Here is a 144,179-nt window from a genome sequence, read left to right on the forward strand (position 1 = left end):
GTATCTTTGTCTGGTTTTGGTATCAGGGTGATGGTGGCCTCATAGAATGAGTTTGGGAGTGTTCCTTCCTCTGCAATTTTTTGGAAGAGTTTGAGAAGGATGGGTGTTAGCTCTTCTCTAAATGTTTGATAGAATTCACCTGTGAAGCCATCTGGTCCTGGACTTTTGTTTGTTGGAAGATTTTTAATCACAGTTTCAACTTCATTACTTGTGATTGGGCTGTTCATATTTTCTATTTCTTCCTGGTTCAGTCTTGGAAGGTTATACCTTTCTAAGAATTTGTCCATTTCTTCCAGGTTGTCCATTTTATTGGCATAGAGTTGCCTATAGTAGTCTCTTAGGATGCCTTGTATTTCTGCGGTGTCTGTTGTCTACTTTTTCATTTCTTCTTTTATTGATTTGAGTCCTCTTCCTCTTTTTTCTTGATGAGTCTGGCTAATGGTTTATCAGTTTTGTTTATCTTCTCAAAGAACCAGCTTTTAATTTTATTTATCTTTGCTATTGTTTTCTTTGTTTCTATTTATTTCTGCTCTGATCTTTATGATTTCTTTCCTTCTGCTAACTTTGAGTTTTGTTCTTCTTTCTCTAGTTCCTTTAGGTGTAAGGTTAGATTATTTGTTTGAGATTTTTCTTGTTTCTTGAGGTAGGCTTGTATAGCTATAAACTTCCCTCTTAGAACTGCTTTTGCTGCATCCCATAGATTTTGGATTGTAGTGTTTTCATTGTCATTTGTCTCTAGGTATTTTTTGATTTCCTCTTTGATTCTTCAGTGATCTCTTGGTTATTTAGTAACGTAGTGTTTAGCCTCCACGTTTGTGTTTTTTACGTTTCTTCCCCTGTAATTCATTTCTAATCTCATAGCGTTGTTGTCAGAAAAGGTGCTTGATACGATTTCAGTTTTCTTAAATTTACTCAGGCTTTATTTGTGACCCAAGATGTGATCTATCCTGAAGAATGTTCCATGCGCACTTGAGAAGAAAGTGTAATCTGCTATTGGTGGATGGAATGTCCAATAAATATCAAAATCGATCTGGTCTATTGTGTCATTTAAAGCTTCTCTTTCCTTATTTATTTTCATTTTGGATGATCTGTCCATTGGTGTGAGGTGTTAAAGTCTCCCACTATTAGTGTATTACTGTCGATTTCCTCTTTTACAGCTGTTAGCAGTTGCCTTGTGTATTGAGGTGCTCCTATGTTGGGTGCATATATATTTATAATTGTTATATCTTCTTGGATTGATCCCTTGATAATTATGTGGTGTCTTTCCTTGTCTCTTGTAACATTCTTTATTTTAAAGTCTATTTCATCTGAGATGAGGATTGCTACTCCAGCTTTCCTTTTATTTCCGTTTGCATGGATTTTTTTCCATCCCCTCATTTTCAGTCTGTATGTGTCCCTAGTCTGAAGTGGGTCTCTTGTAGACAGCATATATATGGGTCTTGTTTTTGTATCTGTTCAGCAAGCCTGTGTCTTTTGGTTGGAGCATTTAATCCATTCACGTTTAAGGTAATTATTGATATGTGAGTTCCTACAACCATTTTCTTGTTTTGGGTTTGTTTTTGTAGGTCCTTTTCTTCTCTTGTGTTTCCCACTTAGAGAAGTTCCTTTAGCATTTGTTGTAGAGCTAGTTTGGTGGTGCTGAATTCCCTTAGCTTTTGCTTGTCCGTAAAGCTTTTGATTTCTCCATCAAATCTGTATGAGATCCTTGCCGGGTAGAGTAATCTTGGTTGTAGGTTCTTAACTTTCATCTCTTTAAGTATATCATGCCACTCCCTTCTGGCTTGTAGTTTCTGCTGAGAAATCAGCTGTTAACCTTATGGGAGTTCCCTTGTATGTTATTTGTCATTTCTCCCTTGCTGCTTTCAATAATTTTTCTTTGTCTTTAATTTTTGCCAATTTGATTACTGTGTGTCTTGGCGTGTTACTCCTTGGGTTTATCCTGTATGGGATTCACTGTGCTTCCTGGACTTGGGTGGCTATTTCCTTTCCCATGTTAGGGAAGTTTTCAACTATAATCTCTTCAAATATTTTCTCGGGTCCTTTCTCTCCTTTCCTTCTGGGACCCCTATAATGCGAATGTTGTTGCGTTTAATATTGTCCCAGAGGTCTCTTAGGCTGTCTTCATTTCTTTTCATTCTTTTTTCTTTATTCTGTTCTGCAGCAGTGAATTTCACCATTCTGTGTTCCTGGTCACTTATCTGTTCTTCTGCCTCAGTTATTCTGCTATTGATTCCTTCTAGTGTAGTTTTCATTTCAGTTACTGTATTGTTCATCTCTGTTTGTTTGTTCTTTAATTCTTCTAGGTCTTTATTAAACATTTCTTGCATCTTCTCCATCTTTGCCTCCATTCTTTTTCCGAGGTCCTGGATCATCACCACTATCATTATTCTGAATTTCTTTTCTGGAAGGTTGCTTATCTCCACTTGATATAGTTGTTTTTCTGGGGTTTTATCTCGTTCCTTCATCTGGTACATAGCCCTTTGCCTTTTCATCTTGCCTGTCTTTCTGTGAATGTGGTTTTTGTTCCACAGGCTGCAGGACTATAGGTCTTCTTGCTTCTGCTCTCATTTCTGATGTTTGAGTTCTCTTTTTCTTGGCGAGTCTAGCCAAATGTCAATTTTGTGTATCTTCAAAAACTAGCTTAGTTTCAATGATCTTTTAATTGTCTTTTTAGTCTATTTTATTTCTGCCTGATCTGTTATTTCCTTCCTTCCACAAACTTGGGATTCATTTGTTTTTTTGTGTCTTCGAGGTGTAAAGTTACGTCGTTTATTTGAGATCTTTGTTTCTTTACATAGGCATTTATCAGTATGAACTTCCCTCTTAGAACTGCTTCTGGTGTCCCATAAGTTTTTGTATGTTGTATTTCCATTTTCACTTAATTTTTGATTTCTCTTTTGTATTCTTCTTTGACCCATCAGTTGTTCAGTAGCATGCTGTTTAATATCCACATATTTGTGAATTTTCCAGTTTTCTTCTTGTAATTTCTAGTTTCATACCACTGTGGTCAGAAACAATGTTCAATATGATTTCAGTCTTCTTAAATTTGTTAAGACTTGTTTTGTGGCCTAACATCATATATCCTGGAAAATGTTTCATGTTAGCTGGAGAAAAATGTGTATCCTGTTGCTTTTGGATGGAATGTTCTGTATATGTTAAGTCCATCTGGTCTAACATGCAGTTTAAGTCCAGTGTTTCCTTTCTGACTTTATGTCTGGATGTGGTATCCATTTATTCAAGTGTATTATTAAAGTCCCCTACTATTGTTATACTGATGTCTACTTCTCCCTTTAGGGCTGTTAATATTTGCTTTATATATTTAGGTGCTCCTATGCTGTGTGTAATTTACACGTTACATCCTCTTGTTGGATTGACTTATCATTTTATAATTACCTTTTGTCTCTTATTACAGTCTTTGTCTGGGAGCCAGTTTTACCTGATTAACATTTAGTTACCCCAGGCTTTTTCTTGTTTTCCATTTGTGCAGAGTATCATTTTACATCCCTTCACTTTTGAGTGTGTCCTTACAACTGAAGTGAGTCTGTTGCAGGCAGCACATAGATGGGTCTTGTTTTTTGTTTGTTTTTATACCTATTCAGCCATGATATGTATTCTGATTGGAGAACTTAGTCCATTTGCACTTTAGGTAATTATTGATAGGTATGTACTTACTGCCATTTTGTTCATTGTTTTCTGGCTGTTTTGTAATTCCTCGTCTTTTTCTTCTTCTCTTGATCTCTTCATATGTGTTGTGATGATCTTCTGTAGTGATATGCCTAGATTCCTTTCTCTAACTTTTGTGTATCTATCTATTACAGGTTTTTGCTTTGTTGTTACCATGAGGTTTAAATTTATGTCTCTTTTAAGATAATAACAATTTAAGTTTGAATGTACTCTTAACTCCAGTCTTTTTAATATCTGGAGAATTTAAAGCAATGTTTCCCTTTTCTTTTTTGGTGTTAATAATTTATTTCTCATTTTGTTCTTGATCAATTTTGTTAGGTGTTTTTATCCTTTTTTATTAGTCTCCCCCCTCCCCCCAGAGAACTAACTTCTGGTGTTACTGACGTTTTTCGTATTACATATCTGCTATTTCATGGGTTTCGTGTTTTATCTTTTATTCTTACAATTCAGTGTTTTTTAGTATATTCTGTTGTGTAACCATCACATCTATTCTAGAACATTCTTATCACCCCAAAAGAAACCCCTATACACTGGCAATCATTTCCCAATTCTGTGCCTCCACTCTGTCCCCATCCTAGGCTCTTGTGACTGCTAATCCCTTTTCTCTCTCTATGGTTTGCCTATTCTGGACATTTCACATAAATGGAATCATAATGTGTGGTCTTTTGCAACAGGCTTCTTTCTCTTAGCCTGTGTTCCAAGTTCATCCGTGTGGTTGCACATATCAGTAATTCTTCTTAATTTTCAAATAATTTTTCATTGTATGTATATAGTACATTTATTTATCCACCCATTGGTTAATGGACATTTAGATCATTTCCATTTTTGGCTAGGACGAATAACACCACTATAAAGAAAAAATGTTGTGTGTATATATGGCTTGTAGTTGTGTGTTTAAATGTTTAAGAAAAAGAAAAAATGTGTGTATATGTTTTAAAGAAAAAATGTTGTGTGTATATATGTTTTGCTTCTCTTGGGTGTATACCTAGGAGTGGAAATGCTGGGTCATATGCTCACCCTTGATTTAACTTCCTGAAGAACTGCACTACTGTTTTCCTAAGTGACTTCACTATTTTATATCCCCACCAACAATTTAAGATTTCCATTTCCTCCACATCTTTGCCAACACTCGTTACTATCTAGCTTTCTGATTTTAGACATCCTAGGGTAGGTGAAGTGGTATCTCATGGTTTTTAGTTTAATTTCCCTAATGACTAATTTTGTTAAGCATGTTTTCGAGTGTTTACTGGCCATTTGTGTATCATCTTTGGAGATATCTCTCTTCAAATCATTTGCCCATTTAAAAATATTTTTAATTTTATAAGATTTCTTTATATATTCTGGATACAAATTCCTTATGAGGTATGGTTTTCAAGTATTTTCTCCCATTCTGTGGGCTGTCATCTCACCTTCTTGATGGTGTCCTTTGATACACAAAAGTTTTAATTTTGATGAAGTTCAATTTATCTTTGCTGCTGCTGTTGTTTTTGGTACTCTAAGAAACCACCGTCTAACCCATTAGATGGATTTGATGATGAGGATTGTTTTTTCTTTTATAGTTTTAGCTCTTACAATTAGATCTCTGATCATTTTAAGTTAACTTTTACAGATGGTGTGTAAAGTCCAAATTTGTTTTGCATGTCAGTATCTCTTTTTATCTCATTATTTACTTTACTTTCAGTTTTGTTTTTGAGATGAAAGCTTATTTTTCTAATTTCCAAACTTTCTATTTTTCTACCATATTTACTTAAAGTTATACATTTCCCTCTAAGCACTGCTTTATTTACATTCCACAATCTTTACTATGTACTATTTTCATTATCATTCAGTAAAAAATATGTTCTAATTCCCAGTGCAATTCCACTTTGACCCTTGGGTTATTCAGAAGTGTGCTGCTTAATTTCCAGACTTCTGGGGATTTTCTAAGTTTGTTTTATGGTCCAGCATATAGTCTGTTTTGGTAAGTGTCCCACTTGGACGTGAAAAGAAAATGTATCTGCAGTTGTTTGTTTGATGTGTTTGACAGCTGTCAGTTAGATCAAGCTAAGGTCCCAGTCATGCCAGTCATATGAGTTAAGAAACCTACAGTTTCCCAGCTGGGCCTCCAGATTGAGAGGCAGATAAGCCATGCCCACTGTATTCTGTTCAAACTCCTGAGCCACAGGCTTTGTAAAATGATTATGTTGTGGAATTCTGGGATGGTTTGTTATGAAGCAACTGTAAGGAGAAATGACTACACTGTAGGCTCAATGTTTGAGAAGAATCTATGCTTTTTCATAATCCTTATGGAATTTAGGACCAGAGTTAGAGACTAATTCTAGTATAATGTGTTTTACAGCCATTTGGTAATAGGCAAGATGTACCAAAAATACACTTTACAGCTGTAACTGTAGTAGCTAGTATCACACTCCTGAACACAGTGCTACCAAAAGTTGTTATATATAAAATTTTGTGCTACTTTTTTCCTATGCTAAAATCTAATCATTGTAATTGTTAATGTCTATAAAAGTATAAATAAAACCCCCAAGAGACTTAGAGAGGAAATACATATTCAACTATACTGTTGAAGGTAAAAGTTCAGTTCTAAAATTCCTAAGAGGATATCTTGTTGGCTTCTCAAGTGAAGGAAAGAAAATATTTTCTGGCTATTCACATCTCAAATTGCTGGGCAACAAACCTGTCAACATATAGTAAATCTCTCTCAGTGAACAGGATGGGGCTTCTGCAACTTTGTCCACTGATGCGGACTGCTGCCCGTCAGGTTCTGGTGCTCCTGGCTGTCTGAGTTACAGAAGTCCTAGGTAAGCATAAGGTTTGGTGTCCCTGTCGAGGGGTCGTGTGCATCCGGCAGGCGTCTGTTCTATGCTGTGCTCTCAGGGTTACTGGGCAGAATCATTTAAAAGTATTTATTTTGAGCCATGAATGTGAAAAATCAAGGATATAGTTGAAGAAAAAAAAGTGTTTATTTAGGCCATCCACTAGGATCATAATAAATAATGCAATATACTAATGTAATAACAGATGTTCTCATGCATTTATCACATTTAAAATATACAAGAAAGCTGGCTTATGGGGCTGTTAGGACAAATTTGGAGAAGTGTATTTGGCAATACAGTGAAAGCTGACAGTCTTAAGACTATCAGATTCTCTTTCCTCTATATGTCTGTGAATAAATGGTAATGTTCCCTTATAGCTTCTACTTTTTATAAACATGCCAGAGCTAAGCCAATTGTCAAAGGTCCAGGTTGACAATTTGTTATTTATCAATCAATCAATGTTTCTAATGGAAACCAGATTTTAGAAAATAACAAAGATAAACTTTTGCATTTCAGTGTGGAGGCTGATATATTGCATGCCAGAATCATTTAAACAATAAACTGTGCCTGAATGAAATAAAACCCCAAAGTAGAAGTTTATAAATAGTAACTTTGATGCTCAATATAAAAATGTTATAATATGATGCTTGATAAATGACCAAATTATCTGACTGCAACAGTGATAAAACTTTGATTACAGCTTAGTTTTGCTAGTAAATTTCACATAAAGAGTTTAAATAGGGTAACCTTTAACTTAAAGCTTTAAAACAAATAATTTAAACATATCTTAAACACTGAAAATGTGTTTTCAATTGTTATTTACAGTTAATCAATGATACCAGTGTATAGCTTAATTGAGCCAATCGCCAGTCTTTCATCCCTCTTTCAACATCTGCTATTACAATCTTCCTTATAAATACTTCGGCAAATCAGTTTAGTGAAGGAGACCGATCTGTGGTCCAGAGTAATTCAATGTATGGCCATTTGGTTTGGAGACAGCGTTTAATAGGAGTGTCATCTGTCTGTAGCATGGGATCTTCAAAACCCATAACAACTGCGGTTCCTTCCACATACATTACCTGTTGAACAAAATAAAGCCACAAGGTCAATCAATCAATATCCTTAGCGACATCTTGTGAGGGATCCAGAGCTTTTCATAGGCTGGCAAACAGGGCACTGTGTACTGTTTCATATGGAACTTTATATCTAGTTTTATTCTGATAGAAATTATAAGCTAGAATATCTGCTTCCTGATTAATGTGAAAATAAATCTGGAAATGAGATGGTGAAACAATTTTAACTACTAGCTGAATTTAGATTGTAAGATCATGATTTATAAGAAGTGTATGCAAATCCCAAGAACATACTATTTCTGATAAAAGAAAAATCATGCTTCCAGTAATATATTTTCTTTATATAACATTTACTTAGTTCCTATTGCTTTAATATGGAGGCACTCAGCTATATATTCTGAGAAGGACTTATTTTCTTCTTTCAATCTAAATGTTGAATTTCCAGAGCTGCAAGCAAACTGGATGTTTGTCAATGAAATTTTCTATTATTGTACTAAATACTTCTGAAATACTATTCATGAATATACTTTGTTCTGCATGAAAAATCATGGAGAAAAAAAATTAAAGGACGTCAGGTCAGAAACAAAAATCTCTATATGTAATGGCAATGACTATTAAAAAGATACACTGGCAGGTGGATAGATATCAGAAAAGTTTAATTCTGATTTCTTTAAACAACTTTTAGAAGTCATTTGTGAAGTAACATACTAGCTAAAGCCCTACCTCATTATAAGCGCCCACCGCATACATTAAAGCATTCAGTCATGAATTTCGCTTTGTACCAAGAGACATTCTAACTGCATAATTTAAAAGGAACAGATACAGACGACTACCCTCTTCCAAAGTATGTGTAATGATTTTTACACTCAGTGGCTGATACACACGATTGTAATTACGTTCTTCCAAGATAAAAGCTATAAACTATTTGACCAAGGAGCCAAGAGAAACAACAACCTGATTAGCCTTAAGTTGGAGTCTCCTTAAAATACATTAAATATGGGAATATTTTCTATTACTAGGCCAGATAATTTGGTTTCATAAATCTCTTTTTAGGAGGCTCTAAAGACATACTTTAATGTGAAACAAATACTTTTACTTTTTTGCATCTGTACTTTGGTTGCTGTAGTACTTTCTAGTTTTGATGGAATAAATTTACTATTAGAACTGTTAAGTCATGCTTTTCAGCTCTCCAAAGCAAAACTTTTCTCTGAAAATCCCTTGCTCATGGTGTTAGAGCAGACCTGCTTGGGTGGAGTACCCCGACCTACCTGTGTGACCTCCCTGGCCTGTGCCCCCTGGTGGGCCACATTCCCTTCTGCTTGGCCAGCCTTCTGTTGTCTGTTTCCTCAGCTATTTTTAGTAGTACCTTACTCTGAGGTCTACCAGATTTCTAGCTCCTGAGTAACTTTATGGTATACCTCTGCAACTTAATGGCATACATGCTTCGTGTTAAGAGTGCTTACATACTACTGTCATGTTAATAGTTCATCTTTGATTTCTGACCTCTTTGTTAGTATGTCAGACGCTTGTCATGAGCACAACTTGAAAACTTACTATATACAGGTAGCGTGGTCAAGCAGACCAAGGACACGATTGGGAATCAGGAACTCAGTTCCAATCCCTGCTCTGCCAATGACTTGCTGTGTGACCCTGGCTGAGTCACTTAATCTCCCTGTCTCAGAGGCCTCATCTGTAAAATATGGATAATACGTGACTGACCTACCTTGCAGGGATTGTAGAGGCAAGGAACTAAGTAGTGACTGTAAAGTACCTTCTATGACAAGGCTACATAAAACTTCAAACTCTAGAGGAAGCACTCATTCACACGTATTAGAACAGAGCATACACGTTGGCTTACTGACAATTTATATTTTGCTATAGATATCAGTAAATCATTTTACTACGAAAAAGATCTTCAAACCTAATGTAATAAAAGTTCTAATTTATATTGTTATGAAAATAAATTTTAGTCACAGGTTTAGATTTGCTGTAACTGAAATTATGCATCTAATATACATTATCATCTATTTTCTCTAGCCATCCTCATTTAGATACATCTGAAACCAGCATGCGTATTTCAAATTAAAAAGGCATGTTAGCCACCAAATGTAAAATAGCTAGTGGGAAGCAGCCGCACAGGGAGATCAGCTCGGTGCTTTGTGACCACCTAGAGGGGTGGGATAGCGAGGGTGGGAGGGAGACACAAGAGGGAGGAGATATGGGGATATATGTATGTGTATAGCTGACTCACTTTGTTATACAGCAGAAACTGACACACATTGTAGAGCAATTATACTCTAGTACAGAGGGTAATCGTTTAAGGTATTAAAAACGGAACCACTTGCTTCAGGACAATGGGGCCAGTTGCTGGCACTGGAAGAAGACACCCCCTGCCACAGTATTTCAAGACACCGGAGGCCATTCGTGAGGGCAGTAAACAGCGGTTCAGCACCAACTGTCTCTATGGCACCTTCCAACTCAAAAGCCAGTGGGAGCTCCCAGCTGTGAGGGGTGAGTCTGTTGACGCTGCCGGGAATCGCCCTGCTCTCTGAAACACAGCGTGCTCAATTATCACCCTTTCTGTCATCATTTGTTCAAGTCTTCCTTTACTCCCTTAGTACAGTTTTATAGTTTATTATTTTATTTGTATAAATACTTGGTTTTTTGGTTTGGTTTCTGCTTTCTGAGATTTAAAAGTTACAGTAAAATAAAGGAATAACTTCTGTATTCCCACACACACACACAAAAGGCACGTTAGGCTTTACACCTTCTAATATTAGCTATAGCTACTGTGACTGTTACTGGCATAAGTGCAAACATAGGAGCTATATCTTAGGTGTAGGCAAAGCTCATTAATCAAAGAGGGTGAATGGGCGAGACCAAAGTTTTGATTTAAAGCCGGTGCGTATATCTGGACGTGAAGCACTGATGTGCCTTTGCCCGTGGAGCAAAGCACAGCGGGTGAGCCGCGGGCTCTAAGGGGGACGCCCTCGGCTCCCGTCGCAGCTCCGCCGTTTCCCGGCTGCCTGACGGCGGCAAGCTGCTTACCTCTCCCATGCGGCAGTTTCCTCCACTGTAAAAGGGGGATATACAGGCAATACTTACTTCATGGGATGGTGTTAAACTTCAGATAAAACAAAGTGCTTAAGCCAATTCCAGGTAAATGCTCAATAAATGCTAGGTGTTATGGATGTTAATTTAAATCCTTTAAAATATTTTTCGAAATCAAAAATCTCACTCTTACCCCTTCCTCCTCCATTTAAACAGATCAGTGACTTTCAGCACACTGAACTTGATTTAGTAATACCTACAACACCCAAGGCTAACAACATGTATGTAGATGGAGTTCCCTTGTCCCAGTGACACTACTGCTGCAACATTCCAATGAAGATCTCACTGAGTCCAGGTCTAAAATATGCTCTGATAGTGAAGAGACTCCTAGAATAATCTCCTTCCTGAGGTGGCAAGTTTATGGGAATCAAACACTGTTATATACGCCTATATTTTATCAAGCCAGGTGAAGACAAATTACAACGTGAGTTATCTTACCTTTTCATTGTAATTTGATTGCTTCAGTCCATTGTAGTGGTAGACAGTAAAAGACTCTGGACCACTGGAACCCTGTTATAAACAAAGAACAATTAAAACTTTAAATCTCTGTATCAGGCAATTTCTAATTAGCAACTGAAATTAAAATGGAAGTTTCTTAATTCCACATCCTTTGATTATGGAATCATCTGACAAAGCAAGACACTTAGACTTATGCAGTTAACTACCATAAAATCTAAACGCTGAAATTTGCTTCTGGGGAAGAGACTGGAAATTGGGGGAGTGCTGATTTTTATTATAAGCTCTTCTACAGTTTATATTTTTAAATAAATGCATGTATTACTGTAATTTTTTTTAAAAAAGGACACAGTTTTAAAATGCAAAAAAATTTCCTAAAATGTATCTCTGCTTTTTTTCTGCTTATAATTTGTTCCTCTCAATAAATACAGAAAGGCAGTGATACCACTTTCACTCAGATTCCAAACATATGCACCAATACTTCCAATTCGGTCCATCGTACCAAATTGGGGGTTTCCATCCCCACAGATATCTTCTGAATATTGTGAACCTTAACTGTGAAAAGGAAACATAGTGCTGAGAGATTTAAACAACATTCAATAGAGAAAGGAAACTGAATAAATCATTATACTAACTTCCAGAGAAAGTGATCATGTCATTCCCACTGTTCTTTGGTTCTCAGTTCGCTAAAGCTCAAGTTCACCTCCCTAAACGTAGCCTTGAAGGCCGTTAACGGTCGGGCCCCTGCAGGTGCCTGACTCCCAGTGATTCCCTTTAGTGCCTACGGCTGAGTGCCCCGTGCCCATGCCCCTTAAGGATCTTCCTGGTCATATCTGATTGTGACAAAAGTTGGTCCAGTGTCCCTCCTTGGAATTTTTTCCAGTTGGAAGCAAGAGAAGGAGCTCCTGTCCAACGAGGAGGGATGAGGTGGGGATGAGACTCCTTCCAGCCCCAGAGGCTCCCGGCACCACCTTCCAGGCGCTGCTTCCTCTGTCCTCCCGTTGCTCTGAGCTACTCCTCCCAATTCCTATCTTTCTGGCCCACGTCAGGCAGTTCAGGCTGGGATTTGCAACCAAGAAGCCTAAACTACAGGACCTAACCTACCCTTCCAGTCTTATCTCCAACCACTCACCTTCCTGAATTCTGTTTGAGACAAGCATATTCTTCATCTTCCCATGAAGAGACCTTTGGTTGTTGGCTCTTTGCAAGTCTTTTCTCATTTTTCAAGATCTGGTTCAAATCCTACTTTGTAAAGTTGGCCTTGAATACACTATTTGGGTTCCCTATTACTTTGGGGTCTTTCTAGCAATCGTCTCAATTTATGAATCATATACTACTTTGCGTTATCTCTTCAGCTGTTATTTTGAAAGACTGTTTACATTTTTAACTGTTTTCAACTTTTCATGTCTAAAATCTAAGCTCTCATAATTTTTTGTATCCCCTTCAAATGCTTTACAAAACAGAAAACTCTAGAATTTATTCAATCATCTTAATTGTATACATGAGTCAGTGCAGTTAGTTGCTTAGATAATTTGGCTGTTGATTTTCAGAGTTAGTTAATATACTTTAACCTACAAAATAAATATTTTACTACAATTGAATACAATTTACATATCTCCAGTTCTAGTAACTAACAACTGATATAAAATAAATAGCAACGAAAGGTAGTGTAAAACAGTGGTTAAAGTACTTTGGCTCTTTGCTTGGATAACCTACACTGGATCCTGAATTGGCCTCATGCTAGCAGTATGACGTTAAACCATTTTCTTAAGTTCTCTAATCCTCTGTTTCCTCATTGACAAAAATGGGGGGAAAATAATACCTAATTTGTAGGGCACACGGTGCCTGGGTGCATAGTACATGCTCAATAAATGGTAGCTGCGCCTGCTAGTCTTACCGTAAACCATGCTGGTATCTGATGAAATGATCACAATACACCTGGCTAAATAATTTGGGTGGGTGGTAAAACCCTGCACTCAGATAGGAAGACAAGCCAGGTGTAGGCTGTAGAATTAGCCAATGACACAGACATAACCTGAGCATACTGAGACGGGTATAGATAGATCCTTCTAACTCAGCTCCTTCACAGCCAGGGGAAGGCATGTCCCAGCATGAAGCAGCACAGCTCCACTCCAGTAAAAGGCTTTCCTTTTACTCAACTAAAATTCTCCTCGAACTTAGAGCACTGGTAGCAGTTCGCACTACATGCAGGCTCCTTTACCTTCTTTGCTAGTATTTAGAAAGTTCTAAAAAGATACATACCAATCAATTAACAACAGTCACCCGAGAGAAGGAAAACAGGGGTGGGAGTGGGTTAAGAGAATCTTTCTCTTTTTACTCCACAAACTTCTGAATTTGAATCTTCCTTTAGAAAAACAATATCAATGTGTCTATATTGGTGTATATACTCTCTTCCACCAACCCTGTCCCCCAAAGTTTTGTGTTGCTGTATTGGAACACACAACTCGTCTAACCTCTCTGTTGGGAAAGTATTTACATGATAATAGTGCTTTATGAGTCTAAGATCTGCATGTGAGAACATTTTTAACTAGTAGAAAAAAATGCTGAAACAATCATAATATGATCCTCCCAACAGAACAAAACAATAAATATATTTCTTCAGCTATGTTACCTGATCAGGAAAAAATTCTTGAAGAAATGGACCCAATAATATGATTCCTAATCCTTCTGGATCTAATTTATTCTTCATGAGATTTATACTATGGGGAGAGAAAAAAGAAAAACAGTGGATACCAATGGGAAAAAAGCTTATTTTTCTTCTTCCATGATTAAATTACTATAACACATCTGACTGCCAAAAAGCCTGACAGCTGTTCTTTTTAAACCCTTAATGACAAATACACAGGATGACATCTAATTTGCCAAAACTTGGTTATTTTTAAACCAGAGTAATCTGTTACTATTTAGAATTTAAATTATGATGATGACTTTGGAATATTGTTCCTTATTAGGTAAAGTAACTTAAAAACCCAGGCTTGTGAAAACAGGCTTTTAACCTCCCAGAGGCACAGTCTCTTTGCTTCATGGCTATGCCTGAATTTAACTATCAAAAGAGGCATTTAACTTAAAATAAACTTTTTTTTTTTTTTAAGCCCAAAGAGAAAAAGAAACAGCATCAAAAGCAGTGGTACATCAGATAAACAGAAACATCTCCGAAAAAGCTTACTTTCAAGAACCAAATGAGGTGGAGGCTTAAAATTCTTACAGTGTAAACTGAAGGTTAAAAAAGGTAAGATAATTCTCAAAGAGCTGAAGTATAGGTGTAACGATCAGGTGTAGCCGAGACTGCTGACAGGTATTATGTGTGACCAGAAAGAAGGCGGAGCAAAGTGGACTGCAGTTTGAAGAGAGTTTTAAAAATGAAAATGGTCTTTGCAGAAAATTTTCATTCTCCATGTTATCTTTCAAACTATAAATGTCAGGTTAAATACAACTTATTATACAGTTGACCCTTGAATAACATGGGTTTAAACTGCACAGGTCCACGTATATGTGGATTTGTTTTTCAATAAATACACACATGTACCATAAGTAAATTCTCTTCCTTATGATTTTCCTAATAACATTTTCTTTTCTTTAGCTTACTTTAAGAATACAGTAATATAATATATATAACATACAAAATATGTGTTAATAGACTGTTTATGTTACTGGTAAGGTTTCCAGTTAACAGTAGGCTATTAGTAGTTAAGTTTTGGGGGAGTCAAAAGTTACACACGGATTTTCATCTGTGCGGGGGTCAGTGCCCCTAACCCCTGTGTTGTTCGAGGGTCAACTGTACAACATGCAAAGGATATGACACTTCAATGGGTCTGAGTAATGCCAGGAGGTTATGACATGAAACAGAGAAAGGCAAGGTCATATTATATTTAATATAATTTACTAGTCCTTGATAATAAGGCCCTGTTAATGGGCCATCACATATTATAAACGTGACTAGACCAAAGGACCGAATAAATAACTCAGTGCAATCTTTCAGCTACTTCTAGAAAAACAATTTGACTCTACTGTGCTAACTTTAAAATGCAGGGTATGTTATGTATTCTGATGAAACAAGGAAAATTAAGTAGCTGACGTATAGGCATCTACGTAAGAATCTGAAACAAAAAACCAACTTTGCCTTTTTCCTCCTTCCCATCTTAAGAATCGTTAGTAACCAAAATTACCTCCGTTCAATTCCCTTTTGCATATTAGAGCAATGTAAACAAGGTTTCCACTTGGAAATCAGTTAAGAAGTACGGTAGTTACTATTATCTCATTTATTGGACTAGTTCAACTGTCTCTGAATTTCTCCTCTTTAAGTTGGAATCAACAATTATGTCTAAGTTACCCTTACTAAGTAAGGGTAACATCACAGCGCTAGGTACTGACATTGAGACATATTAATTCAACTGTGATTAGTCTGCAAATGTTTATATGTATTTCATACTTTTGAAGAAAATACACCCTAACTATTTAAAAACAGAACAGGATCAAGTTCTAAAAACTGTGTACCAATATGTTTTATGCTGCTTTTGCTGAATCCTTTCCTTAAATGTTTGTAAGCTAAAGTTTGTTCACTGTCAGATACATTTTCAGAAGGGGGAAAAAACAAAAGACAACTGTGCAGAAAAAGGAAAACATAGTGTAGATCAAATGTGATTTTTAAATCACCTATATTTGATTAATATATTATATATTTGATTACCATATTTGATCAAAAGATCTATCCACTTTACCAGAGAGAGCTTTTCCCATGGATAATAAAGATCCCAAATTTATGGAAGAAGTTATAGATGTAATAATGTACATTATTAACGAAGACAACGACTGATATTAATGTTAGGCAATACTGAAAATTATATTCTGTAACATACTGGGGCCACTTGCAAAGGTTTCAGATCATTTAGAATGTTCAGGGTCTTTAAGACTGAATGTCAAAGGCCTGCTGGTTATTTAAGCGGGACGACTAGCAATACAGACATTCTACATACCTGTCACTACTTTTGCTGAAGGTGCTAAAGACATGCACAAAATTTCAAAACATGGAAGAAGTTTCACAGTGAGAAAAATAAGGAAAAAGGCATTTACATTTTTAGGACCCTTTTGAAAAAACTAGACCATAAGTGCAGAGTGGAAAAGGAAGCTCACTTTAAGTAAGTCAAGTCTCTGCTATAATACTGATTGGTCTGACTGCTTCCTAAATCGTTGCTTAATATCAAGTGCTATGCTTCATATATGCATAAACGCTTAGATTTTTTTAAAAAAGGCAATAATGTGTGTATAACGTTTTACATTTAACAGAACCAAGAGTTGGTTAAGTAATACTTCGTATGTAGCTTACTATTCAGGATCTGAAACAAGGTCCAATGCTTTCATCACATCTTCTAGGAGTGAATCAGGTATGAATCCATTATCTGGAAAAGAATTACAGAAGCAATTTGGATCAAGTTTACTTCAAGAAATGCTATTATTGCTGCTCAGCCAGATGCCAGTGAAGAATCACATAAGAGGGATACGAAGAATCAAGAAACAGCATATTAAGTTTATTTGGGGCACAATATTATTATTAGGTACTCTCTTAGTTTTCTTGGGCACATAGGTAAAGATTTATTTTCAAGGTTAGTTTTCTAATACAAAAATGAACCACATGACTTCTCCCTGAGAACTCCAAGGAAACCTGAAAGCCAAATTACTTCTTAAACAGGCTTACAAATTTAAATGAGACAAGTTTTTTCCTACTTAAGTTTTTAGCAGTTATCCAATTAAAATAAATCTTTACCAGTAAATTCTTTTTGTCGCCATGTTATTTTAGCTTCTTGCAAGAATGTTCATGAACCACTGTTATTTAGATCTCTGACAATATACGATCAAGAAAAGATATCTCTTGACTTAAATCAAAGATCTCTGACAATATACGATCAAGAAAAGATATCTCTTGACTTAAATCAACAGACCTGATTTAAATAAAAGCCATAGATTTAATAGCGAAAAAAATTCAAAGTTGGAACGCAGAGTAGAATCAAATGTTGATGCAGAGTAGTTTATGGAAAATGTTCCTTTTCTTGGGCTCGATGAGGAAATAGCATTGGTAAATGGCCCAAACTCAGATGATGCAATAGGACGTGATACACACAAAAAGCTTGTAGGGCAGTTTGAAACCACAGTACTTATAAACAAGCAACTTGATTCCCTTAAATGTACAATTCCCTTAAATGTACAATTCCTCTACCCATTTATTCTTTCCTGAAGACTGTCTCAGCTTTAAATCAGCTTCCAACACAATAACCTTTTCAGGGATTAGGATAATTAAGGAAAAAAACCAAAAACAACCTTGTCCTGGAGGACAAGATGCCCAAAAGCCCTGCTTCTATAATTAAACTATAGAATACAGTGGAGTTACTCTTTCTGCACATAGTGGTACTCTATCAGCAAGGAAATAAAGAAGTTAAGATTTGTTTAAGTCTTTTCTTAAACCTCATAAGCACATGCTTGCCCATGTGAAGACAGATTGGCTTTGACTAAAAGGCTAAGAATCATTTAGGATAATTAAAAATTATCCTAAATATAATTTTAGAAAGTGAACATTTAGAATAATTCCAGTTTGTCAGGTTACCAATAACTGAAGGTACAGAGAATAAAAAACTTGTTTGAAGGCACCTGTGAAAAGCATTCAAGCTTTGTAAGCCTCAGCTGATGAGTCTGAAAGGCAGAAAATTACTCCTTTTGCTTAGTTAGGTCACAGCTAAAAGCTTAGCATTTCCGAATGTAAAACAGGCTTTATGTGGCTACTGGCGGCCAGCAACAGTTATCCGGATAGGTTTCCATGTTTATGGGCTGTCATGTATATCCACTTGACAGAAGCAGTGTGTATTACAATATTCTTCTGAAGCATTGAATGGCAGGCAGCCTTATCTCTTCTTACTGTAACCCGAGACTCAGCTCCCATCCCCAGAAAGGGCTAATGGGCTGTATACGGACACAAACAACTAGGAAAACAACACAATGACCTCCTTAACTCAAACATGATTAACCTCAAGCTTAAACATTCCAACACATTTTTAAGGGGCCTAAGAGATTTACAACGTGTAAACTCGGCCATTCTGGAGTACAGCAGTGACTACACCAAGCCAGTGACGCTAGTTTTTGTACATACAGTATTTTATAACTGAAGACTGCAGAACCATTTTTTTCAATACCTCAAAGACGTTTAATACACCCAAGATTAGAAGAGGAGATTTGGAATTACTTTTTAAAACACTAATTTTGAAATTACTTTATTCTTTAATAATCATACCTGTCAAGACAAATTCTTTAGAAAAAGCAGCCTTAAGTCTAAGCAGATCGAAACTCACTCCATCTAGTATTTAGTCAGCTGGTTCCTCAGAGAATATGGAAACAGAGACACAATGATAAGCCCTCAATACCAACAGCAGAGGAAATCTGAGCGTACAATTGGTTGATTGCTCAAGCCGACCTAAGAAGCACCAAAGGAAAAAGCAGAACTTAAATGCATCGGTAATTTAACCACATGAATATAAAATGGCCTTGTACAGGCTTTCAAGCTCAGAAGAACGGGGAGGATGGGCGGGGAGGGCAAGGGGGCAGTGCCCGCGGTTGTGACGGTACGCAGCTACGGTGCCAACATTCACATACAGTTAAATTGTGTTTAAGACATTTGAAAAGGAGGAAAAAAGCTGTTCGTTTATAAATTTAAAAAAGAGGGTTTTTTTTTTGTTTCTTTAAAACCCAGTAAACAGACGGCAAGAAGCGCCCAGCTCCTAGAGCTCGGGAAGAGGAACTCTGCGCAGAGCAGCGCTGGGTAGGGGCACAACAGTGAAGTGAGTTAGCAATTTGCTGGGTAGGAGGACCAGTTCAGAATGGTGAAGAAGTCGAGCTGGCCTCGAAGGAGAAGGAAGGACCCATCCTGATTCCCATTTGGAAAGACGGTGGGGAGCTTGGCAGGCCTCCTAGCAGAGGCACCAGCTGAAGGGAGAGCTGCAGGAGAGAGCAGGTGTCAGGAAGCCACAGCGGGACGAGAAACAGCGTGAGAGGAGATGGGGACCCAGCACTGGGGACCGTTAACGTTTTCAAACCCCTGTAGGTGAGAAAGAGTACAGTTTCTTAGGAACAGAGGAGACAATCAAGATCAAGTTGAGAATTTAAGTGCTGTTGTTTTTAGTAAAAAATTAACAAATTATTTTATTTTTACTCAATGTTGTATCATACTTTACCTAGCTATTATTATTGACGCTTTAATAACATATCCCTACAATTTAATAGAACTCTTAGTGAACAAAAGTATGTGGCTTTTGCCCAGAGGCAAGGTTAGGGCATTTTCGTAGTCGCGCTTGCCCTGGTCTCCTGGCTTGTGTCTCCCTGCTGCTTCGCGCCTCTGGCCCTGTAAACAGAGGCCATGGACAGCAGGGATGCCATGACCAGGGGGCCGAGCGCGGTGCTTAACACAAGTAGCTGCTCAATAACATTTGTTACATTCAATTATTCAAGCTAATCCTAACTTCAGATTTAAACAAACTGCTCTGTTCAGGCACCATGGTTCAACCAAAAACAGCTCTGTGAATTGTACCTAGGAAGTTTACCAAGAAGTGAGTAGCTGCTTTACGGCCTGTCCTGCAGAACCACTTCAATTATGTGATGGGAAAGTTGCAAACCAAACTAAACAAGGTGCACAGGATAAAGAAAAAACTGTGGCTGGGGCAGCAGGAAACAGTGATGAGAATGGTACAGCAAGGTGAATGGAAGTGACGGAAGGGATGCAAAGGTAGAGAGAAGACAACGTGATTTAAAAGGAAGAGAAAAGACAGAATTAAACAAAAGGCAACTTCTAGATAATGTCTAAGGATGGGTGAATACTAAACTATCTACAACAAGTAAAATTATTCTTAAAGATGAAAAAAATGTACCACACTGAAATCATTCAGACAAAAGATGCTATCAATATATTTTAGCAACCTACAAAGAATACAAGGGCTCTTTAAAATTAAAATATATATCCCTTGTCCAAACAGGGTTGATGAAGTCTACAACGGGGCGGGGTGAAGAAAGAATAAGAGGGAGAGAGAGAGAAGAAAACAAAACAAACCCCATTACGGGTGATGCTAAAAATTTCAAATACCATCTGTGTAGAATTCAGTTCTTTGGAGATTACTGAATAAGCTCTATGCTACACAGTTTTGGATTTTTTTCTTTTTTAAACAACAGTATGGTCAACTTATTGAGTACCTGAATAATGATGTAAAGTAGATACAAAGGCCATCTTACAGCTGAGGAAACTAGGGTTAAGGAACTTGCCCAACATCACACAGCCGAGTTTACAGAGGTGGGATTTAAATCCAGGTTGTCTGATACCCACTGGAATGCTTTTAGCATTTTAGAAAGCCATTTTCTGATACCTGGAGGCATTCCAAAATTCCTCTCTTGTCCAGTATCTTTGATCACATTGATCAATTTACCTCTGTCCCTACTCTTTTGTTTTTAAAAATTACTATAAAATATGTATCTGAATACAAACCAAATATCCAAACTTTCCCCCACAAAAGAGGTGTAAAAACCAAAATGAAACGAAACAAAACGTAAAAACGCCACCCCCCAACCCAAATCCCCAGGAAACAAAACTATGGACTTTCTCTAAAGCCCATATGTAACACTTTATATAGGACCAGTACCTGATTCTCTTTAGGATCTGAGCACACACACTAGTGTTCATTTCCATTTCTGAATTTGGGATTCTTCATTAAAGGGACCATGTAATTAGAGATGGTATGTCAAGGTCCTGCTTGAAATTAAAATTCTGGAAGTATTACAAAGGAGAAACTAACAGCTAAAAATACATTTTTGAACTTATTTTATATGTACGCTTGGCGTCAAAATAATGATTGAGCTCCTTAGATCCTAAAGACTCTGAAGTAGAGACTAACTGCTCAGTGGGAATGACAGTCAATATCATATCCTTATTCCAATAAATTAAAAATAGTTAAAAGTAGACAAAGAGGTTAAAACACAGCTCTTTATGACCTCAGCCTTTTAAAAAGGTACTGGTAGTGGAGAGAGGGGGAAAGATTGCTTGACCTTCCGGAAGAACACCTCGAATCTGGGCTCAGTTCTCACAACTAGGCATGCAGCTCTGAAGAAGTGAACTAAACCCTCCTCACAAGGTTGGTTTTTCTTAAGAACAAAATGGTGCTGGTCATCCCTGCTTATCTCCTAGATTTATGGTAAGGTTTTAATGAGACCACGCAGGTAAACTGCTTTATAAGCTGTGATGTTTCATGCAAAGGCCAGCCATCATGATTATTACTATTTTTAGACAGGTCCTCAGTTACTGATGGTCTTTTGAAACCTAAACCTGATTTATAAGTCACCTGTTTAGAACACTGAACATACAGTCTCACGGAGGCAATGCTGTAAATGGTGATTAGCCTGCAACTGCATTTAATTCATAAGATGCCTAAAGCAGGAGCTAACAGTGCTGATTACAGGTCTACCTACCTGACAGGCACGTGCAGACACCCGGGGTAGGAGCGAGGCTGAGGTGGGGAGGGTGAGACAGACACCAGAGTACTCACGGGTACCAGAACTTGGATTCTCTTCTCTTTAGCTTCCCTCTAGGTCAGTTTTTCTACAAATATTCTAAAGAGGGTGACAAACGGCAACTGTCACCACACCAGCCTCTGCTAAACGGAAACTGGAACTACCCAGAAACTTGTAAGTACTGTTAATATAGTAAGTGTTTCAGATCCTGAAATATATTTCAGATCCTGAAATATAACTGTGCTATGTTGGGGGAAGGGGGGATCAAATCAGTAAATTAGCTGATTAGTTTGTGACTAAAAATGAAGAATTTTCTATTTTTAATCTTTCAGCTTCCTAGAGTGGACTGTCAATAGCTAAACCATAAACAGGGATATTCAAATGAGAAAGTGGAGTTTATTTTCTATGTAAGTCATAGACAGAAAGAGATAGCTTTTCTAAGATGACCGAACAAGTTTTGTTTGCTTCTTAACAATTCAGATTATAGTCCTGCTAAGTTGTCACACATAAAACTATATAGATGAAAACTAATTTATTTAATCAATAATTTTCTCTCTCTAGTAAAAACACAGCAAATTTATTTTCATATGTGTTTCTCAGGACTCAATTCTGAAAAACTGCCACTGATCATAAATTGTTTAATACTGCCAATAAGACAATTTTCCTTGTAATTTAGTGGACAACATGGAGCTGCTACCTCATTAATGATTTTAAAAAACTGAGATTGCAAAAAGCAAACAAATCTACTACTTGTGACTATAAGGCACTAAAGTTTAGTTTTAGTATCTTTATTCCTGACAGAGTTGTTTCAAACTGGCCTTCTAGATAACATCAGGCTCTTCAAATCCACGTCTCCTACGGCTGTGAACACTCCTTCTTGCTCTGAAGGCGTTTCTCTATGCCTTTGTTCCTTCACAGTTATTATCTCCTAAGACATTCTGATACTCTCCTTGTACATTTCCTTTCTCAAGAAACTCATTCACTTCCAATTTCAATTTCAGTTCTAAAATTCTCACTAAAGGAACTAACGCAGAGGGATCCAAAACGCCAGGTTACAGAAAAGCCACACGTTTGATTTGAGAAGGGTCTGTAGTGGTTACACTGGGGTAAGAGTATGCTTGATATCTGGACAATCATTTCAAGTCAAAATTAAGCAGCACTATAAAGACCTGACTGGAAACTCCGGAAAGACACCCCGTTTATCCATGCCACCTTACATACTTCATCCTATAATGTATTCCACTCTAGAAGGAATCCTCCTCTCATACAGTGATTACTATCAATATGGGTAGAAGCATGTCACCTAATGTATCTTGAAACAGAGCAGGCATTTACACATGTATGTGTATACCACTTCACGACCACTCTCCCCTGGGATGTGAGGTATAGAAAAGGCAAACATCTAGAAGCGGGGTGAGAGAAGGCAGGGGGAAAAAAACCTAATACTTTAAATAAATCCTTAAGAGGAGGGTATGCCACAGGAAATCGCTTGACTCATTCTCTGAAATATATTTCTTTAAAATATAAATCCAAGCCTTGACCGTTAATTTCCTTGATTATTCCAATAACCATCACTTCTCTTTAGTACATGCTACATAATTATTTTTCTTGTGTCCTGTCTTTCCATTCAAGTCAAACACTTTGCTGGCTATTCCTGGTATATAAATTTCTACCTCCTACCTCGTGTTCATAGGTATCATTTTCTCTTCTTTGTGCTTCCATTTGCCAACGTGATCGTACCTCCTCAGGTCTCCATGATAGCTCTCTAGCTAATCTCAGTTCACTTTGATCACATTTCTTTTAATCTTATATTATTTATATCAATCTTATTTTCATTTTAACTTGCTACAGTTTCCAAAAACTGTACTTGATTAAGTTTGATCCTAACTCAAAATATATTAAAAGCATTTAGGAATAGAAATGATTTATTTTCTATCTTTTCCATCAGAGGATTCATATTGGTAAGAGAATGACTGTATTTGTCACCCTCCATGACACAGTTCAATGTGCTACATATCTCAATGATTCCAGCTGAAGTTGTTAACTTACTATAAGACGAATTTCATTCAGTGGTGGGAAGATATAAAGAAGTAAATTACTTTTACTTCTAAAGACTTAGAATGAAATGTTATTGGAATGAAATGTTATTGGAAGTTTAAAAGATTATTAATTCCAAGAAGAAAGCAACATTTATTTTTCTAAGTTAGGGAAAAGGCATAGTGGAAGAAGCTAACTGAAGGTCAACTCACCAATACCAGCACCAATTAACTTGAGGTGTAGAGAGAGAGGAACTCACATTTATGAAGTACCTACTATGTGTTAAGGACTGGGCAGGTGATTTCTACAATGCTATTCATTTAATCTTCATAAGGACTCTCAAGAAACAGGTGGTTATTATCATCTGATATATAAGAAAACAGATTTATAGACTGAAAAGTAACTAAAGTTATATGGTTACTAAGATTCCTAGAATTTCTATGACTGAAATTTTTAGAGATGGAAAGAGTAGATCTCCAAGAGTTAAAAATTTCAAGACAGAAGAAAGTGTATTTATAAAGATAACTGAGTCCATTCAGGAGTTGATAAGGATTAACCCAACAACGCAGGTTCCTTCCTGGTAATTTACAATGGAACATAAGGCATGGCTCGGTTTTAAAGTTATACTGGAAAAGTCAGTGAGTCAGCTGTCATACTTTAGTCATAACCATTATCGAAGTACATAAATGCAAAGATGATTAAAATAACCTAGCTAACAATGACGGAGTTGACACTGCAGTGACATATATGTGAACTTCTAAGACAACCTTTGTTAGTGCGGCAGAGAAGCTAAGCTCAGGCTCAGAAGAGAATCCTAAAGATGATTTTTCTTATCCTTCTTCTGTATTTTCCTCTGGCACAATCAATTACACAGAACTATTCTGGGGAGTGACGTCAGCAAGATGGAGGGCTAGGAGACCCCAACTCACGCCTCCCACACAAGAAGCCAACAAAAACAATAAACAGCACAAACTGAAGAAAACCCCCCAGGGAAAGTACTGGGCTACAAGGAAGCAGCAAAAAGCCCTGCAGAGCTCCAAAATAAATCAAGGATAGCTGCACAGGACAGTACAGGAAGTGTACTACCCGAGTCAAGCCATCACCCTGTCAAGAGCAGCCTGGCACCAGGAGGGATGGCCTCAGAGGAAGTTCACCACGCGGGGAAAAGGAGAACCCTGCAGGCCTCTCCGCTGGAGACGTGTGCAGCCTCTGCTGCAGTGGTCTCCTACCAACATTGCTCCCAGCTGACGGAGCTGACCACAGTGCTTCCCAGCCCCTGCAGCTACTCCCAGAGGCTAGAGCTGTCACTCAGGAGACCTGCCCTCAGGGACCCCAGTCTCTCTGTGGAATGAGGCGCGCCTCAGCACCTCACCATGTACAGGACGAGCTCTGGGCCTCAGCCTTGGTTTCAGGGCAGTGGCTTTGCCCCACCGTTACCAGCACAGTGTCTGCTGCCCTGGGCCCCGCCTACTGGATACCAGGTTATAGCTCTGACCCATCATCCTCAAGGATGCTACCATCACTGAGCCCTGCCCCCCCCCCCGCCCCCAGGTTGAGGCTCTGACACATCAGTGCTGAGACTGGGCAGCACTGCCCTGAGCTCGGCTGCTGAAGCTCAGCTTTAACAGATCAGCACTGCAGTTGTGCTGCTGCTACTGCCTTGTGACTGCCGCGTGGGGCCAGAAGTGAGACTCCGACCCACCATCCCCAGTCTATGCTGCTACTGCAGCCTGGGCCCAAGCCGCCACCACAGCTTGTCATCCCAGGGCCTGTGCCACTGTCACACACCCCCACACCCGTAAGCCACTGTGGGGAGCCCCTGAAACTCAGGTCCCAGGTCCACGGAAGAGCTGTACGTATGTATACCGCAGACATCAGTGCCATACCTGCAGCAAGTGCACCTGTACCTCAGGACTACTGTGGTAGTTCTGTACGCACCGGATCCTAGGACCCTGGCTCTGTTACCCCGAATGAATAGCCAAAACGATCTTGAGAAAAAAAGAACAAAGCTGGAGGTAGCACACCTCCTGATTTCAAACTATATTACCAAACTATAGTAATCAAAACGGTATGGTATTGACCTAAAAACAGTCACACAGATCAAAGGAACAAAACAGAGAGCCCAGAGATAAACGTACACTTAAATGGTCAATTAATTTACAACACAGGAGCCATGATATACAATGGAGAAAGGCCAGTCTCTTCAATAAGTGGTACTGGGCAAACTGGACCACTATCTTACACCACACACAAAATTTGATCTATTTTGAGTTAAGACTTGAATGTAAGACCAGAAACATTAAAATTCTTATTATGTAGCAAACACAGGTGGTAAGCTCCATGACATCACTCTTGGCAATGATTTTTTGGATTTAACACCAAAAGTGGGGGAGTAGGTGAAATGAGTGAAAGGTTTCAGAGGTACAAGCTTTCAGTTATAAAATAAGTGAGTCATGGGGATGTAAGGTACAGCATGGTGACTATAGTTTATAATACTGTACTGCTTATTTGAAAGTCTCTAAGAGAACAAATCTTAAAAGTTCTCATCACACATAAAAAATTTGTAATTATGTATAGTGATCAATGTTAATAGGCCTACTGAGGGATCATTTTGCAATACATAAAAATATAAAATCATTATGTTGTGCACATGAAAGTAATATAATATTAAACATCAGTTACACCTTAAAAAAATAAAAATCCTGTGGTGGTGGTGTGTAAATCACTTTGAACTCTACCATACAGGCTAAGAGACAAGGGTTAAAAATAACTACATCTACAATATTATGTTAATGGATACACAATATAAAGAGATGTATACTGGGACATCAAAATAAATTATGGAGGTCACGTAAATGCATTGAACTTTCTTATGTAATTGAAGTTAAGTTGTTGTTAGCTTAAAATAGTTATAAGACTAAGATGTGTTACAAAAGCCTCATGATAACCAAAGAGCAAAAACCTATAACAGACAAACCATAAAGAGAAGAGAATCAAAGCATACTACTATAAGAAAAATCAAGTCACAAAGAAACCAACAGAAGAAGAAAGAAACTACAGAACTACAAAACAATTAATTAACAAAGTGGCAATAGTAATTCCTTACCTATCAACATTTACTGTAAATGTAAATGGTTTCATTTCTCCAATCAAAAGACATAGAGTGGCTGAATGGATAAAAGAACAAAACCCAACTCTATGTGAGTCTATAAAGACTCACTTAAGCTTCAAGGACATGGATAGGCTGAAAGTGATGAGACGAAAAAGATATTGCATACAAATGGAAAACAAAAGAGAACCGGGGTAGTCATCCTTATGTCAGACGAAATACCTTCTAATCAGAAACTGTAACAAGAGACAAAGAAGGTCATTATGTAATGATAAAGGGATGACTATATCAGGAGGCTATAACAACTATAAACATATATGTACCATATATTGTAGCTCCTAAACGTACTAAATAATTATTAACAAATCTGAAGGGAGAACAGAGAGCAATGAAATAAAGTAGGGGACTTCAATACCCCACATTCAACAACAGTTTGATCATGCAGACAGAAAATCAGTAAGGAAATAATGGATGTGAATTACACTTTAGACAGCATGTACCTAACAGACATATACAGAACACTCCATATACCAGCAGCAGAATATGCATTTCTTCTCAAGTGTACGAAAAGGATTCTCCAGGATAGATCACATGACAGGGCATAAAACATGTCTTACCAAATTTAAAAGTATTGAAATCACACCAAGTATTTTTTCCTACCACAATGACAGGAAACTAGAAAAAAAACCAAAAGAAGAAAATGCAAAATATATGTAGATTAAACAACATGCTCCTGAACAACCAATGGGTCAAAGAAGAAATCAAAAGGGAAATCAAGAAATATCTTGAAACAAATGAAAACAGAAGCACAATGTATCAAAACTTAGGGATGCTGCAAAAGCAGTTTTAAGAAGGAAGTTTATACTGAAAAATGCCTACATTAAGAAACAAAAAGACCTCAAATAAACAACCTCACGTTACACCTTAAGGAACTAAAAAAAGAAGAAAAACTACAACGGAGATATATGAAATAGAGAACAGAAATATAGAAAAAAGCAATAAAACTAACAGCTGATTTTCTGACAAGATAAACAAAACAGAATTAAAGAAGAGACATTGCAACTGTTACCACAGAAACACAGAGTCAGAAGAGACTGCTATGAACAATAACACACCAACAAATTGGACAAATGAGAAGAAACTGATTAATTCCTAGAAACATAAAACCTACTAAAACTGACTCATGAGGACAAAGAAAATCTTAATAGAGCAGTAACAAAAAGGAGACTGACAATGTAATCCAAAACCTTCCAACAAAGAAAAGTCCAGGAACAGATGGTTTCACTGGTGAATCTATGAAACAACTAAAGAGGAATTAATGCCAATCCTTCTACAAATCATCCAAAAAAGTAAAGATGAGGGGATACTTCCAAATTCACTTTGAGACCAGCATTACTCTGATACCAAAGCCAAATACGGACACTACAAGAAAACATATGAATTCATCCCTGATGAATACAGATACAAAACATTAGCAAACTGAATTCAACAGCAGATTAAAAGGACCATACACTATGATCAAGTGGGATTTATTCCAGGGATGCAAGGATGGTTCAACATATGCAAATCAACAGATCTGATATACCACATTTATAAAAGAAAAAAATTGTATGATCATGTCAGTATGCAGAAAAGGCACTTGATATAATACAAAATCCTTTCATAATAAAAACACTAAAAAATATGGTACAGAAGGAATGTTCCTCAGTGTAATAAAGGTCATAAACAACAAACCTACAGCTAATATCATACTCAGTGGTGAAAAGTGAAAATCCTTTCCTATGAGAACAGGAAAAAGACAGGATTGCTCACTTTTGCCATTTCTATTCAGCATATTATTGGAAGTCCTAGCCATAGCAATTCGGAACAAAAAGGAAATAAAAGGCATTCATATTGGAAAGGTAAAAGTAAAATGATCTCTGTTTGTGGATCACTTGGTCTTATTATAAACCCTAAAGACTCCACTAAAAAACTTAGAAAAATGATTTCAGTAAATTTGGAAGATACAAAATCAACATACTGTTATCAGTTGCATTTCTATACACCAACAAGAACTATCTGAAAGTGAAATTTAAAAAGCAATTGCATTTACAATAGCATCAAAAACAATGAAACGCTCAGGCACACGTTTAACCAAAGAGGTATAAGACACTGAAAACTGTAAGACACCGATGAAAGAGATTGAAGAAAACACAAATGGAAGGATACACTGTGCTCATGGCTTATATCAAGAATTAATAGTGTTAAAATGTCCATACTACCCAAAGTGATCTACACGGTCAATGCAATCCTTACCAATATTCCAGTGACATTTTTTCACAGAAATAGAAAAAACTATTCTAAAATTTATTTGGAACCGCAAAAGATATTGCACCATCAAAGCCATCTTGAGAAAGAAGAACAAAGCCAGAGGCATCATGTTAACCTGATTTCAAGCTATACTGCAAAGCTCTAATAATCAAAAGAATATGCTACTGGCATAAAAACAAGCACACAGCCCAGTGTAACAGAATAGTAAGCCCTGACATAAATTCATGAATATATGGTCAGCTAATTTTTGATCAGAGTGCCACGAACATACAATTGGGAAAGGATAGTCTCTTCAATAAATGGTGTTGGGAAAAATGGATATCCACATGCAAAAGAATGAAACTGGACCCCTATCTTACAGTATTCACAAAAAACAATTTGAAATGGATCAAACACCTAAGTGTAAGACTTCAAACTGTAAAGCTACTAAAAGAAAATGTAGGGAAAAACGTCCTTGCCATTGGTCTTGGCAGTGATTTCTTGGATAAGACAGCAAAAGAACAGCCAGCAAAACTAAAATAAACAAGTGGGACAGCATTAAACTAAAGAGGTTCTGCACAGCAAAGGAAATAATAAAACTGCAACCTATAGAGTGGAAGAAAATACTTGCAAGCCATGTATCTGATAATAGGTTAATACACAAAATATATAAAGCAAAATATATAAAGACCCCAAGAGCAAAAACACAAATAATTCAATTAAAAAGTTAGCGATGGACCTGAATAGACATTTTTCTAAAGAAGACATACAAATGGCCAATAGGTATATGAAAAACTGTTCAATATCACTAATCATCAGGAAAATGCAAATCAAAATCATAATGAGGTATCACCTCACACCTGTTAGGATGAACTTTATCAAAAAGACAGGAGACTGGATTTCCCTGGTGGTCCAGTGGTTAGGACTACGCGCTCCCAATGCAGGGGGCACGGGTTTGATCCCCGGTCAGGGAAGATCCACACGCCACATGGCATGGCCAAAAAAAAAAAAAAAAAGACGAGATTAAATGTTGGTGAATTTGTGAAGAAAGGGGAAACCTTATGCACTGTTGGTGAAAATATAAAATGGTATCTCTATTAAAGAAAACAGTACAGAGATTCTTCAAACAATTAAAAACAGAACTACCATATGATTCAGCAATTCCACTCCTGGGTATATATCTGAAGGTAGTGAAATCAGCAGTTCAAAGAGACATCTGCACAATCACTGCAATATTATTTACAACAGCCAAGCTGTGGAAACAGCCTAAGTGTTTGTCAGTGGATAAAGATTACAGTGTTTATGCGTGTGTACACACACACAATGGGATATTATTTAGCCATGACAAAGAGGGAAATCCTACCTTTTGTGACAACATGGATAAACCTTGAGGACATTATGCTAAGTGAAGTAAATCAGACGTAGAAAGACAAATACTGTATGATATCACTTATATGTGGAATCTAGAAAAGCTGAATTTGTAAAAACAGAGTAGAGTGGTGGTTACCAGGGGCTTGAGGTAGGTTAATTGGGGAGATGTTGTTTAAAGGTAGAAACTTGCAACTAGTAGATAAATAAGTTCTGGAGAACTAATGAACAGCAATGGTGATTACAGTCAACAATACTGTATTATGAACTTCAAAATTGTTAACAGATCAGATCTTAACTGTTTTCACCACAAAAAAGAAGTAATTATGTGATGTGATAGAGGTGTTACACCTAATGCTAAAATAGTAATCATTTTGCAATATATAAATATATCAAAGCAACATGCTGTATACCTTAAACTTACAGAATGTTATATGTCAATTATATCTCAATTATTAAAAAAAGAAATATTCTGAAACATTTATTCATCTGAATAAATAAATAAATGACTTAAGCTCTTTGAAAAGTTATTCAAGAGGTGGTATTTTTCCCTATTTAACACCATCAGAGATCAAGATTCAAGTAACCATAACTTTAGTACAACAAGAAACACAAAACCCTTATACCATGTGAGAATATGATGATCACTGAAGTTTCCTATTTTTTTTGGTTCCCATTTTCACCATTTCCTATTTAAAAATTTCAAGAAATGCAAGCCTACATTTCTTTCAATAATCCCATAACTCTTTAAAAATAAAACTCAGGAAAGTATCAATATATTTCAAACATATGAAAATATAAAACAGAGGCAATGTTAATAAAAAATAAAATCTTTTACCTTCTGGATCGTAAGTTTGAAAAACTCTTCTGGCTTGTTCTGAAGGAGCCTCAGGGGCAACTAAAGCCATATCCTGAAAACATAAAAAAGCATGCTATCAACGAGCTACAATACAATGGCATTGAAAATAATGACTGATAGTTTTGCTTTATATTATTGTCCAAGTAAAAAATCTAACTGGAAGCATACTCTAGTTTTCAAATATTTAAAAATTAAATCCAGAGATACGACAGCAAACAATTACATAGGAATGCAATTGAAATTTACTACTTTAGGAAGTATGTTACATCAATGCCTAGGCACAGATCAATAATCAAGTTCTGCATGTTCAGAATTTTAACTTTTATTAAAGGAAATATCGAAAAGGCGGATTTCTTTTTCCCATAAAACTCTCTATCATGACTAGTTTCTTTACAAAGTAAGCAATATTACAATTTACCAAAACTAAGCACAGAATTCACTGTTATCTTGGACTCTTCACAAACCTTTACTCCACATATATCAACCATTATGAAACTCTACACTTGACTGACATGAAACTAGAATCTAGGTTCTAATTGTTTTCCTCTATTCGTAAATCTGGTCCAAGCATCTGCCTGTAATTGTGTTCACTCAGACACACCTCATCAGAGAACAAGTTTCCAAGCATCCCTTTTTACCATCTTGAATCCTTTTTAAGAAGTGGGTATAAAGGGAACATATCTCAACATGATAAAAGCTATTTACGACAGATCCACAGCCAACATAATACTCAATGGTGAAAAGCTAAAAGCCTTCCCGCATATAAATTAATGAACTTAGAACACTCCCTCAACACCATACACAAAAATAAACTCAAAATGGCTTAAAGACTTTAATATAAGACATGACACTATAAAACTCCTAGAAGAGAACACAGGCAAAACACTGACATAAACCACAGCAATGTTTTCTTAGGTCAGTCTCCCAAGGCAATAGAAATAAAAGCAAAAATAAACAAATGGGACCTAATCAAACTTATAAGCTTTTGCACAGCAAAGGAAACCATAAAGAAAAAAACCAGACAACCTACAGAATGGGAGAAAATATTTGCAAATGATGCAACTGACAAGAGCTCAATTTCCAAAATATACAAACAGCTCATACAACTCAATAACAAAAAAACAACCCACTCAAAAAATGGGCAGAAGGGGCTTCCCTGGTGGCGCAGTGGTTGAGAGTCCGCCTGCAGATGCAAGGGACACGGGTTCGTGCCCCGGTCCGGGAAGATCCCACATGCCGCCGAGCGGCTAGGCCCGTGAGCCATGGCCGCTGAGCCTGCGCGTCCGGAGCCTGTGCTCCGCAACGGGAGAGGCCACAACAGTGAGAGGCCCGCGTACCGCAAAAAAAAAAAAAAAAAAAATATGGGCAGAAGACCTAAATAGACATTTCTCCAAAGAAGATATACAGATGGCCAATAGGCACATGGAAACATGCTCATCGCTAATTATCAGAGAAATGGATTCAGAACTACAATGAGTTACAACCTTGCACAAGTCAGAATGGCCACATAATGTCTACAAATAATAAATGCTGGAGAGGGTGTGAAGAAAAGGGAACCCTCCTGCACTGTTGGTGGGAATGTAAATTGGTGCAGCCACTATGGAGAACAGTGTGGAGGTTCCTTAAAAAACTAAAAATAGAACTACCATACGACCCAGCAATCCCACTCCTGGGCATATATCCGGGGAAACCCATGGTTTGAAAGGATACATGCCCCCCCATGTTCATAGCAGCACTGTTTATAGGAGCCAAGACATGGAAGAAACCTAAATGCCTATTCACAGATGAATGGATAAAAAGATGTGCTGTACACACACACACACACACACACACACACACACACACACACACACACACACACACACACACACAGAATGGAATACTACTTAGCCATAAAAAAGAATGAAATAATGCCATTTGCAGTAACATGGATGCACCTAGAGATTATCATACTAAATTAAGCCAGAAAGTCAAATACTGTATGACATCACTTATATGTGCAATCTAAAATACGATACAAATGAACTTATTTACAAAACAGAAACAGACTCACAGACACAGAAAACAAACTTATGGTTACCAAAGGGGAAAGGGGGTGTGGGAGGGATAAATTCGGAGTTTCGGATTAGCTGATACAAACAACTATATATAAAATAGATAAACAACATGGTCTTCTGTACAGCATGGAGAACTATATTCAATATCCTGTAATAAACCATAATGGAAAAGAATATGAAAAAGAGTATATATATTTGTATAACTGAATCGCTTTGCTGTACACCAGAAACTAACTCAACATTGTAAATCAACTATACTTCAATAAAAAAAAAAAAAAGTTGTGGGGTATAAAAGTCAAAAAGAATTTAAATTGCTGTTTCTCTGTGGAAATACATTTTTGTAAGAAATGCACTAATTAACTTTTGTCCTAATCATCCTGCCCTTACCTCAAAGATGAATAAACTCTAAGAGTCAATTAGAGTAGTTATTTTTAAAAACTTAATTAATTAATTTTTGGCTACGTTGGGTCTTCATTGCTGCATGCGGGCTTTCTCTAGTTGTGGTGAGCAGGGGTTACTCTTCCCTGTGGTGCGCGGGCTTCTCTTGTTCGTGGCTTCTCTTGTTGCAGAGCACGAGCTCTAGGTTCGTGGGCTTCAGTAGTTGTGGCATGTGGGCTTGGTAGCTGTGGTACTCGGGCTCGGTAGCTGTGGCTCGCGGGCTCTAGAGCGCAGGCTCAGTAGTTGTGGCACACGGGCTTAGTTGCTCTGCAGCATGTGGGATCTTCCTGGACCAGGGCTTGAACCCGTGTCACCTGCATTGGCAGGCAGATTCTTAACCACTGTGCCACCAGGGAAGCCCCTAGAGTAGTTCTTACTGGGCCATGCCTGAACACCTCCTCAATAGTATGTTCGGTTCATATAGGAGTAGAAATCAAATGGGTACGGGAATCAAAACAACGGAATATATACAAGCTCCTACACAGTTTTAATGTGTTAAAATAAATGATAAAGTACTTTTTAAAATCTGTTATTTTATAACATAGTAAAATTTGGTGATGTACAATTATTTCCCTTTTACCATCCTGTGTTAGCAACTTTTAGGGTCTCCTTTTCGTGCATTTTCAATGTTATTTTGTAGATAATACACATGTCAAAGGACATGCTTTCATCTGGTTCAACCTTCAATGCCTTTCTGATTTTATGATCCAGTCCTTTACTGCTGGACACTTGGATCGTGTCTAATCTTTTGCCATAACCAATGCTGCACCAAATAAACTTGAACATGTAATTTCATACATGAACAGTTGTATCTGTAGGACAGAGTTCCAGAGTAGGATTGCTGGGCCAAAGAAAGAAGGCATTTAAAATTCTGGTAGAATACTGCCAGATTCTTGGGTTAACTTTGTTCACTTAACCTATTTTTAACAATATTTCTTAAAGTGCTTTTCTGTGTCCAATACATCACCAGGACAGTCTTAGCTCTATAATTACCTTTATATCAAGGCTAGGATTGCAGCGTCAGCTCTCAGATTTAGGGAGCAATTACTAGCACAGGGCTATCGTTATTATTACTCCTTAGCTTCTTTTACCACTCCCAAACCTTAATTGCAAACATTTCTACGTGGATTCCAGAATAAGCTTTAGCCCCCTGAACTATTTCCAACTCTCCTTCCTTTTTTCAATTCTTCCCTTTAGAATGGCTGTTGGAATTTGTGGATGAGTGCTGCCACTGAAATCCTCATGGAGGAGAAGGTATACAGCTGGAGATGAGATTTTACGCAAGGGGGAACATTTGGAGACACAAGATAAAGATATAGTCATTCTTCCTATTCACAATCTGTTGCATTTCAACCTTTATTACTAGTAAGTGATGAGCCAAAGTTTGAAATGAGTTTTAAAACATTACTTCAAAATTTCTAAATATTAATTAAAAGTATGATCTAAATAGTAGGAAAGGGAATATTGTTTTTCTTGGTCAAAATCAAACAAACACTCTTTTGGGGGAAGAGGTGGCAGAGAATATAAATGAAGCATCATTTTAATCTTCCTACAAAGTGAAGTTTTGGGAAATTACTACCATTTATAAAGTTGGGGGAACAAGGAAGATTCCATTTTTAGCCAGAGAAAAAGGTCTGCATCAAATTCTCTGGCATTAAAGATTTCAGAAAATGCAGGAGTGCAAAAAAAAAAAAAAAAAAAAATTTAACGTGAACTACCTGATGCCTCATCTCTAAGTTCCAAGTGGTACAAATAAAAAATATACTATGCTTATGTAGAAAAAAATTAAACTTAATGAAATGTTCACTGCTTATCATCTGCCTCTGGTTATGAACATATAAAAAAATTAGGCTTCAGAAAATGTGTTCTTAGCTCTTGTTTGAATAGGCCTGGCCTGATATAGAAAGATCAGTTGAAGCCTAGGGGAAACTCCTGGCATACTCTGGTTTAACAAGTGTTCGTTTAGAGTAAGGGCTGCCACATGATTTCTGTAATGGGCCAAAAAGTAAATATTTTTGGCTTTGCAGGCCATAAGGTAGCATGATAATACAATGCATAGGCAGCAAGATGGTACGATATATAAACAAATGCACATGGCTGTGTTCCAATAAATTACAAAATAGGTGGTAAGGCTTGATTTGGCCTGTGGGCCATAGTTTGCTGACCCATGATTTAGAGAATATATTATATTTTTTCCCCAAATGCTCTAACACTGAGTAAACATGCCTTCTTTTGACTCATCTGCAGATATAATGATATCTTAATCACCTTACTAGGTTTTACCAAGATGATATTTTGGGTCTCATCTGAGAGAGAAAAGAGGGTAGGAAGTTCTAGCTGGCAGGAACAGAATCATGAGAGGCAGAAAGATGTGAATTAGTGTAGCACAAGGGGAACTGACAGAGCTGAAGAGGACTGAGAACTGTGAGAGGCAAGGAGTAGTTAGGCAGGGAAATCAGTGTCGATGGGAGAACGAACTGACTCTGAACGTGCAGGGTTTGCAGGTGACGCACGTGGCTGTCTTAATGCTCGGCACACTACGATCACCCAGGGCTGCCCATCGTAGGCTTCTCATGCGCCAGGAGAAAGAGGCCATGGGCCCTAGAGGAGGTCAAGGCTGGAGAGCCTGCCAGGTAAGACACGGAAACAGGTGAACGCAGATTACTTCAAAGACGTCAGAATAGAGTATTTCCAAAAAGGAATTTAGAGAAGTTCTTGCTTGAAGCTTAAAAGTGTGAAACAAGTATCTCAAAACGCTGTGAGGAAACAACAAAAAACCTCCAGATGTAAACTACCAAAACAGAAATTCCTTTTTTCCTCTCAAAATACAACCCAGTGGTAGTGGTCAGGTTCCACATAATAAAACCATCAACTCTAACTGTCATGACTAATAACGCAAATTGTGTCTTGAACGATTAAGAAACAAAAATCTTGCTTGCTCCTTTGGTCTCAGTGATATACTAATAGCTAATACGCTAAACTCCTTAGGAATTAACCATTCTTAATCATATCACTTATTTTAAGATGTGTTTATACAAGAGGGGTGAAAAAAAACAAAGGCCAAAACAAAAAAGATTACAGTAAATTCTAATGAAAACATTCCAAAAGTTTTCATCCACAAATCAAAACCAGTACAATCTTCCAAATTGATTATTGCTTGCTTATTCTGAATGTTTACAATGCTTTTTAGATTATTATAGAAAAAGATCTCTTAGTTAAAGCTTGTTTATATTTATATAATGTTTAAACGTTTATAGATGAAATCAGGACAAGTTACGAAACCACCTTCTCTTCCCATTAAAGTGCTTCATCCTGAACTCCTTTTACCTTTCTAATTCGATTTAAAATAACAAATTCCAACACTCACTTTTACCAATTTATTTAACTTAAACACCTCTGAACAAGGCTTCCGGTTTAAGACCTGGAGCAGAATGATCCATGTAGTAATTTTGGTAATATATTAATATTACATATATTTCGTATTTGCATAGCAAGTTTGAACAGCAAGTATAGAATTCCATTAATTGAGAAAGAGTCCTTTACAACCTTAAGATATACAACTTGTGTGAGATATAACTGCCAAATTTTTCTCATTGCACATGAAATGATTTAACTAGAAAGGATAAAGTAAAATAGAACTCTTACGTAAAGACTGTGTAGGTGTGAATAATAATACAAAGAAGAGGATTCTACCCTCAGATTTTCCATTTCCAAGACTTAATATGGCAATAGCTTTCAGATTACATATTTATTTTTCCCATATAACTATCCACACGGCCATAATGTTTTGATACTGTCAAGCCTATTAGATGACATAAAGACCTAGTCTATACATTTAATGTCACAATCTAGTGGAAGAGAGAAAAATATGTTCCTATGTTTCCATAAATATTATTAATATTATCTTAAAATTACCTTCTCAAATAACATTCAAACATACATTAATCCCCCACCCTCAAAAAACTGTTGAGTTATAAATAAGTAGAGATTCCAATGATGTAATTCCAAATTATCTAAGTCAGCAAGGATACTTGTAAGCATTTTCTTTTTTTTCATCCCCAGTTGTAGCACTTAGGAGAAGACTTCACTGTGTACTGCACCTGAAACTCTTTAAGGTACTCCCACTAGCAAGAGATTCTAAACATGAGTCTAATATTTAAATAATATTTTAATTCACTATGCTTTTAAACTCTGATTTATCATCAACATTGTTAACTTTAAAAGTAGTTCTCTACATTAGTCAAATATAGTCAGATGCTTTCATCACAGGACTGTTAGGGCAAACAACCCCTTCTCAGCCAATTTACTGGTCAACAGGGATTGCTAAACAATATAGCGTTTAAAATTATCTAGCCTTACCCAACTTCCCTTAACTGGCAAAGTGCTACAGAAGAGAAGAGGGGGGAAAAAACCCCCAAAAGCCAACAAACAAACCAAAAAACCACCAAGGTGTAACGGGACTATCTAATATCCTAGAGTCATGAAACAAATATCTTTTTCATGTAGCACTGTCTGTTCACCATAAACCTTTTAAAATGTTGTAAAATTAGCTACCCTTCTAAACACCTACAGAAATATAAGGAAGGCCCGTGTTCAGCTCGTTAGCTAGGTGTAAGTATGTAGCTCATTACTGGAAAGGTCTTTAAAGCTTATTTATTATACCTTTCATCATTATCAGGAGCAATCTGCTGTCAGGAGTAATCAAGGAGCCTCTGAGAACTTGTCTTCAGGAATGGTCATGCACACATAGATGACATTCTAGCTTGCAGACAACATCTGATAGTGCTACTAAGAGTCCTTCCAAAAAAATAATAAAGTTAACTGGTATATAATTTCCCTTTAGGCTTTAAGTAAAATTTTGCTTTAAAAATCACTTTATTGGGCTTCCCTGGTGGCGCAGTGGTTGAGAGTCCGCCTGCCGATGCAGGGGACGCGGGTTCGTGCCCCGGTCCAGGGAGATCCCACATGCCGCGGAGCGGCTGGGCCCGTGAGCCATGGCCGCTGAGCCTGCGCGTCCGGCGCCTGTGCTCTGCAACGGGAGAGGCCACAACAGTGAGAGGCCCGTGTGCCACAAGGCCCGTGTACCGCAAAAAAAAAAAAAAAAAAAAAAAAAATCACTTTATTGTATGTTCCATATTGACTCTTCACTACCTACCTAGGAAAATAATTTGGGAACCAGTGTGAAACATACTGTAAATCAGTTGTCAAATGCTCTCAAGTATATAATGTTCTTCAGTGCCAGTGTCAGAAACAGAATTCAGTTAATGCCATTAATTGAAAGTATGTAGGACAGTGGTCTTTTTTCTTACTCTTCCATGATTTCCCAAACAATGCGCAAAAGGCCCAGCTACTCCAAAACAGCCCACTGCTGACTTGTGTTGTGTCAGCAGAGAAGTCAGGGTAGGAAACATAAAGCAAAGCCCTTTGGGATTCTTTCTACACAGGAACATACACTCTAAATGTGTAAGTGAAATAAGGTAGTAGGAGGAAAGTCTCCGACAGATATGATCTGCCATGATCATTACAATTATTAATATTAACCACTGGACTTCTTTTTCTCCCTATTGCCACGACTGTACAACTCACAGTAGGGACCCCTCTAGCCTTTCTCCAGTGGTTTCTGCCAGAGAATTCATCCCTCAGGCCCAAGGCGTCCACTCTCTTATGCATCTAGAATCACTTTCTGTGTTCTCTCGTTTACTATGAAGAACCGGACCGAGAGAAGCTCTTTGCCATTTAACTACTGTATGTCATTAAAGAAACAGCTAACACAGCCATTACTCTCTAGGCACATGGACACCTACAAAATTCAAGAAAAATGATTATCTGACTTTTTTAAATGATAGAAATTAATACTATATAATCACCTGGGCAAAAATCAATCTGACAGTCAAAAATTCCTCCTTATTTCTAGGCAAAGACTCTTTATATCCTTTAAATTAAACTCTGTTAAATCACGTGGACCCACAGTTACCCATGGTGGTAGATTTGGTACCGTTGTTCTCAATTCCTTGCGCTTCCCTGTAAGAGTACAATCGCTGCTTTTTGCTATGGGACCCGTAGTACCTCTTTGTGGGTGTCTACTTCCTAGCCGCACTGACATCAGGGATTAGCCAGGTGCCTTTTTTGGCCAGAGAAATACAAGCAGAAGTGACATTCTGCCAGCTCCTGGAAGAGCTTTAAGTGTCATCAGTGGCTGGGCCAGGCATCTTCCTCTTCTCCCTCTGCCAGAGAACTGCCCCTTCCTGACAGAGGCTACTCCTCGGTCCAGATCACAGCAGGGGAGAGGCACCTGGAGGACACGTGCAGCCAGCATACAAATTAAGAGAAAGAAGCTTCGGTGTGTGTGTGGGGGGAGAGGGCTATGGTGGGAACAGTTTGCCCCAGCACAGGCAAAAAGACGGTGCACTGTTTGCAGTTTAAACGTAATAAAACTCACTTTGTCAAATTCCTCTTTATCATCATCCCATGCAGGCAGTTCTAGACAATTTCAGTGGTCAAACATCCCACCTACCTGGGGTGGACTGCTCTCATTGCCTCCCCTCCCCACTTCTTGACTACTACTGCGTAAATCACTCAAAGTTTAGGATTGTTTGTGACTTCAGGAAGCTGGCAAAAAGAATTAAACCCTAATATTCTGGCTGGGGTTTCAGCTCGCTTATGTCACATGTATAATATCTGCTCGTCCCATTCAAACTTGACCTATTTTTTCCTCTTCTATTCCTCCATGCTACCCACTGACACTGATTTTAACAATACAAGCTGCATATGGAGAATCTCCACATATACACACTTCCTGTGTTTCCTATGAAAATGGATGCCTAGAAAGATGACTGACATAGTAGTCCACACAACACTGGTCATTTAAGCTTGGTAGGCTTGGATTAGTATAAATGCAAAGTGAGGGACCTCCCTGACCCTACATTCCCCCAAATCCTACCTCCTTTTCTATTATTTTAAACAGGGTTTTACTGTGAAAAATAGTGAAAATACTCAATTTTTAATACTCTTAAGTTTTATCAAGCTTCACAGAGAAGTTCTTACTGTTCATTAAGTAACTGTTCTACTTCCATGAATAGGCTTTACATTCATGACTTGAATGTTCATGTTTAGCCTTTCATATCAAGATAAGCATGCAAACATAGTATAGATGGGGGGCTTCACTGGTGGTGCAGTCATTGAGAGTCCGCCTGCAGATGCAGGGGACACGGGTTCGTGCCCCGGTCCGGGAAGATCCCACGTGCCGCGGAGCGGCTGGGCCCGTGAGCCATGACCGCTGAGCCTGCGCGTCCGGAGCCTATGCTCCGCGGCGGGAGAGGCCACAACAGTGAGAGGCCCGTGTACCGCAAAACCAAAACCAAAACCAAACAAAACAAAACAAACATAGTATAGATGGTCTGGGGAGAAATGATTATTTCAGCTGGTGCTGTACCTGATCCCAAGTTTTGCTTCCATCTTAATCTCCTAGCACAACGAGTATGGTTCAGCCATACTGAACCAATTACTATTCTCCAAATACAGCCCGAAGTTTCCCAACCCACATCTCTTGCCTTTTTGCTTACGCTTTTCCCAAGACTAGAATACATTCATTTCATGTAAGTCTAATATACGTCATGTCCTTTAATTCAAGTATCAGCCCTCTGCACCCCCCTCCCCTCTTTCAATCTCCGTTTCACACTACAATAAAAATTTGCTTGTTTTCCTAAGGGACAGAAGTAGCTAAAAGCTCGGGAGACAGAATCCTTGCTTTAGCCAGTAGGTGTTAGTTTTCTCTGGCCCCAGAGTATAAAATGTAGATGAAAACGGAACGTATTTCACAGGGTTGCATTGAGGATTGAATGACAAATGCATGTAAGATGCTTATCACAGTGCCTGATACGGAGCAAGCACTCAGTAGAATTACCTAGTAAACTATTATAATGTATTATTATTACTATTTTTGGCCTCACGGCGTGGCATTCGGGATCTTAGTTCCCCGACCAGGGACTGAACCCGCACCCCCTGCAGTGGAAGCGTGGAGTCTTAACCACTGGACTGCCAGGGAAGTCCCTACAATGTTATTATGAATCCTTGCATTTCAACAGTACTTAGCACCATGCCCAGTGTCTGCTCTACTAGGTACTGGGGGAAAGCAGCTACATCAGGTAGTACCCGATCACAAGGAGGTAGGAAGTTTAAAGAAATTCCACGAGCATAAGGGAGCGAGAGAATCAGCAATCACATCACGAAAGCTGTCAAGCAAGGCTGGACCATGAATGCTGAGCAGGACTGTGATCACAACCTGGGCAGATGATAACATAAACAAAAGCACAGGAAAATAAACAAAATCATAAACCTGTTAATACTCACTATCATACATTAAATATATGCTGTAAGGCCTTTTCTGCTACCCGCTCCATTTGCTACAATTATTTTCATCAATTCTAGACGGACAGGTAGAGATGTGGACTCATCAATGCTGATTCTAATGAAAACTCACGGACTTCACTCATAACAGAACGCCTTTAGGCCTTTATATCAGCGATACTTTATCTTGCTTGGACAATTATTTGGGTTCTACTGTAACAAAAAGTTGTAAGAAACAAATTCAAATGGAAAGAGGAACTAATTTCAGTAAGCTGGGTGACATCACTGACATGATTAACTAAGAGAAAAAAAATTCATAAAAACCAATACAGAAACATGACAAGTTATGATTTAAACTATAAAGATTAATACTTTAGCTCTTAAATCCATTTCCTTTCTGTAGCAGATAAGGCATGAAATTTAAACAAATGCACAAACTCTAAAATATACTTAGGATAAACGGATGGGATGACTAAACCGCATTAATACATAAGAAAACCCTATTATTTTACAAAATGCCCAACTGTGAATCTAATTATATTCCAACTCCCAAGACTTTTACCCAGTAATTCAAGATACATAGAAGTGAATATTCTTTATAATAAGATCTATAAAGCATCATTTTACTTCATTTCCTTAAAACTGTGGATACATGTAGAGGAATGTATTAATGGTAAAGTAGAACTGTCCAACTTTTGAACACCCTCAAAAAGGGCTCTATCATGTAACTGCAGTAGTCTTGTTAATGTTACACTGAAGAGTGATACACAAAGGAGCTTGCTCTGTAGAAAGAATTCTATCTAGATTCCCAGGAACAGATACCACTGTAAGAACAGTCTGCTCATGCAGGAACAGTTAAATGTTTTGTTTCTCCTTTGCATTAAATTCAGTTTCTCTATATACTGTGCCTTTAAACAGAAGTGTGTTTTCATGTGTTCTTATCTAAAAGGAAAACTGCTTTATCATAGGAAAGGTCAAAGGTGACACTCTGTATACACATACAAAGAGTCCTTTTATAACCATAAGAGAGAACAAAAAGGAATGTAAAACTCATCTTCCCAACTTCAAAAGAAAGTCTGAAATGGATTACCAAGGAAATTAGTCACTGATCTTCTGAAGATGAAATTAGATGTTACAGGTAGGTTCCAACTATTTTTATGTTGTACCAGCAGCTGTCATCCCAGAGATTCAAATGCACAAAACCAAAAATGCCTAATTTATTTGTCTAACACTTTATATATAGATAATTCTAATAATATTAAAGTATCATATTTTCAAATTTAAAGCCCTTGTCTTGAATTTGCATTGAAAATTAAGTCCATAATTAGTTCCAGTTCAAGGGGAAAATATGAAAGTGACCCAAGTAATTTAATCTTAGGCCCCAAATATAAAAAAGGAAGTCAATGAGGCAAAGGGAAAAATGATGATTAGAGAGATGAAAAACATAACAGGACAAATGTCCAAATGTTCTATCAGGTAATACTTGGGCATTTAAAGTATATTAACATGTCTCAGTACGAAAAGGCCTGGCTTCTAAAAGAAGAAATGATTTAATATATTATAAAACAAATGTTACACCACCTTGTTTTAACAATAAAGTTCTAAATTCCTTAAGCATCTACTGTTCAAAATCATTTCTTCTACCTGTTCAGGAGATCTGCAGGTTTTCAACTAACTCATGAAGAGTACCATGGTATATGTGAACACCCTGCCCATGCACACAGGGCTCGCTCCCTCCCAAGGTACAGATCGAAAGGTTTTACTCTGCCATCGTTCAGAAGGCCTTCTTGGAGCATTCTCTACCTTACTTAACAGAAACTGTCTCCTTCTTTGAGGAGGTCCATGTACGTACACTGTACTACAGTTCACCTCACCCACATCCTTCCCCCCCACAAGGTAGTTTTACTGTCAAACCATAAATACAACACTGAGATGAAATCATTTAAGCAACTGATCCTCCCTAACCATTAAAACAATGTCTTTTTGCCTTGGCATCAACCAACTGGGAAATAATGTTGCAAGAATTCGGGGTGTAGGGGGTGCTGAATTTCCGGCAGGGGCTTTTGGCGATTTAAGGAACCAAGTGGAACTTTCCTCTTCTCCCTAGGAATGTCCCACTTTTGGACAAGAACAGACAGGTAAAAAGAGCAACATTTAAACAGCTCAGTTTTAAATTTTATTACCTTGTAAAAATCTTTTTTTTTTTTTTTTCTGTTCCTTTCCTCCATTTGACATCAGTAAAAGTTTTAAACGCCACAAAACTGATTTGGGTGTAAATGGCAAATGGTACCAAAACGAAATGAAACCAAAAATCCAAAGGACAAACAGAAAAAAAGCCTAAATAAACCCTCAAGTTTGGTCTTGGGGGTTTACATATCACAAGAACCGTCAACTCAACCCCCGGGCAACGTGACTCCTTGGAGAACTGCTGGGTCCACACCAATGACACAGGAGACCGGAAACAACGTCTTCTGTTAATTAACACAGCAAGGGTGACACTAGGTAACTTGTTTTTTTAAATACAGTACAGTGTACACAGGTCCCAAGAAAACCCTGCATAAGCCCCTTGTGGAGACTTGAGCCAATGCACTGGCTGTTTATAAAAATATTGTGTTGCTACAAAAGTATAAATTAATGCTACTGGTACTAAGAAATATTAAACACATAAAACTTCCAAGGATTAAGAAAAATATTCATTAGTACCTGTAGAAAACTCTGGCCTAAAAAGATTTTTTTGTGTTTCTTTTCTTGTAAATTTTTTTTTTTTGGTATTTTTTTAAGATGACTTGAGTTTCTTGCACTCAGAGACACACAGTCAGCTGTGCCTATGGCATTGCCTAGAACGTCTTAACTACTGAGAAAGGCTGGGGGTGCACACGCATGGGTACTGAGTGGGGCCCGGGAGGGAGGGGCACCAAGGCTTTCTCAAGATTTACCTGATGTGAAAGAATCACTGATGCGAAGTCACGGGGAAAAGAAAAAGGCAGGATCATCACAGCACAACTGAGAATAATTTATGCTTTTTTAAAAATATCTCTGCTTCAGGTGGTTGCACAAAATGATTTCCTGATGCTTGGCACCTGAATGACCCTGGACGCACTGCCCGGCGGGGCCGGGAGACTCCAGCCCCGTGCCAGGCCACGAGCTCGCTCACCGCTTTGGAACCCAGCCCCCTGGCTGGGTGGGAGGGAAGGGTCCCAGGTAGGGACCGGCTGCCACCTGGGTTGCTGGAGGAGCCCCCCTTCCGGCTGGCCTCAGACCCCACAGTCTCTTGCCAACCTGGACTTCAGGAAGTGCCACAGGGATCCCAGACCCCTGAGGCTGCGGACCAGGCCAGGCTGTGCCCCTTTAAGGAACTTTGGATCGAAGAGTCAAGGTGCCCGGTGGGACGCGTGAGTGGGGAAGACACCCACGGGTCCTGATGCTGACACCCAACTGCAAACGTAGCAAATCCTTCTCTGTACAGGAGTTGAACCTTTAAAGCATCGCCCGTGGTGGTGGAGGGGCATGAATATAACAAACGGCAACCCGCTGCCCTTCACCCTCATCAAAGTGGGAGCAGGTGCCTCTTCGCACAGAAACCACAGGGTCCCTCCAGGGGATGGTGGGGCTCCACTGACCACGATCCTCAAACGCAAATGAAGAGAGGAAGAAAAACAACAACAAAATCCTCCAGAAAACCCTGAAAAGGGGACACTGGGAGGGAAACAGAAGAGGGAAAACACTGCATCACTGGTGCACCATAACTGGCCTAGCAAACATAAGCCACAGTGAAGAGGGGGCAGGCCCCTTCCCAGTTCTCCCACTGGCCCGGCTGGATACAGGGGGCTGAGGTGGGGCTGGCGGGGCTGAGACAGGAGCCCCCAGCCACTGTCTCCAGCGGACAGCCTGAGCCTTACTTAGCCTCCCGGTTTCATCTAAACCAGCAACCTTTCTAGAGGCCCTCCCTCAGGTACGTCCCAGGGACAGAGGCACTGCCGCTGTGCCCAAGGCAAGGGCAGAGCTTTGAACCTGCCCGGCTCAGTGGGCAGGAGGAGACTGCTGGCCGTGCTTTGGGTGCCTCCTCTTCCCGTCTCTGCAGGCACATCCATTGTCACAGCAACACTCAAGTACAGTCCCCTTCTGGGCCATGGCTCACAGGACCTCCCTTCTCCATCTACATCCCAGGTTCATTCCAAACCTGTCTTGTGAACCTGTGCCCGCAAGGGTGCATGCTGCATCCCTGACAGCTCTCCAGGTGCCCACTTTCCAAGGAGTCTAGTCCAAGTCCAGGCGCAAGCCTAGGGGACCCCTAAAGGCAGAGGGTCTGCTTCACAGTGGAAAACACGCCCTGCAGAGTTTTTCTCTGGTGTTTCTCGGAAGTGCAGGAGAGAAAGGAGCAAACTGAAGGAGAAGACGCTTGCCAGCCTACAGAGCTGGTGTCAAAAAAAGTCCTTCCCAGAAATCTGGAGATGCAGAACGTCTCAACTGTGTCATCGGACTGTCCTCTCTTCACCAAGAAACCTTCTATTGGCGGGTTCTGTGAAACCCCTGCTGCTTGATGACTCTGAGCTCCTAAAAGGTCCCTGCAGTTAGATTCTGTGCTTTCCCCCCTCAATATTAACTAGAAAACTCCTATTTACATAGGGTAGCAAGCTACATTTTTTCCAACCACGTTCTCTAAAACACGTCAGAGTACAGTATCATGTTTGCTGCTTCACACAGATGCTAAGATTAAAAAGATGACCATGTCTACACTGGATAGAAAAGATGACTTAATAAAACATGGCAGAGTTCAATTTAAAAATTTAAAGATTACATAGAGAAGATGGTCATAAATTATCTGAAGTTTTACAACCTGTTCATAAAGGTTATTAAAATTTATTTTCAACATTGACATTCAAATAAATAAAACTCAATTGTGAAAAATCTCTCCCAGTCCTACAATGTGTTCAGTGATTCTCTATGGGTCAAGAAGACAGTTCCAATGATATAAAAATAAGTTCTGGGCCATTGGACATCTCAAATATCAAGTGATTTTATTAAGTAAACAGATGGCACTGAATTTAAAATGACAAACTTATAACTCTTTCTAAAAAATTGTAATTACTTAGACTCCTAAAGATAAGCTGTTCATCTCGAAAAGAAAAACCAAAACAGTTATTTCACTGAATAGAAACAATTTTCTTACCCATCCTCAACCATGAAGGCAAATTTTAAATATGATGGCGTATATAATGTGACAATGTTTACTTACAAATACTCATCAAAATTGTTTTTATTCACTAATCTGGAGAAAGAACCTGTGTATGTTATGTGTATTTAAGTTGATCAGGCAGAATAAAAGCAAGTCATTCTGTTTTTGTCTCCATATAGGATACTGCATGCATTAACTGTTATTTCTTGATTTATAAGCTTAAGATCTACTGAATATTTTTTTAACAACCTTATGGGAGTATATATAATTGCTTTACAATGGTATGTTAATTTCTGCTTTATAACAAAATGAATCAGCTATACATATACATATATCCCCATATCTCCTCCCTCTTGCGTCTCCCTCCCAACCTCCCTATCCCATCACTCAGGGTGGTCACAAAGCACGTGGCTGCTTCCCACTAGCTATCTATTTTACATTTGGTGGTGTATATATGTCCATGCCACTCTCTCACTTTGTCACAACTTACCCTTCCCTCTCCCTGTGTCCTCAAGTCCATTCTCTATGTCTGCGTCTTTATTCCTGTCCTGGCCCTACATTCATCAGAACCATTTTTTTTTAGAATCCATATATATGTGTTAGCATATGGTATTTGTTTTTCTCCTTCTGACTTACTTCACTCTGTATGACAGACTCTAGGTCCATCCACGTCTCTACAAATAACTCAATTGCATTTCTTTTTATGGCTGACTAATATTCCATGGTATATATGTGCCACATCTTCTTTATCCATTCATCTGTCGATGGACACTTAGGTTGCTTCCATGTCCTGGCTATTGTAAATAGAGCTGCAATGAACATTGTGGTACATGACTCTTTTTGAATTATGGTTTTCTCGGGGTGTATGCCCAGTAGTGGGATTGCTGGGTCATATGGTAGTTCTATTTGTAGTTCTCTAAGGAACCTCCATACTGTTCTCCACAGTGGCTGTATCACTTTACATTCCCACCAACAGTGTAAAAGGTTCCCTTTTCTCCACACCCTCTCCAGCATTTGTTGTTTGTAAATTTTTTGATGACGGCCATTCTGACTGGTGTGAGGTGATACCTCATTGTAGTTTTTTTTTTTTTTTTTTTTCTTTTTCCGGTACGCGGGCCTCTCACTGTTGTGGCCTCTCCCGTTGCGGAGCAACAGGCTCTGGACGCGCAGGCTCCGCGGCCATGGCTCACGGGCCCAGCCGCTCCGCGGCATGTGGGATCTTCCCGGACCGGGGCACGAACCCATGTCCCCTGCATCGGCAGGCGGACTCTCAACCACTGCGCCACCAGGGAAGCCCTGTCATTGTAGTTTTGATTTGCATTCTCTAATGATTAGTGATGTTGAGCATCCTTTTATGTGTTTGTTGGCAATCTGTTTATTTTCTTTGGAGAAATGTCTATTTAGGTCTTCTGCCCATTTTTGGATTGGGTCGTTTGTTTTTTTGATATTCAGCTGCATGAACTGCTTGTAAATTTTGGAGATTAATCCTTTGTCAGTTGCTTCAACTGCAAGTATTTTCTCCCATTCTGAGGGTTCTCTTTTGGTCTTGTTTATGGTTTCCTTTGCTGTGCGAAAGCTTTTAAGTTTCATTAGGTCCCATTTGTTCATTTTTGTTTTTATCTCCATTTCTCTAGGAGGTGGGTCAAAAAGGATCTTGAGGTGATTTCTGTCATAGGTGTTCTGCCTATGTTTTTCTCTAAGAGTTTAATAGTGTCTGGCCTTACATTTAGCTCTTTAATCTCTTTTGAGTTTATTTTTGTGTCTGGTGTTAGGGAGTGTCCTAACTTCATTCTTTTACATGTAGCTGTCCAGTTTTCCCAGCACCACAGATTGAAGAGGCTGTCTTTTCTCCACTGTATATTCTTGCCTCCTTTATCAAAAATAAGGTGACTATAGGTGCCTGGGTTTATCTCTGGGCTTTCTATCCATTGACATATATTTCTGTTTTTGTATCAGTACCATACTGTCTTGATTACTGTAGCTCTGTAGTATAGTCTGAAGTCTGGGAGCCTGATTCCTCCAGCTCCATTTTTCTTTCTCAAGATTGCTTTGGCTGGTTGGGATCTTTTGTTTCTCCATACAAATTGTGAAACTTATTGTTCTAGTTCTGTGAAAAATGCCATTGGTAGTTTGACAGGGATTGGACTGAATCTGTAGATTGCTTTGGGTAGTATAGTCATTTTCACAATGTTGATTCTTCCAACCAAGATAACAGTATCTCTCTCCATCTGTTAGTATCATCTTTAATTTCTTTCATCAGTGTCTTATAGTTTTCTGCATACAGACCTTTTGTCTCCTTAGGTAGGTTTATTCCCAGGTATTTTATTCTTTTTGTTGCAGTGGTAAATGGGAGTGTTTCCTTAATTTCTATTTCAGATTTTTCATCATTAGTGTATAGGAATGCAAGAGAGTTCTGTGCATTAATTTTGTATCCTGCTACTTTACCAAATTCATTGATTAGCTCTAGTAGTTTTCTGGTAGCATCTTTAGGATTCTCTATGTGTAGTATCATCTCATTTGCAAACAGTGACAATTTTACTTCTTCTTTTCCGATTTGGATTCCTTTATCTTCTCTTATTGCCATGGCTAAAATTTCCAAAACTTTGGTGAATAATAGTGGTGAGGGCTGGCAACCTTGTCTTGTTCCTGATGTTAGAGGAAATGGTTTCAGTTTTTCACCACTGAGAACGATGTTGGCTGTGGGTTTGTCACATATGGCCTTTATTATGTCAAGGTAGTTTCCCTGTATGCCTACTTTCTGGAGAGTTTTTTTAATCAAAATTGCTGCTGAATTTTGTCGAAAGTTTTTGTGCATCTATTGAGATGATCATATGGTTTTTCTCCTTCAGTTTGTTAATATGGTGTATCACATTGATTGATTTGCGTATATTGAAGAATCCTTGCATTCCTGGGATAAGCCCCACTTGATCATGGTGTATGATTGTTTGGATTAATGTGCTGTTGGATTCTGTTTGCTAGTATTTTGTGGAGGATTTTTGCATGTATATTCATCACTGATATTGGCCTGTAGTTTTCTTTCTTTGTGACATCTTTGGTTTCAGTAACAGGGTGACGGTGGCCTCGTAGAGTGAGTTTGGGAGTGTTCCTCCCTCTGCTATATTTTGGAAGAGTTTGAGAAGGATAGGTGTTAGTTCTTCTCTAAATGTTTGATAGAATTTGCCTGTGAAGCCCTCTGGTCCTCAGCTTTTGTTTGTTGTAAGATTTTTAATTACAGTCTCAATTTCAGTGCTTGTGATTGGTCTGTTTATATTTTCTATTTCTTCCTGGTTCAGTCTTGGAAGATTGTGCTTTCCTAAGAATTAGTCCATTTCTTCCAGGTCGTCCATTTTATTGGCATATAGTTGCCTGTAGTAATCTTTCATGATTCTTTGTATTTCTGCATTGTCAGTTGTTACTTCTCCTTTTCCATTTCTAATTCTGTTGATTTGAGTCTTCCTTTTTATCCTGATGAGTCTGGCTAATGGTTTATCAATTTTGTTTATCTTCTCAATGAAACAGCTGTTAGTTTTATTGATCTTTGCTATTGTTTCCTTCATTTATTTTTCATTTATTTCTGATCTGATCTTTATGATTTCTTTCCTTCTGCTTATTTTGGGTTTTTTTTTCTTTCTTTCTTTCTCTTAATGCTTTAGGTGAATGGTTAGGTTGTTTATTTGAGATTTTCTTGTTTCTTGACGTAGGACTGTATTGCTATAGACTTCCTCTTAGAACTGCTTTTGCTGCATCCCATAAGTTTTGGGTGGTTGTGTTTTCGTTGTCATTTGTCTCTAGGTATATTTTGATTTCCTCTTTGATTTCCTCAGTGATCTCTTGGTTATTTAGTAGCATATTGTTTAGCCACCATGTGTTTGTAGTTTTTACAGTTTTTTTCTTGTAATTGATACCTAGTCTCACAGCACTGTGGTCTCAAAAGATACTTAATATGATTTCAATATTCTTAAATTTACCAAGGCTTGATTTGTGACCCAAATATGATCTATCCTGGAGAATGTTCCATGAGCACTTGAGAAGAAAGTGTATTCTGCTGTTTTCGGATGGAATGTCCTATAAATATCAATTAAGTCCATCTTGTTTAATGTATCATTTAAAGCTTGCGTTTCCTTATTTTCATTTTGGATGATCTGTCCATTGGTGAAAGTGCAGTGTTAAAGTCCCCTACTATGACTGTGTTACTGTCGATTTCCCCTTTTATGGCTGTTAGTATTTGCCTTATGTATTGAGGTGCTCCTATGTTGGGTGCATAAATATTTATTTACAATTGTTATATCTTCTTCTTGGATTGATCCCTTGATCATTATGTAGTGTCCTTCTTTGTCTCTTCTAATAGTCTTTATTTTAAAATCTATTTTGTCTGATAGGAGAATTGCTACTCCAGCTTTCTTTTGATTTCCATTTGCATGGAATATCTTTTTCCATCCCCTCACTTTCAGTCTGTATGTGTCCCTGGGTCTGAAGTGGGTCTCTTGTAGACAGCAGATATATGGGTCTTATTTTTGTGTCCATTCAGCCAGTCTATGTCTTTTGGTTGGAGCATTTAATCCACTTACATTTAAGGTAGTTATTGATATATATGTTCCTATTACCCTTTTCTTAATTGTTCTGGGTTTGTTATTGTAGGTCTTTTCCTTCTCTTGTGGTTTCCTGCCTAAAGAAGTTCCTTTAGCATGTTTTGTAAAGCTGGTTTGCTGGTGCTGAATTCTCTTAGCTTTTGCCTCGCTGTAAAGGTTTTAATTTCTCCTTCGAATCTGAATGAGATCCTTGCTACGTACAGTAATCTTGGTTGTAGGTTTTTCCCTTTCATCACTTTAAATATGTCCTGCCACTCCCTTCTGGCTTGCAGAGTTTCTGCTGAAAGATTAGCTGTTAACCTTATATGGATTCCCCTGTATGTTATTTGTTGTTTTTCCCTTGCTGCTTTTAATATTTTTTCTTTGTATTTAATTTTTGTGATTAATATGTGTCTTGGCATATTTCTCCTTGGATTTATCCTGTGTGGGACTCTCTGCGCTTCCTAGCCTTGATTGACTATTTCCTTTCCCATATTAGGGAAGTTTTCAATAATCTCTTCAAATATTTTCTCAGTCCCTTTATTTTTCTCTTCTTTTTCTGGGATCCCTATAATTTGAATGTTGGTGCATTTAATGTTTTCCCAGAGGTCTCTGAGACTGTCCTCGATTCTTTTCATTCTTTTTTCTCTATTTTTCTCTGTGGTATTATTTCCACTGTTTTATCTTCCAGGTCACTTATCTGTTCTTCTGCCTCAGTTATTCTGCTATTGATTTCTTCTAGAGAATTCTTAATTTCATTTATTATGTTGTTCATCATTGTTTGTTTGCTCTTTAGGTCTTCTAGGTCCTTGTTAAACGTTTCTCATATTTTCTCCATTCTATTTCCAAGATTTTGGATCACCTTTACTATCATTACTCTGAATTCTTTTTCAGGTAGACTGCCTATTCCCTCTTCATTTGTTTGGTCTGGTGGGTTTTTACCTTGTTCCTTCATCTGCTGTGTGTTTCTCTGCCTTCTCATTTTGCTTAACTTACTGTGCTTAGGGTCTCCTTTTTGCAGGTTCGTAGTTCCCATTGTTTTTGGTGTCTGCCCCCAGTGGGTAAGGTTGGTTCAATGGGTTGTGTAGGCTTCCTGGTGGAGGGGACTGGTGCCCGTGTTCTGGTAGATGAGGATGGATCTTGTCTTTCTGGTGGGCAGGACTGCATCCAGTGGTGTGTTTTGAGGTGTCTATGTCCTTATTATGATTTTAGGCAGCCTCTCTGCTAATGGGTGGGGTTGTGTTCCTGTCTTTCAGTTGTTTGGCATAGGGTGCCCAGCACTACAGCTTGATGGTCGTTGAATGGAGCTGAGTCTTAGTGTTGAGATGGAGATCTCTGGGAGAGCTTTTGCCGTTTGATATTACGTGGAGCTGGGAGGTCACTGGTGGACCAATGTCCTGAACTCGGCTCTCCCACCTCAGAGCCACAGGCCTGACACCCGGCCGGAGCATGAAGAGCCTGTCAGCCACATGGCAGGGATCAGCTCCACGGACTGCAGGGGCCTTCAGGGGCACCCAGGCACCAGGGGGGACCATCCTCCCACAGCAGCCTCTAGGGTAGGGCCCGTGTCAGACCACCGGGATCTACTGAATTCTTGTAATCAAAGACAACTTGGCACACTTACGTCCCCTTTTCCCCCTTTATCAAGTACTAACATGCTTATATCACAATGTGAAATAAATCTTCGGTGTTTTCTGCTAATTTATTTCTTTAACAGCAATCTATAGAGCATGAACACTGTGCCTGACACTGTTCTTGGTGTTAGGAAACAGAAACAAAACAGACCAAAATCCTGCTGTCATAAAGCTTACTAGTGAGGCAGGTAATACATAAAACAAATAACTAAGATATATAGTATGTGCCTAGTAACCAGGATTTATTAAAACCTTTCATTTCAATAAAAAGACAAACAACCTAATTCAAAAATAGACAAGGGACCTGAATAGACAATTCTCCAAAGAAGATATACAAATGGCCAAAAAGCACATAAAAAGATGATCAACATCATCAGTCATGAGGAAAATGTAAATCAAACCACAAAGACCACTTAGCTGCAACTAAGAGTCCACATGCTGCAAGTAAGAAGTCTACATGCTGCAACTAAGAGCCCGCAGGCTACAACCAACACCCAGTGTGGCCAAAATAAATAAATAATATTTTTTAAAAAAATCTATTTTTGAGGGAATTCCCTGGTGGTACAGTGGTCGGGACTCCTCACTTTCACTGCCAATGGTGTGGGCTCAATCCCTGGACAGGGAACCAAAATCCCGCAAGCTGCGTGGTGCGGCACGGTCCCCGCCAAAAATAAATCTATTTTCGAGAATGAGCGGGAGAGAGAATCTTAATGAAAAGGGGGAAAGGATGGGGTTGAGCTTTTAGAAAAGGTGGCTAGAGAAGGCCTCACTAAGGAGGTGACACTTGAATGCTGACCTGAAGGTAGGAAGGAATCCTTTATACAGACATCTGATGCAAGATCCTAAAGGGAAGAGCAGGGGCAGAGGGCTTGCCTCACTTTTGAGGCAGAGGGAAGGCCACCGTGGCCAAGCAAGACAGGAGGGGAGAGTAGTAGGAAATGAGATTAGAGGGCAACAGGGAATCTGATTAGCAAAGGAAGGGCCTAGGGGGTCATTCTAAGGACTTTGGCTTTTACTCTTAGTGAAAAGGGAGCCAATGACGTGAAGTGACTTACATTTTAATGGGCTCCTTTTAGTCCTGAATTGAGAAGCTACTACAGACCCATGAAGGGCAACAGCATGGTCTAGTCATCAGTTAGGAAGCTAGAGCAATGATGGAGGAAAGAGAATTCTCCAATTTGTCTTTCAATTCTTTCAGTAAGTTTTCAGTTTCTCTTTCGTCCTTCAAATGTTCTGTCCTTATCGCCTCCATAGTTTCATGGATATAATAACTTCTCTTACGGTTTTTGGTGTTTTGAAGTTTTTCTTTCATGCCTTCACTGTCTCTGATCTTTTCGGTTCCTTTTTCCTTATTTGCTCTTATTTCTGTTTTTCTTTTTTTTTGGCCAAGCCACTTGGCTTGCAGTATCTTAGTTCCCCAATCAGGGACTGAACCCGTGCCCCCTGCAGTGAGAGCGTGGAGTTCTAACCACTGGAATGCCAGGGAAGTCCTTGATTTCTGTTTTTCACGTTAGCATTCCTCAAATATCTGATGATCCTTGGTGGTCTGCTAATATGTGGAAAAACTAAAAAGCACTGTCTGTGTGGGCAGGACTTGGAAACCTCACTGTGAGATTATTTGGTTGGGCCGTTTCATTGCAGTATCTTGACCTGGTCAATTTGGCCAAAGAAAAATAAATTGCTTTAATCACGAGTGGGTACATTCAACAAGTGAAAAGCTGCTGAGATCTAATCATTAAAAACACACACCTCATGAGGCTTCTCACCCCTCGTCTATCCGAGCCACTCTATCACCAAGTCCTGTCAGCTTAACTCGGGTATAAATCTCTCAAATTTATATACAGTTGATCCTTGAACAATGCAGGGGTTGGGGGTGCTGACCCTCACTCAGCACCACCGAAAACTCACATTTAACTTATAATCGGTCCTATGTATCCATGGTTCCTCTGTATCTGTGGTTCCGCATCCACGGATTCAACCACCTGGGGATCCAACCAACTGGGAAGTGTGTAGGATTTACTATGGAAAAATAATCCGTGTGTAAGTGGACCCGCTCAGTTCAAACCCGGTGTTGTTCAAGTTGTACTTCTATCCATCTCTATCATCATTCCCCTGGACCAAACTACACTTTGCTCACCAGGAAGACTACGGGAGTCTTGTTCACCTACTCCTAGGATATCCTTCAGTGTCTGTCTTCCACAACTGGCCAGAGTGATCTTTACAAAGTGCATTTTTAGTCCTGCTCCCTTCCTTCATATCTCCCCCCCAAACTACTCCCACCGATTTTTAAAGTCTAGTGGTGGTCCTTACTCTTAGAAGAGAGTCGCATGGGCTGCCTACCTTTGCAGCCTCCTCCCGCCCCCGGTCCCGCCCCCAGTTCTCAGCGCTCCTGCTCTCCTCTCCGTTGTTCACACCACAGTCCTTTCTTCTATGGCTGTTTGCTTGCTCCAACTGTTTCTTTAAGTAGGGAATGCTCTTTTTTCCCTCTCCCTGTAGTTTCATCTTACTGATGCCTCAGGGCTCACTTTCAACATCAATTCCTCAAGGAGAGATTCCTAATCTTCCTTAAAGCTTTACAGACCTGTGTTTTGTTAGCATCCATCACAGATGTAATTTTATAAGTGTGACTCTTTGATTAATGCCTCCCCCATTAAAATGCACACTTCCATAAAAACAGGTGCCTAATCCTTTCCCTTACCATGTATTCACAGCACCCTGCATAATATCAGGCACATATTATACGCCCTGTAAATATCTGACAAATGGGTATATACGTGAAGGCAGAGAACTGCAACTATTACCACCTCCAGTGTGTAAGTCACATGAAGAAGGTGACTGCTTTTCAAAGGCATTTTACAATGCCAAATTACAGACTGCCTTGAAAACTGTGACCTTAAAACATGCTTTTTTACTTCATCGTAATCAGGACAAAGAAATCAGCACACAAAATACATTTCCAGACAAACACACACACCAGTTTTACAGAAAAAGATATAAACATTCACATTAAGGTCTGGGGCAGGTGGGGGGCCGGGAACAAAACTCTGTTGTTCATTTCAGGCCAAGAACATAAAGTGAACCTACCTACCAGAAACAAAGAAACCAAAAATCAAACAGAATAACAAAAACAAAGCCATAGCTAAAATTACTTGTGCAAATACATAAATATGCAAGAAAGAATGACCAAGTAATGGATCTTGTTGTAACGTAAAGAAAAGCAAAATTGACAGTATTTTCTATATGATAAAGACTATATAAATACTGCTTCATTTAAAAAAACTTAAAATTGGACCTAGTAAATGCTACCAAGTATCATCAATGTTATTTACCATTTACATGTTCTTCCAGCTTTAGAATACTTTATTTCAAAGGGAAAATTTTTTTACCTGTAACTCTATAAAGATAACATGTTCAAGCAATCCAAATTCAATTGTGCTAAAATTCACGGAAAAGGAAGTACCCGTGCTTTTAAGAAGCTTCAGAGTGAGTCATGAGGACATATTTTTAGAAGATATAAACGTCACTGGAACCCAACTGTAGGAAATTCGTGCAAAGGCTTTATTCATTAAACTAATGAATTTCTCTACAGTATGTGCCAGTCTATATACCAGATGGGGAAAACACAAAGGTAAGTATCAAAACAATCAGTACAAAATTTAAGAGTTCTAAAAGAGAGATAAGGTATTTGGAATACCTGGTCTTTATGATTTATAACAGTAGAAGAACCTGAAATCTTAACGTAAGCTTTTCTATAATTACTTCATGTGTGTGTGCACTTTCCTATCAGGATTATTAGCAGCTTCAAGGATGCAAATACATGAAGACAGATTTAAAAACCCTGACTGACATCCACGGTGTACGCTGAGTGTGTTTTGTCAGGTCCACAACTGGTGTGGCAGGGTTTTTAAAGTTTTCCTATGTACTTCATGGCTCAATTCCACTTTTCAATGCAGTGGCTGGGGCCTACGGATAAGAAGATGAATGAGAGAGTCCGTGCCCCACTGCTGACCACGGGCCATGCAAAGAAAGGCGCGGGTAGTAGCAACGGTGCACCATGTGATAAATGCAACAGCACAATGGACCCACTGCTATGGGAACAACAAAGAATACCAGAACAGGTAGGTAAGGAGTGTCTACTCCATAGAAAGGTGGGTATCATTCACTCCCATGACTCTCTCAACATACCTAACATTTCGATGTTTGAAAACAAAATGTCTGCATATTTACATAGCGCAAGTGACACTGTTTCTTCTATTAACCTCCCGTGAAACCTCTTCTGCTGTTTTGACAACAAAATCTTTTCTTAAATATCAATCATAAAATTTAAGGTTTAAAATATTTTTATCTTAGTATCTTTTATATTTGACACATATAGTTTGATAGAATTTATTAGTTTTCCTAATGTTAAAGAATAGGGTTGGTGATAAAAATAATAATTGGCTTGAAAATACATTTCTGTATGTGAATTGGAATTGATTTCCTTTTCTGGAAATTTATAACACTTGACACTAAAGTGAGTCAAATGATGAAATCCTCACAGGCAGGAATTAGTTGTTTAGGTTCTGTAGTTTACATTTGCTTTTAACTTCTTCCTCTCTACTTCAGGAGGAAAATATATAGCAAAAGCCGTCAGACGAAATGTAACAAATCAGTATGGTCTGTACTCTTACGGTTGTATTTTATAGCTTTCCCTGTTTAAGGAAAGGTAAGTATGTAAATCCACTAGCTGGATGTTTGCCAGCACAATAAAAGTGAATACAGTAATAAATAATGAAATAGATCCACAAAACTTAGCACTGTCAGTTCAGTCTTTGGTACAATTTATACAATTCATACTTCTTACAGAAACAAATAAAGTACTTTAACAAGTACAAGCTGAAAAAGCACGTTGAGTAATCAGGAAAGTGCAACAGAATTAAGAAACATCAAAAATATAATTATATATTTTCTTCCTTTAGTCCAACATCTAGCAACTCTATGTAGGCATACCAGAAATGTTTAATAAATGTAGAATAATGAAAACGGCAAAGATGATGATGACAACAGCTAAGATATACTGGGCATTTAACTTGTACTAGGTACTGCTAATTGTTTAATATTTAAGCCTGACAACAATCCTAAGAGCAAGGCACTATTATTAAACCCTATTTTAAAGACATGGGAGAAGAGGCTGAGCCATGTTAGGAAGCGGCATGGTTGGGATTCTAACGAAGGCTGTCTGACTTCAAGGCTCTTAACCACTCAATTGTGGAAAAAGAAATATTATAAAGGCTGGGATTTAGCAAGTTTTGTTGCAAGAACTTTATAACAAACATATTCAAATGTATTTAATCTAGTTCAATATTGTAATATTGTATCTACTAAAACTGTAGGAAATATTCCATCCTGAAAGAGCAACTGACTTGTATACCACTGAACTATTAATAGATTTTAAAATGCTTTTTCCTAGATGTTATAAATAAAACTATTTTATATCACGTAAGTTAGATTCTTATCCTCTCTGCAAAAGAGTAAACCAAAACATTTAATTTCAATTATTTTCACCATAACACAAGTGATTTCTGAAAAAAATCAAGAGCCAAAGTTCTAAAGTTGGAAAAGATAAAGAAATTATAAGTAAATCATGACTGATTTTACTGAAATGATTCCAAAACCAAAGCAGTACAACAGTACGCCCTTTAGTATTAACTTTTTAGATTTTGAAACAATCCACTTCACAGTGGGAATACACTGAAGTCTGTACAAAGATCCAAACTAAACATGGACTTATATTACTTGTTTGCCTGATGTCATACTTACCAAAAAAAAAAAAAAAAAATCCTGCAATAAGCATACCTTGGCAAAAAATACGGTGAGGTGAGTTTCACTGCCAACAATCCAAATAGGGAATTTTGGAGATTTCAAGTAAGAACCAACCTAGAACAAATGTAGCAAAATAAACAAACAAATGAAAATTTTATACTGCCTGTTAAATATCTGCCAACGAATATTTGAAGCATAACTGAAGTGTCTAATTCATATTGAAAGGGAATAATGGATTGTGCCAGAATGCCTTACCCATAATGGTCAAATGCTAAGTGTAAAAAAGGAATGTTATAAAGACTGTCAGGGCTAAGTTTTTAACTACACCTTTCCACTAGAAGAATAATACAGATTTAACACAGCTAAAAAGAATTAGTTTAGCTCTAAGAATCATTCTCAGGTTTCACTAAAGATCCTAGATAAAATGACCACTTCTAGAAATTCAGCTTGGTACCTCAAACCCTAAAACTATAACCTTGACAACAATTATGAGGAAAATAATTATAAATTAACAAGTGAGTAGATATATGAATAAATAAGGGGAAAAACCTTAAGAATATTCTGTCTTCAAAGAACCTGGGGCAACACAGTAATCTCTCTAAAGCAAAACACACACTCCCAAACATTTAAGAATATAAAAGAATCCTGTCATTTGATTCTTCATGGTAGGAAGTAAATTCAAAGTTTTACAGTATTAAGTCTCTTTAAAATATGTAAGAAGTTATACTTTATAGCCTGCCTTCGAGGTTATATATTTAATATAAAAATGACAGTACCCCAAATTTGAGAGTATGATTTTTTTGTGCGTGACCGAGAAAAAAAAGCTTAAAATTCAACAGACTTGTGAACTCGGATCACGTTCACATGAATCACCCACACTCTTAGATGGACAAAGACTCTGACAACTAGCCTTACCAATCACATGTGCTGAATTTTCTTTTCTCACACAGACTCCCTAGAACTGGAAAATTCCAGGTGGCTGCTCGCAGCGGTCAGGGCCAACCATTCGCCCCTAAGCAGCCAAAAGCCCTGCTCTGGTGCCCGGCTTTCAACCACCCTTTGGAACTGACTGCTATCATTAGGAGGGAAATGGGAAAGAGGCGGGTACTCTTTTGTATTCGGGGATCGTAAAGCTAGTATCTTTGACCTAGGAGGACAGGGAGGGATGAGCGGATGTGCTAACAGCAGTGGTGAACCAGCAGAGGAGGAAGGATGGTTTGAGGACAAGAGAAAAGTGTTAACAGCACAAGGACAAAGAAACAGGAAAAGCTCTGGTCACAGTTCAGAGTGAAGGGATTTTAGAGGTGTTCAGTGCAAGGCCTTCCACTTTACATAAGGAAGCTGCGAACTCCACAGGACCCGTGCTTCGCCGGAATTCAGACAGCTAACTAGTACAGAGCTGGGGTCAAAGCTCAGGTTTTATAATTCCTCATGTGGCAGCTTTCTATTACATCACGCTGCCTCTTGCAGTGAAAAGTTCAGGTGCTGTTTAACTTCTCCTTTAGAAAAAGTGTGTGTGTATATATATGTGTGTGCGTTTAAGGTAGAAGTAAAACATGAGGATAAAATTACAAACAGTGGGATCAAAGGGTAAATGAGTGCTGAGCTCACGAAGTGTTTGTAATAAGAAAAATAAATAAAAGAAGGCATAAATGGAGCAACCACTTTGGAAAACAGTTTGACAGTTCCTCCAAAAGCTACGTATATAACTACCATATGACCAAGTAATTTCACTCCTGGGTATACACTCAAGACAAATAAAAACATGCTCACTAAAGACTTATATATTAATGTTCATAGCAGTATTATGCGTAATAGTCAAAAATCAGAAACAAGCCAAATGTCCATCAACTGATAAATAGAAAAATGAAACTGATATAAACTGATATATCACACAATAGAATACTATTTGGTCATACAAAGGAATGAAGTACTAATACATGTTAAAACATGAATGAAGACTGAGAACATTATGCTAAGTGAAAGAAGCCAGACACTAAAGGCCACATACTGTAGGATTCCATTTAAATGAAACGTCCAAAACAGGCAAAACTGCAGGGACAGAAAGTTGCCAGGGGCTGGGGAGGAACGAGGAGGTGACAGCTGAAAGGTTTAGAGCAGGAGTCCCCAACCTTTTTGGCGGGTTACGTGGAAGACAATTTTTCCATGGACCGGGGTTGCAGGGGAGTGGGGGGAATGGGGGCGGGGGCGGATGGCTCAGCCGGTAATGCGAGCAATGGGGAGCAGTGGGGAGTGGCAGATGAAGCTTCGCTCGCTTGCTCGCTCGCCCGCCGCTTACTTCCTGCTGTGAGGCCTGGGGTTTGGGGACCCCTGGTTTAGAGGAGCTTTTTGGAGAGAGGAAAACATATTGGTATTAGATAGTGGTCATAATGGCACAGCCCTATGAATATACGAAAAACCACTCAATAGCACACTTTAAAATGGTGAATTTTATGCATGAGTTATGTATGAGTTTTTTAAAAGGTGCACAGCCAAAAGCACTGAGTCACCTTTTATCTCACGTGCGAGTATGCGCACGCACGCATACAGGGGCAGGAGAGGGAAAGAGAGAGAGAGACACCTAGAGAGCCCGTGAGAGAGACTGTTTCATTTGTCTTAATGAACACATATGAGCAAAATTATATGAAAATGTTAATTTCAATTCTAAAGGGCAATTTGCTGCACTATCAAAGAACAGGGAGATGTTCAGATTCACAAAACTAATACAAACACAATTATTCCCTTAACGCCATTTCTCTAAATGTTTGATGATAAGTGAATGTATATATATTTTCAGACGGATATCTACAGTTATATACAGATGAGCACCAGAGTGTAAGAGAGAGTGTTTTTTGGTTTTTGTTTTGTTTCTTTAATGCTGTCTTAACTCAGCTTTGAGGCCCTGACTGGGGGCTGGTCAATTCCCTTAAAAAAGACAGCTCATTAAGTCCAAACCCCAGACACCTGACATGTCTCCTCACCCCAGGCCACTCTGCATGGCCCTAATCGCTCTGGAGTCAGGCCCCAGACAACAAGGGACAACTCCCAAGCCCAGAGCTCACCCAAACTATTCAAACCAGCCAGGTCACAGGGAGCCCAGGCAACCCAGCTAACTCCATCCCAATTTCCACACGTAAGCTGCTCCCTAGGGCTGCAGCCTGCTGTTGCCTTGTCCCCAGGTATAATTCTCTTCTTGGCATTCTCTTGTTTGGAGCTGTAGGTCACAGAGTTCTGCCTTTCATCTATCTGAGTATCAGCGTGCTGTATCCCACCATTAAAAATATCTTTAAACCTAGAAAACACCACAGTTACCGCTAGAACACTAGAGCAGTAACACTAGGTTGGCACTAGAGCAATAATACTGGAGTAACAGGAGAATATACAGCAGCTAATGACTTCCCACTAAGATCTTGGGGATAAAACAGACATTCCTCTGTTCTATCGAACAGTTAAAGAAAAGCAAATGCACATATTTAAAGAATTACAATTCTGGCGAAATTGTCTGCTCATTCATTCAACACGTATTGACTGAGCATCTACTATGTACCCAGAAGGGCGATGTGCCTGCCTTCAAAGAGTTCACATTCCATTAGGGACAACAGAAAAACAAATTCAAGAGTAGAAAAAGATAACCAAATCAATAACAAAGATCCCTGCAAAGTGATTATTCCTATGAAATAATGTGAAAGAGTCACGGAGGGAATGGTCCAGGAAAGGGTCTCTGAGGCACAGTCTGAAGTAGAGTCTGAAGGAGAGAGTGAGCCATCCATTTAAGAGCTGGAGTATTCCACGCAGAAATGAAGGAAGTACGAAGGCTCACCAGGTAGGAAAGGGCCTGGCGTGTATGAAAAACTGACAGGAGACCAGCGTGGCTGGAGCACAGCAATGGAGAGAGTGCAACGCAACTCTGGAAGGACAGACAGAATCCAGACCATCAGGGCCTTAAGGCCACAGGGTGAAGATTTCAAAATATATCATCTTCACACCCTATCTGTCTGCAAAACACACACCACAGTTTTTAGAAAACAGCTTCACTGACGTATCTTTGACATACAAAAATTGTATGTATTTAAGGTGTACAACTTGATACCTGGATATATGTACACACCGTAAAAAGATCACCACAATCAAGCTAAGTAACATATCCACCGCTTCTGTGTGGTCACCATTTTTTACGTGCACACACACTTTTAGGAATATGAGCGTCTGCGGGTGTGCTGGGGAGGAGACGCAGTTTGATTCTCCAGTCGCTAGGCTGCCTCAGAATAGCTTTACCTTGTGTAATTAAAGTCACTGAAAATATAAGAGTTGCTACTGTTTGACAGTACAATTACTACTAATGAATAAGGGCAGGATGACACCTATTTGATTATCATATCCCTGTCACCCCTGTCCAAGTGTTGTCATGAAAGAGGAATGCTGTCTGGTAAAAAAGAAAGGGAGGGGAGGAAGGGAAGGAAGGAAGAAAGGAAAAAAGAAAGAAAGGCACTGTTATTGTTACTAAAAATAATCAACCACTGCTATGGAACCACCATTCTAAAATGGAAAAGAATATGAGAGCTACTTCCTTCTTTCCCCCAAATCAGAACATCTTATTAAGCGCAAATCATTAACGATTTAAACTCCATTTAAAACTATTTGGAATATCCAATAGTTATTTCAGAATGTGCAGGAAAGCTATGAAATATATATCAAAAAATGAGAGTTTCATGGCAGTTCCTAATTCCAGCACATGTGTTAAAGAGTTTAATGCTGTGAAGTGCTTGGATTTTGCTTTCTAGTGTGAAATCAGTTTTCAGATGAAAAAGACAAGTTAGAATTTCAGGCATTTAGCAGATTCTTTTTCTTTGCCTGATAAGGTATTATCAGTTTTTTCAGCGAAGCATACTGTTAGTGAGGCACAAACAGGGCATTCTTTCCCCTCAGTTTCCCCAAAACTGTATTTATATTCGATAACGGATATCTGTTTTTATAAATTATTTCATGCTGGGTTCTGCCCCCGACCCTCAAAAAGGAACAAGCCTCAAAAAATAAGGAGACTCAGCATGATCAGCCAGCTTAACTCCATCCTCGATAAGCCTGTCAGTTCAGGAAGGGTGGCCAGAAAAGAACTGAGAGTACACACTGTCTGTAGTAAGCTAAAATACGTTGTCCCACGAGAAAAATGCTCTCTGCAACAGTGGACATGTGAATAAAAACCATTCAAAGTATCTTAAAAATCAACTTACCTTACAGTACCTTAATGCTTCCATCAGTGTTAAGAATCCTACAGCTGCTTGTTCATGTATACCAAGAAGTTCTGCAACAAAAAAGTTAGCACTGCATTAGCATATAAATCTGAAAAGCACTTCAATGTAAATATATATGTAAACATATATATATATACTCTACACCAGAACTTTTACTTTTACCCAAAACTATACTTTAAAGCTCAGCATATATTTATTGTTAGGAGTGCACATCAAGTCATCGTGACACTACTACTCATTATAAAATACCATTAAATTAGGTAGTGGGTAATGTGATCCTTCAGATGTACATTAAATGTATTTATAAAACTTTATATTCAATGTTAACTTTTGATGGACATTTGATACCATTCCTCTCTCCCATAAACAAACACAAGCAGCATGCTTAAGACTGGGGAAATAAGGATGAATAGAACACAGTAACTGCTTTACAAAGGCTAAGAGCTTATCAAAGGAGGCAGATGAAAAACTTGTGCTCTCTGTTTATATGAACACACACATCTTATAGTTGTATTAAAGCATCTGCTTACTGTGTTAGGGAAGGCGTACACAAGTGGTAACATCTGAATTGAATCTTGTAGCATATGTAGGAATTTTCCAGGCCAAGAAGCAGAGGAAATGGTAAAGAACTATGATAAATCAATGTATCTAAGGGGTGAAGAATTTGTCAAAGCTTCCTTAAAGGTTTCTAGACTGGGGAACTTGATAAATGGTGATTAACTAAGGGAAAGAATTAAGAAGAAGTAGGTTCTAAAGGGGCGTGAAGAGAGAATATGAGTTTGGTTTTAGACAAGCTAGGATTGAGGCGCCATTAGGACTTCTAGCTAGAGATGGATACAAAACTAGAAGTAAGGCTCAGGAACACGGAAGAGAAATTAGGGTTGGATGTAAAGTCTGGGGAATCACCTGCATAGAGATGAGAGTTGACATCATGGAAATGGGTAAGAAAGAATAGAAAAAGCACAGAAAATGAAAAGACAGATTATTCCACATCAGAGATGTAACTGTGATGGTAATAAAGTCTTTTCAGACTACAGCTTTCAGCTAAAGTACATCAAGTACCACTATAATAGTAATTTGGGTCCACACATATTTCTAAAAAGCATGTTTTTTTCTGGTTAAAAATTATGTCCACTGTAAACACAATGTATATATAACTCTACATCCTTTTTACCATCTGGTTATATATCATCCATTTTCCTATTAGGATATTATGTTTTTCTTATCAATTAATGTAATAATATCAACGTATTTGCTTTTGTTGTAAATAGTTTACTGTGTGTCCTGAAGTACAACATCCAGATGGTATAAACCAGGAACTTGTTGCTTAAGCTTTACGCTTTGTAAATTCAAAATTAATAGAAGGCACGTATACATAGAGTTTGTATTTTTTCACAAACTTCTTACAGGCAGAGAAGACATAGTGATAGTTCCCAAATTTTGGTTATGATCCTTAGGGATGCCTAAGTCCCTTTTAGAGACTACATGAAACCGAAATGATTTACATGAAAAGACGTTAATTGTCTTTTTCACTCTTACGCTCTCATGAGTGTATAGTGGGGTTTTCCAGAGGCTAACTGATACGTTATTTCCCAACAGATTGAATCTATAAACAGATATGAGAATCCAGCTGTCTGCTAATAAACTAGACATTAAAGAGACTTGCAAAATTTTAAAGCAATGTCACTCTTCTTACGAAATTTTTTTCTTATTTGGGAAGATAGTTAAATTAAAAATATTTATATTTAAAGTAATTTTAAAATGAATACATCTTTTAAAATTTCTCAGTCTTAATTTTTAACAAAAAACCCAGTGATTATTATTTTCCTATAAACCAAATAAGCGAGAGCTTTTTGGGATCCTCACTATATTTAATAGTGTAAAGGTCATGAGACCAAAAATTCTGAGAATTGTTGAATTACAGCCTTCAAAGGAAAAAGAGCAGCCCGAACAGGCAGCGATGGTCCTCCACAGCCTTTCGAATTTTTTCCTCCTCTTCCTTCCAAAATGTAAGCAGCACTAAATGTTTTCAAGTTCAAAGGATACATGTTAAGAAACATTTTCACACTTCAATTTCTAAAATCAGTTATCACCACCTAGTGTTACAACTTGAAACTACATCATCTATTTCCTTAGAATTGTAAACAAATGTCTAGAATAGTATATTTATAATATCATGCTACTAAATATAGCAAATTAGCTGTTCATAATTCTTGAATAATGAATTGTTCAGATTAGGTCAGTAATCACATGTTTAGGTATGTTGTTTGAATGGTAGCTTTTTAAAAATGTGTTAACTCCTATTTCCTTAAACAGGACATGTACTTATAATTTTTATCTTCTTTTGATAGCTAAAGTGCATCATTAAGAATATTTATTGTACAAAGTTGTAATTATAGTGAGGATACACTACCCTCATATTAAAACTTAAAGAATTTAGTTATAAGAGACTTCATAAGTCTCAAAGAAGTCTGCTTACATTTGCAGAAAATTCTAATAATTAAGTCATTACATTTCAGAATTTTCTGTCTAACTTCGTTTTCTTAGCCTAGCATTTAAGACTAATCATGGTGATTGTCTACCAACCTTTCCATTCAGTCAGTGGCACTGTACCTAAATGCAGAGTTTTGTATTCCTGAGTTTGCTTTTCTATAGCCTTCTCCTCCACTCCCAACTATCACTTCTCACTACTGTCAGGGTGTCTACAGAAGTCCTTCTTGGGCCTTTCAAACTTGACGCTGACTTGGAAAGCAGATAACTGCACTACATTTATTTAACAAACATGCTCTGGGTGCCGAGTATGAAAAAGAACAATGCTAAGCACAGTGCAGGAATACAAAGGTACCACTGGGAATATGAAGATGAAGAAGCAAAGAGCCTCTCTGCAAACCATGTATCTGATGAGGGGTTAATATCCACAATATATAAGGAACTCCTACAACTCAGCTGCAAAAGACCATGTGGGACTCGAGGGACATTGTTCCAGCTAATGATTAAGAACTCTCCAGACAATAGGGGCTTCTTAGACAATGGGTGAATTTCCAGGATGTCCGGCCCCCTTCCAAGAAGGAGGGAGATAACAAAATGTAAAAAAGGTGTCTGTCAAAGACCAATCAGGCAGCTGGGGAGAAGGAGGGAGATAAATAAAATAGGTGTCTGTCAAAGACCAATCAGGCAGCTGGGGATAAGTTCCCTCTCTGGTCCGAGCCTAAGCCGGGACCAATCAGCAGGAGAACACAACCAAATCTATAATTTACATACGGGGAAGTGGGAACCTATAAAACTGACATATTCCCGCCCAAAAGGGGTTCCTTCTTCGACCTCCTGCGTGAGGACCAAGGAACCCCGGTGCACCGGCCTTCAATAAACCTCTTGCGTTTTGCATCGACTTCCGACTCTTGTTGTTTCCTGGGCGAGTCGAAACTCCTAGGAGACCGCGCAGGTCTAACATTTGGGGGCTCGTCCGGGATTCCACTCGCCCCGGACCACAAGAACATCGGGAGTTGGAGGTACCAGGTAAGCTCGAGCTTGATTGTCTGTTTGTCCCTTGTTCTTTGTGGGCCATTATCGGAGGAAAGCCGTAAGAATCGGCTTATTATGGAATCTGTATCGGACCTCTGGCTAGGCAGACGTGCTAATAGCCGGCGTCCATGAGCCCTAGGGGACGCCCTGGTGGCTCATCTGGAAGGAGAGGCAAACTCTGTCTCCCCTTCACTCGGTTTCGGCAGTTCCCTTGGTGGTAACTGCCATCTGAAGAAGTTTCGGTTTTGAAGCGAGCTCGCGGTGGCCCATACGTATATGTGTTTCGTGGAGTTTTAACTGTTTCTGTATTGTGGTCTATTCTTCTTCTCTGACGGACGACAATGGGACAAACTATGACGACTCCTCTTTCCCTTACCCTAAGCTATTGGACCGAAGTTCGGGCCAGAGCCCATAATTTTTCGGTAGAGGTAAAGAAAGGAAAGTGGCAGACTTTGTGTGCCTCTGAATGGCCAACATTTCAGATAGGATGGCCCCCCGAAGGATCCTTTTTATTAGACAAGATTAAGCTGCTGAAATCTAAGATATTTAATACAGATTCCCATGGACATCCAGACCAAGTACCATATGTCTTGGTCTGGGAAGATTTAATTCTCTCCCCACCTCCGTGGGTCCGGCCCTTTGTTTCCTCAACAGGTACGTCCGCGCATACATCAGCAGCGTCGGAGATATTAGCCTTAAAGAAAAACCCCAACACGGAGAAGCTACCCGACGCCCCGGATCTACCGAAGGCGATTTATCCTGACCCGCAGTCCGATTTGCTTCTTTTGGATTCCCCACCCCCTTATCCTCCGGCCCCGAATCCCCTACCACCTAGAGGACCCCCAGCTCCACTGCCCTCGGCACCAAGGGAACCATCCCTGATGGAAGAAGAAAGGGGTCCCTCAGTGGGCACTAGGAGCCGGAGGGCAATCTCCCCGGACTCCACTGCCCTACCTCTTAGAGAATATGGCCCCCCCGATGGCCAAGGGAATAGACCTCTCCAATATTGGCCCTTTTCCTCTGCAGATCTTTATAATTGAAAAATGCATAACCCAACTTTTTCCGAAAATCCACAGGCCCTTACCGCTTTAATAGAATCTCTTGTTTTCTCCCACCAGCCCACATGGGATGATTGTCAGCAGCTGCTCCAGACTCTCCTAACGACTGAGGAGAGGCAACGGGTTCTTTTAGAAGCCAGAAAAAAATGTATTAGGTGCCAATGGGCAACCTACCCAGCTGCCTAACGAGATTGATGCTGGTTTCCCACTCGTCAGGCCAAACTGGGATTTCAATGCCCCGGAAGGTAGGGAGCGCCTGAAAATGTATCGCCAGGCTCTGGTGGCGGGTCTCCATGGAGCGGCCAGACGGCCCACTAATTTGGCTAAGGTAAGGGAAGTAACTCAGGGGCCCCAGGAATCGCCAACTGTGTTCCTGGAACGTTTAATGGAAGCCTTTAGACGCTTTACCCCTTATGATCCAACTTCGGAGGGACATAGGGCTACTATAGCAATGGCTTTCATAGATCAAGCGGCCCCTGATATTAAGAAGAAATTACAGAGGCTAGATGGCTTGCAGGGATTTTCGCTTCAGGAGTTAGTAAAAGAGGCAGATAAAGTATGTAACAAAAGAGAAACAGAGGAAGAGAAGGAAGAAAGAAAGCAGAAAGAGCAGGAAGCCCGTGAAATAAGACGGGATAAGAGACAGGAGAGAAATTTAAGTAAGATACTGGCCACTGTGGTTGGAGGAAGAAATATAGGGGATAGAAATAGGCAGGAAGGGCGAACGGCAGACAGAAGGCGGCCATTAGACAAGGACCAATGTGCCTACTGTAAAGAAAAAGGACATTGGGCGAGAGAATGCCCTAAGAAAAAGGAATGGGGATGGCCAAAAATCGGCCCCCGGTGCTAGGGGAACTCAAGGCAACTGCCACCCCAATAACGGTCCGTCAATACCCCATGAGTAGAGAAGCCAAAGACGGTATCCGTCCCCATATACAGAGGCTACTAGACTTGGGCATCTTAATAAGATGTCAATCAGCATGGAACACCCCTCTCCTGCCGGTAAAGAAACCAGGAACAAATGATTATCGGCCGGTGCAGGATCTACGAGAGGTAAACAAACGGGTGGCAGACCTCCACCCCACAGTTCCAAACCCTTACAACCTCCTGAGCACTCTTCCACCTCAACATACGTGGTATACTGTTTTGGACCTTAAAGATGCTTTTTTCTGTTTAAGACTCTCTCCCCTGAGCCAACCCTACTTTGCCTTCGAATGGAAAGATCCAACATCGGGAATGTCTGGTCAGCTGACATGGACACGGCTACCTCAGGGGTTTAAGAACTCCCCGACCATCTTTGATGAAGCCCTCCATCAGGATTTGGCATTATATAGAGAATCAAATCCCCAGGTAACATTACTCCAATACGTTGATGATATTTTATTAGCTGCTGAGACCCAAGAAGATTGTATCAAGGGTACTGAAAAACTGTTAACGGAACTTGGAACCCTGGGATATAGAGCCTCAGCCAAGAAAGCACAAATATGCCAACAACAGGTCAGTTACCTGGGGTATCTATTAAAAGGGGGGCAAAGATGGCTCACGGAGAGCAGAAAGGATACGGTGGCCCAAATTCCGACTCCCAAAAACGCCAGGCAGGTTAGAGAATTTTTGGGGACGGCCGGATTCTGTAGACTATGGATTCCAGGGTTTGCTGAGCTGGCAGCCCCATTGTACCGCCTAACCAAAAACAGCACTCCTTTCGTTTGGGGCGATAAGGAACAATGGGCTTTTGACCAAATCAAACGAGCTTTACTTTCAGCTCCAGCCCTAGGACTGCCAGATGTAACCAAACCTTTTCATTTATATGTGGCCGAAAATAAGGGCATTGCAAAAGGAGTGTTGACTCAGAAATTGGGTCCCTGGAATCGCCCAGTTGCTTATTTGTCAAAAAAATTGGACCCTGTGGCATCAGGATGGCCCACCTGTTTAAAGATAATCGCTGCAGTGGCCGTTCTAGTCAAAGATGCTGACAAACTAACTTTAGGACAAAATCTAACGATAACAGCTCCTCATGCCCTGGAAAATGTAGTCCGTCAACCACCGGATAGGTGGCTAACTAATGCCAGGATGACCCATTACCAAACCCTGTTGCTAAACTCAGATCGCATCAAGTTTGCTCCAGCCACAGGACTCAATCCAGCCACCTTGCTACCTGATCCTGACTTGGAAGGCTCCACCATCATACATGATTGTCAGGAAGTACTAGCCGCAGCACACGGCAGTAGGCCGGATCTGATGGACCTGCCCCTCCCTGATGCTGATTTCACCTGGTTCACGGATGGGAGCAGTTTCCTGGAGGAAGGTAAGCGTCGAACTGGGGCAGCCGTGGTAGACGGAAAACAAGTCATATGGGCAGCGGCACTACCACAAGGGACCTCAGCCCAACGAGCTGAATTAATTGCCCTGACGAGGGTATTAGAGATGGCAGAGAATAAAAAAGTAAACATCTACACAGACAGTAGATATGCGTTTGCTACCGCTCATATCCACGGTGCCATTTACCAACAGAGAGGGCTACTAACTTCAGGTGGCAAAGAAATTAAAAACAAAGACGAAATCGTGGCTTTGTTGACTGCACTCATGCTTCCTACTAAAGTCAGTATCATCCACTGCCCTGGACATCAAAAAGGAAATGCCCCAATAATTAGGGGAAATAATATGGCTGACCAAGTGGCCCGAGAAATAGCATCGGGAGAAGTCATTTTAGGACTGTCAGATAAAGTTCCTGAAAAACCAGGCCGCGATGAAGAAATCATCCCGGCCACAACAAAAGGAACTTTGTCCCCTCAGCAAGCAGAATCCATGTTACAACAGATGCACAGTGGACACATTTGGGGACTAAAAAGATGGTAGCCTTGTTACAAAAAGCCAGGTACGAAACCCCTGGAATGACAAAATTAGCTGAACAAATTGTGCAGGAATGCGTCCCATGTCAACAGGTAAATGCTCACAAAGGGAAACTTAAAACTGGAAAGAGACTCAGGGGGGACCGCCCAGGAACTTACTGGGAAGTGGACTTTACCGAAGTGCGTCCTGGAAGGAACGGTAATAAATACCTTTTAGTTTTTGTAGACACTTTTTCAGGATGGATAGAGGCTTTCCCAACAAAGAAAGAAACAGCTGCTGTAGTAGCCAAGAAGATTTTAGAAGAAATTTTTCCTCGATTTGGAGCATCAAAGGTAATAGGGTCTGATAATGGTCCAGCCTTCGTCGCCCAGGTAAGTCAGGATGTGGCCAGATATTTGGGGACTGATTGGAAATTACATTGTGCCTATAGACCCCAAAGTTTAGGTCAGGTAGAAAGAATGAATAGGACTCTAAAAGAGACCCTAACTAAATTGTCCTTGGAGACTGGCGGTACCGATTGGATGGTGCTCCTTCCTTTGGCCCTATTCCGGGTTAGAAATACACCTTCCCGATACCATCTTACTCCTTTTGAAATATTATATGGTGCCCCGCCTCCCCTCCTCACTTTAGGAAAAGAAATAAAACCTGATTGTCAAAATAACACTGACTTAATATGCTAGGCTACTGGGACTCCAATTGGTCCAGAAAGAAATATGGTCCCAACTCGCCAAGGCCTACCAACCGGGAACACCGGGAGAAACTCATCCTTTCCAAGTCGGAGACTCCGTATACGTCCATTGGCATCGAACCCAGATGTTGAAACCTCGATGGAAAGGACCATACACCATCCTCCTCACCACCCCAACGGCCATAAAAGTGGACGGCATCGCTGCCTGGATCCATGCTTCACATGTGAAGGCTGCACCAGCGACGGCATCATCAGGATGGCGGGCCCAAAGAACCGACAACCCGCTCAAACTCAAGCTTCTACGAACCTAAGACTTATAATTTTGGTTTTACTGCCTTTACTGACTGACTAGGAATATCTGTCGGGATAGGAACAGGAACCACAGCCCTCATACAACAACCCCAGTATTATGCAAGTTTAAGACAGGCTGTAGACATCGACCTTCGAGCATTAGAAAGTTCCATAACTCAACTAAAGGAATCACTCACCTCACTTTCAGAAATGGTGTTGCAGCCCAGATTTGCTGTTTCTTAAGGAAGGGGGATTATGCGCCGCTCTAAAAGAATAATGTTGCTTTTATATTGATCATTCAGGAAGCATTACCAAAACCATGGATAAACTAAGGGAACGCTTAGATAAAAGGCAAAGGGAGAGAGAGAATGAAAAAGGATGGTTTCAATCATGGTTTGATAAGTCCCCCTGGTTTACCACCTTAATCTCTACTCTGTTGGGACCTCTTATTGTTTTATTGTTGATTTTAACTTTTGGACCATGTGTTCTAAATCGCTTGATAGCATTTATTAGAGAACGTATCAGTACTGTACAAGTTCTAATGTTAAGACAACAGTACCAAAGTTTACGAACAGAAGGTTGAGATTCCATGATTGGAATCAATAGTCACAAGAAAAAGGGGGGAATGTGGGACTCGAGGGACATTGTTCCAGCTAATGATTAAGAACTCTCCAGACAATAGGGGCTTCTTAGACAATGGGTGAATTTCCAGGATGTCCGGCCCCCTTCCAAGAAGGAGGGAGATAACAAAATGTAAAAAAGGTGTCTGTCAAAGACCAATCAGGCAGCTGGGGAGAAGGAGGGAGATAAACAAAATAGGTGTCTGTCAAAGACCAATCAGGCAGCTGGGGATAAGTTCCCTCTCTGGTCCGAGCCTAAGCCGGGACCAATCAGCAGGAGAACACAACCAAATCTATAATTTACATACGGGGAAGTGGGAACCTATAAAACTGACATATTCCCGCCCAAAAGGGGTTCCTTCTTCGACCTCCTGCGTGAGGACCAAGGAACCCCGGTGCACCGGCCTTCAATAAACCTCTTGCGTTTTGCATCGACTTCCGACTCTTGTTGTTTCCTGGGCGAGTCGAAACTCCTAGGAGACCGCGCAGGTCTAACAACCAAATAACCCAGAAAGCAAAACAAGACGCCAAAACAAAAAAATCTGGGCAAAGGACTTAGACATTTCTCTAAAGAATACATAAAATGGCCAACGGTATATGGAAAGATGCTGAACATCACTGATCATCAGAGAGGTGCAAACTGAAACCTCAATGTTAGGCTAACCATTCTCAAGAACACAAAAGATAAATGCTGGGGAGGGTGTGTAGAATCTGAATCCTTGTACACTGTTGGTGGGGATCTAAAATGGAAAACAGGATGGAGGTTCCTCAAAAAAATTAAAAATAGAACCACCATATGATCCAACAGTTCCACTTCGGTGTATTTAGTCCAAAAGAATGAAATCAGGATCTCAAAGAGATATCTGCATTCCCATGCTCACTGCAGCGCTGTTCACAATAGCTGAGAAACTGAAACAACCTAAGTGTCTAGCAACAAATGAATGGATGCAATATCCATACAATGGAATATTACTCAGGCTTACAAAAGAAGGGAAGCTTATTATATGTGCACATGTATGAACCTCGAGGACCTTATGCTAAGCGACATATGCCAGTCACAGAAGGAGAAATACTGCATGATTCCACTTAAACGAGGTTTCTAAAATAGTCAAACTCCTAGAAGCCGAGAGTACAAGGGTGGTTTTGCCAGGAGCTGGGAGGAGGAGATGGGGTGGGGAACTGCTGTTCCACAGACAGAGACTTTCCGTGATGTAAGACGAATAAGTCGTAAAGATCTGCTACACAATCTTGTACCTACAGTTAATACCAAACTTAAAAATTCGTTACAGGATAGATCTCACGTTAAATGCTCTTACTACAGTTAAAAAAATTCAACCCCTCCGCCCCCTCCAAAAAAACCAAAGTAGAATGTGGTAAGTGCCATGAGGGCAAAGTGCTCAGAGGCAGGATGGATGACCCGCAGCTGTGGGAGTCAGGGAGTGCCCCGGGGAAGGGAGGGCACACGAAGTGCGAGCTGAAGGACTGGACAGGCACAGACGCGAGGGATACAGGTCTTCAGGCACAGGGAGCGGCATGAACAAAGAAATGAAAGCAAGTAGCATGATTCTGTTCAAGCACAGGTTCATGATGGCTGAAAACTTAAGCTGGGGTGAGATTATGTAGGGTCCTTGAGTAAGTAAGGTAAAGAATCTATAGTTAAAAATATGGAGGAAAAAAGAAAAAAAGGACTTGAAGGATGTTAGAATACCTAAAACAAAAAGCAATACAATACAGAAAAAGGCTTGGTTGTCTCACTTATAGGTAAAGGTACATGCCATCTGAGCCATAAACTTTGTGAAATCTGTTTTTGAAGTGAGGAGCTTTTTAAAACCCCCTTATTAGCTGTCTGTCGAATTGCTGAGAAGTCAGGTTGCTAGAGAATTGGTGTCTAGCCAGGGTTGCCAGATCTAGCAAATAAAAACAAAGATGCCCAGTTAAATATAAATTTCAGATACAAAATATAATTTTTCAGTATAAGTATATTCCAAATACTGAATGGGACATACTTACACTAAAAATGATTGTTTATTTGAAATTCAAATTTAAATGGGAGTCCTGCATTTTGTCTGGCAACTTAGTTCCAGCTAACTTAATATATTTTTACAACTAATAGAATTTGGAGAAAAGGAGCACTTCTGACCTTTCCTCACATAAATTCTGATAAACCAAATACATTTCAAATTTGTATAGCACCTGGCCACTAACTGCAATTCACATTAACTACTTAAAAATATGAAAATTTCAAAATGATCTTAATCTTCAGAGTTTAGATTCTCGTACTGTCTATGTATCTTGAGTCTATCAGCTTTCAATTAACTATGCCTGGAAGGACTGCCATAGTGATTTATATCAAAAGAAAAAAGAAACGAAGAATGTGGGTTTCTGATTTATAAGACCTGACTCTATTTCTATCCCATAAAATGAAGAAAACATTAAAATAAAAATAATCATCAAATAAACATACGAAAGCAATAAATGTACAATACATACAAAAAGAGAGGGTACGCAAACGCTATGGGATTCGTTTATGAAAGAAAGGAGGCCATGGGAAGACTGATCTATGGGAAAATAAAATCAAAGAAAACCTCAGCTCAAAATACAGGCAACAGTAAAAATGAAGATATCTGGCAGGTTAATAGGGGCCAGACCACAAAAGGATTTTAAGACCCTGCTAAGAAGTTTGGATTTTATTTTAAGTGCATGGGGAAGCCAGCTATTGAATGGTTTTAAGTGAGAGAATATCATGATCTGATTTACTGTTTAAAATACCAGGCTAGTTACTGCGAAGGACTGAGGCGTGGGCAAGAATGAATTCAGTGATTAGTTCTATTGCAGTTTTATTTGTACTCTATGGCAGAAGCAAAAGCTAGTTTTAATAACTGAGGTAGAATAACGTACATGAATTCAAGAACTATATGATCAAAAATATATACTTTCATTTAAAGATATAAAAAACTATCTAGATGGGAAGACCTAATATTGTAAAGATGTCACTTCTCTAAAATAATACACAAATTTACTGTAAGCTCAAGCAAAATGTTTAGAGGTTTCTTAAAACTAGAAATTAAAAAGCTGGAAAAGCATTTAATTGGAATAGATAGTATGGAAAAGACCATGATAAATTTGAAAAAGTAAAATATTAGGGAACGTGCTAATAAATACCAAAGTGTATTATATAACTATGTAACAGTGTAGTTTTGGCATAAGAACTCACAAATAGATTGGTGGAATAGAAGACTCCAAAAAATGACTCATACCTATGGGAAAATCTGTTATTTGATAAAGCAGGTGTTTCATATCTGTGGAGAACTGACTGGAATTAGGAAATTCTTTGGGAAAAAGTAAAAAGGTAGATCCCTACTTCATACCACTCATAAATAAATAACCAGATGGATTAACGAGCTGAACATTAAAAGAAAAATAACATCTACAAAAGCATTTGAAGAAAATACTAGAGAGTATTAGTTTTAATCTTGGGTAGGAGAAACATAAAACAGATACAAGGAAAAAATTTAAAAACAAACGCCATAACAGAAGAGATCAAATGATTTAATCTCATAAAAATGAAAAGCTTTGGTATATAAAAGATACCAGTGGCAAAGTTAAAGGAGACAGAAAAGGCTGAGAGAAAATATTTGCAACACAGATTTAACACACAAAGAACGAAGAATTTATAAAGCATCCCTAGAAATTGTAAATAAAAGAAAATAAATAACCTCTCCCCCAAAAATGCCAAAAAATAGAAAGAGACAATTCCCAGAAGAAACACTGAAAGTTGAGAAACATTATGAAAAGATGGTCAACTGCAGCCTCACTAGGAATCAGAGAAACATGAATCAAAACAAGCTACCAGGTGTCAATAAACTGATGGACAAAATATTAAAGATGGAGAGCTCTGAGTGTTGGCCACTATGCAGAAAAACAGGAACTCTCCTACATGCTGGAAGCATAAGTTCATACTTCTCCAGTTGGTAAAGCAAATTTTAGAAGGTAACTGGCATTATCTATCAAAGTTGAACAAGCGTTCCTTAAAAGGTTAAATAAACACAGAATTATCATATGACCCAGGATTTTCACTCCTGGGAAGATGCTAAAGAAAAATAAAAACATATTCTCACAAACATTTGTACATAAATGTTCCTAACCACATTACTCATCACAACCAAGTGGAAACAAGCCAAATGTCCATCAACTGATGAACGAAAAAAGAAAACGTGGTATAAAGCATACAATGAAATATTGTTCAATAAAACGCAGTGAAGTGCTGGTACATGCTAAAACATGGATGAAGCTTGAAAACATTATGCTAAGTGAAAGAAGCTGGTACGGAAGACCAGATATTAAAGACATGATTCTGTTACCAGAAATGTCCAGAACAGGCAAACCTACAGAGACAGGAAGCAGATTTATGGCTGCTAAGGGTTTTGGGGAAGTGACTGCTAATGGGTTCAAGGGGTATTGCGGAGATGATACAAACATTCTAAAATTGACGTGGTGATGGCTGCACAGCTCTTAAGAACATAACTAAAACCAGTGACTTGTACATTTTAAATGGGAGATGTGTAAGGTATGTGAATTACATCTCAATAAATCCACTTAGTTAAAAAAAAAAAAAAAACCCAGAAGCCTAAATTTTGTTAACATACGTTCTGCTTTTAGGAATCTATCCTACAGGAATACTTGAATTTGAACAGAAAGATATATACAAAAACGTTCACTGCAGAATTGTTTGTAACAGCCAAAAATGGTAGTACCATCTAAACGTTCATAAAAAATAAACTAGGGGCAAAAGACAAACTGGGGAAAAAATGTTTACTACATATATGACAGATCAAGCATTGATATCCTGTATAAATAAAGGTGAGAAAACTGCCCATTTATCTTTCATTGAAACTTCTTGGCCTTTCCTGGATAAACACGTAATGTCCATTTTCTTTCCCACTGCCAGATTGATGATTATTGCTAGGAAAAAGCCTAACTATAAGCTTTACTGGTTAGATCCACTCTAAATAATTCTATGTAACCTCATCTCAGCTCTTAATTCTGATTGCACATTTAAAAACTTCTTTCATAATCCATCTTTATATTCCTTCTTACAGCAGTTGATTCAAACTCTTTCTCTCCTTTATATGCCTCTAACTTTCTGTCCACTCATTCTCAGCAACTTCAAACTCTCAAGAGTTCTCCCAATTCAAATCTTGCATATTTCAAAATGCCTTTTTCTTTTCTCAACACAGTCTTTCTTCCTGTTTTAGAAGAACTGTGCATCTTTCCAAGGTCACTGTTACTCTTGACTCCATTTACTATCTCTCCTATTAAAAGCAGTTCCCTTTCTAACAAACAATTTAGGTGACTTCTATCCCTTAAAACTATACCTGTGTATACCATCTCTTGGCCTTATTTTGACCAGGCAGTGAACTCCTGTTTCCATCCTTTCACCAGCAAAATTTCCTTGCTTACATTGCTAAAATATTTACTCCCTATGATATGGCCTCTATCTCAATTGCTCTTTTAATTGCTAAATTCATAGCCTCCCCCTAGCCCTCATTCGCCTTGATTGAGGGATACAGCACAGCTCATTCACTAACTCTGTGTCATGGACAAAAATCTTTGGATTAAATTCTCAATCTCAGCTTCCCTCCATAAATGAGGCAAATAACTATCTCTCAGGGCTACTGTGAAACTTAATAAAACAACTTCTTCCACATCATCCTACATATTTATTTTCACACTGAAGACTCTGTTAAGTATAGTTTAAGAGGCTGTATATCATGATGATTAAGTATGCTGGTTGCAGGGAACCAGACTACTGTGGTTGAAATCCCAGCTCTGCTGTTTACTAAACTGTATGGATGAAGCAAGATACTTAATTCGGTGCCTTACTTTCCTTTATTCTATGACCTTCATAGAGTAGTTATAAGAACGAAGTGAGAAAATGGAAAAAAAAAGAGACAGTCATTAAATACTAAGAACAGAGCTTGGCGTTGTTAAGATAATGTGTGTCACTGCTGCATAATGGGCGTTCTTAACAATCGTCAACAGTTGTAACTGCTCTTTAAAGAAAATGAAATACTTGAGGAAAAGGATTGTTTTCCGTCACCAGCACATACACAGTGACTTAAAGCTGACTTCCCATGATGTTTCTTTCCCGTGTTCATTTATTCATAAACTTTATTTGAAAACCTACTGGTTATTTGTACCTTACCCTCATCTGTCTAAATCATGGCTGAATTCTACAAATTCTACTTTCCTGTAGGCTCTTTCACAGAGGAAGAGTGGTCCAGGAGGAGAATGTACTACGCGGGACTGAGTGCAGGCCTTGGCTATGGTCAAAAGCTGTGTATGCCTGCCGTTGGACACTGGGCGGATTACTAAATTATCTGAGCCTCAGTTTTCTTACCTGTATATACTGAGGTTGAGAAGATACATATTCAAAACATACTGCTTAGCACAAAGTACCTAAATCCTAGTGGCTCTGTTTCTCTTCCTCTGCCATGCCTATTTCATCTCGTTACCTCCCAGCTGTCTTGACTATGTGCTATAGCTTTCGACTTGTCATCCCATCCCATTCGAATGCATTCTACAAGCTGACAGATTAGTGTTCTTATCTTGTGTCTTACGTTATTGCTCTGTTTAAATATCTTCAATGGCTCTCTTCGTAACGTCTGCCAGCTAATGTTTAAACTTCTTCAAATCAAGATCCTCTGGGTTCTTACCCAGCCCTACGTTTGCGATCTTCCCTCCCACTGTCTCCTTCACAGAAGCCAATTCTCTTGTCTCCTCAAACCTGGCTGCACATTAAACTCATCTAGGGGTAATTTTAAAATGATTCACGTCCAGACCCCACTACCTAGAAATTCTAATTTCTTTATTTATTCTCAGCTGGGGCCTGAGCACTGACTTACTCTTAGGCACCCTAAGTGATAACACAGGGTCGGGATTAAGATACACTGCTCTAATCAGACTCATCTGTCTCCCTGTTCCTAGAGACACAACCTATATTTTTCCCTCTCTCTCATTCCACATGGCCCCATTAAAAGGGTAACTCTTACTTTATGGCTCTCCACCTATCCCAAAGGTTTTCTCCTTCCCCTGAATTGTGTAACACTTTATTTCAACATGCTTCGTTTTACCTCGCATTATAGTTATTTGTGTGCATGTTCCTGTTTTCCTCTTTTGAGGGAAAGCCAAGTTCTTCCCATGGGCCAGCTGAGGCATTTTAGAAATTTAATCTTAGTCTTTACAATCTAACAACCCTTTGAGGAAGATATACCTCCCTATTAGCCAAGAGAAGTAAAGCAGCTCGCCTAAAGATTTATAAAACTAGTAACTCTTTAATTATAATTTTTCTTTGTATATTACATATATCACAACCTCCTCCCATGTTGTCAGACAGAAAAGTATCTAATAAATGCTGAATGAATGTATGGATTTTTATTTTAAGTTTGGTGACTGAAATCAGATTCAACCTTAAGTCAACATTCCTAACGATTAAGGGAAAATGCAAGAAATATACCCTGCCTATTTTCTTTTCCAAGATAATTATTTCAAAGTTATTGCTTAGTTTTGATATTTAAACTATACTTTTAAAAAAATCCACAGCAAGACAACAGCTTTGAAAGCTAATATTTCAAGAAACAGAAAAGGATGAATTAGTACACATCAAGAACCTAAACTGGAATAATTGATCAATATCCTGTAAAGGAAGTACACAGCATGAAGAAGAGCCTTTAACCAGCAGGATTAAATACTTTCAGCTATCAATCAGAATGAGGGCTCAAGAATAGGATGGGCGATGGGCTCAATTACCAAAAAAAAAAAAAAAAAAAAAAAAATAGAGCAAGATAACCTGGCTACTTTTTCTGTCAGTGAATTTTACCAGAAATCACCTAAATTAGGTTCTAATTCTAACCTCATCACTCAGATAATTTTGCATATATTATCTAACGTAGGAAAGAAGGGTAGCTCTTAAATTTCTTAAACAGTAAAATGAAGGGCTGGATTGTGTTATGGTGCTTTTTAATTTTGAAATTCATTAATTTTTACTGATTTTTTTCCCTTAATATTGTATTCTTTCATGTTTCTGTTAACTATGTGTCTTTCTAAAATTTGAGAGCACTTCAAATTTAAGATCAAGATTCACTCATTTAAATGGGAGCAAAAAGCAGTAACTATTATTTTCTCAATCATAATCTTTGCTTCCGTCATTTGGTGACAGTTTTATCTAACTATAGAAGAAAAAATAAATTTCCCTGTGAACCACAGGAGCCATGATGCTTTCTGTTCTGTACCACATACTTCAAGAGGAGGCACACGGCAGTTATTCAGTAGAAATGAAAGCAGGCTGACTGAGTAAGAACAAACCAAAGGGAATCTCTTCGGGGCTGTGTGTCAGCCCTGCCTACTGGACGGCCTGGCCAAAGGGGTTTCATGCCAACATCCCTGGCAACAACATGAAGCTACAGGCAAGAAATGATGAAGGCCAGAAATGGAGGCGATGGTGGTTTAAAATGCTCGGATAACCTTAAGTGTGCCCCACATTTTAAAGGAAATTACGAACATTAAAAGTAATACTGGAAAAAACCCACTAGTCTCTTAAAGCAAATATTTCAAATCACAATACTTGTAATTCTCAATTTCAAGCAAAATGCAATAGTGTTCCAGACTCACAGATACCACTGGATAAATATGTACTAACTCTACGTATACTAAGAGGACTATTTATTACTTTTTCTAAAGAAGTCCTACAATCCTAGTTTTATACTAGAGAAAACTAAAGGCTTGAGAAGTAACTTGACTCAGGTCATACACTTGGGATTTGAACCCAAGTTTGTCTGCCTCCAAAGTCTATGCTCTTCACGTTACAGCACCTTGAAAACTGTAAGGGATTCTCCTATAACAAAGCATTTATCTTAACCTCTAAGTAATGCAGAGCCACTAAACAGATTAATTAACCATCAACTGTATTCTAGTGAACTATTAATCATAAACGAGATAAACACAATGAAGAACATACTTACTCATTCCTGAGCATTCTCTATCACCGTCCCATACGTTAGAAACTGCGTGTCCCGTTAGAAGGAGGTTAATTAAACTTTGGCTATTAATAAAAATTAAAAAGTAATTAAAATATGAATACACTAATATTCAAAACAAATGATTCCTAAGGTAAGGCATAAAATAATGACTTTTTACATTAAATTATATTGTTTAGAAAACCAAGTTAGAGAGAAACCTTATAGTTCTCATTTTATGTACTTTGCTGAACAACCACCTTGCTAAATGTGTCACTTGCTGTATCACCGCAATCGTATCTATTGTTCTACATGTGCATATAAACTTAACAACTTTATCCAAGACATCACATTTAAATGGATGAAAAAAAATGATACTTAGACTAACACTTTACTTAATATTTATAATCGCCTTAAAAAATACAGATGTAATTGTAAAATTTGTGTTTGATGGAAGATACGTGAATTTTAACCTCTGAGGCAGAAAGATCTCAAGAAAAGGACTTATGTTTTAGAGTGAGTTAACAATCGATCACTGTGTTATTAATTTTACTACAAATAGCTATAAAGAGCTTGAGAGGGAGGGTATTCTCAGAGAAAAATAAATAAAAATCTTTTTTCACCCAAGCAGGAAAGCATTTACAAATAAGGGTATACTTATTTCTAAGTCGAAATGAGTAAATTTCATCTATTAGAAAATTTCATGAACAGAATATTAAGCAGAATTTGTTAAAATATCCCCAGTGTCATCTTAAAACAAAATATTTCCTATAATAAATCCAATGCACACATAAACCTAAAGTGGAAATTAACGCTTCATACCTAAAGCAAACACTGCATAAAGCATAAGACTGCTCAAGTTCCTAGGCTTTATGCTGCTAGCACTGACAGACAAAATCATCTGACCCAGTAGTGTTTCATCTTAGGTCAAGTCCCTAAAAACCGAAGTCCCTATGAGGAAATAATAGATTTTAGTTAATTACCTGCCATGTCCATACACAGGATCTATCAAAGGTTCACTTGAATCTTCAATTTCATTTTTTATGTTTTCAATGCCCTAAAGAAACCAAGAATTCATTGGCTTATTTTAAAAACTAAAAATGAAAATTATGGTAGTTTAAAAACTGATCAATTTATACTATAAATTAATAAAACACAATTACTTAATTAACTTTTCTCCCAAAGAATTACCCAGATTTGAAATGGGGGGTGCATTTGAGATGATAATGGTGAGTAGTAGTCAGTCTAAGAATCTTTTATTTTCTTCCATGGGCCCTACATAAGAACAGGTAACAGATCCAATGTTGGTATGTGGGTTAAAGGGGTAGAGAGAGAAAAAGAATGTTTAAGCTTCAAGAGGAGGGAGGAGAAAATTATTGTATTCGAAAGTTAACACTCACTTAACTTCAGGTGAAACTGTATTCAAACCTAATATACCTGCTAAGGCGTCTGATGTATTTTCTTAGATCATTAAAAAAACTTATTGGCACTAAATACATACACACATGAATGCTAATAAAGATATGAATTTAAATACACAAAAGGTATATCTGGTACATAAGAAAATGGAAGGTTTGCTTCTGATTGTGTGTTCTTACATATTGGTAATTCAAACGTGCACTGACAAAATAAAATGTAGACTAGGGGGGGCAGGAAGCTTCCTATTTTTCCTGAAAGCCAATTTTCAGATATTTTTAACCCCCCAAAAGAGCATCCAAATCCCTGAAGTCTAGATACTGGATAAGTACAAGAAGAGCTAGGCATTTTAACTCCATCAATTCCAAAATGACAAAGATAAACTGCCATTCATTGTGCTATTCACCTAACTTCAACCTTTGGTTCTATCTGATAACAGGCCATTTCTAAGAATTAAAGAGATGATAATCAATAATCAAAATAGTAACGATTGTGTAAATATTACAGAAGGATACAAACAAGTGTGAGATCTTGCACTGGCCTTCTTTGTAAACAACTACACAAAACAGACTATGATACAGCCATGATGAATAATATGAACAAATGACATAATCACTGGGGAGAAAGGGCTCATCATTTTAAAGACCAGCTCAAGGAGAACAACTAGACATGATGGTTTTATTGGCTGTAAAGGACAAGGGACAGAGGAGGCATCAAAATTTCTGAGCATAAAAAATTGGGAGAATACTGAACGGTCACGATGAACTCATAAGAAACCAGTCATCTTAGATACCTCCATGACTACCATTCCCCAACTGCTAATGAACTACCAAGTACTTCAAGTTCTTTCTCTTAAATATTCCCCTAAATGTGTTAAAATTTCTAAGTTTAAAACACGCTCCTTTTCTTTTCCATGGTCACTGCTCTGGCTTAGGTTCACCTATTTCAGTAACTACTTTTCCATTTTTTCCTGACTCTAGTCTGGTACTCCACACACCAACCCCCTCCAGTACAACTCTGATACCAATTCAAAGAATCTTTTATCAACAAAAAGATCTCGTTACCCCATTGTTCACAATTTTTGTTTTGTTCTAAGTTTGGCCACATGAAAGGAAATCTTAAGTATTTCTGCACAGTATCCAAGGATCTTCATATTCTGAGTCTTTTCTACGTAAATGCCCAGTCTCATCTTCCACAACTGCCTTTCTGGTACATTGCGCTACACTAATACTGAACTACTTAGAGTTTCCCAAATGTGTGTTATATCCCCAATTATAAAGGCATAATCGTGCGCCTTTAGACTTGCAGTTCCCACAGCCTGGAATATCCTCCCACAGCTATTCCGTCCAGAAAACTTCTCCTCATCCAGCAAATGATCCCTACAATACAAGGTCTGCCCTTGACCTCACCAAATGAACGCTGGCACCCCTTCACCTATTTCCCACCATGCTTTGTGCATGCAACAAACAAATAAACACCAAAACACACTGCCATGATGGAAGTAACTGTTAATGTGTCCACGTTTTTTGTCTGTTTACAACACTGAAGAGGAATGATTTAAAAAAACTGTATCCCATATTGTAAGTTTAGTTCCTAGCACAGAGTCAATGCCCAATAAACATCTGTCAAATGAATGAAGTCTGATTTCAGATACAGCAAATCTAGCAGGATAACTGAGACTTAACAGGCTGCTAGAGATGTGAGGTTGGCATTTGGGGAAAAGGGTAGGACTGGAAGTGTACATGTTGGAATTAACCACATAAAGGTAAGCTGAGAGAATAAAAGAGGTAAACAACAGGAAAAGATGGAAATGAAGCTATAAGCAAAAATGTAATTATGAGGCATTATAGAAAGAGAACTAGTGATGTATCTGGTAAGTTAAGAAGGGAGTGGGGTTTAGAAAGAGCTTCCAGAAGGGGTTAAGGGGCCAAGTGCCAGAAACTGCTAATATCAAAGAAAATAAAATTCCAAAGAACTGACTGTTCTTCATAATTAGAACATTACTGATAACCTCCGCAGTCCAGAAGATCATGGGTGAAAGCTGGAAAGTGGTTAAGTAACAGATGAGTGAAGAAAGAGAAGGCAATTCCTCATTATCAGCATAAGAGATTTTAATTCTGAGATTTAGAAACAACATGAAGAATAAAATTTCTCTTCACCTCAGGAAAAATACTAAACTCAAACTAATAAAAAACAGAAGAAGTATCTTCTTCAACAAACCTTTGTCAGTAACACAGAATACAGAAAAAGCAATACTCCAAATTTGTTTCCCCACACTGAATACTGGTCCAAGACAGCATCTTTTAATTCTGATAAACTTCTGAATGATCTTTTTCTGGGGAGGGGGAAAAGAATTAAGTATTAACAACATGATGAGACTGACTACATTCATAAATAGGAAAAATTTTTAATTGTCTTCTACATTAAAATGCATACATACAAATAGGAGATTTTTTTTAAGTGTATCAAATTTTCAAATACAAATTTAGCCATTAAAGGCAAAAGCTACTGCTGACAACTGTCACTATCTATAATAGATACCATTAAAATAGAATGCCTACGTAGTAGGGACCTCTTCATCTCTCAGGCGAACTGTCTGGCAACAACTTCTTCAATGATCATACAGTTATTTAAGGAATGAGGTGGCCGTCTTCTAGGATATGGTTAAGAACAAAGAAAACTTGACTTTTTAAAGCCTGAAAATTATTTAACAAATATCTGAACACCAAGGATAAGGTGTACATTTGTGGCTTCTTTTAACATAATGTTATATTTCAAATCAAATGCCACCTGTAATTCTATCAACATAGCTATCCCTTACCTTTTATTTTATAACAAAAAATTTAAATACTCTGATGAAAATATGGCGCTTTTAATGAAAATTATAGAAAGCGTATTTTGGCAAACAATAAATAAGAATCAAGTATTTATCACACTAGAAATCTTTATATTCAGTCAGACAGAAACATTAAGCTAAAATGATTTTTTCATTATAATGATGAAAAAGCTTTTAATGTTATGAAAGAGTATATTTCCATAGTTAATTTGGGAATCAGAATATTTTAAGTACACATTTACAAATTATTCTTTTTTTGAAATCGGAAAACAAATTAATCCTCAAGCATACAAATCTAACTACCTTTCCACAGTACAAACAGACTTAAAATGGCAATGTGTCCAGAAGGTAAGTATTTTAAATGTTCCAACGTTACTTACTGAATTAATGCATGAAATCGCTCAAAGCCAAGCTCTTCGACAGCCAAGGCAGCTATACATAAAAGACACTTTTCAGCACTACACATGGCAAATAAATGACACAAGATACACACAGCAGGCTGTAAATACTTTCAAGCAATTAAAAGTTTCCCTCTTTCCTTACTCCCTTAAAGTTCTCAGTTTATTTTCAACCTTACTGTAACATAAATTTATATTTCAACATCTTAGTTACCATGATTATAACTAAAATGGATTTAATACTGAGGATGGAGAAGGGTGATTAAATAATAAACATTTCTTTTTTAATTCAGTTGTGCTGAAATCGTTAAAATATGAGAAATTATTGACAATCACAGTGCTTCACACATAGTTGTAATGTGTTCTGCGCTTTAAATAATCTTTCAATTCATAGCGCCAAGTAAAATCCTCATAGCTAACCTTCCTCCTACATAATATAAAATCTTTAGGCTTGACGCTTAATTATTAAACAGATGTATATAAAAAGGCAGAGCACTTTGAAAGTACACAGGTTCAACGACAGCTATAAGTTTGTTTCCGTATTTATTTGTATAACTGTTGGGAAGTTTTCAGTAACTTATTTAGATTACGTTTATTAATACAGTACAATTGTAAGTTTTTAAGAAATCAAAGGTAAAGTTTACTTAACACTTTTCTAAGTGCCAGGCCCCTTTCCAAATGCTCTACGGGCCTTAACCTTATTTAATCCTCAAACAACCCTATTACCCCATTTTACAGAGGAGGAACCTGAAGCCCAGAGAAGAATCCTCCCAAGAGCTCAAAGCAATAAACAGCAGAGCTGAGATCCGAACCCAGATAGTCTCAGCTGCCCAAAGATGAAGTCTTTAAAGATATCCTACACGGATCAAAATGCCTACTCTCATTTATCACAATGAACAATTTCATATATATTTTATACAGTAAATCTTAGTACTTTCAAATATTAATTCTCACTAGAGAACTGAATTGATTCATTATGAAATCAAAATTAAAATTTTGATTTACAATGTAAAATGTCACATTATTCTAGCCTTCCAAAGTCCAGTTTTAATTTTCAAATGTTTCAAATTACTTTTTTAAATCTTTAAAAGTCCAAAAGGATTAATTTAAATAATCTTTTGATTTGTGTGTGGGAAACAAACTGAAATTGAACCTGAATATTCACTACTGCAAACAAGTGTGCATTACCAAAAGCCAAAACTACACACCACACAAGCCAATGAAATTAACGTTTGTACAGAATGTAATACTGACAAGGAGGAAAACAGTTCATGTTTAAAATTTCAGGATAAAATAAAAATTCTACCTAATCTTTTCCAAACTGTAATTGTTCTGCAGTGCCTGATTATCTGAATCATTTTACTGGGTATATACTATGAAAGTTGACATCAAGATAGTAATTTAGAGAAAAGAGGCAAGCAAAATAAAAAGCTTAGCAGGCAGGATGGTGGAAAAATATAACACAAGAAAAAGAACATAGCTGGGAATAAAGGAAGGAACAGGTAAAACAGATTGTTATATGGAATAAAAATTTTAATATAAGTTCATTTCATTGTCAACATCTAAGGTGAATTTTCAAATTTTCAGTTACCAAAACTTTTCAAATTTATACCACATTAAAAACGAATATCAAATATAGCTTCATTTCATGTCCATTTTTAAAATGAGACAAAGTAAACTGGAAAATTACTAAACTATGTTTTTTGGAGGGGAATTCATGCCCACCTAAATGAATCACTGAAGTGCCGAAGTTAATGAAGCATGAGGCCATTTAACCTAAAGCTTTTTAACCTATCAACACAGAAATGTACAGCACATCCCAGGGAGCACACAGTATACTAGGATACTAATGAAAAATGTTACAAGAAAAGATCTCACTATTTTCTTACAAATTAATACGCAGACCAGTTTTAAGCGCATATTCTTTAAAACCACTTCTAACTAGTTCAATCATTCCTATTAAAATTTTAGTATCTTAAACAACACTTTTAACCATGCTTACATGCAAGCCAGTAAAACCTGGAAAGTGTTTTAAAACCAGTGTCAATGACACATTTTTTGACCATCAACCTTGCGAATACTTGTTTTCTTCAATTGTCATTATCAACTGTAAAAATATATTAAATTCTCTTTGAAAGGCTATGTTTGAAAGGCCTGAAAAGGAAATGCCATTCAACTGTTTAAATTTTAAAAATTCTTCCTTGCAAATGCACTATTAGTAGAATCTGCCACTGTAACTGCAAAGGTGAGAGAGAGAAGGCGCTGACATCACAGAGATGGTTCAGCTCAAGGAGGCAATGTGCCTCACAATCCCACCAGGAAAGCCAGGTGTGCGTCTCAAGCAACTGAAATCTACTTTCTAGAAACTGGGTGTCTAGTTTCTCTAAAAACAAGTTCCGCAGAGATGATAGTTAATGGATTGCACCACAGGTAGATTAAGTCACTTATTCAATATAAGCACCTGGAACGACCAATTATCAAAAGCAACCTACTGGCAAGTTAATTCCTGCAAAGAAAACCAGAAAAGCAACTCTTTTTATCTAGTTTCTGTACCATCAGAAGTCTCCATTTTACTAGCTCATTTTGGCAGTTTTTAGGTCAACTATGTAAGAATTTTCAAATACTAAAGACCATAGAATTCTTGTGAATGAGAACAGCTGTTATTTAATTTATCTTAAAGAGAAATCTTCAAAGTATGAAAAACTTAAATGAATGCAAAATTAAAACTCATAATTAAAACTATCTTAAAATAATTCATCCATAGTAACCATGTCCAAGAAGTTCAGGAGGAAAAGAAACAACACGTAGTGAAGAAAAACGTCCCCTTCTTTACTTTAGGAAACAACTAAAGATATTTAAGACATTTTCCAATGTTAAAAAAAAAAAAATCTCATTTTTCCCCAATACCAGAGAAAACATTAAGGTATTTGAAATGAAAGAATATAGAAACATGTTATTTAAGCTTTCTAAACGAGAGTTCCAAAGCTCAAAAGAGATTGTCATCAAGCAGAAGTCAACTAGAAATTTTACCTAAGTTTATTTTTAGAGATGCATTTCCTGTTTTTTCAAAAATGAAAGAAAAAATAAACAATGTAACATCCTCTAGTTAATTTAAAATAATCAAAAGGGAAATGAAAAATACTAACAAAGCTCATGAATTAAGCTTAGGCTAAAAAAGAGACCTTATAAAATGTTTAAAGCTTTTTTCCTTTAAAATTTTCAATAGTTTTATTTAAACAAACATACAAGAAATTACTTCAGGAAATCAAAGTGTATCTTACAAGAATGGTCCATTTGGCAACTAGACTGTGCAGGACTCCCAGGAAGACCAGCAGTCTCCTCAGCCGTCTTTCCTCTTAACCATGAAGCCAAGCAGTACGGGCCAGAGTCGCTACAACAAGCAGTTTCTAAAATAGCACATAAGGTGTGACAAAGGAGTTCCTTCCGCTCTCCCTCTAAAAATAACCAAAGGGTAAGTTATAATGGTTGTCTGTAGGGAAAAAAATCCTGTCATAAATAACAATATTAAGAATGCATTAATTTAATGGTGAAAATCAAGCATTTTTAGTGGAGGAAAAATCCATAAACCACCGATCTTAAACTACAGTTCAGAAAAATGTGCTTGAGGGTTAAAATGTCACCTCTGTTAAATATTTCCATTAATGAGAAAAAGAATCCTGGAAAATGCAGAATTAAACATAAGAAGAAAGAATATGCTACGTGGAATAACCTGATACTGAACGCCCCTTTCTTAGGCTGCAAATGGAGCCTTTCAGCCATGCGGATTCCTTTATTGTAGAACCAGGCCAGCGTATGGGCCTGCTGAGACCTCTGTTTTTCCCCATTTCTGAATTAGTCTAACGTCTTTAATCTCCCAGTCCCACAGGGGTAAGGATAATAAGATAACACACCGTCAGCACACACAATACCACCATCCGTTACATTAGCAGAGGCCACAGCGGTTATGCTGCATAATACAGAAACCACCGATACTGTATTGCAGTGATTTGAGCATTAGACATTTACAGAAAATAGCACAAATGCACAATTTCTTCCTGAACCTTAGCCACCCTCCCCCTTTCAAGCAGTATTAATCTCCAGAAGTAGTACCATTTTCTGAAACTTTCAAACAAAGGGGATAAGATGTATACACATCCTATGTAAAATTTTATGCCGGAACAAGCTTTCTCGCTCTCCTAATTAAAAGTTCTTTAAAGACAGGAACTGTGCCATTCACCCTCTAGCCACCAGAGCGTTTACGACATTTATGACAATGCTACATAAATTTTTTTATCCATATGAATATATTTCTGTGCAAGGAATATTATAAATTTTATTAATAAAATCTTCATGTTAATAATAGTATTTTTTGAATAGTTTCTTCTCTCCTCAAATTTATTTTGCATTTTGGCTATTAATTAATTAAAAATACATGACAGTGACACTTTTAACTCAAGTTCACAACCACTAGTAGAGTCTACCTGCATGGTTTGGAATGGAAGGTGTTTTGCCCTTATATACAAAACCGCAATTATAATATATCCCACCTTCTTTCAGCGGTTACTGTGAGTTCACATAAAACTGTGCAAGTGAAGGAAATATCTTTGTAAACTGCCAAGCAGGATGCAAATGTCTGTTCTTATCAGGTAGCACATACAGTTCTCTGACTTAATCATATTGCAGAAGCCATGAAAGCTTCATTTGCAATTTAATTCAGAATTACTTGAGGTATTATCTGAATTGTGTAAGGCGTTATACTAAAAGATGCAGGAATACAAAGATAATTCTGACTTTTTGCTCAAAGCTAAATAAGACAAAACAAACATAAATGACTGTCCTTATAGTATGCTATCATTTAACAGTTCAGGGAAATGCCCCAAAGGATTTTTCCCTTAGTGTAATATCCTGTCTTATACCTCTTAGGAAAGACAAATTTGGAAATATACATTTTAAAATTTGAAGTCATCCATGAAACTTTCTGAGACATTTAAAAAGTAAATCTCAGGAAAAAGTAACCCACTCATAGTTTACTTTTTAAGACAGATAATTTCAACTAAATTACTGCCAATGAATACTGCATGGATCATCTATAAAACAGAAGATGGAGTAAAACTTGATAAAAGACAGCTATCATACCTTGGCAATCCCTCCAAGAAGACTTCTCAGAAGAAAACAGGAGCTTCTTCAAAAGAAATGCCTTTATACAATTAAAGCAATAATTATTAGAATGTATTATAAGCATACCTTACATCATTCTTTTATTTTAAAATGGAAAATAAAACTAATTTGCACCTCCTTTCTGATCTTTTGAATAGTGCTATAAAAATTTCAAATGGCTTCCCTTCACGTTCAACAGTAACTGAGCATAATTACTTACTCAGAATATACTACTATAAGCTTGATTCTACATGCATACAATTCTTCCTCCTTTATAATACATATTTTCTGTCAAAGAGAAAAATTGACTCAAAATAATAACCACATAACTGGAAAATTAAAGAAATTTACTGCTCCATTCACAGAGTGAAGGCCCTTTAGACCAGGAAAAAATCTGTATTTCTCTTTGATTCCTTAGAGGAAAAGAAATCTAAATGCAAAAGTGGTTCTGCTCTCCTAGCTCTGATTTATGACACAAGATGACCAAGGTGTGGGTCATCACTTTGTTATAAGGAGTCCTAACTTCCTGGTTTAACTCATAAAGCTTTAAGAGTCCAAAGAAAAAACAAACTCATTTCTAACCTTTCCTTAAGTGAGCCAACTATGTTACATTGGTGATTTGATAGATAACAGTTCAGTGTGTAACAGTGTTTCCTTCTCAAAGTGTAGCTCAAGGACTATTTGCATCCTAGCCACCTGACTTGTTTATTTAAAAGGCAGATTCTGACACTCCACCTATTTTATCTCTAGGGGGCAGATTCAAGAAAAAAGAGGTTACTATGGTGATTCTTACTCACAGGTGTTTGAAAACAGTAGTATTCAGATAAGAGGACTGCTTATAGTCAGACAGACCTAGATTTGAATCGTGGTTTCATTACTTTACTAATTAAAAATAATAATAGCACAAACTTTAAAAGGTTGTAGTGAGGATTATGAGATAAACTATTAATACACTTAGCACAGTACCTGGTACCTAATAAGCAATCAATTCAAAGTATTTTAAAAAAAAATAAGTAACGTTCTGTACTATTCACGTTGAAATAAAATCTACAAATACTACAACCAAGTGCTTCTGATCCCCCTCCCCACCCAATAACAAAAGCCATAAAACTAATATAACTACACTTGAAAACTTTGGAATGGTGAATGGGACAACCATTATTTCAACACTAATAGAACCACCATTAGCATTTTGATATACTTCCTTCCAGTCTTCCTTTCATACCTGTTTTAAATTTTATTTTAAGTGAGAAGCATAATGGGTACGTGATTGTTTTCCACTTTTCTGTTTTCCCACACAATTCATAACTTTAACTCTTAATCTCTACATGTCTATTCAAGCTATTAAAATTTATTTAAACATTAGTCCATGTTTAAACTACATTACTGTGCATTATGTTGTTTGCAATTTTTTTATACTATAAAATATATAATATATATATAAATATATGTTTTATATATATATAAATATATATAAAATATATCTGGACTTGCTCTAAAAAAAGCTTCTTCTTGAATACAACCTTTTCCATATTAAGGATTATTTCTTTAGGAAAGATCCACAGAAGTACAATTATTCTCATCAAAGAATCTGCATTATCATGGTTCCAATTATAACGTAAAATTCCTTCTCTAGGTCAAAGTACCAATTTGTACTACATAGAGGTATCTGAGTATGCCAGCATCACCCTACCCTTAAATGCACTGCCAATTATTTCATAAAGATTAGAAAGAGTAAGCATAGAATCTAGTTAAAGTTTTATTTGTACTTTCTTGGATTCCTAGCGAGGTTGGACATCTCGATTCCTTGGTTGTCCAGCATCATACCACCTGTCATGACTGCATACACTTGCCCGTTCCACCTCTGAAGTTTCAGTGTTTTTCTAACCAATTTGTAGTTCTCTGTATAAGAAAGACACTGATTTATTGCTAATATTACCTCACATTTTTTTCTGAGCCTGGAACTCATCTTTTATCTTAGTTGGTAATGCATTATTTTCAGCTTTCTGTGCTTATTATATCAAGAATAAACTTGGTATATGCTACAAATGACCTAAATTCAGTTTTTCCCCTCAAATTATCAACCAGTCCTATCAGTGACACTTAGTAAACATTTTATTTCACCACTGATTTATATTCCTTCTTATCATGGTATGTGATTAATTCTTGGTAAATTATTATATGTAATGTGGTCTACTACTGTATTATCTATCGGGTTCCACAATATGCCTATTCTTCTAGCAAAAGTGTCATGTTCTAGTTTATATAGTTTAAAAAAGTTTTAATATCTGGACTCGCACATTTCCCTTCATCACTCTTAGTAATTTAGTTTTGACTTTTACATTGAAATATTAATATAAACAAAATTCTTCTATGAATGAAAACATTTATATGACTATGAAGCTAAATTACTACCTCAAAGATACATCACGGTTTTGAACATTACAATTAACCCTTGTTACATAGCAACCCCACTTGTAAAAATAACTACCATTTTGGAATATACTAAATTTTATAAACATGAAACTGCTGTGGTTTACTTTGATTTAACTGTATTCAAAGACTTGAAATAAAGACCCTAAGGGTATTATTATTATGGTCCAAGAGGGTCTATGTTAATATAATCTAACATGCATATGAACAGGACAAGTAATCTTCAAATTCAGGTAAGATTCCTACTAGCAACCAAAATCTGTCTCAATTACTCAAAATAACAGCCTCATAACTAATTTATAGTTAAATTTTATTCTTTATACTCTGTAATCCCCAGGTAAAGCTCAAACATTCAAGTTTTTCTTAAATTTTTTTTGTAAATCTACTAATGAAAAAAAATGTATCAACTTTACTCTTCAAAGAAATAAAACAACGACCTACAAAGGATATATTTTAGAATGAACCATAAAGGAAAACTTCTTTTCTCCTTCAGAAAATACATTTTAAATTTAATAATGTAAGTGTATGGAGTATAAGGTTTGAGAGACAAATTTACTTTGCAGCTAACAGTTCAGGAATGCATTCTTTATGCCCAATGAATAATAAATACCACATTAAATATGTATTTTCAAAATGTGCTGATTAAAACAAACAATAAATTCAAGCTTCTTTTATAACAGTTCTAAAGTTACACTCCTGTTCAGACATTGTAAATATTATAGCAAACTGAAAATTCAATTCTCCATTTTAATAACGTAATGGTTTATAGCAAATCAGCCTCTGAATTTCAAACAATGCAACACAAAAAGATTCAAAATCAAATACATACATTGAGATTCACTCTACCTTTTGCCCAAAGAAAAAACCTTTTTTTTATTTTGGGGATTCTGTTTGAAATTCGTTGCTACTACTTTTATTTTAAAGACCAAAGCTAGAGCCTAAAACAGTATATACTGTCAACTTATTTTAAAATTTGATAAAGTTTTAGGCCATGAAAATATTAATGCATCTTCAACTTTTTAGAAAAACCGTTTTTAAAGATAGAACAAATGTAAATAGTACCACTGCTACGGTGTCACTATCTTTGGCATAAAATGTTATTACTCAACAGATCACTGTATAAGAAAGATGCCATGATCATTAACTCCAAATTTTCTGAAAGTCAGAGAACACCTACTATGTTTCCTTGGAAATAAAGAGAGCCAAATGGCTATTGCTGTGTAACCTACTCATGTTCTGAAATCATTTTTATTTTGGATATTTAAAGCAATTGACAAGAACAAAAGTTAAGAGGTAACTGATCATGCCTCATGATTACAGAGTACAGGTATTAGAAAACAGAAAGTAAAGCATGAAACGTTTGAACACGTCCCTCTAAGGAGTTGGTAAAGTAGCAGTCTATGTTACCTGAACGGGTGCAATAACAGCACAGGGGCCACCTTCAAACTGTTCTAATGCAGATCCCTCTGATTCACTAAACACAAACCCTAAAAATGAAAGCAAGTAGCAAAGATTAAAAATGTAATTCAAGTAGTAGCTAAAAGAATTTTTAATGTACTTTGCTTTGAGAAAGATCACTTATCACAACAGCAAAATATCCTCAAGTCAGTCAAGTGCAGTGGTTCTTAACCTTTTGGAGGATAAAGGAGCTCTTTGAAAAAAAGATATGGAACCTAGGCTCCCTGCCAAATGCACATAAACACACACACACACACACACACAATTTTGCATCCAGGGACCCCACTAAGTGGACCAGAGAGATAAAGTGTGGCCTTCAGTAAAAGGACACTAAATCTGATTTTTAAATAATTTACTGAAAGGAAGACTTGACAGTCTACATACTGAATTTAAACAGATATTTTAGGACCCTTTTCAGAAAGTATCTTTTTTAGTTTCAATCTTTGAGTCACATTCTCTAAGCTAAAAATTAAAGAACATCATACACAGTGCATGTGGCCATATTGGTTCTATCTTAATTTAAACACTACCCAACTAGCACTGACTGAGTATCTAGTACAAGTTCCTGCAGAGAGCACCGGCACACTGCAGAGAGCTTGGGGCCGGAAGTCAGGAGAAGTGAGTTACTATCTGTATAAGCTTCAGGAAATCATTTCACCCCCCTAGGCCTCATACTTAGCTTTAAAATGATCACTTCCAATTCCAACATGCTAGGAATGTGTGAAATTTCACTAATGGTCATAATTCTTACATTTATTTAACAAACATTTAATGACCCTGAGATACTATACCAAGCATCTACGATATATAAATGACGTGAACGACAAAGTCCCTAGTCTGGAGAAGCCAACAGTCCAGGTGAAGACAGACATCTGAACAAATAATTACTAAGATGAAGGGATAAACGAATGTTATAACAGAAGTATGAAGTGTTGAGGATACACAAAGTAGTGACTTGATCTGAGTCAAGTCATGCCAGCTAACTTTAAGGCTGACCTTGAACAGAAATTTATCAGAGAGGCAAGGGTGGCAGAATGACTTTCAGGTAAAGAAAATACCTCTATTAAAGGAAAGAGGTTTCGTAAGAGCAGGACAAGTTTATGGATCAGAGGGAACATTAATGCAGCCAAAGGGCAGTATGGAGGCACACGGGAGAGATGGGAAAGGGGAGGAGGGAGAGCTGACAGGACGTTAATACTGGGAAGGGCCACACCATGACAAGTACTAATTAAAGGAGTAATACAATCATACTGGTATTTTTTTCTTTTTTAAAGGACCAGAATGGGGAAGAGGCCGTTTCAACACACCTATACCACTAATAAAAGAAACTTAAGTGTGGAGGGAAGACACTATATCCAAACAGTATTTCTAAGGTAAAAATTAATATTTGATGAATATGTGCAAGTGGGGAAAGGCTTGGGACATAAGAAATTAGAACTGACTGACGTTTCTAGCTTGAGACACTAGATAGCAGGACAGATAAGAAACAGTATGAAGCTTCCCATTCCATCCCACCTCCTCTCTCTTTACCCTTCAATCTCTCTTTCAAACAGTATTTAAATGTATCTCACATATTTAAAAACAAAAAAAAATTCTCTTCAAGATTCTACCAAAAGGTCCTTGGTATTTACCCAAAGGAGTTGAAAACTTATGTCCACACACAAAAACGTGCACACATTGTTTACTGCACCTTTATTCCTAATTGCCAAAACTTGCAAGCAGCCAAGATGTCCTTCAGTAGGTGAATGGATAAATAGTACATATTATTCAGCATTTAAAAAATATTAGCTTGCAAGTTGTGAAAAGACATGGAGGAACCTTAATTACATATTACTAAGTGAAAGAAACCAATCTGAAAAGGCTACATACCATATGATTCTAACCATATGACAGTCTGAAAAAGGCAAAACTATGCAGACAGTAAAAAGATCGGTGGCTGCCAAGAGGAGGGGAGTGGGTGAAGGGTTGAACAGACAAGGCACAGAGGATTTTTAGGGCAGTGAAAATACTCTGATCTTATGACGATGGATACATTCCATTACACATTTGTCTCGACCCACAGGATGTGCCACACCAAGAATGAAAACTGTGGACTTTGGGTGATAATGATGAGTCCACGCAGGTTCAACACTGTAATAACCAACGTACTACTCTGGTGGGGGACACTGACAGTGGGGTGGGGGGCTGTGCATGCTGAGGGAGCAGGAGGTATGTGGGAAATCTCTGTATCTTGCCCACAGTTTTGCTGTGAACCTAAGATTGTTCTAAAAAGTAAAGTCTTAATTTAAAAAATCATTTGACCATAGAAACAACCACCACCACCTTCCACCCAAAACTCCAAACACCACTCTCTCAAAGCCCACCTAATTGTCTACATGCACTGTCTCAATTTCCTTACCTCCTCATTTACCCAACCCACAATAATTTGGTTTTCAACCTGTGACTGCACCAAACTCATTCTCACCAAATTCATCAATGACCAGACAGGCTATTTCTCAAGTCTTTCTTATTTCAGATGAATCTCCCAGAGAATCATCTGAAATGCTGACCACTGACTTCTGAAAATCTTTTGGCCCTTGGCTCTAGTGGTACATCTTGTTCCAAATTTTCCTTTTCTGTTTCTTCTCAGTATGAGCGGTGATCAATTCCTTCTAAATGCTAATGTTCCTCAGGTCTTGGCTTTAGAATCTTTTTTCTTTGCATTCTCCCTGTGTAACTCATCTACTCACAAGGTTTCCATTATGGGTGATAATCCCAATAGAGCTCAGATGAGAACTCCAGACACAGACAGAATCCAAATTCCTCGACATGGTCTTGCATGGTCCGGCTTCTGCCTATACGTCCTCCCTCATCCTTTGCCACTCTCCTTCTTTAGGCTCTAGGCATGCTGAACTTCTTCCAGGCCCTCAAATGTCCATTTTCTCTCTGGTTTCTTATACTTTGAACATGTTGTTCCCTCCGCATGAAACACTTGCTAACACTTTCTCTGAAAAAATCGGACTTATCTTTAAGGCTTCACCTTAAGGTAAGGTCCTCTTGGTTCAAGGACCCAAAACATATCTCTACCCCATTTCTAGTCCACCTTCAGGTTCAAACCACCATCATCTTTCACTTAGAACACTGTTAAGAGTTTCCAACCAGGTCCCCCCATTCTGCCCACATTCCCACTCCCACCCCACCCCTTATTTATTCACCATAGTTACCAGAGAAATATTTTAGAAACAGACATCAGGTTTTGTCACAGCCTGCAATGGCTTCTCATTGCAATTGCAATAAAACTCCTTTTCATGGCCTAAGAGACACTGTACGATCTATCAACCCCACCTTCCCTCAGTTCACTCTTACCTTCATCATCTACAGTGATCTTAGGCCCTCAGAACATCCCAAGGTCTTTACCTGGGGTCTTGATGCTTGCTGTTCCCTCTGCACGAAATGCTCTTTTTCCTTCTCTTGTCAAATAGCTGAATCCTTCTCATCCTTAAAGACCCAGTTTAGGTATTAACTCCTCAGAGAGATATTCCCTGATAGGCCTATCTAAGTAGATCTTTCCCACCATCCCTCAGCACAACCAGTACTTATCACCATCTGTAATTATATGATTGTTCACTTGTTTATTGTTTGTCTTGCCTTACAAGTATCTTGCCTGCTCTATTAACTGTTTTCCTAGTATGTTATACAGTTAATAATAAATGCTTGCTGAAGTTTTGGGAGTGAAGATAATGGGGATGTTTGTTTCTAAATTCAGTCTCTAAAATGTGAAACAACAATTTGGTTGGGGAAACATGGGTCTGGAGCCCAGGGCAGGGTTTAGGATTAGAGATAGCAAGTTGAGTCACCTTAAACATGGCAGTTAAAGTGAATGAAAACATGTAGAACACAGATAATGAAGCCGGTTAACATTAAAAAAAAAAAAAAAGTGAGCAGACACTGAAGCAGCAAAGGAGATTGACAAAGACTTGAAAGGTAAGAGAAAAAACACACTGAGGTCCTAGAAGGGAAAAATCAGCAGTCACCTGTTACAAATGCCGAGTGGAATAAAAACATTAAATGAAAATACTGGATTAAGCATGTCACTGGGAATACTAAAAAAAGAAATTTAGAATGCTGGGAAGAGCAGCCAAATTTTAAAGGGCTGAGGCGTGATTCAGAATACAAGGAGAAAGAGAAAAGGCAAACTATTTGTTAAACAAGTGAAGGGGAAAAGGATGATGGCTTGAAGGGTAGTTGGATAAAGCATTATTATTTTACAGAGGGAAGGGCATGAGTTTAAAAGAAGGAAAAGAGTGATTAAATGGGAAAGAGAGAGTTTAAGGACTCCAAGTCCTGAAAGAACTGAGACAGTGCGGTGTGGTGGTGGTGGTCGTGGACTGAATAAAGATAGGTTCTCAAGGTGTGGCCTACAGACCCTGGGAAGTTCCTGAGACCCTTTAGGGGACCTGCTAGAGGTGAAAATCATTTTTATTATAATACTAACATATTTGCCCTTTTCACTGTGTTGATATTCACAGCGATGGTACAAAATGAACAGCAGGTTACATTATTGGTGCCTTAGCCCACATTAAGTGACATTAAGCTGTACCAGCAGTCACTGTACTAGGAAACACCACAATATGCTCTCAAACACACAAAAAAGCCAATTTAACTTTAAAAAGCCCTTACTAATGCTAATCTTATTAAATCTTGACTTTGAATACAATGTACTTTAAAAAAATAGTCTGTGTGACAAAATGGGAACTACCCATAAAGCACCTCTGCTACATACCTTGAGCGATGATTGACAGATTCTCAAAGCACATGTGTAATTTTTTTGAACTGTGAGCTGAGCTAACAGCTTTTCTGTGGAATGCTGTTTTTACTTTGAAGAGCTACTAACAAATTATGATTATTTAGACTTTTTCTCAGAAGTGAATGAAGTGAGCCTGATACTTCAAGGAAAATAACTTGACAGTATTTCTGCCAGTGATAAAACCTCAAGCTTTCAAGTAACAACTAAACTTCTGGAAAACTCACGTCCAGCACTGTAGCTTGACAGCTTCTCAATACTCAGAGATTTTTCTGACAAGATCAGAAATAATGTGACTTTTGATATGGTATAACTATATGTGTTAACATTTAGAAGATCTGCATAAACCAGCAGACCGATAACTTCCAAATGACCAATGCACGCTGTTACAAATTAACGCATGGGTAAAAGATCCAGTCAAAGTACAAGACAAACCAATGAATTTCAATTTAACAGAGGACGAAAAGTTCACTGATGTGGCTTCAGATTCTGTATTTCAAGTAACTGCTAAGAAACTACCACTTGTTGAGTTTTGGTGTAGTATCAAAGAAGAATATCCACAATTATCTGAAAAGACTATTACAAGACTCCTATATTACCAACTGCATATCTGTGTGAAGCTGGATTTTCCGCAGATACTTCAACCAAAACAACATATATTGTAACATATTGAAACAACATATTGTAACAGATTGTTAAGACAGAACGGAGAAGCAAGTGGGAGAATCCACCTGTCTTCCTATGAGCTAGACACTGAAGAGATTTTTTAAAATGTAAAATAATGCCACAGGCCTCATTATTTTTTTTTATTTTTCATATTGAAGCCTGTAATAGTTTTTAAGAATGTAACAGGGCCCTGAGTTTAACAAACTTGAGAAACAGGAAATCTTAGCAGGCTTCCAAGTTAGACATGCAGGCAAAGAGGAAGGGAAGAGATGCTGCTGATGGCGAGTGGGGGGCATGAGGGCATAGAAAATTGAGGAGAATGTTAATTCCAAAACACATAAGAAAAGCAGACAGGATAAAGAACTAAGAGAAATACTGAGGGCTCAGCTAAGGTTTAATTCCTACATGTGTATTGATGCTGACCACAATTTTCCCCAGCAACACACACCACCACCTTGGGAGAAACAGAATAGAGGATAAGAAAAATGCAGGATAAGAAATAGGTATGGTGGATGGGGCAAATTTAATAAGGACAAATGAGAACTGAGGGTGCTGGTTATCACAGCAAGACAACCAAATCTGAGAGCCAATCTAGAAACAAGAGGTGAAGCCAAGGGGCCTCTGCTCTTCGTCTACCTCTCCTACTGGGAAGAAAGGGTCATTGGTGTTGGGCCTAAGTGCAGAGGTGAAACTAGGCTCTTTCAAACTTCCAGCGTTATGTGATAAACAGGTCTCAGTAATGGATTCTTGCCTTCCTTAAAATGACTAATAATGTAACTCAATTTTCAAGATCCATGGGTGGGGCTTTTAGATGGAAATGAATTCTGATAAGTTGCTTTTGTACTTTAGAGATAAAAACCCCAGGGAGAGAATTCTAGGCACATCTGCTTTATGCCAAATTCCCTTTAATTACAGTATATATACTTGAGTGTGTTATTTGATAATGAACAAAGGCTCTTAGAGCTTAAAAATGAAATAAAGTTAGACAAATGGAAATTATTCTATCCTAAAACAGGATAATGCTAAGTAGGCACCCTCTTTTATAATAAGGTTTCACTTGAGTTTGAATTTTTTAGGATACAGAGTTATTTTTCTTGTCAAGTGTTCTCATATTCATCTTATTTCCTAGTTTTAAGAGGAATTAACTTATCACAAAATGGCTGTCTTCCTAATTAGATCTGAAATAGGCCATCTAAAGCATCTGATCTTAAATATACGATTTTGTATCACATTCCACAGCACTACAGACATAGAAGTCTTTCTCAGTTCTACAGCTCATAACTAATTTAAACCTGAGTCATGAACCTCTTTGCAATTTCCCAGTCTTTTATTTTCATATGACTGACTTAAATTATTCAAACCAGTTTGACAACTACTGCCTCTATAGTTCTAGCCTTCCATGTTAACAAAAGGCCACAGAAAGACTTCACTTGTCACTATATGTCAGATAATACTGGTTGAGTGGAATCTGAACTGAGCCTTAGTTTCCTCATCTACAAAAGGAGGATAACTATTGATACATTTATCTTTTGCTACCTCTTGGGGTTGCTGTAAGATTTTCAAAACCTGTAAAGCCTAATACAGACGTAAGGTATTATGATAGATGCGTTGAGCTGAAAAACACATTATGTACTCAAAAGTACCAAGAAATTAACTTTGTCACATAAGCTTCCAAATTGTGAGTTTAAAAAAAATTGGTTTTTAGGTGACATATGATGTAGGTAGGTGGGAGAAAGTAAAACCTATATTTGAAATAAAAGGATTCCATCAACAACAAAATCTCTGAAATGATATGACCCACAATATTAATTTACCTTCACTTTGGAAGACAAATTAACGATACTGGCGTATCATTTTAGTATTTGGTAAAATGTTAAATCACATGATAATAGACATCATACTTTTGGACTTTAATCCAAATGCTTTAACTCCTGCATACAATTTATGCTTATATTTTAACTGATCCCTCACTTTTCCAAAGTTACTTAGAATCTTTTTTTTCCATATTACATAACAAAAATTGTCCTATACCGGAAAGTCCAAAACTCTAATTTCAATCCACTACAGCTCCCTCCCCATCTCCACCCCAAAACACCACTGAACTGCTATAAACTGACAAATTGGGCTTCTCTTCTAGCTAATCTTTAGGTGAAACAACGAAGTAACTTAAAACTTGAAGGAAGGGGGCCAAGAAAAGGAAGAAATGGGTTCTCAGAGTTTATAATTTAGACCAGGGTTGGCCTGTTTTTTAAATGCAGTTTTGGAACACAGCCACGCCCTTATCATCCAGGGCTGCTTGTGCTGCAATGGCAGAGATGAGACAGAGACAATAGAGGCACTGGCCCTTTAAAGAAAACATTTGCCAAACACTGGCTAGACAATCAGTACTGAAAAGAAAACAAGTTCTCAATAAGTCAAAATGTTTGCCTTTGTAATAAGATTAACACTTACTTTTGTTAGATCTAGATGACTCTTATTTTGCTTCTGCTGGGATGAGGTCAATGTGACCATTTCCTACTATCCTGGTCTAAGCCACCGTCTTTTACCCTTGGATTACTGCAACTGTCTCTCATTTGGTCTTGCTGTCTCACTCAATACACTACTGTCTATCCTCAAACTTAGCAGTCAGATCAGCCCTTTAAAAACCTGTCCTGTCGTGTCTCTCCTCTGCTCCAAACCTTCCAATGACCTCTCATCTCATTTAGCAGAAAAACCAAAGTTCTTACAACGGCCTATAAAATCTTAGTGATTTAGGCCATATTATTTCTTACACCATCTTTATCACTGTCCCGTTCCCTCATTCCCTCTCCAGCCAAACTAATCTCCTTCCTGTTCCTTGAACAAAAAGCCAGACGTATTCTGCATAAGTCATTAAGTCTTTTACGATGGCCATCCTCACTGCCTGGAACACTCTTCAGATACCTGCATGACTAACTCAGTTACTTCAATAGTCTGCTCAAATCTCACCTTAAAATGAGGCCCGTCCAGGCTACTTTACCCTGTAATTCCTTATTTCTCTCCCTTCTAGTATATATGCTTAACTTATGCTATATTATGTTTATCATTTGTCTTCCCTCCCACCCTTTCAAGTCTAGGTCTGGAACACTGGTCAGTTTGTGGGAGAAGGGAAAGAAGGATAAATGTGCTTACAAATAAGGAGGTAGAAAATATACGCTTTTCTTTAAAAAGTATTATAGGCAATTGAGCAGGAGGGAAGCAGGCAGGAGTAGGGAGTAAATTTCCAAGTTAAAAAACAAAACAACTTCAAAGCTTTAAATAATGTGACTTATTGCCTTTAAACTAAAAACTGTTAAAAAAAAAAAAACCCAAACCAAAACCCTATTTTTTTCTTCTCTTAAGAAAAAGTATTTGCAGAAGAGAATTATCTAAAACTGTCAAATGAATTTTAAACAAACAAAAAAATATTATGTGCCACTCTTGCACTTACTGCTTTAACCTATTATCTAAAACTGCCGTAGCATTAAGAGAGAGAAAAACAAACAAAAATCCCAACTGCTGCAGCTGTTTAACATATCAAAGGAATTTAACACGACCAATTAACATGACCATTTAACATGACCAATCAATAAATGGAATATCCCTGGACATAGTTCTATGTCTCTTTACCCCAAACACCTCACACCTATAACTTGCTTCCAAAAGACTAATGAGATTACAGCTGTCAATTCAAAGCACAGATAGATGATGAAATAAAGACAAAGCTGATGTCACAGTACGAACGCAGTAAGGCAAGCGCACCAAAGCAGTGTCCTGTGCCCGTTCCCACAGTCCCAAGTCACGGCCACAGCAATCGTCAGCTGCCTCCTCTAAGAATGGATAAATGAATACAAAGTTAACACAGCAAGATCGATGACAACATCCCTCTGAGTCAGAGGTGACAACTTAAAAGTACATATTTGGTTGCCTTAAAAATCATGATCACTTTAAGACCTTGAAGAATTACACAGCCACAATATAACCGCATTCTCTGTAGAGCAATAATCCTTTATTTTGAAATGGTATTGATTGAACAAATCTTGTAAAGGAACTTCTGTATGACTACAAGGTGTCAGAGCATTCTCATATGTCATTACGAAGTTCTCTTTTAGTGATTATCCATCAAATTAACAATAACTTCTTGCAACTGTCAGGGCATGGCCAGAGAGCGATCTTCCGCTTGGTTTGCAATTAAACACTTTTTAAATCAAGCTACCCTTTTCTGAGCATTTACTCCATGTCAGATATTGTGCTAAGTGCCTAAACGAATTCACCTGCCTTTAATCCTCACAACAACCCTGTAAGATTGGCACTACTATTATCTGCACTCTACAGAGAAGGAAACTGAGGCTTAAGTAAGCTAAAAACCTTGAACCTAGAACCCAAGTATGCCTATTCCAAAGCCTGTTCTTGACCATTATTAGAACTGCCTCTCTGAATTCTCCTTGCCTCTGCATCAGAGTACTAAAATAAATGAGGCTGAATATCACCTTATTCTGTGTTGTATTACTAATTAGTTAACAGGAAGGAAAACTTTTCTCAATCCTTCACAGTCTTGCGTACTTTAGGGCTGTTCACTATTAGGATAAGTAAGACAAACTGGAAAATAAATTTTAAAATCTGCAAATGTGGATGTCCAACATTTCAGAAAATATTAGTTAAGCGACATAATTAAATCTGTAAAAAAAAAAAAAAAAGCCAAACTAATTACATGCCTGGTTGAGCCACACAAAGGAAAACAACAAAGGCAGCTGAACTAGGAAATGGGAGAGTTGGAATTCGTTCCCAGTTCTATCAATTTGTGCATCTTTGGCCTGGTCATTTAACCCTTCACAACTCATTTTTCTCATCTTCAGAACAAGAGTAATGAACTAAATAACCTACCTGGCTGTAATATATTACGATTCTAATTTTACCAGCTTTTACCAGTATCTGGGAGGAAGGAAGGGATTACTTAAACCCTAAATACACATTACGAAGTAAGGACTTAGATTTACTATGCTAAACTTCCCCCAAACCCTCTGAGAATCGGTATTTTCTAAATAAATATTTTAATAACAAAATGTTTTAGTAATAGTACTAACTAGCTATTATTTGTGTGCTTGGGATGTTTTACATACGTCCATTACTCATCCTCCTGACTCCAAACACTATGCTCTTAACTTCAACCTCACCATTGTCCCTTTTAAGTCACCTGAAAGTAATATGCTCGTTGTGTTTTAATACTGAAACTTACGAGTTAGGGATGATCACTAATAAATATAAATAGATGGTGTTTTTTCATTTCACAATTACTCGCAGTATTAACAAAACTTCTTATATAACTCAAAAGCCTGTCTGGGTAATTAGATCGGCCCAGGAAGTCCTATGGACCATATTCCTTTGAACTGGAACAGATCCCACACCACCTCAAAACCGGGGACACTTCGGGTCAAGGGAACAAACACTCTGCAGCCGCAACATTACATTTCTGCACCGAGTACCACGCCTAACCCCGCCTAACTAAATACAAGCAACACAATCGCTTTCTGGAATTAACCACTGCGACTTTCACGTGGACTTCCCTCTCTCCAAAATGAGACCAAACGACCAGACTCGTTAGCGGGTAAAGATCCAGGCGGCCGGAGCCCTGCTGGAGGAACGGACGCCGGGGCACAGGGCACACCTTCAGTGTCACCCGCTGCAGCCCGGCAGCCGCCCCCTCCTCCTCTCCAACCCAAAGGCAGCCCAGGGAGTGGCAGGGGCGCCTCCGGTCTTTGGCGGCCCGCTGGCACCGTTCCCCTACTTAGCCTCTAACCCTCAAGGCAGGGAGGGCTTTTCTAGAAGTCCCGTTTCTGGGCTGAGCAGGGGAACCGGGACACGCGAGCGGCGTCACGGCTCGACTCTCGCGGGGCTAAAGGGAGCGGCGGCCGGAAGCCAGAGTCCAGCCAGGGTACCTTGCGTCCAGCGGCAGAAGATGGTGTCAGAGAGACCGGGGCTGCTCTTGGCGCCCCACACCAGCTCCATCAGCTCTTTAGTCAGTTCGGACATGATGGGGTACCGGCGAGCGGGTCTTGGCTTTCCGGACTCCTGCCCCGGCACATGGGGAAGGGGCGGCTTCGGAGACCGACGTGGCGGGACGGCAGCGGCAAACGAGCTGGAAGGTTAGACGCAAGGAAGGCAACAGGAGAGAGACCTACTTGCAGGGACCGAGCCTGTCAAGCCCCCTCGGAGCCGCAGAGAGGAGTTTCCCGCACCGGAAGTACTGGGGCCACTTCCGGCTTCTCTTTCACTACCGCCCCCAAGGCCGGAGGGCCAGGCGGCGCCTCCCCGGAAGCGGAAGTGGGGGGGCGGTGTTGGGAAGAGCCGAGGGCGGCTTGGCGAGTACCTGGCAATTTCTGAGCTCAGTCCCAGGGCCCGGTGGTGCGATGGCGTCTTTTGTGTTGGGAGAAGCGTCGCGTCCCGTGGGCGCTGGCACATTCCTACACCTGGAGTACCCCCTTCCTGTCCGCGCTGCTTTGGCCTTAGCTGGGGTGTCTGAGGCCCAAGCCCTAGGGCCCAGAAACATGGCCTATACCTTAAAATGTGTAATATTAATTCTGCCAAACCAGAGCTTTGAGACGATGGTTGAATCTCCGGGAGGAAACATCTGTGTCTGTGTCGAGGAGCCGCCAATAAATTGAAGGCTGTCAGCCTCTTGCTCAGTCATATAAAGTCAAACCAACTATTAACAGAACCGAAAAATGTCGCGTAATGGGCACTGGAAATGCCTCTCCCAGGTGTCTAACGCAGAATTACAAAGCTACTTAGAGGAAAACAGATTCAAAGCGGCCTGTTTGTAAATGGTAGTGCAATTTCATCTACAGCTTTCTAGACTGTAGGGTGTGTGGGCTAAAGACCAGGTTATAAATCATTGACAAGCATTCAGTTAAATTTAGTTTGGGTGAAAACTTCTCTGTGCTGCTTCAAAAGAAGGGAATTTATTCTGGCTGAGCTTTGAATTTACAACGAAAAGGCAAACTCTGATGGGTTTCTTTCAGGTAGCAAGTAAGAGGGTGTGCTAATTTATACTTTATTTCCGACTTAGGCAACCCTTGCTGTAGTTAAAAGGAACTGTTCAAAGTGCCTGAACCATACCCATAGCCTTCCTCCTAATTGTTATTCGCTTCGGAATATCCTTTATCTTACTATTTTTTCAAACCAAATCTTACCCATTCTTCAGGACGTAGTATAAGTTGGCACTTTGTAGTAAAGCTTTCTCCAGTTATTAAAACCTAAAGGAAAAATTGTAGCTTCTGAAATTTCATTCTACCTTATCTATAACTTGCTTATATTTGCAAAGAATTATTTACTCTTCTCATGCGGTATATGTTTATGGAAGCCAAGGAGCTGTCTTATTCATGGCACCTAATACAGAGCCTTGAATATACCTGGGTCTCAGTACCTGTTAGATGACAGAATGAAACTTGTCTTTATTGGAACTTAAGAATTCACTATCTTTCAGTAAGTGAGGGAACCAGGGGAAGTACCATTGACTGGTCCAATTAAATATTTAATATTTGCATGGGTGATTTACAATTTGCATAATTATTTCACTTCCTGAAAGACAGAGAAGGGTCAATGTTGATAGATCGTGTAAGTGGCAGAACTCTTAAGTTGAGGTGTTTGCCACATTTGGTTTCCTTCCATTAATATACAGATAGTAGTTATAGATTTGACTGTCCATAGATAGAAAAAGCTATACTTTCAAAAGATTTTTGAAAATGAATTATTTCTTGATCTGTGATTTTTCTTAGTTTCGGGCTATGGGGAAGCTGGCAAAATCTTGGGTAGACATTGATATGTATGTTCTTTCCACCTTTAGATTGTAGTCTTTATTTGCAGTGTTCTGCATTTTTTAATTAGGACATTTTTAAGTAGGAATATTTGATTAATGTTAAATTATTTATGTTCCTTAATTATTCATTACTTACTGCATTTAAATCGTGAACTTGCTTAAATTAGAGTAAAAATGCAAATTAATCGCCTTTTAAAATGTTCTTATTCAGTAATTACCTAGAAAAATAAAAATTGCAAACAGTCAAGTTTGTTGCATATATTTCTGGTACAGGACAATAAAGCCTTTTTCTTTTTTTATAATGACTTGAAAATTATGTAAATTTCCTTCGGAGTATTTATCTTACTCCATACTTTAGCATACTATTATTTTTTTTCCTTAGGACCATCTATGGTTTTGATTAAATTGATGTGTCTCATTAAGATGCACATAGGTTGCATAAAAGATCTTTAATCCTAAAACAGAGTTTCCTGTTCACACATTAAGTTTTATTTGTGGTATTTCTCTTTCTTTCAAATTCAAGTCAGGGCACTTCCATAAAACTGGGCTTAGATTTCCATAATAATTAATTCTCTTTAGCCATCTTTACTACTTCACAGAAGCAGTATTAATTACTCATTATCAAACACTAACTCTGTGCTTAATTATCTTTTTGTCTTTCCCCAAATTTGCCTGTCAACTAAAAGCAAAACAGCTTCATTACCAGGTTCTTAGCAAGTATCATGAAAAGAACAATTCTCTAACTAGAAGCCCTTGACTCCTAATTTAGTGTATTTGCACTACCACTTATTTAGGAGAAATCAATCTTTCAAAAAACCTGCCCTTCAATAAGATTAATAAGTTCTAGGCAGGTTGCTAAGACAATCCCCTACTCATTTATTAATAAAACTACTTAATTTATATGCCCTATGTCTTCCAATAACAGTGTAAATCTATCAAGCAAATGAAACTCTTTCCTTTGCATGACCCTAACCTCATCTCAGCAGGAGAATTTTCCTATCAAGCATACCAAGTTCCTTTTAAACCCACCATTTTCATACTCAAGTATAACACAGTGTGTCATTTCCCAAAGCATTGCCTACGAACATTAATACCTGGTGGAAAAGGGGTTCTATCATTAAATGCGGGGTTAAATAAAGTTAAACAAGAGATGGGATTATATTCAGGGTTAAAAGACACCTAAGTGTCCATTATCGGATGAATGGATAAAGAAGATGTGGCACATATATACAATGGAATATTACCAGCCATAAAAAGAAACGAAATTGAGCTATTTGTAATGAGGTGGATAGACCTAGAGTCTGTCCTACAGAGTGAAGTAAGTCAGAAAGAGAAAGACAAATACCGTATGCTAACACATATATATGGAATTTAAGAAAAAAAAATGTCCTGAAGAACCTAGGGGTAAGACAGGAATAAAGACACAGACCTACTAGAGAATGGACTTGAGGATATGGGGAGGGGGAAGGGTAAGCTGTGACAAAGCGAGAGAGCGGCATGGACATATATACAGTACCAAACGTAAGGTAGATAGCTAGTGGGAAGCAGCCGCATAGCACAGGGAGATCAGCTCGGTGCTTTGTGACCGCCTGGAGGGGTGGGATAGGGAGGGTGGGAGGGAGGGAGACGCAAGAGGGAAGAGATATGGGAACATATGTATATGTATAACTGATTCACTTTGTTATAAAGCAGAAACTAACCATTGTAAAGCAATTATACTCCAATTAAAAAAAAAGGACACATTTGAATCATTTTGTTCACTGAGCTTCTCATAGTTTATGTTCTGCAGAATACTGTTTGGGAATCACTGATATAATGGAATAGACTTTTGATAGGAATTAGAAAACTGAATGTTAGTTTTTATTTGGGTACTGTGACCTTGGATGAGTCACTTAACTCGCCATACTGTGCTTTCTTCATCTATAGAGAGGACTAACTGATCATCTCAATATCCCATTTACTTTAGATACTGCTCAACTTCTATGATTTAAAAAATTGGCTGTTTAGAAGTTTAAATATATGGAAGGAGTGAGAAGGAAAAGAATGTTGAGCAAGCATAAAGAGTAAACAAATAATTTAACATTATTCTTCACTAACACATAGAATAAAAGAAGTTAATTTGCCACTGATCACTTACTTGTGCTAACATTTTAACTTAAGATCCAATCCAAACTTGCGAATTAATCCAGAACCAGCTATATTAGATGAGTACATAATATATGCACAATTGGATGTGTCATAGGTGCTTCAAACTCAGTATGTGCCAAATCAAACATCTTTCCCCATAAAACCTGCTCCCCTTTCAATGTTTCATAATCAGTGAATGGTGCCATTATCCATAAAAAAGCACATTTTAAAAAACATCTTTATTGGAGTATAATTGTTTTACAGTGGTGTGTTAGTTTCTGCTATATAACAAAGTGAATCAGCTATACATATACATATATCTCCATATCCTCTCCCTCTTGCGACTCCCTCCCACCCTCCCTATCCCACCCCTCTAGGTGGTCACAAAGCACCGAGCTGATCTCCCCGTGCGATGCAGCAAAAGCACATTTTTTAATGGTACCAATAAATAACTTCTTTGAGCCTCAGTTGCCACATATATAAAATAAGCTTATTAATAAGAATTACATTGTACAGTGATTATGGGATTTAACAGAGTACGTAAAAGATATATGCACGATGAAAAATCCTATTCTTATATTAGCTATATTAATGGTTTGAACAAGGAAGCATCGGAGGAAAGGTGGAAGATGAATTATTCCTGCATTTGAGCTGGAGAAGGCGTCAGAGAAGTTTGAACTGGATAGAATTTTGACTAGAGAAGAAAGGGAGGATGTACATTTAGGCATTAAATAACCCATTGTGGCAGGAGCCTGGTATTTGTGTCACTAGAGAGAGATGAGTTAAGAATATCAGGTTGAGGAGGGTGCCGTAGACTGAATTGTGTCTCTTCTGAATTCATATGTTGAAGTCCTCACCTCAGTGTGACTGAATTTGGAGATCGCGCCTTTAAAGAGGTAATTAAGGTTAAATGAGGTCATAAAAATAGGGCCCTAATCCGATAGAACTGGTGTCCTAATAAGAGGAAGAAACACCAGGTCTCTCCCTCTCTCTACTTTTCTGTCTCTCTCTCTCTCTCTCTCTCTCTCTCTCTCTCTCTCTCTCTCTCTCTCTCTGTCTCCATATGTACATAGAGAAAAAGCCATGTGAGGGCACAGTAAAAAGGCAGCATTCTCTAAGCCAGGAAGAGAGGCTTTACCATTAATCAATGCTGACAGCACCTTGGTCTTGTACTTGCAGCTTCCAGAACTGCGAGAACATTAATATCTATTGTTTAGACCACTCAATTTCTGGCATTTTGTTAGGGCAGTCTGAATAGAATAATATCGAGAGCCAGAATCTTAAGAATGTTGAATACTATCTTACACAATTATAGAAGCAAGTATTGACTGAGCACAAACTTCCAGTTCCTGTAGTAAGCTCCTTACATGTATTACAGTACACACCCCTCAAAACGCAGTGAAGTACTACAATGATCTCCTAGAAGCATAAGGACTTTGCCCTGGATCATGCAGTAAATGGAAAAACCAGGAGGCAAACCTAGGTTTCTCTGACCTAGAATCTGTGCTGAAACAAGGTTCAGAACACAGGCGATTTGATTCCAGGGTCTACGGCCTCGGTTCTTGATAAACAAACTTTATTCTAAATATAACAGGAGCTAGTTAAGATTTTTTAATAGGGGAGCGATAACATCATCTTTCAATTTTATAATGATACCTGGAAGAAGGCAGTGAGATGAGAAAGCCTGGAAACATCTAAACCAGTTAGGAAGGAAGTTATTGGAATAAATGCAATCATGAAGAGATGCTTAGCACTTGAACTAGAGCAGTCCATGGAGATTTCAAGGAGGGGCAAATTCCGTGGACATTTTAGAAGCACAACAGATAAAACCTGGTGATTGACTAAGAAAAGACGGTGCTATTAAAAAGTTAATAAAACACAACTAGGTGTCAATACAAAATTAGCATTTCTGTTGACCAGAAACATAATAGAAACATGAATGGGGATTAAAGCTGGAGTTTCCAGGTGTGGGAATAGGATTAGATGAGCAGGAAGTTGACTTCTGAAGGCTGAAGTTGACTGAAGCCAGTACATGAAAACTGGAGTTGAGGGAGGGAACAACGTTGCCCATTAAAGGAAGCTACGACCTCTGACTAAAAGTGTGTCCCTGGTAATAAAGAGGGTAGAGGAGAACAGGCAGATCTGAGGAGAATGGGGAGGAAGTGTGTCAGTTTTCTGTGCAGTCTAACAACCTACCACAAAATTTAGTAGCTTAAACAACACAAATGTATTACCTTAGTTCTGCAGGTCAGAAGTCTGAAATGGGTCTCAGCAGCCTAAAGTCAAAACATTAGCAGGTTGTTCTCCTTTCTGTAGGTTTGGGGAAGGGTTCATCTCCTCGCCTCTTCCAGCTTGTAGGGGCTGCCTGCACTCCAAGCCTTGTCACCCCTTCCTCCATCTTGAAAGCTGCCGGAAACCCAGTTGTTGAGTCCTTCTGCTATCCCATCACGTCACTCTGAGCTCCTCCTCTTGTTCGTCTTCCACCTTTAAGGACTCATGATTACATTGAGCCCGTCCAGCTACCCTGGGATACTCTCCTTATTTTAAGGTCAGCTAATCAGCAATCTTAATTTTTATCTGAAGGCTGATTCCCCAATTACATAGGTTATACCCCCAAATTGCAGGGATTAGGACATGAGCATCTTTGGAGGGGTGCACGCCTCTGCCTATCGCAGGGCATGGGAGATAATGACTGATCAGTGTCTTGGAAGCAATGAGATGAAGATATTCATTAGGCAATTAAAATCTGGGGTCATTCACCCAATAACTATATATATATATATATATAGGATCAAGTAGTTTAAAAAAATGGAAAAATATACTTGCCCTCATTGAATTTACGCTCTAATGCAAATGACATGGAGAAAAACAGATAAATGAAGTATATAGTGTGTTACGTTAAATTCTCTAGGAAAAAACAAAGCAGAGAAAGAAGAATAGAGTGTTGGGTGAGGAGTAGAGGACTGCAATATTAAATAGAGCCCATTCCTGACTCACAATAAAGTGGTGTGTAAGCAGGCGTGTAAGCGTGAGCCAAGATGTGTGAGGAAGGAGTATTTCAGCAAGTGCAAAGAAAAATCGAGAGTTTGCCAGGACAGTTGGCAAAGCTGCAAGGAGAATCCTGACGTTGAGGACAAGTGAGGAACTGACCTTTGTTCTGTGCTGCAAATTTCCTACTGGGGTGCATTGCGGGTCCACCCAGCTTTTTTCTTCCCCACAGATATGTTATCTTGGGAACCACAAGGGCTGTAAGATTATATGGAGGAAGGGGCAGAGTTGCTTTAACTGTAGCCTGACCTTGCAGCAAGGTATCTTCTTGCTCTAGGCTCCACTCAAAACTTCTGTTTCACATGATGAATGAGACCGAAATTATACTCAAGTATGGAATGTATTGCTTCTGAAGCATAAAGCAAGCTACTCAGCATTGTTCTTCCTCAGTGGCAGGAGGTGTAAGGTACAATAACTTGTCCTTTATTTTGGAGGGATGTCTTGAAATGCCCAGACAGTGGAACCCATTAAGATTTCACCGATTTGGTAGGCCCTTGAATCTTTGTAGAGTTTATCTCTTAACCTCTTCAGGCATCCAGAGTACTTGCCACTTCTTAGTTAACAGGTCCAGTTAACAGGATGTCCTGTGCAGTAGCTAGCCTCCAAGGATGTCCCCAGTGGTTCTCTCTTTCCGCTACTCCTGCATGTGTGTATTCCCTCTTCACAATGAATAGAGCTATCATTCCCAAGTCAAGGTCATGAAAGTTTCTTCCTTACTTTCTTAGGGGATGCGAGCTGCTATGTTACAAAGACACTCAAGTAGCCCTTAGGAGAGATCCATGTGATGAGGAACTGAGGTTTTCTGTCTATAGCTAGCACCCACTCACCAGTCATGTGTGTGAGCCTAGGTGAAAGTGGGACCTCTACCACCAGGCAAGGCATCAGACGACTGCCGTCCTGACCAACACCTTGAATGTAAACTCATCAGAGACCCTGAGCCACAACCTCTGAGCTAAGGTGCTCCCAAATTCCTGACCAACAGAAACTACCTGAGATAATAAATATTTATTGTCATTTTAAGTCACTAAGCTTCGGGATCCTTTGTTACGCAGCAACAGATAATGCACCATCGATATACTGTATCCATGTGCTGTTCTGTGCAATTTCTAGATAGTCCCAATCTCTTGGGGTATACAGTAACAGAGAGCAGCAAAATAAATACAAATTTGGGGCCAGACAGTGCATATGTACTGTGGTCCGTCCTGTGTGAATGTGAACTCTCTCCGATCCTCCTTCCAGATAGGTAATGACAAGACACATTCATCACGTCAATAGCCATTTTCCATGTACCCAAAGTCGTTTAAATCAACTGTGGTAAAGATACCACAGCCTGTGCAGCAGCTGCAATCAGGGCCACTCTTTAGCTAAGTTTGTAGTAATCTGCTGACATCCACCTTTATCCATCCAGTTTCGGGAGGGGCCAGACTGGTGAATGAAATGGAGAACATGCTGGCCACCATTACCCCAGCATCCTTTAAGTCTTCTAGTGTGGCACTCATCTTTGACATTCCCCTAGGATGCCATATTGTACTTGATGTTCTGTCTCAGCTGGAGAAGTCTCAGGGGCTTCCACTTGACCTTTCCTACTCTTATTCTGTGAATAGAAACCCAAATATAAAAAGTCTGATGAATGTCAAGTATGTCTGGGGCGGCCAGCCTCCAAGAGGGCTCCCAGTGACCCTTACCTCTTGCTGTTCATGTCCTACATAGTCCCTTCCAAGAACTGACCAATAAGATATTGCACAAGTGACACTGTGCGATTTCTGCAGCTAAGTCATAAAGGGGACTGCAGTTTCCGCGTTTGTTCTTTAGGTTCCCCCCACCTCAGGGAGAAGCCAGCTACTGTGTCATGAGCATGAGGATAGTCCAGTGGAAAGGCTCACATAGAGAAGAACTAAAACGTTCCCCCAGCAGCCAAACACCTCGGCAGCCGTGTGAGTGAGTCACCTTGACGTGGATGTCCCAGTCCCACTCCTGTCCTGAGATCACTGCAGCCTCAGCTGACATCTGACTGAACCTCATGAGAACCGCTCAGCCAGAATTGCCCAGGCAAGCTGCACCCAAATTCCTGCCTAAAGAAGCTAGGACGTGATACGTGTTTATTTTTATTCTAAATCATGAAATCTGAAGGTAATTGGTTATGTGGCAATAGATAATTAGTACAGGTTTTGATACTGGGAGTATGGTGCTACTCTAAAATTCTAAAAAATATAGGAATTGCTTTGAGTCTAGGCAGTGGGGAAAAGCAGAAGGCCTTTTTTTTTTTTTTTTTTTTTTTTTTTTTGCGGTACGCGGGCCTCTCGCTGTTGTGGCCTCTCCCGTTGCGGAGCACAGGCTCCGGACGCGCAGGCTCAGCGGCCATGGCTCACGGGCCCAGCCGCTCCGCGGCATGTGGGATCTTCCTGGACCGGGACACGAACCCGTGTCCCCTGCATCAGCAGGCGGACTCAACCACTGAGCCACCAGGGAAGCCCCAGAAGGCCTTTTTAATTTTTTTTTTCACATCTTTATTGGAGTATAAATGCTTTGCAACGTTGTGTTAGTTTCTGCTGTACAACAGTGTGTATCAGCTCTATGTATACATATACATATCCCCATATAACCACATATCTCTTCCCGCTTGCGTCTCCCTCCCACTCTCCCTATCCCACCCCTCTAGGTGGTCACAAAGCACCGAGCTGATCTCCCTGTGCTATGCTGCTGCTTCCCGCTAGCCATCCATTTTACATTTGGTAGTGTGTATACGTCAATGCTACTCTCACTTCATCCCAGCTTCCCCCCGTGCCCTCAATGCCGTTCTCTATGTCTGCGTCTTATTTCCTGCCTTGCCACTAGGTTCATCAGTACCGCTTTTAAAAATTCCATATATATGCATTAGCATACAGTATTTGTTTTTCTCTTTCTGACTTACTTCACTCCGTATGACAGATTCTAGGTCCATCCATCTCACTACAAATAACTCAACTTCATTTCTTTTTATGGCTGAGTAATATTCCATTGTATATATGTGCCACATAGAAGGCCTTTAAAAGGAATGTTAGTGAAAGCCTAAATGGTAGCAAAGAGACTGTTAGTGGAAGCCTGGTGGTTCCAAGGAGACCAACAGTGAGGAAAGTGAGAAAAATATTGGAAACTACAGAGAAAGGGATCCCTGTGTAACATGCTATCTCCTGCAGTAATGCGGAAAGTAGAAAATTTCCTTAGTGAACCAGGTGATCTAGCTTAGAAGATTTCCAGGCACCGTGTTGAATGTGCCAGTTGGCTTCTTCTCGTCACCTGTAGTAAAATGCAAGAGGAGAGCAATACGGTCCGGAAATAATGGTTAAGCATAAAAGAGCTAGGCCTTGCTGATTTGGAGAATCCCTAGACTTTCCACATGACAAATAATGTAAAAGTTAAGAAACGGCTTCCAGGTGAAGATTAAATACAGGGAAATGTAAAAACACATGATCTAAAGACGAAAAGAAGAATGTGACTGTAAAAACCTTAGAAAAATCAAGCAAGCAAAAGACCCTCTGAAGATTTTAAGGGTGTGTGTCTCATGGATCTTCTACTTTAAACAGAAGGGCTTCTAAGAGTCTTAAGTATGTTATGCTTCAGCTGCCTCACTGGGAATCCAATTAGAAAAAGGCTTATCTCCAAGAGAGCCATAGTCTGGCTAGGCTGACTATTTTCCAATAGATTAAACTCTGATAAGATTCACAGGAGACCCACAAAGTTTAAAAGATAATCATACTTATAGAAACAGCACCAGTTTAGACAGGAAGGAATAGAGACAATAAAAATAAAAGTTGGACTTTGAACCCTTAAATTTATATAGGAAGAAGGCTGAGAAAACTACCTAGCTGTAAACATGAGATACCTTTCATGGTAAAAGGAAGGGTGACAAAAAAAACCAAGAGCTCAGAGAGCAGACCCAAAACTACAGCGAACCATCCCCAGGACTTAAGTCCTAAATCAAGGAACTATCAACAGATGTCCCATTGTGTCCTTCTATATTTCAGAAATGTTAGGGGCCCATAACTCCTGAATACCTCCTTTTTTACCAGTTTTGGATGGAAGAGATTATTGTGATTATCCTATCCTGCCCCACCATTGTGACGGGTGTATGGACCAGGCAACTTGTCTCAGCTCCCAAGTCTTCAGAAACTACAGGTAAGGAAGCTCATACCCACCTAATTTAGATAAGGTTCATGGAGTTCAAGCTGATGCTATAATGGTATGAGACTCTTAGGGCCTTTAGGCAGGGAATAAATAGATGTTACATGTAGGAGAGACTTATTATTAGAGGACAAAGGGTGGTCTGTGGGACCTCCAAGATGGCAACCAGTGATCCCTGCCCCTGAGTAGTCCCATCCTACACTGAATGGGGCTGAACTGTGTGACCCACGCAGTATTGTGGAAGTAATGATACGTGATTTCTAAAACTCAGTCATGAAAGGTACTGCAGTTCTGCCTGATCTCTTAGACATTCCACTTTGTGGGAAGCCAACTGCCATGATGTGAGGATACTCAGGCTGTCTGTGAACAGGCACACATATTGAGGAACTGAGGCTAGATACGTCCTTCCCAAATCTCTGAATCCCACTTCTTTATGATCAGGGCCCTGACTTGGGCAAGGAGAATTTGGCCTTCTCTGAAGTTCAGCTACTCTCACAAATAAATTGTATATCTGGCCTTCAGGTTTGTTTGTTCCCTCATTGCAGAAAATGAGTTTTTGGGTTTTTTTTTTTTAAATGCTGCCTAGGAGAATTTTTGAGTCGCATACTTTGTCTTAGATTGCTGATTAATGGACATGAGCCTACATGTCCTTCAGTGTCTCATTGGTATTTACAAAGTGTTCAGTCTTTGCAATCCCGTGTGTGTCAGTCATTCGACACTGGTTGCCCCAGGGGTTCCAGTTGGGTCAAGGGTAATTCTTTGTAGAAAGGGGCAACTGTCAACTTTAACTGACAATAATTTCCAGTAGCTGGGGAATGACTACACTGACCGGTTCAATGAAAGGAACCTAGGTAGCGTCTAATAGCATCCGTTACAGGTACCGAAAACAAAAAAGCCTTTGGCAACATCATACTTAGTGGAGGAACTAGAACATTTCCCCTTTCAGACTGGCAACAAATTACAGATGCCTACTATCATCACTTTCGTTCAACGCAAAAAGGAGGTCCTAGTCAGCAAGGCAAGAAAAAGAAATGAAAGGATTGATAAAGTGGAAACAAAACTATCGTTATTCATAGCCTGCCTCATGTTTTATTCTACAGATAGCGCTTTTTTCTGGAGTTCTATAGCACAGTTTGCCTTTAATGCTCAAGACCTTTCTTTCTTGCTGTTACTAGTAATTTCTTCTAGGGCTTGTCTGAGTTCCTCACAGCATTTACTGAATCCCCTTTGGGCAGGTTGAGACTGTAATAAATGAATATGGAATTGAGCTGCTTAATTTTTGCCAGTCTAATATCTAATTCTTCATCTATATTCTGGAAGAAGAATGGTAATTTCTGTTGGGTAAAGCTCAGAAACTGGATGGAACGGGACAGCCAGAAAAGAACATGCTACTGGTTTTAAATGAAGTCAGCAGTGGTAAAACTGGATAGGAAGATTGGTTCCCTAAGTTGAAGCTGCTTTTAATTTTATCCTGGACTGTCTCTGCAGTTTTTCTGGATATCTTCAGTGGGAGCTGACCAAGTCTGCTTGACTCAGAGTTGACATTGGAATGCTGTGTACAAAACCAGAGGAGGAAAAGGTGTATGATCATCAACTCTCTGGTTCATTTAGTGTCAGGATGACGAGCAGGGCTTCTGCTCAGGCAGAATGCCACACTCGCTGAAGGATGAACGACGTCTTCTCCTGAATCTTTTGGTGCTACACGTTCTGCAACATTGGGAGGCAGCCATAGGTGAGACTGGAGTCTAGACAGACAGAGGTCTGGTTCACATTAACCCCTTCTAAAGCGAACAACAGTGGAGCCCCAAGGCTGCTTCTATTTCCTTTGGTTTTCACTTGTGAAACTTGTTACTATAAAAAAAATTTTAAACATACAAAAAAAAAAAAAAGAAGAGGATTATAAATATCTCTCTCCTAGATTTAACAATGAAGTCATTTGTTTCATCTATTTTTGGTAAATTTTTGAATATAAATTACAGACATCGTAACAAGATACCTGTAATTATTTCAGTATGCATCTCTAAATTTAAGATACTTTTCTACATAATCATAACAGCATCATCACTCCTAACAAAATTAATAATAGTTCCCTAAAATAATATTATTTCACATTACTCACATGTCTCCATTAGTTCATACAATGCTCTTTAAAGCTAGTTGCTTCGGACCATGGTTCAATCAATGACAATATATGGCATTTCTCTAAAGAATATGTTAATATAGAATATTCCTCTTCTCTCTCCTTTTTCCATTACATTAATGTTTTGAAGAGACTGGATCAATTTTACTTTAGAATATCTGATTTTTTTAAAATGTGTATGATTGTTTCCTTGTGGGGATTATTTGACTTGTACCTTACTATACATTTTGATACTGCCTGTAAATTGAAAGTTTAGGGGTAAAAATTTTAGTTGATTAATTTGAATAAATTAATTCGATGGCAAAACACTTCTTTGTAAGAATACTTTAAGAATAAAGCTATGTATTTCTCATTGTATCACATCAAAGGAATGGGTGTCTAATTATTGTTGTTAAAATTGATCACTTGAGTAAGGTGTCACCAGTGGGTAATCTGTAGGCTTTACTTTAGCTCTGTGTCCATTCAATTTTCTGTCAACCTTTTATCTAATGGTTAAGCATCCACTGAAATCCTTGCGTGAGTCAATTAATTCATTAGGAGTTGCAAAATGATCATGTTCTGGTTTTTTGTTGTTCTTTTTCCTAACTTCTTGAGATGAATGGTTAGTTCATTATTTTTCAATCTTTTTAATGTAGCATTTAGTGCTACAAAATTACTATCTAAGAATTATACAGGTTTTGATATATAGCATGTTCATAATTATCATTCAGTTCAAATATTTAATGATTCCCATGATTTTTCTTTCTTAACTCGTTATTTCCAAGTAAATTTTAAATCTTCAAATATTTCTTAGAGGAATCTATTTATTATTAATTTCTAGTTTAATTATATTCTGTTCAGCAGACACACATTTCTGTGATCCTGATACTCTGGTATTTGGTGAGACTTGCTTTCAGGCTTAGTTCATGGTGAATTTTTATAAAAGTTTTGTGCATGATTGAGAAGAATATCTGCTCTCTGATTTTTTGGTACAAGCTTCTGTGTATTACTAGTAAATTAAAATGTCAGTTCATTGTTTTATACATCCACAGCCTTAAAACTTAAAAAAAATCTAGTTCATTAGTCATCTGGGGAGGAGAAGGTTAGCTCTCCCATGGTTAATATAGATTTGTCAGTATTTTTTCTTATACCAAGCATTGCTTTATATATATTCCTATATTATATATTAGGTGTTTACACATCTGGAATTGTTATGTCTATCTGGAAAATTATCCTTTTATCTGTAAGTAATGAACTGAATAAGTAGTGGTGGTGTCCAATACTTAGTTTTCCCTTGTTTAAGTCATCTATAAATTATGTTTCTCTTTTTTATACTTAAGGTTTATTTTTGTTTACCATCCCTTCCTTTAGGATTTAACTTCTTACTTCCTAAAGCATATATTTTCTGAATTCTTTTAATGAGAAGCTTTTTGTGGTCACTATATATTTGTTTGTAAAAATGTCTTCTTTTTCAGTGATAATTTCATTAGGTACAAAATACAAGTTCAGGTTCTTCCTTGCTATATGACTTTGAGAATACTACTTTACTTCGATGTTCCTCAATTTTCTTATCAGTGAAATGACAGTTTAAAATTGTACCTACATTATGGGCTTATGAGGCTTAAATTATGTCCGTTAAATGGGTTAACATTTGTAAGGTCCTAAAGAGTGAATAAGGTGGGAGTTGTTTTCTCTTACTCCTTAAAGATAACATTCTACAGTTGTCTGTAGTTTATTGTTACTTTTGAGAAGTCTTTAGTTTATCTAATGGTCATTTATTTTTAGGAAATCTGTCTTGTCTCTCTGTTTGTATTTGAGAACATGTCTTTATCTTTGGTTTTCTATTGTGTTATCTCAGCATGGTTCACTTCTATTTATCCTGCTTGGTGTTGTACATTTTCAAATGGGAAATTCAGGTCTTTCATCAATTTGGGAAAGGTTCCAGCCATTTAATTTTTAATATTTTCTCTCAGTCATTATTTATTTATTTATTTTAAAAATTTATTTATTTTTGGCTGTGTTGGGTCTTTGTTGCTGCGCAAGGGCTTTCTCTAGTAGTGGCGAGCGGGGACTACTCTTCGTTGCGGCGGCTTGTTGCAGAGCAAGGGCTGTAGGCATGTGAGCTTCAGTAGTTGAGGCACGTGGGCTCAGTAGTTGTGGCGCATAGGCTTAGTTGCTCCGCGGCATGTGGGATCTTCCCGGACCGGGGATCGAACCCGTGTCCCCTGCACTGGCAGGTGGATTCTTAACCACTGCGCCACCAGGCAAGTCCCTCTCTCAGTCATTATTGTCCCTCTCTGGAAATCTGAAGAGACATACGTTGGGTTTAGTCATTCCATCTTCTATGTCTCAACTTGTCTTCTGTATTTACTGTTTATTTTTCTCACAAAATTATATATAATTTTGTGAAATAAAGTCTTCTATTTATTAATCTCTGCTTACCTCTGTCTTTCCTGCTTTTAGCCAGCTTAATTGAATTTTAAATCAATTATTTTATTTTTATTTATACAAATCAAAACCTTTGATTGTTTTCCAGAACTTTTATAATAGTATTTTCTGATTCACTTATGAGGAAATGTTTTCTTGTTAGTTTTATGATTTGGATTATGAGGACTTTTTCTTTTGACCACGCTGTGTGGCTTATGGTATCTCAGGTCCTTGACCAGGTATTGACCCCAGGCCACAGCAGTGAAAGCCCAGAATCCTAACCACTAGGCCACCAGGGAACTCCCAAGCTTATTTTCAATTAAGTTTTATTTGTGGGAACCTTGTATGGCTGTATTATCTAGATCGAGTATTTGTCCCCCAAAGAGATTTTGAATTTGGAGTATTGTGCAGCCATAGACCAATTTTAAGTTACTTTCTGAGCTGAAATATTCCTGGACAACATAGATAGTGGAAATAAGAACTTCATCCTATGTGAGGAAAACCTCTTATCACAAATTCTCAAATCTGACTTTTTATTGATCCATCTAGATTCTGTGTCAAGACAGACAAGCTTACTTATTTGTTTTTCGAGCGTTGGGCATATTTTCTTTTTATTCTATGCTTTCACTAAAGGTACAGCCATTTGAAAGTCTCAGTTTCAATTAGTGACATCACACAAGTCCAAGTTATCACCTTTTGATTTGATGCCTTAAAAACCCAAGAATTTTGTTTTTATATCTTTATTGGAGTATAATTACTTTACAATGCTGTGTTAGTTTCTGCTGTACAACAAAGCAAATCAGCTATATGTACACTGTATCCCCTGTATCCCCTCGCTCTTGAGCCTCCCTCCCACCCTCCCTATCCCACCCCGCAAGGTCGTCACAAAGCATCGAACTGATTTCCCTGTGCTATGCAGCAGCTTCCCACTAGCCATCCATTTTACATTTGGTAGTGTATATATGTCCATGCTACTCTTTCACTTCATCCCTGCTTCCCCTTCCCACCGTGTTTTCAAGTCCGTTCTCTATGTCTGTGTCTTTATTCCTGCCCTGCCACCAGGTTCATCAGTACCGTTTTTTAAGATTCCATATATGTGTGTTAGCATACTGTATTTGTTTTTCTCTTTCTGACTTACTTCACTCTGTATGACAGACTCTAGGTCCATCCACCTCATTACAAATAATTCAGTTTTGTTCCTTTTATGGCCGAGTAATATTCCATTGTATATATGTGCCACATCTGTCGATGGACACTTAGGTTGCTTCCATGACCTGGCTATTGTAAATAGTGCGGCAATGAACACTGTGGTACATGACTCTTTCTGAATTATGAAAACCCAAGAATTTTGAAAGCAAACCCCAACCCCTAACACACACATGTCTTCTTCCAGGACAGCTGGGGAATATCCAACTCATTGGATTATTGGTCTTTTTTCGGAGCTCTTCTTTAGGTTTGGTCCATGGGGTTATCTCTTATTTTCTTGCAAGTACTAGTGTGCTGCTGAGAGTATGTTTTATAAAGTTATTTTTAAACATTCTGCAGATTCCGAATGTTCAATCCAATGTCACTATGTGTTATATAAAAAAATCAACCTTACAGTATTTTTCTTCTAAAATTTGCTTTAAAATTTATGTAAGGAAACTAATCTTGAGTTATTTGTAGTGACATTGATGCACCTAGACTCTGTCATACAGAGTGAAGTCAGAAAGAAAAAAACAAATACCATATGCTAACACATATATATGGAATCTAAAAAAAAAAAAAAAAATGGTACTGATGAACCTACTGGCAGGGCAGGAATAAAGACGTAGACATAGAGAATGGATTGAGGACGTGGGGTGGGGGAGGTGGAAGCTGGGGCGAAGTGAGAGTAGAAGCGACAAATAGACACTACCAAATGTAAAACAGTTAGCTAGTGTGAAGCAGCAGCATAGCACAGGGAAATCAATTCGATGTTTTGTGACAACCTAGAGGGGTGGGGTAGGGAGTGTGGGAGGGAGATGCAAGAGGGAGGGGATATGGGAATAGATGTATGTATATGGCTGATTTACTTTGTTGTACAACAGAAACTAACACAGTATTGTGAAGCAATTATACTCCAATAAAGATCTATAAAAAAGAATAGAAAACTAATCTTACATCACAACAAAGTAGGATTTATCCCAGGTTCACAAGGTTGCTTCAACATATGCACATGAATCAATGTGATGCACCACATAAACAAAAGAAAAGATAAAAACCACATGATCATTTCAATAAATGCAGAAAAAGCATCTGACAAAATTGAACACCAATTCATGATTAAAAATTCTTACCAAAGTGGGTGTAGAAGGAACATATCTCAATATAATAAAAGCTATTTATGACAAACCCACATCCAATATAATACTCAGTGGTGAAAAGCTGAAGGCCTTCCCACTAAAATCTGCAACAAGATAAGGATGCCCACTCTCACCTCTTCTATTCAACATAGTATTGGAAGTCCTAGCCACAGCAATCAGACAAGAAAAAGAAATAAATGGTATCCAAATTGGAAAGGAAGAAGTAAAATTTTCATTATATGCAAATGATATGATACTATATATAGAAAGCCCTAAAGACTCCACACAAAAACTACTAGAACTGATAAATGATTTCAGCAAGTTAGCAGGATACAAGATTAGCATACAGAAATTGGTTGCATTTTTTTACACCAAAAATGAAATATCAGAAATGGAATGTAAAAAAAAATACCTTTTAAAATTGCACCCCCAAAAATAAAATACTTAGGAATAAACCTGACCAAGGAGGTGAAAAACTTATACACTGACAATTATAAAACATTAATAAAGGAATTGGAAGATGATTCAAAGAAATGGAAAGATATTCCATGCTCTTGCATTGTAAGAATTAATACTGTTAAAATGGCCATACTACCCAAAGTCATCTACAGATTTAACGCAATCCTTATCAAATTACCTAAGACATTTTTCACAGAACTAGAACAAATAATCCTAAAATCCATGTGGAACCATAAAAGACTGAGAATTGCCAAAGTAATCCTGAAGAAAAAGAACAAGTCAGGAGGCATAACTCTACCAGACTTCAGACAATACTGCAAAGCTACAGTAATCAAAACAGCATGGTGCTGGCACAAAAACAGACATACAAATCAATGGAACAGAATGAGAGTCCTTAAATACACACACACACACCTATGGCCAATTAATCTTCAACACAGGAGGCAAGAGAATATACCATGGGAAATAGGCAGTCCCTTCAGCAAGTGGTGTTGGGAAAGTTGGACAGCTGTATGTAAATCAATGAAGTTAGAACACACCCTCTCACCATACTCAAAAATAAACTCAATATGGCTTAAAGACCTAAACATAAGACATGAAACCATAAAACTCCTAGAAGAGATCGTAGGCAAAACATTCTCTGACATAAATCGTACCAATGTTTTCTTAGGTCAGTTTCCCAAGGCAATACAAATAAAAACAAAAATAAACAAATGAGACCCAATCAAACTTATAAGCTTTTGCACAGCAAAGGAAACCATAAACAAAACAAAAAGCCAACCTACAGAATGGGAAAAAATATTTGCAAATGATGCAACTGACAAGGGCTTAATTTCCAAAATAGATGAACAGCTCATACAACTCAACAACAAAAAAATAAACAACCTAATCAAAAACTGGGCAGAAGACCTAAATAGACATTTCTCCAAGGAAAAAATACACATGGCCAACAGACACATGAAACGATGCTCAACATCGCTAATTATAAGAGAAATGCAAATTAAAGTTACAGCATGGTACCACCTCATACCAGTCAGAAGGGCTATCATTAAAAAGTCTACAAATAACAAACTCTGGAGAGGGTGTGGCAAAAAGGGAACCCTCCTACACTGTTGGTGGGAATGTAAGTTGGTGTAACAACTTACATTCTGAGAAACAGTATGGAGGTTCCTCTGAAAACTAAACTAGAATTACCATATGATCCAGCAACCCTACTCCTGGACATATATCCAGACAAAACTATGACTCAAAAAGATACATGCACCCCTATGTTCATAGCAGCACTACTCACAATAGCCAAGACATGGAAACAACCTAAATGTCCATCAACAGATGAATGGATAAAGAAGATGTGGTACATATATACAATGGAATACTACTCAGCCATAAAATATGAAATACAGCCATTTGCAGCAACATGGATGCAACTAGAGATTATCATACTAAGTGAAGTAAGTCAGAATGAGAAAGACAAATATCATATGATATCACTTAGATATGACACAATGAACCTACCTATGAAACAAAAACATAATAACAGACTGGTGGTTGCCAAGGGGGAGGGGGTTGGGGGAAGGATGGAGTGGGAGGTTGGGGTGAGCAGATGTAAACTTGTATATATAGGATGGATAAACAACAAGGTCCTACTGTATGGCATAGAGAACTATATTCAATATCCCATGATAAACCATAATGCAAAATAATATATTAAAAAGAATATATACATGTGTATGTATAACTGAATTACTTTGCTATAAAACAGAACTTAACACAACATTGTGAATCAACTATACTTCAGTTTAAAAATATTGAAAACTGATTTTAATTATATATTCTCTTTTTTAAATTAAATTAATTTATTTTTAACATCTTTATTGGAGTATAATTGTTTTACAATGGTGTGTTAGTTTCTGCTTTATAACAAAGTGAATCAGTTATACATATACATACATTCCCCATATCTCCTCCCTCTTGAGCCTCCCTCCCACCCTCCCTGTCCCATCCCTCTAGGTGGTCAGAAAGCACCGAGCTGATCTCCCTGTGCTATGCGGCTGCTTCCCACTCGCTATCTATTTTACATTTGGTAGTTATATATTGTCTTATGATCAAGAAATGATCAGCTCTTGAAGAAATGCTGTGCCATATCACAGAATGCCAGAAAGTCAAAGAACAATTGATGTAAGCAAATCAGTTGCCACCTAACCCTCTCACTGATAGATGTCGTCTAATCACTGATCAGTGATGTACGTTCTATAACTTGATTTTTACGTCCAATAAATAGTTGATATTGCGTTGTTTGTAATTTTAGGATTTCAATTCTGCCATTCCACCAACAGGTGGTGCCACTGTACTATAGTTTGAATTTTGTGGGGGGGGGGGCGGGGGAAACCCTTTTGGATTAGTTGCACCTATGAGTATCTCCCCTTTTCTAGAGGCTTCTGTCATTGCTTTTGTACCTTAAGAACTTTGATTTTATGGTTTCTTTAAAAAAAATTTATATTGTTAAAATTATCTTGTGGAATAATCTTGGCTGGATTCTTCTAATATATATTATACTTCTAGAAATTACAGGACGTATGTGTGTTATTTTGTTTACAAAGCAATTAATAACCAAAAATAATAGCTATGCATTCTGATATCTACAGGACCAATGAATGCTTTCTAATTTTAGATTATCACAAGTTCTTATTTTATAAAGAAAACTACAGGCCAATATCCCTGATGAATATAGATGTAAAAACACTCAATAAAATACTAGCCAACAGAATTCAGAAGCACATTAAAAGAATCATTCACCGTGAGCAAGTGAGATTTATCCCTGGGATGCAAGGATGGTTCAACATACACAAATCAATCAATGTGATCCATCACATTAATAGAATAAAAAAAAAGAATCATATGATCATCTCAATAGGCACAGAAAAAGCATGTGACAAAATTCAACATCGATTCATGATAAAAACTCTTAAATTAGGCATAGAAGGAACATATTTCAACATAAAAGGCCATATATGACAAAGTCACAGATAATTTTATAATATTTAAAATACTCCTTTGTATTTGTAACAAAAAACTCTTCATTTTTTTTATACTGAGAAAAGCAAGTCAATACCCAATGCCTATTTGTGTGTGTATGTTTTTTTAATGATGCTTTCAAATATTACATTGGTCACAGCTCTGTCAAAAGATCTGTTTCTAGTTAAGTGTTCCCAGAAATAACACCACTGGGAAGATTCCTTCATGTTGCAGCAAGTCATGCAGGGTCAGCTTGGAATGGAATGGTCAACCCCATATGCACTGGCATAAAGAGAATGAAAGGCTTTATCCCTTTCCGTGTTCTGCCTTTGGTTCACTATGTAAACTGGCAAAGTTATTTCCTCAAGGGTGCTTGTCAAAGTCACAGCATGATCACAGAAGGTGGTAATAAGGCGTTGGGACTCACTGACAGAGAGATTACTTTGAGGTTCCTTGTGATTCTCTTCAGTGATTTCAGGAACAGCTAGCTCTTCTTTTTTTTTTAATAAATTTATTTATTTATTTATTTTTGGCTATGTTGGGTCTTTGTTGCTGCGTGTGGGCTTTCTCTCGTTGCGATGAGTGGGCGCTACTCTTTGTTGCGGTGCGCGGGCTTCTCGTTGCGGTGGCATCTCTTGTTGCAGAGCACGGGCTCTAGGCGCACAGGCTTCAGTAGTTGTGGCATGTGGGTTCAGTAGTTGTGGCTCGAGGGCTCTAGAGCGCAGGCTCAGTAGTTGTGGCGCACGGGCTTATTTACTCCACGGCATGTGGGATCTTCAGGGCTCAAACCTGTGTCTCCTGCATTGGCAGGTGGATTCTTAACCACTGCACCACCAGGGAAGTCCCAGGAACAGCTACCTCCTAAGAGGCCCCATCTCCAAATAGGCCTGGATCTTTCTAGTAGATTCAAGCTGTATCTTGCAGCTCATTCAAAGCACAGGCCTTTTCTTCCTTTATCAGACCCAGCACGTTCCTGACTGTGTTATATTGTGACTTATCCTTGTTATAGGCCTGGACACCTGAGAGGAGGTGGGACAGATCTTGGGAAGGCACTAAAAAACTTAGTAACTAAGGAAGGAATAAAATGACCCTCATGTGAACAAATACTCTACTGCTCTAGAGATCAAAGGACTACACCATAAAATAAGATACTGTCTTCCTTCCTACTGGCAATAATTTTAAATCTTTATAGCTATTTTGATGAATTGTTACACATTTCTTTGGACAATTTGTCAACATGCCTCAAAAGTCTTACAAGAAGTACCTACGTTTTGATCCAGCATGTGTGCTCCTATAAATTATCCTAAGGAAATTATAAAATAATTGATAATTATCTAGTGTGCAAAAATATATATGTGAGGATTTTTTGAGGGCAAAAACTGTACAAAAATAGGAATTGGTTGAATAAATTATGGAGCATTTATTAACACAAAACTATACAGTAACTAATGTAGATGAAGTAAAAGTATATTTATTAATATAAAGATATTCTTGGTATTACTGAAAGATAAAGGGTAGGTTATTAAATGTGTGTGTGCATATGTATGTGTACATATATCTGCATAGGGAAGAAACCAAGTTGAGCTAGCTAAAGCAAAAGAAAGGGAATTTATCATAAAGAAAGAGATGTCTCCAAGATAACAAAGCTAATTTTTAGGAGAAACTTCTTAGGAAAAGGCTGAACCACATATTAAAAACTTACAAACATTCTTCATCTCTCATCTCTGTTTCTCTATACCTATGTGCTTACTCCATGATCCATGTGATGAATTTGTTTATCCTAGAACTCCCTATTTTATATACTAATGTCCAGCTATACCTAGAAACTGCCTGGTGTTCTGTAAATTCCAGCTCCAAATTCCTAGAGAGATTTTGGTCTAAGAATACATGAATATATGATGGCATTCCTTAGTGTATTAAGTATGGCCAGAGGAATAAAATTGTGTCAGACAAATGTGGCTGCCAGGAGCCCACTAGGTTTAGAAAGTTGATGTCATCACTTGAAAAAGGGGAATGATTATGGGTGGGCAGAAAACCCACGGGAGGTATCATAAAATATGTAGATGTATTATTAATAAAAAGCTGAATCACCTATTGGTCTTCATTCAAATAAATGGCAGTATAAAATTCTCCAACAATTTGAAAATACATTTTAAAGTTTATAGTGACATACTCAGCACACGTTTCTTAAAGTTACCCCCACCATACATACACCCCACACCTGATACTAAAAACTTTATCCTTCCTCTTTCCAGACCATCTAAATTCTCTCTATATACAATCTTCTTTTTCTTTTCCTTCCATATCCCAGATCTATTTCATTCTCTTTCAATGCCCTTTCTGATGTAAAGCATTCAAATCAGTCTTGCTTCTTTTTTAAAAAAATTGTGGTAAGAACACGACACTAGATCTACTCTCAACACCTCAAATGTTTAGGTGCACAATGTAGTATTGTTCATTATGGGTATGGTGTTGTACAGCAGATCTCTAGAACTTATTCATCTTGTGCAACTGAAATTTTATACCCATTAAACGGCAACACCTCATTATCTTTTCCCTGCAGCCCCTGGCTACCGCCATTCTACTCTTTGTTACTGAGTTTGACTATTTCAGATACCTCATGTAAGTGGAGTCATGCAATATTTCTCCTTCTGTGACTGGCTAATAAATGGAAAGATATCCCATGGTTGTGGATTAGAACACTTAATATTGTTAAAATGTCCATACTAACCAGAGAGATCTATAGATTCAATACAATCACTATCAAAATCTCAATGGCATTTTTTACAGAAACAGAAAAAAAAACCCAGCAAAATTCTAAAATTTATATGGAACCACAAAAGGCACTGAATACACAAAACAATCTTGAAAAAGAACAAACCTGGAGGGATCATATTTCCTGATTTCAAAATACATTAGAAAGATACAGTAACTAAAACAGTATGGTACTGGAATAAAAATAGACTTATCAGCCAATAGAATAGAATGCATATACTGTCAACTGATTTTCCACAAGGTACCAAGAATACAATTGGAAAAGGATAGTCTCCTGAACAAATAATGTTGGGGAAACTGAACATCCACTTGCAAAAGAATGAAACTGGGCCCTTACACCATATACAGAAACAATTCAAAATGGTTTAAAGATTAAATGTATGACCTGAATCTATAAAACTCCTGGAAAAAAACATAGGGGAAAAGCTTCGTGATATTGGTCTAAGGCAATGATTTTTTGAATATGATACCAAAAGCACAAGAAATAAAAGGAGACAAGAGGTAAGTGATATTACCATCTTGCTTCCTTCATGTCTCCTGTCTCCTACGACTGTACCCTGCACCAAGGAGTTCCTCTGACACATTCTGAGCCAGCACAAAACTACTGATGTTTTATTTTTTCCCTGCCACATATGTAGGGGAAAAAATGGAAAGATATAAAATAAAGCCTTACTACTGTTTATCACTAGAATGTGAAATTATGGATAATTAAAAAATGCATTTTATTTTTCTTATCTGTTTTTCTACTTTCTTAAAATGATAAGTATGCATTAGTTGTAAAATAAATTAAAATCCATGTATGGAAAATAAACATAGATACTTATCTTGTGCCAATGATTCTCATTAATATTGCTAACCTATTTTAATTTCATCTCTATTTTATCCCAAGCAGATCAAAGTGTTCAAATCAAATACCTAGCAAAACTCCTTACTTATAAGAGTGGTTTAATAAATAATCATTTTAAAAATGAACAAGTAAATACACAAATGCATAAAATAAAACTTAATCCTATAGTTTACATGGCAGTCAAAACGGAAATACCTATAGAAATCATGTAACCAGGGCTAACATTGCTTTAAGTCACAAAAAGACCTAATGTAACCCTTATATAAAATTGATTTCTACCAAGAAGTAACTCCATCATTTTGCAAAATGTTGTCAAAAATTATTATCCTATACTCAGCTGGAGTTGGATAAGAGTTTAACAAAATCCACTATTAGAAATAATGTACCAAGCTAGAAGCTATCCACTTACTGTGGAGTTCTGTTGTTACATGTTGTTAAAAATTGAGTTTTGTAGTTTGTTTTAGGACTTTACTTTCAATATACTTTTTAACATTGTGAGAAATCTTGGAATGAAGCTGGACCCTTATCTTACACCATATGCAAAAATCAACCCAAAATGGATTTGAGACTTGGGAATTTTCCACTGGGGCATCCACCTGTCTTTGTCCCTGGCAGCTGTCCCTCCCCCTTCTGTTTTATTTGACTTTAACCAGTAACTATTCCTCTCCATTCCTCCTGATAGAATCAAGCTGTGTGAACAATGGCTGCTAACATGCAGGAACAATTCCTTCACTCCCAGCACTAGCTGACTTTGGTGATGTTCTCCCCCTAGATCCTTGTAAAACATCCTGCCCTTCTTTCCAAGAGAAGACACCTCTTGGAAGCCTTCTCTTGCCAGGCATTGATGAACAAAGGCTTAGGCTAAGAGTGTTCTGGCATAGTTTCTTCCAAAATATGAATAATGATTAATATTAAGGGAATTCAGTTAAAAGAGGACATTCTTAAAACATTTGCTGATAGAACAAGGCTTCTATCTGATTTCAAGGAGTGGGTCTTAGAACAGTAGAACCGACTCAGTATAGGCATGATATCATTATTTTCAATATGTCTATATTGCATGCAAAATGTAAGATTAGGTACTCAACACCAAGAAAATCACTCATAAACCATCTTCCATTGCTCTTGGTAGCAAGAGTAGAAGCTATCTGCCAGACAGCAGACCTCCAACTAAAAGATAGGTGTTCTAGTCTGCACTAAACTTTTGTGAATTTGGACCTTGTTGGTAGCTTAAATGAATTGAATTTTACTCTTGAAGAGGGGAAGGGTGTCCTGAACTGTGTTGGTGATTAAAAGGACAATTACATAAATAATTTGAATACAAAAAAGAAGGGGCTAAGCGCTCTAAGAAAGGCAAAAATCAATCAGATTCTTCAGAAGAGGAAGATATAGTATGTGGTTGGGAAGATCGTTTCATTCACAAGAGCCAAGATATGGAAACAACCTCAACCGACGAAGATAAAGAAGATGTGGTATAAACATGTACACAATGGAAAATTATTTAGCCGTGAGAAAGAAGGAAATACTTTCAACTACATGGGTGGACCTTGGAGGTATTATACTAAGTGAAATAAGTCAGACAGAGCAGGACAAATATTGTATGATTTCAATAAAAAAGCTGAAATCGGGCTTCCCTGGTGGCGCAGTGGTTGGGAGTCCACCTGCCGATGCAGGGGGCGCGGGTTCGTGCCCCGGTCCGGGGGGATCCCGCGTGCCGCGGAGCGGCTGGGCCCGTGGGCCATGGCTGCTGGGCCTGCGCGTCCGGAGCCTGTGCTCCGCGACGGGGGAGGCCACAGCAGTGAGAGGCCCGCGTACAGCAAAAAAAAAAAAAAAAAAAAAAGCTGAAATCATAGGAAGAGAGAGTAGAATGGTGGTTACTAGGGGCTGGGGGTGTGGGAAATGGGACATGTTGGTTAAAGAATACAAACTTCCAGTTATAAGATGAATAAGTTCTGGGGGTCTAAAGTACAGCATGGTGACTATAGTCAATAATAATTTTTTATATGTGTGAAAGTTGGTAAGAGAATAAATCTTAAATGTTTTCACCATAAAACAAAACAATTATGTGATGTGATGGAGGTGTTACCTAACACCATGGTGGTAATCATTTTGCAATATGTAAGTGTATCACATCAACACGTTGTACACTTTACATTTACACAATACTGTATGCCAGCTATGTCTCAATAATGCTGAAACAAAATGAAAAAGCAAAAAAATATATTTTTAAAAAGCTTCCCATGGTGGGCTGGCATCTGAAGGTTGAATAGAACTCCTAACACTCTATTCCAAAACAGAATCTGACAAGGTGGCTTGTTCTCTATTGTATTTCCCATGCCTAGTATAATACTGTCACACAGTAGGTCCTCAGAAAATATTTTTGGTTGAATAAAATAAAATTTTTTTTGAGAAATTTAGATATTTCAGAAGGTAATTTTTAGAAGCTCTAAATTTTCCCATTACCTTATAGCAATATGAATTTCTGAAATTATATCTACAGGGAAGATGACATTATGCTTCTTTAAATTTTTACTAATACTTTGATTTTTGATCTTTCCTATTTAAAAATGTTCACCTATCTTTTTGTAATTCAGGAAGCTTGAATGCTCAGGCTCCTTTATTTCTCTACCTCATGGATTTTGACGATAAACTCCATTCTGGGGAAAGAATAGTTGAGCTTAAACTTCAAATAGAATCTCATGAGTCATACACATGTCTGCTAACAGGAGGGAGACAAGGAGAGATGTACCAGTACAGAAGATAATGGGGAGGGAGTTGCTTACTTTATTTTCTTCTCCTCTTAATCAGGAAGTAGTTGTTCCTTCCCCACTTTTATGTTTTTGAACAATATATTTCACCGACAAGAAGAAACTTAATGATGAGTCAATTTCAGGAAGCAGGAATTTGATTTTTTAAATACTTAGTTCTTTATAGTTAGCAGAGATCCAATGGTGACATTTAAAAATGATTCTGTTTCTGTAACTTGGCTACTCTTTAAAATAAAAGGACGATGTATGTGGAATGGTGTACACCTACACAATAATTCATGTCAACCATGCCCTTACTACAAACTCTCAAACACTTCCTCACATAAATCAGTTCTAAGACCTAAGAATCTCACTCATTAAAATTTACTTGAGGTTCCTGTAACCTTTTCTCAGGAAGCAACAGCAGGTATAAAATGTGCAGATTTTTTTTTTAATGTGTGTAAAGCTTTAATTCCAGTCTATAAAAGAAAACATTTTCTGGTGGGTAGTTGAAAGCCTGGCAGAGGGTGGGGCGGAAAGTCATGGAATTTTGGAAGTATCACATGGTAGATTATGGCAAATTAGAAATTTGTCAAAGAATACTGATGGAGTAGATGCCAGGCTGAGTCAGATTTTCCCAGTGCTTGGGCAATGATCTGGTTATAAATTAGGCTCCTTTTAAAACTGCACTAACATTTTTGGTCCCTAGGTTATTAGAATTCACTTCTCCCAAATGCAGCAATGATAATAGTCAGTTCGCATATGGTGTAGCTGGTGTTATACTATTTATTGCTAGTGATAATTTCATAAACTGGGTGTCAAGTGTTTGGAAAAATCTCATATCATTCTTTTGTTTAGTAACTACCAATGACTCTGTTTCAGCTACAGAATAAAAATTCTGAAGCATTGACATGCAAAGCCCCCTGGGGTCTGGTATGTTGCTTAGATCTTATCACCTTATTCTACTACTCACCCAGCTCCTACATCAAGATTCAGATCCATGTCTCCCTTCTTTATTCCACTGTTGTACCTTTAGAGTCGCTGTTACTGCATTCATCACAGTAAATACTTATTCAGAAGTTAATCTCCCTGAGGGAAGGAGCTATGGTTTACTAATCTTTGTATCAACAGCACCCAGTACAGAGTTGGCGTGTCATAAATGTTTGTTGAGTTAATAAATTTATTCTCAGTCTTTAAAAAAAAAAGCATAATTTGACATATGAGGTAGGCAGACTCTAAGAAGGACCCTAGTAATCCTCACCTTTGTGTACTCCCCTCCCCTTTAAATGTGGTCACACCTCTGCATGTCATGAGATACCACTCCCATGATTATATTATCATGATTATGTTACATGGCAGAAGGGAGATGATCTGGTTGGGCCTAATCTAATTTCACAAGCTCTTTAAAAGCAGAGTGTCAACTGACTGGTGGGAGAAAAGGAAGTCAGAGATCCCAAGTTTCAGGGACATTGGATGCATCATTATTGGCTTTGAAGATGGAGGGGACCCCATGCCAAGAAATGCTGGTGACCTTGGGGAGCTAATGGTGGCTCCCAGCTGACAGCCAGCCAGGAAATGGGGACCTCAGTCTTACACCCACAAAGGAACTGGATTCTGCCAACAACCTGAATGAACGGGGAAGTGGATTCTCCTCGATCCTTCAGATAATGGACCAGCCCGCTGATACCTGGATTTCAGCCTTGTGAGAACCTAAGTACACAATCCAGTCACGTCGTCCCAGACTTCTGACCTACCCAACCAGGAGATAAACAATGGGTACTGTCGAAAGCCAGTAAGTTTGTAGTAATTTGCTTTGCAGCAACAGAAAACGAGTAGAGCTAGTGTGCAACCTCATCAGACAAATTAGATACATATATTCTCCTCTGTTTTGGTTTATTAATTTAATTAATGGAAAATAGGTGTACCCACATCCAGTTTATACTGGTTAACTAGGTAACAATGCTTAGTCCAAGGCAGTTTGGTCATTTAAAATAAAGTAACAAACTGTTACCAAATATACTCCACATTTCATGCACTAGGTGGGGTTCTGGCTGAAATTCAGTTCTGAGTATAATGTTCAGAGTCAGAACAGCTTGGTGTTCTAGCTCACAATAGCAGGGACAACACTGCAGACAAACATTTGATGTCGAAGTCAACACGATAGCCTTTACGTTTGAATATTCAGGGGGCTTCTGCTGTAGCAAGTACATTTGTTTTATAATTACTGAAGTTCTGTTCGGTTCTGTGTCAAATACGCCCGACATTTAAAATTTTTGGAAAATATCTTCTCTTATTTTTAAGAAATAGACCTAAATGTTTCTAATACTAAAAAAACAAACAAAAAAACTCCATTTATGACGATTATGAGATAATTGGAAATTCGAATACTGGATATTTAATAATATTAAGGAATGTTTTAGATGTAATATTGTATTTGGTTTTGTTAAAAGTCATTCCTTTTAGAAATTCATATGTAAATACATATAGATGATATAAGGGATTTGCTTTCAAATAATACTGGCTGGAGGGAAGTGGATGGCAGTTTGGATAAGGCCATGGGTTGGCTATAGGTTGATGATTGCTGGACTAAGTGATGGGTACATGGGAGGTTATTTTTTAAAATGCTGTCTTTGATACATCCAAAAGGATATTTACTAATTTTTACATAGCACTTATAATGCTTTAGTGTTGGTATTTTCAGGTTAACTGGTTAGTTGTATAGCTAGGAATGAAAGTATTAATGAATTCTTTAGGTTTAGAATTGGTGAAGAAGTGACTTTATGTTAAGTTAAGTAAAGTATGCTTCTATTGAAGCCATATATATATATGCACTGTACCCTAGCAGCCTGAAAACACTCATATGATATTATCAAAATGCTGAATTTATAGTCCCTTTAATATCTTTGGACTAGAAATAGTAGGCAACAGATGATGATCACTCGTGACTGTGGTAAACTCCTCCAGTATTTATCACAGAGATTTAGAGTACACTAAATCATGATAGGTCCCATGGTGTACACAGAAGCTAAAATACCTGGACATTTCAGCTGGGTAGCCAAGACCTGCCTCTAATACACATAGCACTGGCCATGAGGTAGGCTGGCCCTACAACTGCACTCTTACATCTGTAGGGTGTGCTGAGCAGCAGCAGAAAATTTCTAAGACTGAGAAGATCTTATTACAACGACTTTTCTAAGAATATGCACTGTGTGTGGTTGGAATAAATATTTTTGAGTAACTCCTTGATGGTGAGAACAGGAGTGAGATCCCTAGAGGGCATGCCATACTGCAGGGCTTGTGTTTTGGGGAGCGGGGTAGGACAGTTTTGGGAAGAGTAGAACAGTGGCTGGGCTCTGTGGTCCTCCTGTATTCTTCCCCTGTAACACATCAGTCTCTCCTTTACAAAATGGTTGAACTAATTTTTAACTAGTATGATTTAGAAGGCTGCCAAATCGTTAGCCTGCCAGGGGTGCGCGCATACACGTTGGCCCATAAATTGATAAGAAACCAGTAAATACTCTACGGCATTTGGGAACAAGACTGAAACATGAAGAACATACAGGATTCAGAGAGTTAGACCGTGGTAAGTCATAAAAGTCAGTACAGGAGGTGTTGAGACTTGAGGTAGACATCAGAAGAAGTGGAGAAGTAACATTTTCCTGTAGGGGTAATTGTTCTGCGGGGAGATGCATGGCAGAGTGGGGACCAATGAAAGAGAAGCCCGGCTGGCATCGGGGCTTTGGATGGGGATGTGAGCAAATGTGATGAGACCAGCTGATGGAGAGCCTGAATTCCTGCCGGGGGGAGGTTTTAGAGTTGATCTAATAGACAATAGGGAGCCGCTTGCTTTAGCAGCAAGTGAGTAGCTGAAGAGTTTTAGTTTATTAAAGAAGATTTGCACTGGAGAAGTGTTTCCCAAACTGGTCTGAGAAAAATCCCTCGGGGACAATTGTGAAAAGTGCACATTGGCAAGTCCCTCTTCTAGTGCTGGTGTTTTAGTGGATTTGAGATAAAAACAGGGTTTTTATAAGCTCTCAGAGTGAGTCGTTTATACATAACTCTCTTCTAGGTAGTTAGAAAATGAATCTAGTAACAGATTTAGTGTTTGCTGTGACTTTCTGTGGGATTAGGCAGAAAAGGCAAGGGTGGTGTGGAAGAAAGAACTTTGGTGAGCTTCATTTAACCACTTTGACATTTTCCAATTAATGGCTTTAAATGCTTCCCCTGACTTTTTGAGTCTTTTCTCTTACTAACAAGTTTCTGAATTGTGGTATACAGAAAAAAAGAAAACGTATGTTTAGCTTAAAAGAATATATTCCAAGATATTGCTAGCATTACCAGGCAGTTTATAATGAAATGTCCAGTCTTTGTTCTAACCCATTACATTTATTTCTGAAATCAACTGAGGATTTTCTAGTTTTGACCAGTAGAGAGAGCTATAACTCTTGCTATAAATAGTCATCTTTTTTTCCAGGCAGAAATACCAACACCAACCTATAGTATATTACTGAACTATTATACCCTAGAATTTATAATAAATATCCTAGAAGTGAAATGTGGTATATCCTTCATAATTTATAACTTGGGTCTTGTACATACATTGTTTATGTTCCTTTTTACGTATCTCCCAGTATGAACTCCTTTGCTAGTCAAAATGGACTACATTACCAGAATATTTTTGGCCCTTTCTTTCCCATCCACATTTATGTAGGCTTTCCCCCTTTTCTGGAACAGAAATGGTTATCATTTGTCTAAATTTGACTTGTTTGCTTGAGACCTAATTCAGAAACAACTCTTTAATGAATCCTTCTCTGATCTCCCACCTCTCAACTTGTATTACACGGTATCTCGAAACCTGAATCATAAGCACTTTGATTGCAGAGTTTTTGCCTTGTCAACTCATAGTGGTTGTTAAATCAATGAAATGGTCAAAATGTAATATGTGGTTAAATTATTACAATACAAAGGATTACTACTTTTAAACACAGTAATAAATTATCTACATCAGTATTGCACTAATGGGTTGACAGTGAATTTTTAGTCATTCCAAAAAAGAAAATAGTTGTAAGAAAGAACTCTGTGCTAATTAGAAACTTAAGGATTTAAAAATGAAAATTGGAGGGAACATTTGAAAGATATTCAAGTGTCTTAAAATAACTCTTTCAGTGGTTAAGAAACATTATGTGGTTAAGAAACTTCTCTTGCAGAATGATTATGGATTTCTTTCAAGGAAAAAAAGTGTATTGCAAAAGATGCACTGTGTTGAATCAAGAAATAAGTTATACAAAGATGGTACCTATGCTACTCATTGTACTTTGCCTTTGAAAAGGACAGAAAAAGTGTTGTATAAGAACTACTCTGTTTAAAGAAAGAAATTCTGTGTACTTAATCTTAGATATCTATAAGACTGGTTGCCTTAAACCAAACCTAGGGTATTTCTCTACCAATTTCTTAAGCTTTTTGACTTACTAACCTAGAAAAGATAGAGCAAACATTCATAATTTTTCTCTATCAAAATGTAAACACTGTATAGTTTTTAAAACCTCCTTTAAACAGTTGAAAGGCATATGTTGGAAAATCTTATGACCAAGTTCCATTATACTCAGTGTGAAATGACATTAGTATGTAGAGAGATGAAATTATACTGATACAGCCAATTTAAAAGCATAGTAGTCTAAAACAATTGATTCACACACACACACAGACACACACACACATTCACAAGTGACAGAAAGGTGAAAACAATTTAAATCTCATTAGTAACAAATATACTTTATAATAACAATGTGATAAAATTCTTCACCTATTAGCTACAATGAAAAAAAAAGATACTGCTCACTATTGGCAATACTTATAGACTGTTGGTGGGTGTGAGAACTGGTACACTCTCTCTAGGAAGGATCTTGGTTATTACAGTATATTACTTGTATATGTGTGTATATATATATATATATATATATATATATATATATATATACACTTGTATATTGTATATTACTTGTATATTACAGACCTTAAAATATTACAATATTTACTTGTATATTACTTGTATATTACTTGTATATATACACATTTGTATATTGTATATTACTTGTATATTACTTGTATATTACAGACCTTAAAAAATTCTACACTTTACCTAGTAAGAGCCCTTTAATAAATTCTTGCTAAGAAGCTATACAGAAAATCATACAAAGGCCAATGTGCAGATAATCCCATTACGTTTTGCGGAAGGAAGGGGTGTTCACGGTTCTTGATGACGGGGCCGGAAGTCACTCTCGGAGCCCCCTTACTGGCCTCTTCTGCTCTTGGTCAACAGGCAATATGGGCCCAAGGTATGCCTTTTCACATGGGATTCTTCATTTCTGGCCCCTGCTGTTGCCTCCCATTGAGACCTACTCCCCCTGCCCCCCTTCCCTTGTATCTTAATCCTCAGCCCTCCTGTGTGGATGACATTATGGGGGTCATAGCACTCCTGGGTGGCTATAAACAAGACACACTTATTTTCCACAGTTCTGGAGGCTGTAAGGCTGAGGCCAAGGCACCTGCAGATTCTGTGTCTGGTGAGGGCCCTCTTCTTCGTAGATGACATCTTCTCACTGTGTCCTCACATGGTAGAATGGGTGAGGGAGATCCACGAAGTCTGGAGACTCTTCTTTTCTGGGGGACGGGGTGGGGGCATGTCTCATGTGGGATCTTAGTTCCCTGACCAGGGACTGAACTCGCGCCCCCCGCAGTGGAAGTGCGGAGTCTTAACCACTGGACCTCTAGGGAAGTCTCTATGGAATCTCTTCTTAAAAGGGCATGATCCTATTCATGTGGGTTCCACCTTCATGACCTAATCACCTCCCAAATGCCCTGCCTCCAAATGCCATCACATTGAGGATTAGGTTTCAACATGTGACTTCTGGGTGGACACCAATATTCAGTCTCTAGTGCACTGGGGAGGGAGTGGCATAGAGGCCGACTTTGCTTCTATTCTTGTGGCCTGGGCAGAGGGATGCTTTCCTCCATCCCTTTTCAGGGTGACAACTGAGACAGACTGGAGGTGTCAAGATTAGGAACTACATGTCCATCCTACTGACCCCTACAGTGGACTGGAGGAAGCACAAAGGGCTGGTGGAAAAGTGGACATCCGGGTAGATTTTCCGAGTGTTCAGGACGGATGGCAGTAGATTCAACTCGGTGCCTCTGACAACTCTTATACTCCTAGTTCCCTGATCTAAGGGAGGCTGTAATTGAAGTCTTTTCCATAATTATATTTTTCTCTGAGAATAAGGTCCACTCCACCCCTTTGTCAACCATATCATATGCATACTGTGTAATTTGTAGACATTCAAATTTGAAATGCGGGCTTCCCTGGTGATGCAGTGGTTAAGAATCCACTTGCCAATGAAGGAGACACAGGTTCGAGCCCTGGTCCGGGAAGATACCACGTGCTGCGGAGCAACTATGCCCATGCGCCACAACTACTGAGCCTGTGCTCTAGAGCCTGCAAGCCACAACTACTGAGCCTGCGTGCCACAACTACTGAAGCCTGCACGCCTAGAGCCCGAGCTCCGCAAGAAGAGAAGCCACTGCAGTGAGAAGCCTGCGCACCGCAACGAAGAGTAGCTCCTGCTCGCCGCAACTAGAGAAAGCCTGAGCATAGCAATGGAGACCCAACGCAGTCAAAAACAAATAAATAAATAAATAAATTTGAAAAATTTGAAATGTATTTTCATGAGAAACTTTAAAATTACTAGTCTTTCAATTTAAAATTGGGGACTGGGAATCCTAAATTGAACAATTTCCACCCCCCGCCCCCCAGCCTGCTGTTTTACAAATAAATCTTCCAAATTGTATTCAGCAATTTTGTAGACCTTTTGGTATTCCAACCACTTTCAGCATTCTTCCAATGTATTTAATTAATTTTTTTCTGCTGTTGCAATAGAATAATTTATTTCCACATTGTTCCTTACGGTCATTAAAAATTTAAAATATCAGGTATCTGGTTCTTACCTGTTCAAAATGAATCCAGATGTTCACCCACTGAAAGGGTGCCAGTTTTTTGTTTCCTATCATACATTTAACTTTGGAGAATAAATTTGGAACAGTTCTGTAGGGACTATTGGTCGCAGATGGCTGAGTGATAATAAATCCTCAGGCTGAGATACAGTCCTTCTGGATTGCAGCACTTGAACTGACTTTAATAATTCAGAGTACTCTTCATCATCCAAGTAAACAAAAGGTATCTCTTAAGTATTTCTTTTTTTTTTAAAAAGCTATGTAATTAGCTTATGACACCTTATTTTTTTTCTTACTCTTAATTTCTTTCTTACTTTTAATTCAGCACTCTGACGTTTCCTCCAGGATTGTTGCTCCTTTCTTCCAGGCCATAAAAGAGTTCAATTTCTTCCATGTTCAAAAAAAAAAAAAATCCCTCTTCCTGCAGGAAGCTTTCACTTGTATCCTAGGCTGAGTTTTTATAATTCTTTCTCTCTTACTTATCATCATATTTGCCACAC

At 38.2% G+C, this 144,179-nt stretch overlaps 1 protein-coding gene and 1 long non-coding RNA gene across 2 annotated transcripts; one reads left to right on the top strand and one right to left on the bottom strand.

The window, feature by feature from the left end:
- Positions 1 to 6,623: 6,623 nt before the first annotated feature.
- On the bottom strand, positions 6,624 to 108,056 carry MINDY3 (MINDY lysine 48 deubiquitinase 3). The gene is made up of 15 exons (XM_079915204.1): positions 107,747 to 108,056; positions 96,314 to 96,393; positions 92,453 to 92,513; positions 90,598 to 90,771; positions 87,299 to 87,350; positions 86,303 to 86,417; positions 83,650 to 83,723; positions 82,673 to 82,752; positions 64,603 to 64,673; positions 59,408 to 59,488; positions 31,333 to 31,405; positions 16,485 to 16,557; positions 13,773 to 13,860; positions 11,123 to 11,194; positions 6,624 to 7,579 (listed from the first exon to the last, which is right to left on the bottom strand). The coding sequence occupies exons 1-15, from the start codon at positions 107,838 to 107,840 to the stop codon at positions 7,430 to 7,432; spliced, it is 1,338 nt and encodes a 445-aa protein (XP_079771330.1). The 5' UTR covers positions 107,841 to 108,056; the 3' UTR covers positions 6,624 to 7,429.
- Positions 9,993 to 23,299, top strand: LOC307183139. The gene is made up of 3 exons (XR_013827379.1): positions 9,993 to 10,084; positions 14,254 to 14,390; positions 21,759 to 23,299. It is a non-coding gene; the product is annotated as an uncharacterized lncRNA (long non-coding RNA).
- Positions 108,057 to 144,179: the final 36,123 nt, after the last annotated feature.

This window comes from Stenella coeruleoalba, assembly GCF_951394435.1.
Source record: "Stenella coeruleoalba genome assembly, chromosome: 2".
NCBI lineage: Eukaryota > Metazoa > Chordata > Mammalia > Artiodactyla > Delphinidae > Stenella > Stenella coeruleoalba.

Bases quoted from the DNA above. Each gene is read 5' to 3' on its own strand.
- MINDY3 (XM_079915204.1), bottom strand. From the start codon at position 107,840: ATGTCCGAACTGACTAAAGAGCTGATGGAGCTGGTGTGGGGCGCCAAG. The intron at 86,418-87,298 runs GTAAGTAACGTT...CCCCCTCCCCAG, and splicing joins CGATTTCATGCATTAATTCA to AAAAAGATCATTCAGAAGTT. The intron at 16,558-31,332 runs GTAAAAGATTTT...ATTCTTTTCCAG, and splicing joins TCAAACTTACGATCCAGAAG to ATAATGGATTCATACCTGAT.